Source organism: Nerophis ophidion, linkage group LG26 (genome assembly GCF_033978795.1).
Source record: "Nerophis ophidion isolate RoL-2023_Sa linkage group LG26, RoL_Noph_v1.0, whole genome shotgun sequence".
Lineage (NCBI taxonomy): Eukaryota > Metazoa > Chordata > Actinopteri > Syngnathiformes > Syngnathidae > Nerophis > Nerophis ophidion.
In genome coordinates, this window is record NC_084636.1 from 31967336 (window position 1) to 32111514 (window position 144179).

Consider the following 144179-nt stretch of genomic DNA (forward strand, 5'->3'; position numbering starts at 1 on the left):
TAAAACAAACAAAAAAAACGGATAAAATAAAAACTTATAATCAATGGATAGATTTGAAGTTGATCTAGAGCAAGGTTTACCAACCTTTTTGAAACCAAGAGCTACTTCTTGGGTACTGATTAATGCAAAGGGCTACCAGTTTGATACACACTTAAATAAATTGCCAGAAATAGCCAATTTGCTCAATTTACCTTTGATAAAAAAATCTATATATATAAAAAATGGGTATTTCTGTCTTGTCATTTCGTCGTACATTTTTTTTTTTCCATTTACGGAAGGCTGCGATGAGGTGGCGACTTGTCCAGGGTGTACCCTGCCTTCCGCCCGATTGTAGCTGAGATAGGCGCCAGCGCCCCCCGCGACCACGAAAGGGAATAAGCGGTAGAAAATGGATGGATGGATTTACGGAAGGCTTTTTGTAGAGAATAAATAATGAAAAAAACACTTAATCGAACAGTTTAAAAGAGGAGAAAACATGAAAAAAATGAAAATTACATTTTGAAACAGTTTATCTTCAATTTTGACTCTTTAAAATTCCAAATTTAATCGAAAAAAATTCAGATGAACAACTAGCTAAATCGAATCTTTTTGAAAAAAATTAAAATTAATGTTTCCTGATTAAGATTAATTTTAGAATTTTGATGACTTGTTTTAAATAAGTTAAAATCCAATCTGCACTTTGTTAGAACATATAACAAATTTATTTCTAACAAAGACAAATCATTATTTCTTCTAAATTTTCTAGAACAAAAATGTAAAAAAAAAATTCTAAAGACTTTGACATTTAACATTTAAATTTGATTCTACAGATTTTCTAGATTTACCAGAATATTTTGGGGGAATTTTAATCATAATAAGTTTGAAGAGATATTTCACAAAAATTCTTTGTTAAAAAAACAGAAGCTAAAATTAAGAATTATGTATTTATTATTCTTTACAATAAAAAAAATAAATTTACTTGAACATTGATTTAAATTGTCAGGAAAGAAGAGGAAGGAATTCAAAAGGTAAATGGTATGTGTTTAAAAAAATCCCCCCCCAAATTTTTAAGGTTGTATTTTTTTCTCTAAAATGGTCTTTCTGAAAGTTATAAGAAGCAAAGTAAAAAAGAAATAATAATAATTTATTTTAAAAAGTCAAGACCAAGTCTTTAAAATATTTTCTTGGACTTTCAAATTTCATTTGAGTTTTGTCTCTCTTAGAATTAAAAATGTTGAGCAAAGCGAGACCAGCTTGCTAGTAAATAAATATAAATTAAAAAATAGAGGCAGCTCACTGGTAAGTGCTGCTATTTGGGCTATTTTTAGAACAGGCCAGCGGGCTACTCATCTGGTCCTTACGGGCACCGCGTTGGTGACCCCTGATCTAGAGATTTAAAAAAGTTGAAAAAAATATATGACTTACATATTTAATATTTTTCCTTTTGGATCCCCAATATTTTAGTGGGATTAAAATAAAAATTAAACCTACTTAAGACCTATTCAAGACTCCTTTACTTCACATCAAATATTACACTTTGAAATATTTTGGGGGTAAATTTTGCAATGTTTTTTTTGAACCAAAAAACCTAATAAAATAAAAATGTATAATCAAAGGATGGATTTGAATTTGATCTAGAGATGTAGGTGTTAAAATTTAAAAAATATTTAAAATGTATGACTTACTAGGGGTGTAACGGTCCTCAAAAATTTCAGTTCGGTACGTACCTCGGTTCAGAGGTCACGGTTCGGTTAATTTACGGTACAGTAAGAAAACAACAACAACTTCAGAATTATCCATCAAGTATAAGTTTGGAATGTATTAGTTGTTTTTTTTTATTTTTAAACTTTTTGACAAATTAAACTTAGTTTTTTCTATGTCAAACACACTAAACATGCTATATTTTCCTCCCAAAAATATTTCAAAGTGCAAAATATGTCAATAATTATTTTTTGGAGCAATGACAGTTTTAAAAAAAAAAAAAAAAATCTCACTAAAATTATTGGTGATCCAAAAGGGTCCCACTTATAAAAGTGTTAAATAAATAAATTCCGCTTTGAAATATCTTTTGGGGAAATAATGCATATTATGTGTGTTTTCCATATGAAAAACAAAGTTTTCTATGTCAAAAAAATAAATAAAACAAAAACATATAATCAATGGATAGATTTGAAGTTGATCTACATATTTAAATGCTGGAACAAAAAAAATGAATGTGTGACTTACATTTAATACTTTTATGACTGGGCCCCTTTTGGATCCGCAATATTATATTGGAATTAAAATATTTTCAAAAACTGTCAACAAAAAATAATCAATTAAAATCATGGTATGAATTATTGACATATTTAAGGTTCTAATTAATTCACATCAAATATTACACTTTGATATATTTCGGGGAAAATATTGCACATTTTGTGTTTTTGCCATATAAAATGTTTTGTCAAAAAGGGCATAAAACAAAAAAAACTAATATAATGAAAACTTATAATCAATTGATAATTCTGAAGTTGATCCAGATGTTTAAGTGGTAAATAAATAATATAAAATGTATTACTAACATTTTATACTTTTAAAAAGGGACGAGCAGTAGAAAATGGATGGATGTATGAATGGGGCCCTTTTGGATCACCAATATTGTAGTGGGATTAAAATAAAAAAACTGTCAAAAAATAATAACCAATTTAAAATCAATATTACTAATTATTGACTTATTTAAAACTCCAATTACTTCATATCAAATATTACACTTTGTAATATTTTTGGGGAAAAAGATTGCACATTTTGTGTTTTTACCCAAAAAAACAACAACTACATTTTCTTTGTCAAAAAGGGCATAAAAATAACATAAAAACATACAAAAATAAAAACTTATAATCGATCTTAAGTTGATCTAGATATTTAAGTGTTGAAAGTAAAAAAAATATAAAAATGTATGACTTATAATTAATTATTTTATTAAAAGGGGGCCTTTTGGATCCCCAAGAATTTGTTGGATTTTTTCTTTAAATCTGTCATTGCTCAAAAAATAATGTTCTTATAAATTATTGATTTATTTAAGACTAATTACTTCATATCAAATATTACACTTTGATATATTTCGGGGAAAATAATGCATATTTTGTGTTTTTGCCATATAAACTGTTTTGTCAAAAAGGGCATAAAACGAAAAAAACTAAAATAATGAAAACTTATAATCAATGGATAATTCTGAAGTTGATCCAGATATTTAAGTGGTAAATAAATAATATAAAATGTATTACTAACATTTTATACTTTTAAAAAGGGACAAGCAGTAGAAAATGGATGGATGTATGAATAGGGCCCTTTTGGATCACCAATATTGTAGTGGGATTAAAATAAAAAAAATGTCAAAAAATAACCAATTTAAAATCAATGTTAGTAATTATTGACTTATTTAAAACTCCAATTACTTCATATCAGATATTACACTTTGTAATATTTTTTGGGGAAAAAGATTGCACATTTTGTGTTTTTACCCAAAAAAACAACAACTACGTTTTCTTTGTCAAAAAGGGCATAAAAATAACATAAAAACATACAAAAATAAAAACTTATAATCGATCTTAAGTTGATCTAGATATTTAAGTGTTGAAAGTAAAAAAAATATAAAAATGTATGACTTATAATTAATTATTTTATTAAAAGGGGGCCTTTTGGATCCCCAAGAATTTGTTGGATTTTTTCTTTAAATCTGTCATTGCTCAAAAAATAATGTTCTTATGAATTATTGATTTATTTAAGACTAATTACTTCATATCAAATATTACACTTTGACATATTGTTTGAGGGGAAATATTGCATATTTTGTGTTTTTGCCATAAAAAACAGGGTTTTGACAAAAATAGAGCATAAAACACAAAATATTACATATGGACAGATAGACCTGAAGTTGATGTAGAGATGTGTGTGTTGAAAGTTCAAAAAAAAAGTATGAAATATATCTTTTATGAGTGGGACTCTTTTGGATCCCTGAGAATTTTAGTTGGATTTTTTTTCTTTAAAAACGGTCATTGCTACAAAAATATTAAATCAAAATCAATGTTATAAATTATTGATCTATTTCAGGCTACAATTACTTCACATCAAATATGACACTAAAAAAAAGGGGGGGGGGATACGGCTTATTTTGTGGATTTGTCATACAAAAACAGGCTTTTGACAAACAGATCATTTAAGAAAAAATTATATATCGACAGATAGACCTGAAGTTGATCTAATGATTTAAGTGTTTTTTTTTGTTTTTGTTTTTTAATTTAAGTGTTAAATGAAAAAAAATGTATATGTGACTTATTTTGGACATGTTTATGACAGAATATTTTGGGTCCCGGGGACCAAACCTGAAGGGAACCTTAAAAGCTAAAGAAACTGATATATATTGTACTGGTTTTGAAAATAAAAAATATCAAAATGGCACCTGTATGTTTACATTTTTCAGTGGAAAACATTTACACCCTTCTAATACGGAAGACGACAAGTTCAATTGTGCAAGTTGTGACACAAAACGTGCTCTTTTAGCGCAGACCGACGTTACAAAACTTCCTGAAATGCTTCAAGGATTCCAAAGTAGCGTTTGAAAAAAAAAAAAAAAGAAAGCAATCTGTTTTATTCCGTGTCTTCTCACAGCATGAACACAACAACCAGAGGGAATTGAAAGTGGCTGATAAAGGGAAATGAAGTCGATAACTTTGGCTGCCTGGTTAAGTCACCACGCGGACGCACAAAACTCCCCACGGTTACAATTACAACAGTAAAATAATCCTACAATTATAATTAACAACACACTTTGATAAACATAACATAATAAAAAAAACAAGATACATTAAAGTCTAAAAATGGTCATACCCCAATCTACACTTGCAAAATAATTGTATAATAATGTTAATAATATTGTAAAACAACTAAGATTGATTCTTCACAAAAGAACATAAAGAATGTGCTGTTTTTACATAAAGTCATCAGTATAAACTCCACATTGTCATGTTGAAAAAGACGAACGTGTGCTCAACAGGAATTGACCTTACAGGAAACAGGAAGTGAAAACCAACCAATCACACATATTTATATATACATATATATATATTTGATATATATATATACATATATATACACACACATATATATATATCCACATATGTATATATACATACATGTGTATGTATACATATATGCATACACACATACACATATATATATATATATATATATATATATATATATATATATATATATATATATATATACATCCATCTTCTTCCGCTTATCGGAGGTCAGGTCGCGGGGGCAGCAGCCTAAGCAGGGAAGCCCAGACTTCCCTCTCCCCAGCCACTTCATCTAGCTTTTCCCGGAGGATCCCGAGGCGTTCCCAGGCCAGCCGGGAGACGTAGTCTTCCCAACGTGTCCTGGGTCTTCCCCGTGGCCTCCTACCGGTTGGACGTGCCCTAAACACCTCCCGAGGGAGGCGTTCAGGTGGCATCCTGACCAGATGCCCGAACCACCTCATCTGGCTCCTCTCGATGTGGAGGAGCAGCGGCTTTACTTTGAGTTCCTCCTTGATGACAGAGCTTCTCACCCTATCTCTAAAGTAGAGCGCCGCCACCAGGCGGAGGAAACTCATTTCGGCCGCTTGTACCCGTGATCTTATCCTTTCGGTCATGACCCAAAGCTCATGACCATAGGTGAGGATGGGAACGTAGATCGACTGGTAAATTGAGAGCTTTGCCTTCCGGCTCAGCTCCTTCTTCACCACAACGGATCGGTACAACGTCCGCATTACTGAAGACGCCGCACCGATCCGCCTGTCGATCTCACGATCCACTCTTCCCTCACTCGTGAACAAGACTCCTAGGTACTTGAACTCCTCCACTTGGGGCAGGGTCTCCTCCCCAACCTGGAGATGGCACTCCACCCTTTTCCGTATATATATATATAAATATATACACACACACACACACACACACACACATATACATATATATACACACACAGGTGCTGTTCATATTAGAATATCATGAAAAAGTTGATTTATTTCAGTAATTATATTCAGAACGTGAAACTTACATATTATATCAATTCATTACACACATAGTAATATATTTGAAAGGTTTATTTCTTTAAATTTTGATGATTAGTACTGACATATACTGAAAATCCCAAATTCAGTATCTCAGAAAAATTAGAATATTAGTTACGACTAGTACCAAAAAATATTTTTTAGAAATGTGGGCTAACTGTAGTATGAACATGGAAAGTTTCAGCATGTACGGCAATCAATACTTAGTTGCATCTCCTTTTGCCTGAATTGCTGCAGCAATACGGCGTGGCATGGAGTCCAGCAGTCTGTTGCACTCCTCAGGTGTTATGAGAGCCCAGGTTGCTTTAATAGTGGCCTTCAGCTCTTCAGCATTGTTGGGTCTGGCATCTCGCATCTTCCGCTTCACAATACCCCATAGCTTTTCTATGGGGTTAAGGTCAGGTGAGTTTGCAGGCCAATCAAGAACAGGGATGGTCCTTAAACCAGGTACTGGTAGATGTGGCACTGTGTGCAGGTGCCAAGTCATGTTGGGAAATGAAATCTTCACCTCCATAAAATTGGTCCCCGGCAGGCAGCATAAAGTGTTCTAAAACTTCCTGGTAGACTGCTGCATTGACCCTAGACCTCAGGAAACACAGTGGACCAACACCAGCAGATGACATGGCACCCCAGACCATTACCGATTTTGGAAATTTGACACTGGACTTCGTGTACCGTTACACCCCTAGTAAATACACATACACATGTGTGTGTGTGTGTATATATATATATATATATATATATATATATATATATATATATATATATATATATATATATATATACACACACACACACACATGCATATTCATATACACACATGGGTATACACACAAATCTTTACACATACATATGTGTATAAACACATATCTATGCACACATATCAATACACATACATATCTGTATACACACATATTTACATGCGCGCACACACACACACACACACGCACACACACACACACACCCACACACACACACAATTTTTAACACTTTTATGAGTGAGGGCTTTTTGGATTCCCAATACTTTGTGTGGGATTTTTTTCTTTAAAAGCTGTCATTGCTCAAAAAATAATACTGAATAAAAATCAATGTTATTGATTATCGACAAATTTTAGGCTCCAATTACTACACATCAAATATCACACTTTGAAATGTTTTGGGGGGAAATATTGCATTTGATAAAAAACTAAGTTTTCTTTGTCAAAAAGTAAACTAAAGATGACCTAGAGCAGGGGTCCCCGAACTTTTTGACCCGGGGGCCGCATTGGGTTAAAATAATTTGGCCGGTGGCCGGGCTGTTTTTGCATATATATATATATCACGTCATCGATTGGAAAATGCATTTTTAGGCAATGTGATTTGCCTGAGCGGCTAGGAGACTCTGACAGTAACAAGCAACAAGCGGTAGAAAATGGATTAGTTCGGACAGATTTTTAAAAAATCAAAAAAAAAAAAAAAGTTTTTTGTTTTTTTTTTAACTTGGGACTTCCTGCGGGCCAAATCTCGAACGCTGGCGGGCCGTAGTTTGGGGACCACTGATCAAGAGATTTAGAGTTTAAAAAAAAAAACAGTCTTAAACTTTACAAATTAAAATGGAAGATTAACATATTTAAAACACATAAAAATAATATGTCTCTTATAAAGCTAGGACAATATTTAATTTTTCCTTTGGCAAGAAAGTAGTTTGTGTGTCTATTTCTTTCAGTTATTAAAAACAAATACAACTTTGTTAAAAGATTTTAGTGTGTGTGTATATAAGTACTTTTAAGCGCATTCAACAATACCGCAGAAATGATCATTTTGGTCACAATAACTTTATTTAAACATTTTTTTAAATTATTTTTGTTGTGTATATTTGACAGAACCTATGTTATTGCTTTTGGTTGTGATTTTTATTCAAGTGCAACATTTTGCTATATTTTATCTTTCCTTATTGTTTGTTTTATGTAACTTGGATATTTTAAAAAGGGTTACATTCCATTTACAATGTTACAAAACGGAGAAATACAAGTTCATTGCATTTGAAAGAGTATACTTGCATTATTATTATGAATTATTATTTAATCTGTGGTTGATTTGGTTGGTTTTTGGCATCTAATTCATCCAGCTTCCATACACTTTACAAGAAAAACATTGGCGGCAAATTCCGTAGCTTGCTTGATTGACATTCACGGCACCCGAGGGTCTTGTGAGATGACGCTGGCTGCTGCCAGTTCATTATTATGAAAAAATGACCGAGAGGAAGGCGAGAAACACTTTTTATTTCAACAGACTTTCGCGCCGTCCCTTCCGTCAAAACTCTAAAGGCCGACTGCACATTTCCTATCTTCACAATAAAAGCCCTGCTTCATGCTGCCTGCGCTAACAAAATAAGAGTCTCGGAAAGCTGGCGTGCACAAGTGATGTGCACGCCAGCTTTCTGAGGGATCGCTTGTGCACGCCTGTTTTCCGAGACTCTGTATTTAGTTAGCGCAGGCAGCATGAAGCAGGGCTTTTATTGTGAAGATAGGAAGTGTGCAGTCGGCCTTTAGAGTTTTGACGGAAGGTACGGCGCGAGAGTCTGTTGAAATAAAAAGTGTTTCTCGCTTTCCTCTCGGTCATATTTTCATAATAATGATCTTGCAGCAGCCAGCGTCATCTCACAAGACTCTCCGGTACCGTGAATGTCATTTAAGTGACGTCTTGGTGAAGATTGATGATCACTAATTTTTAGGTCTATTTTTTTTAAAAGCCTGGCTGGAGATCGACTGACACACCCCCCGCGGTCGACTGGTAGCTCGCGGTCGACATAATGGGCACCCCTGCTCTAGCCTTTAAGATGTCTAACGGTTAAAAAAAAATAAACAAAAGGTGAGGGCCCCTAAGAAAAGGCATTGAAGCTTAGGTAAGGCTATGCAGAACGAAACTAAAACTGAACTGGCTACAAAGTAAAGAAAAACAGAATGCTGTACGGCAGCAAAGACTTACTGTGGTGCAAAGACGGCGTCAACAATGTACATCCAAAAATGACATGACAATCAACAATGTAAAGAAGGATAAAAAGAACTGAAATATTTGTGATTGCTAAAAAAGTAGATGTGGGAAATATAGCTCTAAGGAAGACATGAAACCGCTACAGCAAAATACCAAAAAAAGAGAAAAAGCCACCAAAATAGGAGCGCAAGACACTTGCTAGAGCAGGGGTAGGGAACCTATGGCTCTAGATCAAGATGTGGCTCTTTGGATGACTGCACCTGGCTCTCAGATAAATCTTAGTTGACATTGCTTAACACGGTAAGTAATGAATAATTCCGCTGGTAATCACAGTGTCAAAAATAACGTTCAAAATATAAAACATTCCCCTGCATTTTAATCCATCCATCCGGTTTCTACCGCACCTGTTCAAGAAGTCGCATTAATGGTAAGAATCAATCAATCAATCAGTGTTTATTTATATAGCCCTAAATCACAAGTGTCTCAAAGGGCTGCACAAGCCACAACTACATCCTCCGTTCAGATCCCACATAAGAGCAAGGACAAACTCACAACCCAGTGCGATGTCAATCAGAATGACTATGAGAAACCTTGGAGAGGACCGCAGATGTGGGTGACGTCGAATGGGTCTAGTGGTTCTTAACCTTATTGGAGGTACCGAACCCCACCAATTTCATATGTGCATTCACCGAACCCTTTAGTGAAAAAAAAATGAATACAAAATTCTAATTCAAGACAAAGTTATACGTTTTTTTTTTTTTTTTTACTGATGCACAAAATGAACCGTCCATGAACATCACCTTGTTCAAAGAACAAAACCAACACATGAAGTCACAACAAATTACACACCTGCAAATCAGATGGAAAAGTATTTTATTTATTGTTGGTTAGCTTCAGAATAACAATTATTAAAAAGAATAAGAGACTTATTGTACACTAAAAATGTTGGTCTTACTTAAAAATGCACAGATTTAGTTGTATTCATCCATCCATCATCTTCCACTTATCCGAGGTCGGGTCGCGGGGGCAACAGCCTAAGCAGGGAAACCCAGACTTCCCTCTCCCCAGCCACTTCGTCTAGCTCTTCCCGGGGGATCCCGAGGCGTTCCCAGGCCAGCCGGGAGACATAGTCTTCCCAACGTGTCCTGGGTCTTCCCCGTGGCCTCCTACCAGCTGGACATGCCCTAAACACCTCCCTAGGGAGGCGTTCGGGTGGCATCCTGACCAGATGCCCGAACCACCTCATCTGGCTCCTCTCGATGTGGAGGAGCAGCGGCTTTACTTTGAGTTCCTCACGGATGGCAGAGCTTCTCACCCTATCTCTAAGGGAGAGCCCCGCCACACGGCGGAGGAAACTCCTTTGGGCCGCTTGTACCCGGGATCTTATCCTTTCGGTCATGACCCAAAGCTCATGACCATAGGTGGGGATGGGAACGTAGATCGACCGGTAAATTGAGAGCTTTGCCTTCCGGCTCAGCTCCTTCTTCACCACAACGGATCGATACAACGTCCGCATTACTGAAGACGCCGCACCGATCCGCCTGTCGATCTCACGATCCACTCTTCCCCCACTCGTGAACAAGACTCCTAGGTACTTGAACTCCTCCACTTGGGGCAGGGTCTCCTCCCCAACCCGGAGATGGCACTCCACCCTTTTCCGGGCGAGAACCATGGACTCGGACTTGGAGGTGCTGATTCTCATTCTGGTTGCTTCACACTCGGCTGCGAACCGATCCAGCGAGTTGTATTCAGTCTTGAATAAAATATTATATGGCTCTCACTGCGATGAGGTGGCGACTTGTCCAGGGTGTACCCCGCCTTCCGCCCGATTGTAGCTGAGATAGGCGCCAGCGCCCCCCGCGACCCCAAAAGGGAATAAGCGGTAGAAAAATGGATGGATGGATGGAAATCATTTTTAAAATATTTGGCTTGTATGGCCCTCTCGGCCAAAAAGGTTCCCGACCCCTGTGCTAGAGAATGAAGAGTGATTACTCCGCATATCAACATCTCCATTATGTGCCACACCATCAAAAATGCAGAGGAAACATTTCCAGAACACCGTATGAAAAAACTAGTCCACACAAAAGGAGATAATGTCTGTAGTAACCTACCACATAGTGGAGGACAAACACTATTTGATTTCCTATTATGCAGCTCATTTTTATTTAACAGTTATTGAAATATCTTGCGTGACATCATGCTCAAAAGTGCACTTTATTTGTTTTAAACTATTGGCGTTCTGTACAAAAAGTGCACTTTAATTTAGTGTTATGATATGTCATCTTAGTGACGTCACATCATGCACAAAAGTGCAATCATAGCTTGTTTTAAAATGTCTCTGACAATCTTGCACTTTCTCTTTTGGAAATGACATGAATGTTTGTGCTCCTGCTTAATAACTGTTTAATAAATACACTTTGAATGAATGAATGGGTTTATTTTGAACCATGCAAACAAAACCAGAGAATGACATAAAATACAAAAGAAATATATAGATACATTATTTTTACACCTACATTGAAAACATTACATGTGCCTAATCTTTTGTAGATGTTAAGATTGGCTCAAAGGGGAGTGGTAAGAAGTAAACTTATTAGGTACCACCCCTATACATATACAATATATATATATACACAATATATAATACAATAATATATATAATATAATTCAATTCAGTGGTTCCTGCTATATATTGTCTATATATAATACATTTAAATTGTAAATTTAGATGCTACCTCAGTAGAAGCATTTAAGTCTCACCTTAAAACTCATCTGTATACTCTAGCCTTTAAATAGACCTCCTTTTTAGACCAGTTGATCTGCCGCTTCTTTTCTTTCTCCTGTGTCCCCCCCTCCCTTGTGGAGGGGGCCCGGTCCGATGACCATGGATGAAGCACTGGCTGTCCAGAGTCGAGACCCAGGATGGACCGCTCGCCTGTATCGGTTGGGGACATCTCTACGCTGCTGATCCGCCTCCGCTTGAGATGGTCTCCTGTGGACGGGACTCTCGCTGCTGTCTTGGATCCGCTTGAACTGAACTCTCGCGGCTGTGTTGGAGCCACTATGGATTGAACTTTCACAGTATCATGTTAGACCCGCTCGACATCCATTGCTTTCAGTCCCCTAGAAGGGGGGGGGGGGGGGGGGGGGGGGTTGCCCACATCTGAGGTCCTCTCCAAGGTTTCTCATAGTCAGCATTGTCACTGGCGTCCCACTGGATGTGAATTCTCCCTGCCCACTGGGTGTGAGTTTTCCTTGCCCTTTTGTGGGTTCTTCCGAGGATGTTGTAGTCGTAATGATTTGTGCAGTCCTTTGAGACATTTGTGATTTGGGGCTATATAAATAAACATTGATTGATTGATTAAATTCACACACACTTACATATATACATATGTACACACACATATACACACACACATATATACAATTTCTATATACAGATACATATATATATATATATATATATATATATATATACATATACATACACACACAATCACATGCATATACCCAAAATACACACACACACACACACACACACACACACACACCTATATAAATACAATATATATAATAGTATATATAATATACACTTTTGTCTAAACATTATTAACAGTTTATGGTGCCTATGGGAACAAGCTTTCATTTTGACTGTGATATTAGTGGTTAATAGTGGATCTGTGGCTGTGGAGCTACTGCCCCTGATCAACAGGACCTGAACACCACTCTTGCTATGTGTCCTATGCTGTGCATTAAAAGAGACGAGGGGAGCCCCCTGCCAGAGGAGTTATCCACAAACATAAGATCCCCCACTCGCCTGCCCTGTACTCCAGATAGTGTACCCAAATCCCTTTTCTTAGTTTCCATCGGCACCAATTCTTTAGTCAGAATTCATATTTGTTTTTACATTTGCAGAAAATTAGTATTACTCAAATTGCATATAGGATTGTTTGTGCACACACACACACACACACACACACACACACACACACACACACACACACACACACACACACACACACACACACACACACACACACACACACACACACAATTCAATGTATTCCTCTCATTGATACTAATTCATATAGTTTAACTAGTTGGGTGATGCCAATTGACTTAGTTGTGGTTTCCCTCTCTGCATGAAAGTTTAAAATGAGCATATATTAATGCAGTATGAAGAAGAATGTTTTAATGTAGACACATAGAATCGTCATACTGCTGTGTTTATATGTATCAAGTCTTCATTCAAGGCTAAGGCAAAATATGGAGATATATATCGTGTATCGCGATATGGCTTAAAAATATCGAGATATTAAAAAAAAAGGCCATATCGCCCAGCCCTGATGTATACATACTTTTGACCAAGCAGATTTGGCCACATTATCAGTCGACCCATGATAAATTCATAAAAGAACCAAACTTTATGAATGTTTTTTGTGACCAACAAGTATGTGCTCCAATCAATATCACAAAAAAATAAGAGTTGTAGAAATGATTGGAAACTGACATTATGTTATTTAAAAGTGTATGTGAACTTTTAACCACGACTGTAGTTAAATATAGTTAGTGCCTGTACACGTAGTGAGTGAGGTGTGCTGTGTAAAAGCAGATCTAAGAGCTGGTTCAGCCGCAAAAAAGCTTTTTTTAAAAGTTGTGGTTTTTACCCGCAGCGTCTTCGCACTTTCACTTCCTTCCTTCAGAAAAACACAAAATGACCACTTGTTACCCTAAAATAACTTGTTTTTTTATTAAAATTGAACCATATGGTGGATTTTTCAGTACTTTCGGCAGGCACGTAAACACAACACATGATATGGGAGGGGCAGTACCTTGAACGCAACACCAACAGGTAAAAGTGATTTCCCGTAGAAACACAATTAAACATAGAAATAATTAGTTAACACTCATTAAGACAATAATTAAACATAAATAAGTAGTTAATATGCATAAAGACAATTATATACGTCGTGTAAATACACTTTGAAGCGTAAGATGGGAGCCATGTTGCTGCGGTTGTTCCTCCCCGCCTGCCGCTCCTCCCCGCGGCCTCACTTTGTCTCACAAGTCGGCCTTGCGAGCCGCGACCAAACTTTTAACTTTTCTCCCACATTTCAGCCCACTCGGCCAGGTTCAAACGCGCCCAAAGAGACTCGCAGGTCGACTTGCGAAGGAACTTCCTCCATGTTTTTGCGGTCGGGCTATGCTAGGAAGGCTACAGCCAAAGTTAGCATAAAGTTCGGTGCAAACTTACCCGCCCGATGACGGCTGGTGGCGCGGGCAAGAAGAGGCGACGAAGCGGACTAAAGCAACATCCAGAAGGCCGCTGGGGATTCCTCCCAAGTTTGACTTTGGCGTTTTCGCCTCCCTTGTGCCGTCTTTTCCTGGCTGGGTGTGATTCGGATGGGCGGAGCGGGACTTCCTGTCCGGGCTGGAGAAGGAAGTGGACTGGAACAGGAAGCCGGGCGGAAATAGGCTCATTAACCTTCCTCTTGTGTTAGCTTTCTGTTACCATCTCTTATGTTAACGGGTCGGTTTTGACCCATGTCATAAATCAGCTGTAAAATACACTAAAAACAATTATCTATCATCCAATTTGTTTCTCATCTCTTGGTTACCACATTATGCTTCCTTATCCTTGAAAATATTGGTTTTAATATTTTTGGTTTGGGCCATTGGGCCTTTTTTTTTGTCAGTATACCCCTCGATTTCAATTTTTAAAAATGGTAAAACGAACCTCAAGAGAATCATATACATAAAAAAAAGGTTGTTGTGTTACCTAACTATTACTAAGGGGTATTAGAACACATCTCTTAAATAAATGTGTTTTATTTATTTTTTCATTTTAAGAATTTGAACTATAGTAACATCTATGGTGTTACGGGTCAATTTCGACCCATATATATTAATTCAAGAAAAAGGCTAAAAAGTATTTTTTTCAGCAACAGAAATTCAACATCAAACAAACAACAACCAATGAAGCAAATGAAACCAAGAGAAATAGATTACTAGTTCCAAAACTCATAAAAAACAAAATCAGAGTGGCAAAAAGTGACACTTTTAGTGTCCGTCTTTTGTTTGTTTTTGTACAGGATAACAAGGTAAAATGAGAATCCACTAAAGCTCACATGATTGGGAGAGGAGCTGACTGTCAGTGTGTTCAGTTTTTGTTGTGATCCGATGGTCGGATCATCACCATATTGTTATTTTTGTTCCATTTTTATATCACTCTGCGGTTTGACATACTTAGTTCCAGCTTTGTTCGTTTCCATGGTCACTCATTAGTTTCAGCTGCTACTCTCTTTTCCAGCACACCTGTCTTTACTAATCACCACCTGTTTATAAGCCAGCGTTTTCTGTTCACTGATTGTCGGATCTTAGTTTGTTGACATACATCTGTTTGTGACTTGTCTCTCACTCTCGTTTTTCGCTAGCTCTCACGCTAAGCTTTATTTTATTCCTAGCTTTCACGCTAGTTGTTTTGTGTTTCCTTTTGTGTGCCTTTGTGCTTCGGTTTGTTTGTCCTAGCTTTCCATGCTAGCGCTTTTATTTGCCTTTTCTATTTGTATCAGTGTTTTTGTTCATAGCTCCTTTTGTTTCATAAATCCCTTAGTTCTTACCTTTTTGCTGTGTTCTTGCTGACGCATCCACGGAGGACCGAATCCGGCATTACAATGCCACACAAGCGTAACAGTTTTGGCTCTTATCATTGCTTTATCATCTTATTTTTATAACTGGGTCGAAACCGACCCTAACAACACCAAGGGCATAATTTCTACCAGAGCATTTTATAATTCAGTGAAAAAAATTAAAATGTTTTATTTTGTTGACAAAGAGGTTCCTGACAAAGTCAAAACGCTTTGATGCAAAAAAATAAATGTATGTGGTGTTTTTATGCATTTAAAAACTAAAATGGGTCGGTGCCGACCCTAACACAAGACGAAGGTTAAAGTCCTCTTTACTCCACTTAAGTGTCTTTGTTTCTTCATTTACTTCAAGGGGGTCCAACCTTTTTCCACTGGGGGCCACACACTGAGGAATCAAAACAGCCAGGGGCCAATTTGATGTTTTCCATTTTCGAAAGCATTACATTATATAAATGTGTAATTAACTTTTAAAGCCTCCCTCAAGTTTGGTCGCAGGTCTCAATCATAAAAATTTAAAAAAATAGTCATGTATTATTATTTATTTTATTCGATGCTTAAATGTCTAGATCAGGGGCGCTCACACTTTTTTCTGCAGGCGAGCTACTTTTCAATTGACCAACTCGAGGGGATCTACCTCATTTATATATATCATTTATATTTATTTATTTATGGAAGAGACATTTTTGTTAACAAGTTAATGGTGTTTAATGATAATACAAGCATGTTTAACACACATAGATTCCTTTCTTTCATGAAGACAAGAATATAAGTTGGTGTATTACCTGATTCTGATGACTTGCATTGATTGGAATTAGACAGTGGTGCTGATAACGTCTGCATTTTCAAATGGAGGACAAAAAAAGTCCTCCTTTCTGTCCAATACCACATGAAAGTGGTTGGATTTGGCATCTCATTTGTCCAACTTGCATACTCGTTTTTAAACACTTTGTTATGAGAGTAGCATATGTGTGGGGCCCTTTAATGTCTGGCAGCAGGTGAGTGACGTCAGTGAGTGTGCGGGTGGGCAAGCAAGTGAGAAAGCGGTCGCTGAGGGCGGGGGAGAAATACATTGGCATCAAACTCCGTAGCTTGCTAGCTTGTGCACGCTAGCTTTCTGAGACTCTTATTTTGTTAGCACAGGCAGGATGAAACAGGTATTTTATGGTGAAGACAGGAACTGTGCAGTCGGTATTTAGAGTTTTGACAGTAGGTACGGAGTCTCTAGAAATAAAATGTGTTTCTCTGCGTCCGCCCTGTTAGTGATTTTTTTCTTAAATATGAGCTCGCAGCAGCCAGCGTCATCTCACAAGATCCTCGGGTGCCGAGAATGTCAAACAACTGACGAAAGTGAAGTCTTGGTATGATTGATGATTGCTCATTTTTATGTCTATTTTTTAATGCCTGGCTTGAGATCGACTGACACACCCTCCGAGATCGACCAGTCGACCGCGATCGACGTAATGGGCACCCCTGGTCTACATCAATTTTTTGATTAAAGGCCTACTGAAATTAGATTTTCTAATTTAAACGGGGATAGCAGGTCCATTCTATGTGTCTTACTTGATCATTTCTCGATATTGCCATATTTTTGCTGAAAGGATTTAGTAGAGAACATCCACGATAAAGTTCGCAACTTTTGCTTGCCAAGAGAAAAGCCCTGCCTCTACCAGAAGTCGCAGACGATGACGTCACATGTTGATGGCTCCTCACATATTCACATTGATTTTAATGGGACCCATCCATCCATCCATCCATCCATCCATCCATCCATCCATCCATCCATCCATCCATCATCCTCCGCTTATCCGAGGTCGGGTCGCGGGGGCAACAGCCTAAGCAGGGAAACCCAGACTTCCCTCTCCCCAGCCACTTCGTCTAGCTCTTCCCGGGGGATCTAATGGGACCCAAAAACAGCTATTCGGACTGAGAAAACGACAATTTCCCCATTAATTTGAGCGAGGATGAAAGATTCGTGCTTGAGGATATTGATAGCGACAAACTAGAAGAAAAAAAAATAAGTAAAAAAAAACAAAAAACGATTGCATTGAGACGGTTCCATATGTTTTTAGAGACATTTACTCGGATAATTCTGGGAAATCCCTTATCTTTCTATTGTGTTGCTAGTGTTTTAGTGAGTTTAACAGTACCTGATAGTCGGATGTGTGTCAGGGGAGTCGACGGCAGCTTTATGGGCGGCACAAGCTCAGCTGATATCCGGTAAGAAGCGACTTTTTAACCACAATTTTCTCACCGAAACCTGCTGGTTGACATTCGGTCGGGATCCATGTCCGCTCAGATCCATAGTAAAGTTTCACCTCTGTGAATTTTAAACAAGGAATCACCGTGTGTTTGTGTGGCTAAAGGCTAAAGCTTCCCAACTCCATCTTTCTACTTTGACTCCTCCAATATTAATTGAACAAATTGCAGAAGATTCAGCAACACAGATCTCCAAAATACTGTGTAATTATGCGGTTAAAGCAGACGACTTTTAGCTGTGTGTGTGCGCAGCGCTCATATTCCTAAGAGCCCGTGACGTCAAGCGTACACGTCATCATTATGCGAAGTTTTCAAGGAAAAACTCCCGGGAAATTTAAAATTGCAATTTAGTAAACTAAAAAGGCCGTATTGACACGTGTTGCAATGTTAATATTTCATCATTGATAAAAACTCTAAAGGCCGACTGCACATTTCCTATCTTCACAATAAAAGCCCTGCTTCATGCTGCCTGCGCTAACTAAATACAGAGTCTCGGAAAACGGGCGTGCACAAGCGATCCCTCAGAAAGCTGGCGTGCACATCACTTGTGCACGCCAGTTTTCCGAGACTCTTATTCTGTTAGCGCAGGCAGCATGAAGCAGGGCTTTTATTGTGAAGATAGGAAATGTGCAGTCGGCCTTTAGAGTTTTGACGGAAGGGACGGCGCGAAAGTCTGTTGAAATAAAAAGTGTTTCTCGCCTTCCTCTCTGTCATTTTTTCATAATAATGAACTGGCAGCAGCCAGCGTCATCTCACAAGACCCTCGGGTGCCGTGAATGTCAATCAAGCAAGCTACGGAATTTGCCGCCAATGTTTTTCTTGTAAAGTGTATGGAAGCTGGATGAATTAGATGCCAAAAACCAACCACTTTCATGTGGTATTGTACAGAAAGGACAACTTTTTTTCTCCTCCATTTGAAAATGTGGGCGTTATCATCATTACTGTCTGATTCCAATCAATGCAAGTCATCAGAATCAGGTAATACACCAACTTATATTCTTGTCTTTGTGAAAGAAAGACATCTATATGTTTTACACATGCTTGTATTATCATTAAACTATCAGACTGCGTGGTGGGTTTCAGTAGGCCTTTAACCGCATAATTACACAGTATTTTGGACATCTGTGTTGCTGAATCTTTTGCAATTTGTTCAATTAATAATGGAGAAGTCAAAGTAGAAAGATGGCGTTGGGAAGCTTTTGCCTTTAGCCACACAAACACACGGTGATTCCTTGTTTAAAATTCCCGGAGGTGAAACTTTCCTATGGATCAGAGCGATCAAGCGAACATGGATCCCGCCACATGTCAACCAGCAGTTTTCGGTGAGAAAATTGTGGTAAAAAGTCGCCACTTACCGGAGTACAACTGCCGTCAACTTTCATCAGACACTGGCCTCAAGACACCCGTGGATACACTCCTCCGACTATCAGGTACTATTAAACTCACTAAAACACTAGCAACACAATAGAAAGATAAGGGATTTCCTTATCTTCGATCTTAATTAATTAAATGTGTCTAAAAACATCTGAATCTGTCCCAATGCAATCACGTTTTTTTTTTAACTAGATTTTATTTTATTTTTTTCCTAGTCCGTCGCTATCAATATCCTCAAACATGAATCTTTCATCCTCGTTCAAATTGATGGGGAAATTGTCGTTTTCTTGGTCCGAATAGCTCGATTTGTTGGAGGCTCCCATTAAAAACAATGTGAGGATGTGAGGAGCCATCAACGGGTGACGTCAAGCAGGGCTTTTCTGTTAGCGACCAAAAGTTGCGAACTTTATCATGGATGTTCTCTACGAAATCCTTTCAGCAAAAATATGGCAATATGGCGAAATGATCAAGTATGACACATAGAATGGACCGGCTATCCCGGTTTAAATAAGAAAATCTCATTTCAGTAGGCCTTTAAGGCCTTCCCTCAAGTTTGGTCACAGGTCTCAATCATAATAATGTAAAAAAATGAGTCATATATTATTTATTTTATTCGATGCTTAAATGTCTGGATCAATTTCTCAATTAACTTCAAGAGCATAGTCCCCTGAAATGGTTTTCACTTCACAGGTGTGCTTGAAGCTCATGGAGAGAATACTAAGAGTGTGCAAAGCAGTAATCAGAGCAAAGGGTGGCTATTTTGAAGAAACTAGAATATAAAACATGTTTTCAGTTATTTCATCTTTTTGTGTTAAGTGCATAACTCCACATGTCTTCTTTCATAGTTTTGATGTGACAATCTACAATGTAAATAGTCATAAAAATAAAGAAAATCAATCCATGTTTATTTATATAGCCCTAAATCAAAAGTGTCTCAAAGGGCTTCACAAGCCACAACGACATCCTCGGTTCAGAGCCCACATAAGGGCAAGGAAGAACTCACAGCCCAGTGGGATGTCAATGTGAATGACTATTAGAAACCTTGGAGAGGACCTGTGCCCCCCCCCCCCTCCACAAGGGAGAGGGAGGCAGAGCAGAAAAGAAAAGAAATGGCAGATCAACTGGTTTAAAAAGGGGGACTATTTATAAGCTAGAGCAGTGGTCCCCAACCTTTTTGTAGCTGCGGACCGGTCAACGCTTGATAATTTGTCCCGCGGCCCGGCGGGGGAGGATTTTTTAATTTTCTATTATTTTATTTATTTTTTGTTATAAAAAAGGTAGGTTTTTTTGGGTTGGTTCACTAATTGTAAGTGTATCTTGTGTTTTTATGTTGATTTAATAAAAAAAAATGCAAACAAACAAAAATCAATCAATCAATGTTTACTTATATAGCCCTAAATCACTAGTGTCTCAAAGGGCTGCACAAACCACTACGACATCCTCGGTAGGCCCACATAAGGGCAAGGAAAACTCACACCCAGTGGGACGTCGGTGACAATGATGACTATGAGAACCTTGGAGAGGAGGAAAGCAATGGATGTCGAGCGGGTCTAACATGATACTGTGAAAGTTCAATCCATAATGGATCCAACACAGTCGCGAGAGTCCAGTCCAAAGCGGATCCAACACAGCAGCGATAAATAATAAATAATTATTCTGCGGCCCGGTACCAATCGAGCTGGTGGTTGGGGACCACTGAGCTAGAGTATACAGATGAGTTTTAAGATGAGAATTAAATGCTTCTACTGAGGTAGCATATCGAACTGTTACCGGGAGGGCATTCCAGAGTACTGGAGCCCGAACGGAAAACACTCAATAGCCCGCAGATTTTTTGGGGGCTCTGGAATCACTAAAAAGCCGGAGTTCTTTAAAGGCAGATTTCTTGCCGGGACATATGGTACCACAGACCAGACCACAGAACACGCCAACGTTTCTGGATGTTGTTGATAAATGGCTTTTGCTTTGCATAGTAGAGCTTTATCTTGCACTTACTGATGTAGCGACCAACTGTATTTAGTGACAGTGGTTTTCTGAAGTGTTCCTGAGCCAATGTGGTGATATTCTTTACACACTGATGTCGGTTTTTGATACTGTTCCATCTGAGGGATCGAAGGTCACAGTCATTCAGTTGGTTTCCGGCCATGCCGCTTACGTGGCGTGATTTCTCCAGATTCTCTGAACCTTTTGATGATATTATGGACCGTAGATTTTGAAATCCCTAATTTTTTTGCAATTGCACTTTGAGAAACATTGTTCTTAAACTGTTTGAGTATTTGCTCACGCAGTTGTGGATAAATGGGTGTACCTCGCCCCATCCTTTCTTGTGAAAGACTGAGCATTTTTTGGGAAGCTGTTTTTATACCCAATCATGGCACCCACCTGTTCCCAATCAGCCTGCACACCTGTGAGATGTTCCAAATAAGTGTTTGATGAGCATTCCTGAACTTTATCAGTATTTATTGCCACCTTTCCCAACTTCTTTGTCACGTGTTGCTGGCATCAAATTCTAAAGTTAATGACTAAAATTGTTTGTCAATTTGAACATCAAATATGTTGTCTTTGTAGCATATTCAACTGAATATGGGTTGAAAATGATTTGCAAATCATTGTATTCTGTTTATATTTACATTTAACACAATTTCCCAACTCATATGGAAACGGGGTTTGTATATATATATACATACATAAATAAATATATATATGCATACATATATGATGTAAATTATATAATGGACATATGATTAGATATTAAGAGTATGTGGAAGTTTACTTCAGTGACATACACTGTTAGATTTTGTGGAAACTTAACAGAAATATCAAGCAGGTAAAATGCACAAAACATGAATAATTGTGGAGAGTGTTTTAAGTCTTCAAATGGGTGTAATTTCGAAAAATGTATGGTGCTTGGACATCTTTAAAACATCCACAAAGTGGTGTGTGAGCATGCGTGTTGACTTTTTGTGTTGGGGAATTTTTTTTTGCGCCCCGAGTGCAAAAGGTTGTTTGGCCTGTGTCATGTAAGTAAATGCTGTGCACATTTTAAAGTTTGATTCATGGTCATTGACATGATTTACTCACAATGTCCACAAGTTTGTTACGTCTCGTCTCGATTACTGTAACGTATTATTTTCGGGTCTCCCCATGTCTAGCATTAAAAGATTACAGTTGGTACAAAATGCGGCTGCTAGACTTTGGACAAGAACAAGAAAGTTTGATCACATTACGCCTGTACTGGCTCACCTGCACTGGCTTCCTGTGCACTTAAGATGTGACTTTAAGGTTTTACTACTTACGTATAAAATACTACACGGTCTAGCTCCAGCCTATCTTGCCGATTGTATTGTACCATATGTCCCGGCAAGAAATCTGCGTTCAAAAGACTCCGGCTTATTAGTGATTCCTAGAGCCCAAAAAAAGTCTGCGGGCTATAGAGCGTTTTCATTTCGGGCTCCAGTACTCTGGAATGCCCTCCCGGTAACAGTTCGAGATGCTACCTCAGTAGAAGCATTTAAGTCTCACCTTAAAACTCATCTGTATACTCTAGCCTTTAAATAGACCTCCTTTTTAGACCAGTTGATCTGCCGCTTCTTCTCTTTCTCCTATGTCCCCCCCTCCCTTGTGGAGGGGGTCCGGTCCGATGACCATGGATGAAGTACTGGCTGTCCAGAGTCGAGACCCAGGATGGACCGCTCGTCGAGACCCAGGATGGACCGCTCCCCTGTATCGATTGGGGACATCTCTACGCTGCTGATCCGCTTGAGATGGTTTCCTGTGGACGGGACTCTCGCTGCTGTCTTGGATCCGCTTGAACTGAACTCTCGCGGCTGTGTTGGAGCCACTATGGATTGAACTTTCACAGGATCATGTTGGACCCGCTCGACATCCATTGCTTTCGGTCCCCTAGAGGGGGGGGGGGGGTTGCCCACATCTGAGGTCCTCTCCAAGGTTTCTCATAGTCAGCATTGTCACTGGCATCCCACTGGATGTGAATTCTCCCTGCCCACTGGGTGTGAGTTTTCCTTGCCCTTTTGTGGGTTCTTCCGAGGATGTTGTAGTCGTAATGATTTGTGCAGTCCTTTGAGACATTTGTGATTTGGGGCTATATAAATAAACATTGATTGATTGATTGATTGAAGATATCATCACAACTGGAGCAACCAGACTGTCCAATATTTTGAATTAAGGTTCAGGCACTTCGCCGGCCTGACTCCTTAATAAGCTTGTGACGTCTCCGGGGTCTAACTGAGGATGTCATAGTTTGGACACTCCCACTGTATATCAAACACACATAAGAAGGAGGTGAAGGATCAATTTGTATTTATTTACAAGCTGAATTGGCTTTTTGCGCTGCTCGGCCACACATTTGGTGCCCTCACAAACAATCAAAAATCACAAAAATCCTTAACCTTTAACAACCATATTGCTACAATAGTACATATTTACAAAGGTAAAAATCAGAGCACAGAGGGGGAGAAGGGAGGTACCGTGTGTGTGTGTGCTGAAAGAGTGCCTTCTCCTTAGGTGTGAAATACAGAAAGTCTGCTTTGGCATCTTTTTCCAGAATTGATTGATTGATTGATACTTTTATTAGTAAATTGCACAATACAGTACATATTCCGTACAATTGACCACTAAATGGTAACACCCGATAGGTTGATTGGCAACACTAAATTGGCCCTAGTGTGTGAATGTGAGTGTGAATGTTGTCTGTCTATCTGTGTTGGCCCTGCGATGAGGTGGCGACTTGTCCAGGGTGTACCCCGCCTTCCGCCCGATTGTAGCTGAGATAGGCGCCAGCGCCCCCCGCAACCCCAGAAGGGAATAAGCGGTAGGAAATGGATGGATGGATGGTAACACCCGAATAAGTTTTTCAACTTGTTTAAGTCGGGGTCCACGTTAATCAATTCATGGTAAGAAAAGCCTGGTCCAATCACAAATACTACTTGCCGTTAATGTACTCTTCGCAAACACAAAACCCAAAACCAGTGTAGTTATCACGTTGTGTAAATGGTAAATAAAAACAGAATGCAATGATTTGCAAATCCTTTTCAACTTATCCATCCATCCATCCATTTTCTACCGCTTATTCCCTTTTGGGGTCACGGGGGGGTGCTGGCGCCTATCTCAGCTACAATCGGGCGGAAGGCGGGGTACACCCTGGACAAGTCGCCACCTCATCACAGGGCAAACACAGATAGACAGACAACATTCACACTCACATTCACACACTAGGGACCATTTAGTGTTGCCAATCAACCTATCCCCAGGTGCATGTCTTTGGAAGTGGGAGGGGCTTATCCCCAGGTGCATGTCTTTGGAAGTGGGAGGGGCTTATCCCCAGGTGCTTGTCTTTGGAAGTGGGAGGAAGCCGGAGTACCCGGAGGGAACCCACGCATTCACGGGGAGAACATGCAAACTCCACACAGAAAGTTCCCGAGCCTGGATTAGAACCCAGGACTGCAGGAACTTCGTATTGTGAGGCAGACGCACTAACCCCTCTGCCACCGTGAAGCCCCCTTTTCAACTTATATTCAACTGAATAAACTGCAAAGACAAGATATTTAATGTTCAGACTGAGAATTTTGTTTTTTTTCTGCAAATAATCATTAACTTAGAATTTATTGGCAGCAAAAAGTTGTCACAGGGGCATTTTTGCCAGTGTTACATGGCCTTTCCTTTTAACAACACTCAGTAAGCGTTTAGGAACTGAGGAAACACATTTTTGAAGCTTTTCCAGATGGTTCTTTTCCTCTTTGGTCCGGAGGACACAATGTACACAGTTTCCAAAAACAATTTGAAATGTGGACTCGTCAGACCAAATGAACACTTTTCCACTTTGCATCGGTCCATCTTAGATGAGCTCGGGCCCAGTGAAGCCGGCAGCGTTTCTGGGTGTTGTTGATAAATGGCTTTCACTTTGCAAAGTCGAGTTTTAACTTGCACTTAAAGATGCAGCGACAAACTGTAGCTACTGAAAGTGGTTTTCTGAAGTGTTCCTGAGCCCATGTGGTGATATCATTTACACACTGATGTCGCTTTTTTGATGCAGTACCGCCTGAGGGATCGAAGGTCTGTAATATCATGGCTTACGTGCAGTGATTTCTCCAGATTTTCTGAACCTTTTGATGATATTACGGAGCGTAGATGGTGAAATCCATAAATTCCTTGCAACAGCTGGCTGAGAAATGTTGTTTTTAAACAATTTGCTCAGGCATTTGTTGACAAAGTGGTGACCCTCGCCCCGTCCTTGTTTGTGAATGACTGAACATTTCACAGAAGCTGCTTTTATACCCAATCATGGCACCCACCTGTTCCCAATTAGCCTGTTCACCTGTGGGATGTTCCCAATAAGTGTTTGATGAGCATTCCTCAACTTTCTCAGTCTTTTTTACCACTTGTTGCAGCTTTTTTGAATCCAATTCCAAATGAGCTAATATTGTGACGGTTGGCTGGCATTGTGGTGATGAGGGTGCGTTCTCTCAATAGTGCAGGCGCAATGGACACAGCGTCACGGTAAGAAATGAAGATTTATTTCTACTATAGAACAAACTAAGAACAGAAATACTTGCACAAAGGCACTAGAGACAAAACCCACAGAACTAGCATGTGAGCTAGAAAGAACTAAAGACGCTAGCATGTGAGCTGGGGAAATAAACAACCGGAGGAATAGCGTGGAAGCTAACGTACACAAAGTCTTGACCACAAACGGGGATAGCGACGTCACCTGTTGCATCAAATACGAATTAGACAGCGAGAGCGAATGACCAAAAAGGGCAGGCTTAAATAGAGGGGATAATGAACAAGCCGGTGCGCGTGAGAAAACAAAATACGTAACTATGACAACAGAACAAAACAGAAACTAAAGAAGACAAAATACTAACAAGATACGATACGGAAACAGAACCAAACCAGAACATGACACGATCCAAGTAGCGAATCAGACTCGTCAGACCAAATGAACACTTTTCCACTTTGCATCAGTCCATCTTAGATTAGCTGGAGCCCAGCGAAGCCGGCGCCGTTTCTGGGTGTTGTTGATAAATGGCGTTGGGTTTGCATTGTAGAGTTTTAACTTGCACTTAAAGATGCAGCGACAAACTGTAGTTACTGAAAGTGGTTTTCTGAAGTGTTCCTGAGCCCATGTGGTGATATCCTTTACACACTGATGTCGCTTTTTGATGCAGTACCGCCTGAGGGATCAAAGGTCTGTAATATCATGGCTTATGTGCAGAACATGACACGATCCAAGTAGCGAATCATGACAAATATATGCAATAAATAAAGTTTACCAGTTGAAACGTTACGTATCTTGTCTTTGCAGTCTATTTAAGTTGAAAATGATTTTTAAATCATTGTATTCTGTTTTTATTTACCATTTACACAACGTGACAATTTCACTGGTTTTGGGTTCTGTAGCCTTTGTTTTTTTAACTCCACAGTAACGTTGCACTGTTGTCTTTTTGGGACTCGCATTGAGTAAGCAACATGGACAAAGCTCCGCCTCCTCCGAAAATGCTGCGCCCTGCTTTTTGCCTGCGGGCGCGACACAAAATGAGCGACTGAGCGAAGCGATGGTACACAGAGACATGGTTCGCGTTTGGCTCCATGGGAAGGTTTGTCAATGTAAAAGTTTGCAAACAGAGGGGTTCATAGGTCTAGGTTCCACTCTACACGTCATACTTGGAAAATATAACTGATGCTGAACGATCCTTTTTGACTGTGAAAGAGCGAGTACATAATGTCTTCAAAAGGACTTGAGTAGAGTTGAAGTTTCATTTATTCAGACATTGGACACGACTTAGATTGGTCACATCTAGTCTTACACTGGTCGCATCTAGTCTTAGAGTGGTCATATCTAGCCTTAGATTGGTCACATCTAGTCTTAGAGTGGTCATATCTAGCCTTAGACTGGTCACATCTAGTCTTAGTCTTAGATTGGTCACAATCTAACAATAGAAAAGCGTGATATAAATCTAATCCATTATTATTATTATTATTATTAGATTAGTCACATCTAGTCTTAGACTTAGATTGGTCACATTTAGTCTTAGACTTAGATTGTTCACATTTAGTCTTAGACTTACATTGGTCACATCTAGTCTTAGAGTTAGATTATTCACATCTAGTCTTAGACCTAGATTGGTCACATCTAGTCTTAGATTGGTCACATTTAGTCTTAGACTTAGATTGGTCACATTTAGTCTTAGACTTAGATTGGTCACATCTAGTCTTAGAGTTGGATTAGTCACGTCTAGTCTTATATTTAGATTGATCACATCTAGTCTTACACTTAGATTAGTCACATCTAGTCTTAGACTTAGATTGGTCACATCTAGTCTTAGACTTAGATTGTTCACATTTAGACTTATATTGGTCACATTTAGTTCTAGATTTAGATTGGTCACATATAGTCTTAGACTTAGATTGGTCCTGTCTAGTCTTAGACTTAGGGTTGGTCACATTTAGTCTTAGACCGAGATTGGTCACATTTAGTGTTAGACTAAGATTGGTCACATCTAGTTTTAGACTTACATTGGTCACATTTAGACTTAGATTGGTCACATTTAGCTCTAGACTTAGATTGGTCACATATCGTCTTAGACTTAGATTGGTCACATTTAGACTTATATTGGTCACATTAGGTCTAGACTTAGATTGGTTCTGTCTAGTCTTAGACTTAGGGTTGGTCACATCTAGTTTTAGACTTACATTGGTCACATTTAGACTTAGATTGGTCACATCTAGTCTTAGAGTTAGATTGGTCACATCTAGTCTTAGACTTAGATTGTTCACATTTAGACTTATATAGGTCACATTTAGTTCTAGACGTTGATTGGTCACATATAGTCTTAGACTTAGATTGGTCACGTCTAGTCTTAGACTTAGGGTTGGTCACATTTAGTCTTAGACTGAGATTGGTCAGATCTAGTCTTTGACTTAGATTAGTCCAATATAGTCTTAGACTTAAAGTTAAATTACCAATGTTTGTCACACACACACTATGTGTGGCGAAATTATTCTCTGCATTTGACCTCTCACCCTTGATCATACCAGGGAGGGGAGCAGTGAGCAGCAGTGGTGGCCACGCCCGGGAATCATTTTTGGTGATTTAACGCAGTAGTCCCCAACCACCGGGTCGCGGCCCGATTGGTACCGGGCCGCAGAATAATTTTTTATTAATTTATTAATTATTAATTTTTTTTCCACTAAATCAACATCAAAAACACAATATACACTTACAATTAGTGCACCAACCACAAAAACCTCCATTTTTCATGACAAAAACGTCCCTTTTTCATGACAAATAAAAAAAATAAAAAATAAATTAAGAAAAAGGAAAACCTAGCCCTCCTCCACCCGGGCCGCGGGACCAATTATTAAGCGTTGACCGGTCCGCGGATACAAAAAGGTTGGGGACCACTGATTTAACCCCCATAGATTGGTCCAATCTAGTCTTGGACTTAGATTGGTTTGATCAAATCTTAGACTTAGATTGGTCACATCTACTCTTAGACTTAAATCGTTCACATCTAATCTTAGACTTAGATTGATCCCATTTAGTCTTAGACTTAGATTGGTCACATCTAGTCTTAGACTTAGATTGGTTTGATCAAATCTTAGACTTAGATTGGTCCGATCTAGTCTTAGACTCAGGGTTGGTCACATTTAGTCTTGGACTTAGATTGGTTTGATCAAGTCTTACATTTAGATTGGTCTGATCTAGTCTTAGACTCAGGGTTGGTCACATTTAGTCTTAGACTTAGATTGGTTTGATCAAGTCTTACATTTAGATTGGTCTGATCTAGTCTTAGACTCAGGGTTGGTCACATTTAGTCTTAGACTTAAATTGGTCACATCTACTCTTAGACTTAAATCGTTCACATCTAATCTTAGACTTAGATTGATCCCATTTAGTCTTAGACTTAGATTGGTCACATCTAGTCTTAGACTTAGATTGGTTTGATCAAATCTTAGACTTAGATTGGTCCGATCTAGTCTTAGACTCAGGGTTGGTCACATTTAGTCTTAGACTTAGATTGGTTTGATCAAGTCTTACATTTAGATTGGTCTGATCTAGTCTTAGACTCAGGGTTGGTCACATTTAGTCTTAGACTTAGATTGGTTTGATCAAGTCTTACATTTAAATTGGTCTGATCTAGTCTTAGACTCAGGGTTGGTCACATTTAGCCTTAGACTTAAATTGGTCACATCTACTCTTAGACTTAAATCGTTCACATCTAATCTTAGACTTAGATTGATCCCATTTAGTCTTAGACTTAGATTGGTCACATCTAGTCTTAGACTTAGATTGGTTTGATCAAATCTTAGACTTAGATTGGTCCGATCTAGTCTTAGACTCAGGGTTGGTCACATTTAGTCTTAGACTTAGATTGGTTTGATCAAGTCTTACATTTAGATTGGTCTGATCTAGTCTTAGACTCAGGGTTGGTCACATTTAGTCTTAGACTTAAATTGGTCACATCTACTCTTAGACTTAAATCGTTCACATCTAATCTTAGACTTAGATTGATCCCATTTAGTCTTAGACTTAGATTGGTCACATCTAGTCTTAGACTTAGATTGGTCACATCTAGTCTTAGACTTAGATTGGTTACATCTAGTCTTACACTACTCAGTGGCCTAGTGGTTAGAGCGTCCGCCCTGAGATCGGTAGGTTGTGAGTTCAAACCCTGGCCGAGTCATACCAAAGACAAAAAAAATGGGACCCATTAACTCCCTGCTTGGCAGTCAGCATCAAGGGTTGGAATTGGGGGTTAAACACCAAAAATGATTCTCGGGCGCCCACTGTTCCCCTCACCTCCCAGGGGGTGATCAAGGGTCATGGGTCAAATGCAGAAGATAATCCGTTCATGAATGAGTAAATCCTTTCGGACATCGTGTTCAATGGAGAAGACTGAACAACAAAATTCGAGCTGTCCTGGATGAACCGAAATTATTTTCTCCAATATTTTGGAACTCTGCAGCATCGCGTGGACATCAGGGACGGTGCCTCTGGATTGGCAGACCGGGTTGCTGGTTCCTCTCTTTAAGAAGGGGAACCCAAGGGTGTGTTCCAACTATCATGGGATCACACTCCTCAGCCTTCCCGGTAAGGTCTATTCAGGTGTACTGGAGAGGAGGCTACGCCGGATAGTCAAACCTCGGATTCAGGAGGAACAGTGTGGTTTTTGTCCTGGTCGTGGAACTGTGGACCAGATCTAAACTCTCGGCAGGGTCCTTGAGGATGCATGGTAGTTTTCCCAACCAGTCTACATGTGCTTTGTGGACTTGGAGAAGGCATTCGACTGTGTCCCTCAGAAAGTCCTGTGGGGAGTGCTCAGTGAGTATGGGGTATCGGACTGTCTGTCGGTGTCAAGAGCTTGGTAAGTCGGACACGTTTCCAGTGAGGGTTGGACTCCGCCAAGGCTGCCGTTTGTCACCGATTCCGTTCATAACTTTTATGGACAGATTTTCTAGGCGCAGTCAAGGCGTTGAGGCGATTGGGTTTGTTGGCTGCAGGATTAGATCTCTGCTTTTTGCAGATGATGTGGTCCTGATGGCTTCGTCTGGCCAGGATCTTCAGATTTCACTGGATCGGTTCGCAACCGAGTGTGAAGCGGCTGAGATGAGAAGTCCGAGTCTATGGTCCTCGCCCGCTCTCAATTTACTGGTCGATCTACGTTCCCATCCTCACATATTGTCATGAGCTTTGGGTTATGACCGAAAAGACAAGATCACGGGTACAAGCGGCCCGAATGAGTTTCCTCCCTTAAAGATAGGGTGAGAAGCTCTGCCATCCGGGAGGAACTCAAAGTAAAGCCGCTGCTCCTCCACATGGAGAGGAGCCAGATGAGGTGGTTCAGGCATCTGGTCAGGATGCCACCTGAACACTTCCCTAGGGAGGTGTTTCGGTAGGAGGCCACGGGGAAGACCCAGGACACGTTGGGAAGACTATGTCTCCCGGCTAGCCTGGGAACGCCTCGGGATCCCCCGGGAAGAGCTAGACGAAAAAGTTCTATTTTGGTTTCATCTGACCACATGACATTCTCCCAATCCTCTGCTGTATCATCCATGTATCCATTTTGGTATAAACTCAACTCGTCGTGTTTGGAGGAAGAAGACTACTGAGTTGCATCCCAAGAACACCACACCTACTGTGAAGCATGGGGGTGGAAACATCATGCTTTGGGGCTGTTTTTCTGCTAAGGAGACAGGACGATCGATCCGTGTTAAGGAAAGAATGAATGGGGCCATGTATCGTGACATTTTGAGCCAAAACCTCCTTCCATCAATGAGAGCTTTGAATGGTTGACCAAATACTTATTTTCCACCATAATTTACAAATAAATTATCAAAAATTCCTGGATTTTTTTTTCACATTCTGTCTGTAACAGTTGAAGTGTACCTATGATGGGGCGGTATGGTTCGGTTGGTAGAGTGGCTGTGCCAGCAACTTGAGGGTTGCAGGTTCGATTCCCACTTGTGCCATCCTAGTTACTGCCGTTGTGTCCTTGGGCAAGACACTTTACCCACCTGCTCCCAGTGCCACCCACACTGGTTTAATTGTAACTTAGATATTGGGTGTCACTATGTAAAAGCACTTTGAGTCACTTGAGAAAAGCGCTATATAAATATAATTCACTTCACTTCACTATGATAAAAATTACAGGTGGCAGAGGGGTTAGTGCGTCTGCCTCACAATACGAAGGTCCTGCAGTCCTGGGTTCAAATCCAGGCTCGGGATCTTTCTGTGTGGAGTTTGCATGTTCTCCCCGTGAATGCGTGGGTTCCCTCCGGGTACTCCGGCTTCCTCCCACTTCCAAGGACATGCACCTGGGGATAGGCCCCTCCCACTTCCAAAGACATGCACCTGGGGATAGGTTGATTGGCAACACTAAATTGGCCCTAGTGTGTGAATGTTGTCTGTCTATCTGTGTTGGCCCTGCGATGAGGTGGCGACTTGTCCAGGGTGTACCCCGCCTTCCGCCCGATTGTAGCTGAGATAGGCGCCAGCGCCCCCCCGCGACCCCGAAAGGGAATAAGCGGTAGAAAATGGATGGATGGATGTCATCATTTTAAGTGGGAGAACTTGCACTAAATACTTTTTTGCCCCACTGTAGCTGTGGGCCTGCCTACTTTATGGGTTATAGATCAACCTATGGATATAATAGTCTCCTTTTCAGGTGAGACAGGACGCTAAAGGCACGCCCCCAATATTGTTGTCCGGGTGGAATTCAGGAGAAATTCGGGAGAATGGTTGCCCCGGGAGATTTTCGGGAGGGGCACTGGGAGTCTCCCGGGAAAATTGTGAGGGTTGGCAAGTATGGGGGGTTCTTCGTTGAACAAATCACGCCTTCCCGGGGGCAAATTGAAGAGGTTGAGTAGTTTGGACAGCCCCTCTTACTAAGTATGTTGGTGTCATCAGCGAATACAATCAAATAGTTTTGAAAGTAAAAAGTCTTTAATATAGATAAGGGCCCAAGTGGGCATCAGTGCCATTGCTGTGGACGTACTAGGATCTGTTCTTCAGGTCAATCTGGAGCCAAGACAAGGCCACTCCTCTAATCCCATACCTGTACAAGTTCAGGAGTAGCAATCCGCGGTACCAAAAGATGGAGTGCAGGATTTTATGTGGCTGACATTATGAAGAAGAAGAAGATGTGGAGCAGACTTGGAGTGCTACTTACTGTCAGCACTGCTCAAAGCCGGCCATCAGCGAGAGGGCCAGGGACTCCACTGTGCACAGAACAACCAACCATTGTCATCTCAGGTCTGCATGAAGGAGTCCAAACAAGCCGGAAGGTTGCTTACGGTGAGGGAAGGAGCCTCGACACACAGCTTTATTGAGGATCGTCACTAGGAACATGTGGCAGTTCTTGAAGTCGGACTCCATCTTGTAAATGGACTCGATCCTGGGGAAAATGCACGTAATTACGTCAACGACGACATGAAATGGTACTTTGGTGTCGTTTTTGCCGCGAGCTCCTACTTCCACGCGCCGAACCCGGCCTGCCATCGGTCCGAGAAGATGAGGACCAGATTGAGCACCTTCATGATGGCTTCCTTGACGAAACTGACCTGGCAAAGGAAAGAGAAGATGAAAGATGGACCGATATTATCGGACATCTCGACATATAAAATACAAATATTTTGTGATCAATTAATTAGCAAAGCATCTCTTTTGCCCAGCATGAGAAAAGGTATCTATAAAAATCAAAATGAAAATCATTTAAGAATCAAAAATACTCTCATTGTCAATAACTCTCACCAAATATGTTTATTTATCTATCTGACGAGACATTTATTTCAGTTCTCGTGAGAATTCTTCCCGGGTCTGCGCCACAGTGTTAATCGCAGCCCTAAACGGAACCACTTCCCTTTCGTGCTGGTCGCCTACTGCGGCATGAGGCATGTCTCCTCAACCTCCCTTTTCCCTCAGGGCATTCCAGTTTTTGTCCTTCTTCCCGGTGTCTCGCCTGTCTTATTTTGTTTGTTTTCTCGACTGTAACGATGAAGTTGCTCGACAAGGGTTTGTTCAAGAAAGGCCACGAGTTTCATGTTCTGTGATCCAATCAGATGTGAAATGAAGTGAAGTGAATTATATTTATATAGCGCTTTTTCTCTAGTGACTCAAAGCGCTTTACATAGTGAAACCCAATATCCAGTACTCTGGAATGCCCTCCCGGTAACAGTTCGAGATGCTACCTCAGTAGAAGCATTTAAGTCTCACCTTAAAACTCAACTGTATACTCTAGCCTTTAAATAGACCTCCTTTTTAGACCAGTTGATCTGCCGCTTCTTTTCTTTCTCCTATGTCCCCCCCTCCCTGGTGGAGGGGGTCCGGTCCGATGACCATGGATGAAGTACTGGCTGTCCAGAGTCGAGACCCAGGATGGATCGCTCGTCGGGACCCAGGATGGACCGCTCGCCTGTATCGGTTGGGGACATCTCTACGCTGCTGATCCGCTTGAGATGGTTTCCTGTGGACGGGACTCTCGCTGCTGTCTTGGATCCGCTTGAACTGAACTCTCGCGGCTGTGTTGGAGCCACTATGGATTGAACTTTCACAGTATCATGTTAGACCCGCTCGACATCCATTGCTTTCGGTCCCCTAGAGGGGGGGGGGGGTTGCCCACATCTGAGGTCCTCTCCAAGGTTTCTCATAGTCAGCATTGTCACTGGCGTCCCACTGGATGTGAATTCTCCCTGCCCACTGGGTGTGAGTTTTCCTTGCCCTTTTGTGGGTTCTTCCGAGGATGTTGTAGTCGTAATGATTTGTGCAGTCCTTTGAGACATTTGTGATTTGGGGCTATATAAATAAACATTGATTGATTGATTGATTGATTGATCTAATTTTTACATTTAAACCAGTGTGGGTGGCATGGGTAAAGTGTCTTGCCCAAGGACACAACGGCAGTGACTAGGATGGCGGACGCGGGAATCGAACCTGCAACCCTCAAGTTGCTGGCACGGCCGCTCTACCAACCGAGCTATACCGCCCCACAATAAAAGATAACGACGTGACAGAGATGGACGGACGTGAAGGCAGAAAAATGCTAACTTTGTGTAAATATCTTGACAAGTATGAGATGGTTATATAAAGGAAGAAGGTGAGGCAGCAGCTCACACATTCTCATATTTTCTGTGACATCTAGGAGGAAGTGATGTCATCTATCTTGACAAATGTCTCAACTATAATCTACGGGAATTTTTTTTTTTTATTTCAATGTTGACAATATTTCAGGAGGAAACCTTACAAAGTATTGAATCCCTTAAGTGTCATAAAAGTGTCTAAAATGGAGTAGAGGAGTTATTGTGATGAAGAGAAATGTCAGATTTTGACCTAGTTCCTCAGGAGATGTTCCATATTTAGAAATAAAATGTTGATGCTCCTCTGAGACCCACGTAATAAAGGTGTAGAGCCAACATCAAACATTATGTCACAGGTGCGACAGGTCAGGCCTCACCTTCTCCCTCAGCAAGCAGCGGTCATGAATGGTTGCCAAATATCTGTAGTGGATCTTGATCAGCTGGTCCAGGTCTTTGGCTTCCTGCACCTGGTGCTGGAACTCCAGTCCGGTGCTGTGCAGGATCTGAGCTCAGGTAGAAGAAAAAACAAAGAAACAACATTTTTATTGGGCACCCTGGTCTCTTTAAAAAGGTCAGAGCTGAGGGCTGCACTGGCCTCTTTAAATTACAGATGTCAAACTACATCTGTCTCGCCAAATCCTTTAACGTGGTCCACGTAAATCATAGTGGCCTGCTACATCATTTAAAGTGAACTGCAACATCACTTGATGTGGCCCGCCACCGAATCTTATTTTATGTAGTCTGCCAAGACATTTAATGTTGTCCGGCACACCATTATAATGGCCTGCCACTCAATTTAACGTGGTCCGCAAAACCATTCGATGTGGTCCGAACCTTAATTTCATGTGGTCCGCCAAACCATTTAAAGTGGTCCGCCAGCCCATTTAACGTGGTCCGCCACCCCATTTATTGTGGTCCGCCACCCCATTTAATGTGGTCCGCCACCCCATTTAACGTGGTCCGCCACCCCATTTAACGTGGTCCGCCACCCCATTTAACGTGGTCCGCCACCCTATTTACCGTGGTCCGCCACCCCATTTATTGTGGTCCGCCACCCCATTTATTGTGGTGTCTTTGAGTCATGTGACTGCGGGATGCAGTGGTGTCTTTGAGTCATGTGACTGAGGGATGCAGTGGTGTCTTTGAGTCATGTGACTGAGAGATGAAGTGTTGTATTTAAGTCATGTGACTGAGGGATGCACTAGTGTCTTTAAGTCATGTGACTAAGGGATGCAGTGGTGTGTTTAAGTCATGTGACTGAGGGTTACACTGGTGTTTTTAAAGTCAAGTGACTAAGGGTTACAGTGGTGTCTTTAAGTCATGTGACTGAGGGATGCAATGGTGTCTTTGAGTCATGTGATTGAGAGAGACAGTGGTATCTTTGAGTCATGTGACTGAGAGATGTAGTTGTGTCTTTAAGTCATGTGACTGAGGGATGCAGTGGTGTCTTTGAGTCATGTGACTGAGAGATGCAGTGGTGTCTTTAAGTCATGTGACTGAAGGATGCAGTGGTGTCTTTAAGTCATGTGACTGAGGGATGCAGTGGTGTCTTTAAGCCATGTGACTGAGGGATGCAATGGTGTCTTTGAGTCATGTGATTGAGAGAGACAGTGGTATCTTTGAGTCATGTGACTGAGAGATGTAGTTGTGTCTTTAAGTCATGTGACTGAGGGATGCAGTGGTGTCTTTGAGTCATGTGACTGAGAGATGCAGTGGTGTCTTTAAGTCATGTGACTGAAGGATGCAGTGGTGTCTTTAAGTCATGTGACTGAGGGATGCAGTGGTGTCTTTAAGTCATGTGACTGAGGGATGTAGTGGTGTCTTTGAGTCGTTTGACTGAAGGATGCAGTGGTGTCTTTAAGTCATGTGACTGAGGGACGCAGTGGTGTCTAAGTCATGTGACTGAGGGATGCAGTGGTGTCTTTAAGTCATGTGACTAAGGGTTACAGTGGTGTCTTTAAGCCATGTGACTGAGGGATGCAATGGTGTCTTTGAGTCATGTGATTGAGAGAGACAGTGGTATCTTTGAGTCATGTGACTGAGAGATGTAGTTGTGTCTTTAAGTCATGTGACTGAGAGATGCAGTGGTGTCTTTGAGTCATGTGACTGAGAGATGCAGTGGTGTCTTTAAGTCATGTGACTGAAGGATGCAGTGGTGTCTTTAAGTCATGTGACTGAGGGATGCAGTGGTGTCTTTAAGTCATGTGACTGAGGGATGCAGTGGTGTCTTTGAGTCATGTGACTGAGGGATGTAGTGGTGTCTTTGAGTCATTTGACTGAAGGATGCAGTGGTGTCTTTAAGTCATGTGACTGAGGGACGCAGTGGTGTCTAAGTCATGTGACTGAGGGATGCAGTGGTGTCTTTGAGTCATTTGACTGAAGGATGCAGTGGGGTCTTTAAGTCATGTGACTGAGGGATGCAGTGGTGTCTAAGTCATGTGACTGAGGGGTGCAGTGGTGTCTTTAAGTCATGTGACTGAGAGATCCAGTGGTGTCTTTAAGTCATGTGACTGAGGGATGCAGTTGTGTCTTTGAGTCATGTGACTGAGGGATGCAGTGGTGTTTTTAAGTCATGTGACTGAGGGATGCAGTGGTGTCTTTAAGTCATGTGAATGAAGGATGCCGTGGTGTTTTTGAGTTATGTGACTGAAGGATGCCGTGGTGTCTTTGAGTCATGTGACTGAAGGATTTAGTGGTCTCACCCTGGTCATGATGTAATTGTGCAGGCTGTTGACAAAGTGCATGAGTTTGACTCTCAGTAAACACATGCGATGAATCTGCTGCTTGAGTGACTCCTTGGCCTTCACGTAGTCAGCCACCTCCCCTTCCACTTTCTTGGTGAAGTCCATGAAATCTGCAAAGTTCCAACCGCAGGAAGGATTGGCCAGTTAAAAGAAGTCCCAGCAGGTTCCCCGGCACCCGCGGGGACGTTAGAAGAAACTCATCCTACCACTAAATCGAAGCGTGTCCAAACTGTACTTGGCCCACTTGATCTGCAGCAGCAGCAGGAAGACCTGGTTGTAAATTTTCTGGCACTCGGAGCTGATCACAATGTCCACAGGCCAGGGAACCTGACGAGCAGAAGAGGTGATGCAATCCTCAAAACCAGGACCATCAAGTGTCCACCAAGGACCAACAATGGTGATCTAGAATAATTCATCAGCAGCTAATTTTTTTCAACACAATCACAATCAGTAGCATTCTAATATTAGCATGCTATCATGTGTTCATTTTGCAGGTACACACCTCAGCGTCTAATATTGTGTTACTTGACGAATGATACCTTAGCAGGCTAATGTTAGTAAGCTAGCATTTTAAACAAATGTTTTCAGGTACACACCTAAGAATAATATCTTTGGGAGTAGAAGCATGTTATAGTTAGCATTTCAACATTCAAAAATGAGCATGCTAGCACTGGTGTTAATTTTGCAAGTATACACCTCAGCGTCTAATATTTTGTCGCTTGACAAATGATACCTTAGCGTGTTAAAGTAAGTATGCTAGCTTTTTTTTTTAGCTAATTTTGTGGGGATACACCCAAGTTATATTTTAGTTCTTGATGTATGCTAATGTTACCATGCTAGTATTTTAAACACATTTTTAAGGCACACACTACAGAGTAGTAATTTATTTTGGTACGTGACATTACAGTTAGCATTTTAACATTGTAATATTATCATGCTAGCATTTTTGTTAATTTTGCAGGTATATTTTAGTAATTGATACATGCTAATGTTACCATGCTAGCATTTTGAAAAAAAATTCAGGTACACACTTCAGAGTAATATATTTAAGTACTGGACGCATGTTACAGTTAGCATGTCAACATTCTAATATTAACATGCTAGCTTTTTTTGTTCATTTTGCAGGTATACACCTTAGCGTCAAATTTTGTTACTTGATGAATGATACCTTAGCGTGCTAATGTTAGTATGCTAGCTTTTTTTTTTAGCTAATTTTGTGGGGATACACCCAAGTTATATTTTAGTTCTTGATGTATGCTAATGTTACCATGCTAGTATTTTAAACACATTTTTAAGGCACACACTACAGAGTAGTAATTTATTTTGGTACGTGACATTACAGTTAGCATTTTAACATTGTAATATTATCATGCTAGCATTTTTGTTAATTTTGCAGGTATATTTTAGTAATTGATACATGCTAATGTTACCATGCTAGCATTTTGAAAAAAAAATCAGGTACACACTTCAGAGTAATATATTTAAGTACTGGACGCATGTTACAGTTAGCATGTCAACATTCTAATATTAACATGCTAGCTTTTTTTGTTCATTTTGCAGGTATACACCTTAGCGTCAAATTTTGTTACTTGATGAATGATACCTTAGCGTGCTAATGTTAGTATGCTAACTTTTTTTTTTTTTGTAGTCCTTGATGCATGCTAATGTTACCATGCTAGCATTTTAAACAAATTGTTAAGGCACACACTACAGAGTAGTAATTTATTTTGGTACGTGACGTTACAGTTAGCCTTTCAACATTGTAATATTATCATGCTAGCATTTTTGTTAATTTTGCAGGTATACACCTTAGTCATATTTTAGTAATTGATACATGCTAATGTTACCATGCTCGCATTTTGAAAAAAAATTCAGGTACACACCTCAGAGTAATATATTTTAGTACTTGACACATGTTACAGTTAGCATGTCAACATTGTAGTATTAACATGCTAGCATTTTTGTTAATTTTGCAGGTATACACCTTAGTCATATTTTAGTAATTGATACATGCTAATGTTACCATGCTAGCATTTTGAAAAAAAATTCAGGTACACACTTCAGAGTAATATATTTAAGTACTGGACGCATGTTACAGTTAGCATGTCAACATTCTAATATTAACATGCTAGCTTTTTTTGTTCATTTTGCAGGTATACACCTTAGCGTCAAATTTTGTTACTTGATGAATGATACCTTAGCGTGCTAATGTTAGTATGCTAACTTTTTTTTTTTTGTAGTCCTTGATGCATGCTAATGTTACCATGCTAGCATTTTAAACAAATTGTTAAGGCACACACTACAGAGTAGTAATTTATTTTGGTATGTGACGTTACAGTTAGCCTTTCAACATTGTAATATTATCATGCTAGCATTTTTGTTAATTTTGCAGGTATACACCTTAGTCATATTTTAGTAATTGATACATGCTAATGTTACCATGCTCGCATTTTGAAAAAAAATTCAGGTACACACCTCAGAGTAATATATTTTAGTACTTGACACATGTTACAGTTAGCATGTCAACATTATAGTATTAACATGCTAGCATTTTTGTTAATTTTGCAGGTATACACCTTAGTCATATTTTAGTAATTGATACATGCTAATGTTACCATGCTAGCATTTTGGAAAAAAATTCAGGTACACACTTCAGAGTAATATATTTAAGTACTGGACGCATGTTACAGTTAGCATGTCAACATTCTAATATTAACATGCTAGCTTTTTTTGTTCATTTTGCAGGTATACACCTCAGCGTCAAATTTTGTTACTTGACGAATGATACCTTAGCATGCTAATGTTAGTGTGCTAATTTTTTTTTTTTTGAGCTAATCTTGTAGGGATACACCCAAGTTATATTTTAGTCCTTGATGCATGCTAATGTTACCATGCTAGCATTTTAAACACATTTTTAAGGCACACACTACAGAGTAGTAATTTATTTTGGTACGTGACGTTACAGTTAGCATTTCAACATTGTAATATTATCATGCTAGCATTTTTGTTAATTTTGCAGGTATACACCTTAGTCATATTTTAGTAATTGATACATGCTAATGTTACCATGCTAGCATTTTGAAAAAAAATTCAGGTACACACCTCAGAGTAATATATTTTAGTACTTGACACATGTTACAGTTAGCATGTCAACATTTTAGTATTAACATGCTAGCATTTTTGTTAATTTTGCAGGTATACACCTTAGTCATATTTTAGTAATTGATACATGCTAATGTTACCATGCTAGCATTTTGAAAAAAAATTCAGGTACACACCTCAGAGTAATATATTTTAGTACTTGACACATGTTACAGTTAGCATGTCAACATTATAGTATTAACATGCTAGCATTTTTGTTAATTTTGCAGGTGTACACCTTAGTCATATTTTAGTAATTGATACATGCTAATGTTACCATGCTAGCATTTTGAAAAAAAATTCAGGTACACACTTCAGAGTAATATATTTAAGTACTGGACACATGTTACAGTTAGCATGTCAACATTCTAATATTAACATGCTAGCTTTTTTTGTTCATTTTGCAGGTATACACCTCAGCGTCAAATTGTGTTACTTGACGAATGATACCTTAGCATGCTAATGTTAGTATGCTAAAAAAAAATTATTTGGAGCTAATTTTGTAGGGATACACCCAAGTTATATTTTAGTCCTTGATGCATGCTAATGTTACCATGCTAGCATTTTAAACACATTTTTAAGGCACACACTACAGAGTAGTAATTTATTTTGGTACGTGACGTTACAGTTAGCATTTCAACATTCTAATATTATCATGCTAGCATTTTTGTTAATTTTGCAGGTATACACCTTAGTCATATTTTAGTAATTGATACATGCTAATGTATCAAAAAATTCAGGTACACACTTCAGAGTAATATATTTAAGTACTGGACGCATGTTACAGTTAGCATGTTAACATTATAGTATTAACATGCTAGCTTTTTTTGTTCATTTTGCAGGTATACACCTCAGCGTCAAATTTTGTTACTTGACGAATGATACCTTAGCATGCTAATGTTAGTATGCTAAAAAAAAAATTTTTCGACCTAATTTTGTAGGGATACACCCAAGTTATGTTTTAGTCCTTGATGCATGCTAATGTTACCATGCTATCATTTTAAACACATTTTTAAGGCACAAACTACAGAGTAGTAATTTATTTTGGTACGTGACGTTACAGTTAGCATTTCAACATTGTAATATTATCATGGTAGCATTTTTGTTAATTTTGCATGTATACACTTTAGTCATATTTTAGTAATTGATACATGCTAATGTTACCATGCTAGCATTTTGAAAAAAAATTCAGGTACACACTTCAGAGTAATATATTTAAGTACTGGACGCATGTTACAGTTAGCATGTCAACATTCTAATATTAACATGCTAGCTTTTTTTGTTCATTTTGCAGGTATACACCTCAGCGTCAAATTGTGTTACTTGACGAATGATACCTTAGCATGCTAATGTTAGTATGCTAAAAAAAATTTATTTGGAGCTAATTTTGTAGGGATACACCCAAGTTATATTTTAGTCCTTGATGCATGCTAATGTTACCATGCTAGCATTTTAAACACATTTTTAAGGCACACACTACAGAGTAGTAATTTATTTTGGTACATGACGTTACAGTTAGCATTTCAACATTCTAATATTATCATGCTAGCATTTTTGTTAATTTTGCAGGTATACACCTTAGTCATATTTTAGTAATTGATACATGCTAATGTATCAAAAAATTCAGGTACACACTTCAGAGTAATATATTTAAGTACTGGACGCATGTTACAGTTAGCATGTCAACATTCTAATATTAACATGCTAGCTTTTTTTGTTCATTTTGCAGGTATACACCTCAGCGTCAAATATTTTGTTACTTGACGAATGATACTTTAGCATGTTAACGTTAGTATGCTAGCTTTTTTTTTTTTAGCTAATTTTGTCGGTTACACACAAGTCATATTTTGGTACTTGATGCATGCTAACATTACCATGCTCGCATTTTAAACATGTTTTTTCAGGCACACACCAGAGTAATAATTTTGGTCCCTGTAACAGTTATCATTTTAGCATTGTAATATTATCATGCTAGCATTTCTATTAATTTTGCAGGTCATATTTAGTATATGGTATATTTACACCTTAGTCATATTTTAGTAATTGATGCATTGTAATGTTATCATGCTCGCATTTTGAACAATTTATTCAGGTACACACCTCAGAGTAATATGTTTTAGTACTTGACGCATGTTACAGTTAGCATGTCAACATTCTAATATTATCGTGCTAGCTTTTTTTGTTAATTTTGAGTTACTTGATGAAGAAATTAATTTCGCAGGTATACATCTCAGCGTGAAATATTTTGTTACTTGACAAATGATATTTTAGTGTTATTTTAGTATGCTAGCTTTTTTTTTCTTTGTAGCTAATTTTGTCGCTAACACCCAAGTCCTACTTTTGTACTTGAGGCAAGCTAATGTTATCATGCTAGCATTTTCAACACATGTTTTCAGGTACACACTACAGAGTAATATATTTTAGTACTTGATGCATGTTACAGTTAGCATGTAATTATTCTAATATTAACATGCTAGCTTTTTTGTTCATTTTGCAGGTATACACCTCAGCGTCAAACATTGTGTTATTTGACAAATGATACTTTAGCGTGTTAACGTTAGTATGCTAACTTTTTTATAGCTAAATTTGACGGTTACACCCAAGTCCTATTTTGGTACTTGATGCATGCTAATGTTATTATGCTAGCATTTTAAACATGTTTTTTTCAGGCACATACCACAGAGTAATATATTTTGGTCCTTGTTACAGTTAGCATTTCAACATTCTTAATATTATCATGCAAGCTTTTTTGTTCTTTTGCAGGTATACACCTGTTGCTTGTTAATTGACAAATGATACCATAGCATGTTAACTTTAGTGTGCTAGTTTTTTGTTTTTTTTTTCATATTTTAGTCCTTTTTTTTAAAAATTTTCAGGTACACACCTCAGAGTAATATATTTTACTACTTGATGCATGTTACAGTTAGCATTGCAACATTCTTATATTATCGTATTAGCATTGTTGTTAATTTTGCAGGTATACACCTCAACGTCAAATATTGTATTACTTGACGAATAATACCTTAGCGTGTTAACGGTAGGATGCTAGCTTTTTTATTTTAACTTTTTTAGTTAATTTTGTAGGCATACAGCAAAGTTATATCTTAGTCCTTGATGCATGCTAATGTTACCCTGCTAACATTTTAAACACATTTTCAAGGCACACACCACAGAGTAATATATTTTGATTTGTGACGCTACAGTTAGCATTTCAACATTCTAATATTATCACGCTCGCATTTCTGTTCATTTGCAGGTATACACCTTAAACACATTTTAGTAATTGATGCATGCTAATGTTACCATGCTAGCATTTTGAACAATTTTTTCAGGTACACACCTCAGAGTAATATATTTTAGTACTTGACGCATGTTACAGTTGGCATGTCAACATTATAATATTATCGTGCTAGCTTTTTTGTTAATTTTGCAGGTATACACCTCAGCATCAACTATTGTGTTACTTGACGAATGATACCTTAGCGCAGGGGTGCCCACACTTTTTCTGCAGGCGAGCTACTTTTCAATTGACCAACTCGAGGGGATCTACCTCATTTATATATATCATTTATATTTATTTATTTATGAAAGAGACATTTTTGTAAACAAGTTAAATGTGTTTAATGATAATACAAGCATGTGTAACACATATAGATGTCTTTCACAAAGACAAGAATATAAGTTGGTGTATTACCTGATTCTGATGACTTGCATTGATTGGAATCAGACAGTAATGATGATAACGCCCACATTTTCAAATGGAGGAGAAAAAAAGTTGTCCTTTCTGTACAATACCACATGAAAGTGGTTGGTTTTTGGCATCTAATTCATCCAGCTTCCATACACTTTACAAGAAAAACATTGGCGGCAAATTCCGTAGCTTGCTTGATTGACATTCACGGCACCCGAGGGTCTTGTGAGATGACGCTGGCTGCTGCCAGTTCATTATTATGAAAAAATGACAGAGAGGAAGGCGAGAAACACTTTTTATTTCAACAGACTTTCGTCAAAACTCTAAAGGCCGACTGCACATTTCCTATCTTCACAATAAAAGCCCTGCTTCATGCTGCCTGCGCTAACAAAATAAGAGTCTCGGAAAGCTGGCGTGCACAAGTGATGTGCACGCCAGCTTTCTGAGGGATTGCTTGTGCACGCCAGTTTTCCGAGACTCTGTATTTAGTTAGCGCGGGCAGCATGAAGCAGGGCTTTTATTGTGAAGATAGGAAATGTGCAGTCGGCCTTTAGAGTTTTGACGGAAGGTACGGCGCGAGAGTCTGTTGAAATAAAAAGTGTTTCTCGCCTTCCTCTCGGTCATATTTTCATAATAATGATCTTGCAGCAGCCAGCGTCATCTCACAAGACCCTCCGGTACCGTGAATGTCATTTAAGTGACGTCTTGGTGAAGATTGATGATCACTAATTTTTAGGTCTATTTTTTTTAAAAGCCTGGCTGGAGATCAACTGACACACCCCCCGCGGTCCACTGGTAGCTCGCGATCGACGTAATGGGCACCCCTGCCTTAGCGTGTTAACGTTTTTTTGTTTTCTAGCTAATTTTGTCAGCGTACACCCAAGTCATATTTTAGTCCTTGATGCATGCTAGCATATTAAAATATACACCTCCGAGTAATATATATTAGTATTTGACGCATGTTACTGTTGTCATTTTAGCATGCTAGCTTTTTTTTTTGTGAATTCAGCAGTTTGTATTATGGTATTTCACTAATGCTAACAATTAGCATGCAATTGATAGTATGTTAGCAGTGTAATGAATTGATGAACGTGGACTCGGACTTATACAAGTTGAAAAACTTAGTCAGGTTTTTACCATTCAGTGGTCAATTGTACGGAATATGTACTGTACTTTGCAATCTACTAATAAAAGTCTTAATCAATCAATCAATCAATGTTAGCATGCCAGCTGTTTTAGCAAATTTTTGCTCATATTTTTGTTACGGCGTGGCGGGGGTTGGGAGAGTGGCCGTGCCAGCAACCTGAGGGTTCCTGGTTCAATCCCCACCTTCTACCAACCTCGTCACGCCTGTTGTGTCCTTGAGCAAGACACTTCACCCTTGCTCCTGATGGTTCGTGGTTAGGGCCTTGCATGGCAGCTCCCTCCATCAGTGTGTGAATGTGGAAATAGTGTCAAAGCGCTTTGAGTACCTTGAAGGTAGAAAAGCGCTATACAAGTACAACCCATTTACCATTTACTCACTAATTAACATGTTGCTATCTAGCCAGAGAGCGAACTGTTAGCATTTCAGTTCAGCTTTGGCTCTTCAGCATGTATTGGTTTATGAATCCTGCAAACTAAAAAAAACTGTCCACTATACTTTTACTATATCTACCTTGTAGCTGAGGGTCAGTACTTCCAGATTGTTGACGGGATGTTTTTTCCGGGCCGGGTCCATAGTCTCCAAGAAGATTGACAACCTTACGAGAGGAAAGAACAGGACTTACTCAAACCAGCCGGGGTGGTTCAGACCTTCCAAGACGGCAGTACCTGCTGCTGTCCTCCGGGCAGCGCTGCCCCACGGCCTCCTGCAGCTGGGCGTTGAGGAAGGCCGGCTGCTGCCAGGTCTCCTTCTCCCGCACCTTGTCGAAGATGGCTGTGTAGAAGTCGTACATGGTGTCTCCGGCCTCCAGCAGGAAGTAGTTCCTCATGGCTTGGAGGTACTCCAGCAGCCTGGGGTCGGAGCCAAAGTACAGGTGGGAAATGGTTTCAAACCCCCGCTTACAAGGGGTGTACAAAGCTCAAACCCAGTGAAGTTGTCATGTTGTATAAATGGTAAATACAAACCCCGTTTCCATATGAGTTGGGAAATTGTGTTAGATGTAAATATAAACGGAATACAATGATTTGCAAATCCTTTTCAACCCATATTCAGTTGAAAGACAAGATATTTGATGTTCAAACTCATAAACTATTTTTTTTTTTTTTTTGCAAATAATAACTAACTTAGAATTTCATGGCTGCAACACATGCCAAAGTCATCAATCAATCAATCAATGTTTATTTATATAGCCCTAAATCACTAGTGTCTCAAAGGGCTGCACAAACCACTACGACATCCTCGGTAGGCCCACATAAGGGCAGGAAATTAAAAGGTAAAATGGTATATGTGTTTAAAAATCCAAAATAATTTTTAAGGTTGTATTTTTTCTCTAAAATTGTCTTTCTGAAAGTTATAAAAAGCAAAGTACAACAAGTAAATGAATTTATTTAAAGAAGTGAAGACCAAATCTTTAAAATATTTTCTTGGATTTTTTAATTCGATTTGAGTTTTGTCTTTCTTAGAATTCAAAATGTTGATCAAAGCGAGTCCAGCTTGCTAGTAAATAAATACAATTTAAAGTATTTTTTGCCATTGCTCAAAACAAAAAATATGACAAAAAAATCCATGTTATAATAATTGTTTTCAAAGCTCCAATTGGTTAAAAAAATTCACTTTAAAATGTTTTATGTGGTAAATATTGCATATATTGTGCAGTTTCCATATAAAAACCAAGTTGTCTTTGACAAAAGAGCATAAAACAACAATAATAGTTCAAATGTAAAATCGACAAATATATATGAAATTGATCTAGTAGTTGGGAAAGGGCATGTTCACCACTGTGTTACATCATCTTTTCTTTTAACAACACTCAATAAACGTTTGGGGACTGAGGAAACTAATTGTTGAAGCTTTGAAAGTGGAATTCTTTCCCATTCTTGTTTTATGTAAAGCTTCAGTCGTTCAACAGTCTCGGCTCTCTGCTGTCGTATTTTACGCTTCATAATTTTCGATGAGGACAGGTCTGGACTGCAGGCGGGCCAGGAAAGTACCCGCACTCTTTTTTTACGAAGCCATGCTGTTGTAACACGTGCTGAATGTGGCTTGGCATTGTCTTACTAAAATAAGCAGGGGCGTCCATGAAAAAGACAGCGCTTATATGGCAGCATGTGTTGTTCCAAAACCTGTATGTACCTTTCAGCATTAATGGAGCCTTCACAGATGTGTAAGTTACCCATGCCTTGGGCACAAATGCACCCCCATACCATCACAGATGCTGGCTTTTGAACTTTGCGTCGATAACAGTCTGGATGGTTCGCTTCTCCTTTGGTCCGGATGACACGATGTCGAATATTTCCAAAACAATTTGAAATGTGGACTCGTCAGACCAAAGAACACTTTTCCACTTTGCATCATTCCATCCTAGGTGATCTCGGGCCCAGAGAAGCCGGCGGCGTTTCTGGATGTTGTTGATAAATGGCTTTCGCTTTGGATAGTAGAGCTTTAACTTGCACTTACAGATGTAGCGACCAACTGTATTTAGTGACAGTGGTTTTCTGAAGTGTTCCTGAGCCCATGTGGTGATATCCTTTAGAGATTGATGTCGGTTTTTGATACAGTGCCGTCTGAAGGATCAAAGGTCACGGTCATTCAATGTTGGTTTCCGGCCATGCCGCTTACGTGGAGTGATTTCTCCAGATTCTCTGAACCTTTTGATGATATTATGGACTGTAGATGTGGAAAGCACTAATTATCTTGCAATTGCACAATAAGAAACGTTCTTAAACTGTTTGAATATTTGCTCATGCAGTTTGATTGATTGATTGATTGATTGAAACTTTTATTAGTAGATTGCACAGTACAGAACATATTCTGTACAACTGACCACTAAATGGTAACACCCGAATAAGTTTTTCAACTTGTTTAAGTCGGGGTCCACGTAAATCAATTCATGGTAGTTGACAAAGGGGTGTACCTCGATCCATCCATCTTGCTAAAATAAGCAGGGGCGTCCATGAAAAAGACAGCGCTTAGATGGCAGCATATGTTGTTCCAAAACCTGTATGTACCTTTCAGCATTAATGGTGCCTTCACAGATGTGTAAGTTACCCATGCCTTAGGCACTAATGCACCCCCATACCATCACAGATGCTGGCTTTTGAACTTTGCGTCGATAACAGTCTGGATGGTTCGCTTCTCCTTTGGTCCGGATGACACAATGTCGAATATTTCCAAAACAATTTGAAATGTGGACTCGTCCAACCAAAGAACACTTTTCCACTTTGCATCATTCCATCCTAGATGATCTCGGGCCCAGAGAAGCCGGCGGCGTTTCTGGATGTTGTTGATAAATGGCTTTCGTTTTGGATAGTAGAGCTTTAACTTGCACTTACAGATGTAGCGACCAACTGTATTTAGTGACAGTGGTTTTCTGAAGTGTTCCTGAGCCCATGTGGTGATATCCTTTAGAGATTGATGTCGGTTTTTGATACAGTGCCGTCTGAAGGATCAAAGGTCACGGTCATTCAATGTTGGTTTCCGGCCATGCCGCTTACGTTGAGTGATTTCTCCAGATTCTCTGAACCTTTTGATGATATTATGGACTGCAGATGTGGAAATCGCTAACTATCTTGCAATTGCATATTAAAAAACGTTCTTAAACTGTTTGAATATTTGCTCATGCAGTTTGATTGATTGATTGATTGATTGATTGAAACTTTTATTAGTAGATTGCACAGTACAGAACATATTCTGTACAACTAACCACTAAATGGTAACACCCGAATAAGTTTTTCAACTTGTTTAAGTCGGGGTCCACGTAAATCAATTCATGGTAGTTGACAAAGGGGTGTACCTCGATCCATCCATCTTGCTAAAATAAGCAGGGGCGTCCATGAAAAAGACAGCGCTTAGATGGCAGCATATGTTGTTCCAAAACCTGTATGTACCTTTCAGCATTAATGGTGCCTTCACAGATGTGTAAGTTACCCATGCCTTGGGCACTAATGCACCCCCATACCATCACAGATGCTGGCTTTTGAACTTTGCGTCGATAACAGTCTGGATGGTTCGCTTCTCCTTTGGTCCGGATGACACGATGTCGAATATTTCCAAAACAATTTGAAAGGTGGACTCGTCCGAACAAAGAACACTTTTCCACTTTGCATCATTCCATCCTAGATGATCTCGGGCCCAGAGAAGCCGGCGGCGTTTCTGGATGTTGTTGATAAATGGCTTTCGCTTTGGATAGTAGAGCTTTAACTTGCACTTACAGATGTAGCGACCAACTGTATTTAGTGACAGTGGTTTTCTGAAGTGTTCCTGAGCCCATGTGGTGATATCCTTTAGAGATTGATGTCGGTTTTTGATACAGTGCCGTCTGAAGGATCGAAGGTCACGGTCATTCAATGTTGGTTTCCGGCCATGCCGCTTACGTTGAGTGATTTCTCCAGATTCTCTGAACCTTTTGATGATATTATGGACTGTAGATGTGGAAATCACTAATTATCTTGCAATTGCACATTAAGAAACGTTCTTAAACTGTTTGAATATTTGCTCATGCAGTTTGATTGATTGATTGATTGAAACTTTTATTAGTAGATTGCACAGTACAGAACATATTCTGTACAACTGACCACTAAATGGTAACACCCGAATAAGTTTTTCAACTTGTTTAAGTCGGGGTCCACGTTAATCAATTCATGGTAGTTGACAAAGGGGTGTACCTCGATCCATCCTTTCTTGTGAAAGACTGGGCATTTTTTGGGAGGCTGTTTTTATACCCAATCATGGCACCCACCTGTTCCCAATTAGCCTGCACACCTGTAGGGTGTTCCAAATAAGTGATGAGCATTCCTTAACTTTATCAGTATTTATTGCCACCTTTCCCAACTTCTTTGTCATGCGTTGCTGGCATCAAGTTCTAAAGTTAATGATTATTTGCAAAAAAAAAAAAAAGTTTATCAGTTTGAACATCAAATATGTTGTCTTTGTCGCATATTCAACTGAATATGGGTTGAAAAGGATTTGCAAATCATTGTATTCCGTTTATATTTACATCTAACACAATTTTCCAACTCATATGGAAACGGGGTTTGTACATTATGGGCGTGTCATTTAGTAAAAAAAAACTAATATTCCATTCAGTTTTGTAAGGCGGTCTGTTATAAAGATTTTAGCATTCAACAAGACACTATTGTGAGGTTTTGTTTCTACAAATAGACACATTATTTCTCATAATTTGGCCCCTTAAGTGAAGTGAATTGTGTGAATTATATTTATATAGCGCTTTTCTCTAGTGACTTAAAGCACTTTACACAGTGAAACCCAATATTTAAACCAGTGTGGGTGGCACTGGGAGCAGGTGGGTAAAGTGTCTTGCCCAAGGACACAACGGCAGTGACTAGGATGGCGGAAGTGGGAATCGAACCTGCAACCCCCAAGTTGCTGGCACGGCCACTCTACCAACCGAGCTATACCGCCCCAAGTCAAAATGATTGCCGAGGTCTGTTCTAGTGTATTGTCAAGCCAGGACCAAAAACACTTGCCGAGGACTTCTGCGATTTGCTTTTTCTTTGGATTGGCCTTCAGTTGCAGGACCAAATCTGCGCTTACTTGTAGTCCTTCTTCAGCGTCTTCATGAGGTTCCCGCAGCACTCGATGTAGCGCTTCTGGATGTGAGGGTAGAGGCAGGAGCGCAAGGTGAGCTGGAAAGTCTGGCAGGTGACCGCCTGGGAGGAGCGGTCCACAATGAAGCCGTCCTTGGAGAAGCGCTGGTGGAAGTCGCTCTGCTCCAAGTAGAGCCTGGGAAAAAACACACGTCCGGTTAGACGGCTTCTCCTTTCTTCAAAATGTCAACTTCCTCTTTGCGCGGCAAGACTTCGGACGTAAACAGAGCTTCGGGTCCGAGAAGTGAAGGACAAGGTTCATGGTTACTTCTCCAACTAGAAAAGGACTTGGAGAGGACAACCTCCGCCAGGTCCCACCCACTAATAGTGAAAAAAATCCCCGATCCAGACCGTTATCCCGATTTCGACATTTGCTGAGCTTTTTGAGTTATCTAAAGCAAAATGGAAGAAACAAGGAGAGTCGTCTAATATCCTTGTCTCTGCAAGCCGCTAGCACACACACAGAAATGTAAAGTAATGTAATCATGATATCACTATATATCGCGATAGACACGTAATCCATATCAATAAAAAATATATAGTATTTTTTTCTACTATATAGGATGAATACCGCAAAAGGAGCATGTATTTATGTATGAAAAAAGTGGGATTGACATAATGTTAAAAAAGGGCTGGGAGATAAAATGATATCACTATACATCACGATACACATGTAATCAATATAAGAAAAATGCATTTGAAAGTATTTTTTTGTACTTTATAGGAAGAAAACTGCAAAAGTTGCATGTATTTATGTATGAAAAAAGTGTGATTGATTGACATGACGTTAAAACAGGGCTGGGCGATAAAATGATATCACTATAAATCCTGATAGACACGTAATCAATATCAATTAAAAAAATGCATTTGATAGTATTTGTTGTACTATATAGGAAGAAAACTGCAAAAGGAGCATGTATTTATGTATGAAATAAGTGTGATTGATTGAGATGACATTAAACCAGGGCTGGCCGATAAAATGATATCACAGTATATCACAGTAGACACGTATTCGATATCAATAAAAATGCGTTCAAAATGTTGTTTTTTTTCTTAATTGGAAGAAACTGCAAAAGGAGCATGTATTTATGTATGAAAAAAGTGTGATTGATTGACATGAGATTAAACCAGGGCTGGGAGATAAAATGATATCACTATACATCACGATAGACATGTAATCAATATAAGAAAAATGCGTTTGAAAGTATTTTTTTGTCCTTTATAGGAAGAAAACTGCAAAAGTTGCATGTATTTATGTATGAAAAAATGTGTGATTGATTGACATGACATTAAACCAGGGCTGGCCGATAAAATGATATCAATATACCACAACAGACATGTAATCCATATAAAAAATGCGTTCTATAGTATTTTTTCTACTTTATAGGAAGAAAACTGCAAAAGGAGCATGTACTTATGCATGAAAAAAGTCTTATTGATTGACATGACGTTAAACCAGGGCTGGGCGATAAAATGATATCTATATATCACAATAGACACATAATCGATATCAATAGAAAATGTGTATGAAATATTTTTTTTTTTCTTAATTGGAAGAAACTGCAAAAGGAGCATGTATTTATGTAGGAAAAAAGTGTGATTGATTGACATGACTTTAAACCAGGTCTGGTCGATAAAATGATATCACTATAAATCCTGATAGACACGTAATCAATATCAATAAAAAAATGCATTTGATAGTATTTTTTCTACTATATAGGAAGAAAACTGCAAAATGAGCATGGATTTATGTATGAAAAAAATCTGATTGATTGACATGACGTTAAACCAGGGCTGGCCGATAAAATGATATCACTATATATCACAATAGACACATAATCGCAATCAATAAAAAATGCATTTTAAGTATTTTTTCTATTTTATGGAAAGAAAACTGCAAAAGGAGTATGTATTTATGTATAAAAAAAGTGTGATTGATTGACATGACTTTAAACCAGGTCTGGCCGATAAAATGATATCACGGTATATCACAATAGACACGTATTCGATATCAATAAAAATGCGTTCAAAATGTTTTTTGTTTTTCTTCATAGGAAGAAACTGCAAAAGGAGCATGTATTTATGTATGAAAAAATTGTGATTGATTAACATGACATCAAACCAGGGCTGGGAGATAAAATGATATCACTATGAATCATGATAGACATGTAATCAATATCGATAAAAAAGGCATTTGAAAGTATTTTTTTCTATTTTATAGGAAGAAAACTGCAAAAGGAGCATGTATTTATGTAGGAAAAAAGTGTGATTGATTGACATGACGTTAAACCAGGGCTGGGAGATAAAATGATATCACTATACATCACGATAGACATGTAATCAATATAAGAAAAATGCGTTTGAAAGTATTTTTTTGTACTTTATAGGAAGAAAACTGCAAAAGTTGCATGTATTTATGTATGAAAAAATGTGTGATTGATTAACATGACGTTAAACCAGGGCTGGGCGATAAAATTATATAAATATATCGAGATAGACAGGTAGTCGATATCAATAAGAAAATGTGTTTGATATATATTTGTTCTACTTTAAAGGAAGAAAACTGCAAAAGGAGCATGTATTTATGTAGGAAAAAAGTGTGATTGATTGACATGACGTTAAACCAGGGCGGGGAGATAAAATGATATCACTATAAATCCTGATAGACACGTAATCAATATCAATAAAAAAATGCATTTCATAGTATTTTTTCTACTTTATAGGAAGAAAACTGCAAAAGTTGCATGTATTTATGTATGAAAAAAATCTGATTGATTGACATGACGTTAAACCAGGGCTGGGCGATAAAATGATATCAATATATACCACAATAGACATGTAATCCATATCAAAAATGTGTTCTATAGTATTTTTTCTACTTTATAGGAAGAAAAGTGCAAAAGGAGCATGTATTTATGTATGAAAAAAGTCTGATTGATTAACATGACGTTAAACCAGGGCTGGGCGATAAAATGATATCTATATATCACAATAGACACATAATCGATATCAATAGAAAATGTGTATGAAATATATTTTTTTTCCTAAGTGGAAGAAACTGCAAAAGGAGCATGTATTTATATATGAAAAAAGTGTGATTGATTGACATGACACTAAACCAGGGCTGGGAGATAAAATGATATCACTATGCATCACGATAGACATGTAATCAATATAAGAAAAATGCGTTTGAAAGTATTTTTTTGTACTTTATAGGAAGAAAACTGCAAAAGTTGCATGTATTTATGTATGAAAAAATGTGTGATTGATTAACATGACGTCAAACCAGGGCTGGGCGATAAAATTATATAAATATATACCACAATAGACACGTAATCCATATCAAAAATGCGTTTTATAGTATTTTTTCTACTTTATAGGAAGAAACTGCAAAAGGAGCGTGTATTTATGTATGAAAAAAGTCTGATTGATTGACATGACAGTAAACAAGGGCTGGGAGAAAAAATGATATCACTATATATCACAATAGACACATAATCGCAATCAATAAAATATGCATTTTAAGTATTTTTTCTATTTTATGGAAAGAAAACTGCAAAAGGAGCATGTATTTATGTATAAAAAAAAGTGTGATTGATTGACGTGACGTTAAACCAGGGCTGGGAGATAAAATGATATCAATATATCACAATAGACACATAATCGATATCAATAGAAAATGTGTATGAAATATATTTTTTTTCTTAATTGGAAGAAACTGCAAAAGGAGCATGTATTTATGTATGAAAAATGTGTGATTGATTGACATGACGTTAAACCAGGTCTGGGAGATAAAATGATATCACTATACATCACGATAGACATGTAATCAATATAAGAAAAATGCGTTTGAAAGTATTTTTTTGTACTTTATAGGAAGAAAACTGCAAAAGTTGCATGTATTTATGTATGAAAAAATGTGTGATTGATTAACATGACGTTAAACCAGGGCTGGGCGATAAAATGATATCACTATACATCACGATAGACATGTAATCAATATAAGAAAAATGCGTTTGAAAGTATTTTTTTGTACTTTATAGGAAGAAAACTGCAAAAGGAGCATGTATTTATGTATGAAAAAATGTGTGATTGATTAACATGACGTTAAACCAGGGCTGGGCGATAAAATGATATCAATATATACCACAATAGACATGTAATCCATATAAAAAATGGGTTCTATAGTATTTTTTCTACTTTATAGGAAGAAAACTGCAAAAGGAGCATGTATTTATGTATGAAAAATGTGTGGTTGATTGACATGACTTTAAACCAGGTCTGGTCGATAAAATGATATCACTATAAATCCTGATAGACACGTAATCAATATCAATAAAAAAATGCATTTGATAGTATTTTTTCTGCTATATAGGAAGAAAACTGCAAAAAGAGCATGTACTTATGCATGAAAAAAGTCTGATTGATTGACATGACGTTAAACCAGGGCTGGGCGATAAAATGATATCTGTATATCACAATAGACACATAATCGATATCAATAGAAAATGTGTATGAAATATATTTTTTTTCTTAATTGGAAGAAACTGCAAAAGGAGCACGTATTTATGTATGAAAAAAGTGTGATTTATTGACATGACAGTAAACAAGGGCTGGCCGATAAAATGATATCACGGTATATCACAATAGACACGTATTCGATATCAATAAAAATGCGTTCGAAATGGGTTTTTTTTTCTTAATTGGAAGAAACTGCAAAAGGAGCATGTATTTATGTATGAAAAAAGTGTGATTGATTGACATGACACTAAACCAGGGCTGGGAGATAAAATGATATCACTATACATCACGATAGACATGTAATCAATATAAGAAAAATGCGTTTGAAAGTATTTTTTTGTACTTTATAGGAAGAAAACTGCAAAAGTTGCATGTATTTATGTATGAAAAAATGCGTGATTGATTAACATGACGTTAAACCAGGGTTGGGCGATAAAATTATATCAATATATCGCGATAGACACGTAGTCGATATCAATAAGAAAATGTGTTTGATATATATTTTTTCTACTTTAAAGGAAGAAAACTGCAAAAGGCGCATGTATTTATGTATGAAACAGTGTGATTGATTGACATGACTTCAAACCAGGTCTGGCCGATAAAATGATATCACTATAAATCCTGATAGACACGTAATCAATATCAATAAAAAATGCATTTCATAGTATTTTTTCTACTTTATAGGAAGAAAACTGCAAAAGGAGCATGTATTTATGTATGAAAAAAATCTGATTGATTGACATGACGTTAAACCAGGGCTGGGCGATGAAATGATATCTATATATCACAATAGACACATAATCGATATCAATAGAAAATGTGTATGAAATATATTTTTTCTACTTTAAAGGAAGAAAACTGCAAAAGGAGCATGTATTTATGTAGGGAAAAAAGTGTGATTGATTGACATGACGTTAAACCAGGGCGGGGAGATAAAATGATATCACTATAAATCACGATAGACACGTAATCAATATCAATAAAAAAATGCATTTCATAGTATTTTTTCTATTTTATAGGAAGAAAACTGCAAAAGTTGCATGTATTTATGTATGAAAAAAATCTGATTGATTGACATGACGTTAAACCAGGGCTGGGCGATAAAATGATATCAATATATACCACAATAGACATGTAATCCATATCAAAAATGTGTTCTATAGTATTTTTTCTACTTTATAGGAAGAAAAGTGCAAAAGGAGCATGTATTTATGTATGAAAAAAGTCTGATTGATTAACATGACTTTAAACCAGGGCTGGGCGATAAAATGATATCTATATATCACAATAGACACATAATCGATATCAATAGAAAATGTGTATGAAATTTTTTTTTTTTCTTAAGTGGAAGAAACTGCAAAAGGAGCATGTATTTATGTATGAAAAAAGTGTGATTGATTGACATGACGTTAAACCAGGGCTGGGAGATAAAATTATATCACTATGCATCACGATAGACATGTAATCAATATAAGAAAAATGCGTTTGAAAGTATTTTTTTGTACTTTATAGGAAGAAAACTGCAAAAGTTGCATGTATGAAAAAATGTGTGATTGATTGACATGACGTTAAAACAGGGATGGGCGATAAAATGATATCAATATATACCACAATAAACATGTAATCCATATCAAAAATGCGTTCTATAGTATTTTTTCTACTTTATAGGAAGAAAACTGCAAAAGGAGCATGTATTCATGTAGGAAAAAAGTGTGATTGATTGACATGACTTTAAACCAGGTCTGGCCGATAAAATGATATCACTATAAATCCTGATAGACACGTAATCAATATCAATAAAAAAATGCATTTGATAGTATTTTTTCTACTATATAGGAAGAAAACTGCAAAAGGAGCATGGATTTATGTATGAAATAAGTGTGATTGATTGAGATGACGTTAAACCAAGGCTGGCCGATAAAATGATATCACTATATATCACAATAGACACATAATCGCAATCAATAAAAAATGCATTTTAAGTATTTTTTCTATTTTATGGAAAGAAAACTGCAAAAGGAGCACGTATTTATTTATAAAAAAAAGTGTGATTGATTGACATGACAGTAAACAAGGGCTGGCCGATAAAATTATATCACGGTATATCACAATAGACACGTATTCGATATCAATAAAAATGCGTTCAAAATGTTTTTTTGTTTTTTTCATAGGAAGAAACTGCAAAAGGAGCATGAATTTATGTATAAAATAAGTTTGATTGATTGACATGACATTAAACCAGGGCTGGGTGATAAAATGATATCACTATGAATCATGATAGACATGTAATCAATATCGATAAAAAAAGGCATTTGAAAGTATTTTTTCTATTTTATAGGAAGAAAACTGCAAAAGGAGCATGTATTTATGTATGAAAAAAGTGTGATTGATTGACATGACGTTAAACCAGGTCTGGCCAATAAAATGATATCACTAAATATCACGATAGACACGTAATCCGTATCAATAATTAATGCGTTCGATAGTATTTTTTCTACTTTATAGGAAGAAAACTGCAAAAGGAGCATGTATTTATGTATGAAAAATGTCTGATTGATTGACATGACGTTAAAACAGGGCCAGGTAATAAAATGATATCACTATACATCACAATAGACACGAAATTGCTGTCAATAAAAAATGTGTTTGATAGTATTTTTTCTACTTTATAGGAAAAAAACTTGCAAAAGGAGCATGTATTTATGCATGAAAAATGTGTGATTGACAGGACATTAAACCAGGGCTAGCCGATAAAATGATATCACTATATATCACGATAGACACGTAATCGGTATCAATAAAAAATGCGTTTGATAGTATTTTTTCTACTTTATAGGGGAGAAAACTGCAAAAGGAGCATGTATTTATGTATGAAAAAATTGTGACTGATGACGTTAAACCAGGACTGGGTGATAATATGATATCACTATCTATCATAATAGACATGTAATCGATATCAATCAAAAAGGCATTTGATAGTATTTTCTCTACTTCATAGGAAGAAAACTGCAAAAGGAGCATGTATTTATGTATGAAAAAAAGTGTGATTGATTAACATAACGTTAAACCAGGGCTGGGTGATAAAATGATATCACTATATATAACAATAGATGATAGAAGTGTAATCGATAACAATGAAAAAATGCATTCGATAGTATTTTTTCTATTTCATAGGAAGAAAACTGCAAAAGCAGCATGTATTTGTTTGAAAAAAGTGTGACTCCCCTCCAGGCATCTCTTCTCTGAACTGTTTTACGACCTTTTCTTTGAACTGTTCTGTAACCAAAGACGATGGCTGTTTACGACTCCCCTCCCGTAGAAACAGCTGTTGCCATGTAATCGGGGAAAGTCCAAATAAAAGAGGAGGCGTACAATCTTTCATCAGGAGCGTGGTGGAGACTGTACAGTCCAGACGTCTCTCCTCAATTGAGCCAAATTTTATTGTCTCTGTTTAATTCCTTGCTTGTTGTCTTGTTTAATAGATGTCATCAGTGTTTGAGCCTGACATTATAAAACACATTTATTGTGATACAGTCCTAGAAGAATTGGATCCAGATCAGCCCAAAACCTGATCAGGTGTTGATTATCCCGTTTCTAACCCTTAAATGTTGCTAACTAACTGATAAAACCACAACAACAACTGCATGAAGGTCTCGACCGTGTTTGTTTTATGTTCATTGACGCAGTCCTAGAAATGACAAATAGCGGAAGACAAGAAAAGGAGAACTAGTGGAAGAAAACGTAGGCGAGGAAGTCACTCTTTTTAGCTCATTCATCAAGTGTGAGTCAGACTCTTCTGCTGGCAGTGCGTCAAAGAAAATTAAAGCGAAATCATTGGTTGCATGATTGGTCCATGCTGCTCAAATGACCGTCATGAAGGATGAAGACGAAATTTTTGAACAAGTGAAAATATACATATTTTACGTTCTTGTATCCCGTATTGTTATTATATTTACACCGTGTGTTCGTGTCCGTGTGCAAGTCTCTGGATCACCTGGCAAAGTTGATGGCCAGCAGGGGGTCGTGGAGGTCGTTCATCTCCAGGTGTTGTGCGATGATGGACTGCATCTTGAACAGGCTCCTCCTGGTGGCCTGCTGCTCCGTCACCATGCCTGTGGGGGACTGGTCCTGGCTGCACAGGCGCGACTGCACCGACTCCAGGAACAGCGTGTACAGACTCTTACGCTCGGCATCTGCCACGCAGAACAGTTTTACCAACGTGTAACATGTGCGATACAAGCAGTACTGCAGAGTGTTTACTTGTGTGTGATATCATGTGATATTCAAGCAGTCCTGCAGCGTGTTTACTTGTGTGTGATATAATGTGTGATACAAGAAGTCCTGCAGAGTGTTTACTTGTGTGGGATATCATGTGCGATGCAAGCAGTCCTGCAGCGTGTTTACCTGTGTGTAATATTATGTGCGATATAAGCAGTCCTGCAGCGTGTTTACCTGTGTGTGATATCATGTGCGATACAAGCAGTTCTGCAGCGTGTTTACTTGTGTGTGATATCATGTACAATAAAAGCAGTCCAGCAGCGTGTTTACCTGTGTGTGATATCATGTGCGATATAAGTAGTCCTGCAGCGTGTTTACTTGTGTGTGATATCATGTACAATAAAAGCAGTCCTGCAGCGTGTTTACCTGTGTGTGATATCATGTGCGATATAAGTAGTCCTGCAGCGTGTTTACTTGTGTGTGATATCGTGTGCGATAAAAGCAGTCCTGCAGCGTCTTTACCTGTGTGTGATATCATGTACGACAAAAGCAGTCCTGCAGCGTGTTTACTTGTGTGTGAAATCATGTACGACAAAAGCAGTCCTGCAGCGTGTTTACCTGTGTGTGATATCATGTGCGATATAAGCAGTCCTGCAGCGTGTTTACCTGTGTGTGATATCATGTGCGATACAAGCAGTTCTGCAGCGTGTTTACTTGTGTGTGATATCATGTACAATAAAAGCAGTCCTGCAGCGTATTTACCTGTGTGTGATATCATGTGCGATATAAGTAGTCCTGCAGCGTGTTTACTTGTGTGTGATATCGTGTGCGATAAAAGCAGTCCTGCAGCGTCTTTACCTGTGTGTGATATCATGTACGACAAAAGCAGTCCTGCAGCGTGTTTACTTGTGTGTGATATCATGTGCGATATAAGCAGTCCTGCAGCGTGTTTACCTGTGTGTGATATCATGTGCGATATAAGTAGTCCTGCAGCGTGTTTACTTGTGTGTGATATCGTGTGCGATAAAAGCAGTCCTGCAGCGTCTTTACCTGTGTGTGATATCATGTACGACAAAAGCAGTCCTGCAGCGTGTTTACTTGTGTGTGAAATCATGTACGACAAAAGCAGTCCTGCAGCGTGTTTACCTGTGTGTGATATCATGTGCGATATAAGCAGTCCTGCAGCGTGTTTACCTGTGTGTGATATCATGTGCGATACAAGCAGTTCTGCAGCGTGTTTACTTGTGTGTGATATCATGTACAATAAAAGCAGTCCTGCAGCGTATTTACCTGTGTGTGATATCATGTGCGATATAAGTAGTCCTGCAGCGTGTTTACTTGTGTGTGATATCGTGTGCGATAAAAGCAGTCCTGCAGCGTCTTTACCTGTGTGTGATATCATGTACGACAAAAGCAGTCCTGCAGCGTGTTTACTTGTGTGTGATATCATGTGCGATATAAGCAGTCCTGCAGCGTGTTTACCTGTGTGTGATATCATGTGCGACACAAGCAGTTCTGCAGCGTGTTTACTTGTGTGTGATATCATGTGCGATATAAGCAGTCCTGCAGCGTGTTTACCTGTGTGTGATATCATATGCGATATAAGTAGTCCTGCAGCATGTTTACTTGTGTGTATTATGTACAACAAAAGCAGTCCTGCAGCGTGTTTACCTGTGTGATATCATGTGCGATACAAGCAGTTCTGCAGCGTGTTTACTTGTGTGTGATATCATGTGCGATACAAGCAGTTCTGCAGCGTGTTTACTTGTGTGTGATATCATGTGTGATACAAGCAGTCCTGCAGCATGTTTACTTGTGTGTGATATCATGTGCGATACAAGCAGTCCTGCAGCGTGTTTACTTGCGTGTGATATCATGTGTGATACAAGCAGTCCTGCAGAGCGTGTTTACTTGTGTGTGATATCAAGTGCGAGACAAGCAAAACCTCCACTGACCTCGGGAGGACCCCTCAGTCTGCTGGGGGTCTTTACAGTCCAGGTTCCGGAGCAGCTGCATGGACTTCCCGGCCATGATGATCTGCTTGAGGACGGGCTTGAGGAAGGACACCATGGTGAGCTGTCGGATGCCGGTGCTGCCGTCGCCCGCCGAGCTCCCGCTGGCCGCGTCATTCATCTCGCTCTCCACCGCCTCAGATATGCTGTACAGCGTGTAGGTGGCGTACCAGAAGTCCCTGTGGTTGACTGGCACGTCCTTGTTCCTGGACGAGGTAAGGACTTCTTTTAACATCCGCCATTTTTTTTTTTTTTATTACTACTGTTATGGCGACATGTACGGTTTTACCTTCAAAACCTTTCAAAGAACTAGAAAACCCAAAAGCAGTGAAGTTGGCACGTTGTGTAAATGGTAAATAAAAATGACAATACAATGATTTGCAAATCCTTTTCAACTTATATTCAATTGAATAGACTGCAAAGACAAGATATTTAATGTTCACACTGAGAAAAAAATGACTCTTATTTTGCAAATAATCATTAACACGTTGCAAAAAAGTTGTCACAGGGGCATTTTTACCACTGTGTTACATCACCTTTTCTTTGAACAACACTCAGTAACGGTTTGGGAACTGAGGAGACACATTTTTGAAGCTTTTCAGGTGGAATTATCTCCCATCCTTGCTTGACGTACAGCTTAAGTTGTTCAACAGTCCGGGGTCTCCCTTGTGGTATTTTAGGCTTCATAATGCGCCACACATTTTCAATGGGAGACAGGTCTGGACTACAGGCAGGCCAGTCTAGTACCCGCACTCTTTCACTATAAAGCTACGCTGTTGTAACACGTGGCTTGGCATTGTCTTGCTGAAATAAGCAGGGGCGTCCATGATAACCTTGCTTGGATGACAATATATGTTGCTCCAAAACCTGTATGTACCTTTCAGCATTAATAGTGCCTTCACAGATGTGTAAGTTACCCATGCCTTGGGCACTAATACACACCCATACCATCACAGATGCTGGCTTTTACACTTTGCGCCTAGAACCATCTGGATGGTTATTTTCCTCTCTGGTCCGGAGGACACGACATCCACAGTTTTCAAAAACAATTTGAAATGTGGACTCGTCAGACCACAGAACACTTTTCCACTTTGCATCAGTCCATCTTAGATGAGTTCGGGCCCAGCTAAGCCGGAGGCGTTTCTGGGTGTTGTTGATAATTGGCTTTGGCTTTGCATAGTAGAGTTTTAACTTGCACTTACAGATGTAGCGACAAACTGTCGTTACTGAGAGTGGTTTTCTGAAGTGTTCCTGAGTCCATGTGGTGATATCCTTTACACGCTGATGTCGCTTTTTGATGCAGTACCGCCTGAGGGATTCAAGGTCCGTAATATCATGGCTTACGTGCAGCGATTTCTCCAGATTCTCTGAACTTTTTGACGATATTGCGGACCGTAGATGCTGAAACCCCTAAATTCTTTGCAATAGCTGGTTGAGAAATGTTGTTCTGAAACTACTTGCTCACGCAATTGTTGACAAAGTAGTGACCATGGAAGCTGCTTTTATACCCAATCATGGCACCCACCTGTTCCTAATTAGTCTGTTCACCTGTGGGATATTGCAAATAAGTGTTTGATGAGCATTCCTCAACTTTCTCAGTCTTTTTTGCACTGGTGCCAGCATTTTTTGAAACATGTTGCAGGCGTCAAATACCAAATCAGCTAATATTTGCAAAAAAATAACAAATTTTACCAGTTCGAACGTTAAATATCCCGTCTTTGCAGCCTATTCAAATGAATATAAGTTGAAAAGGATTAGCAAATCATTGTATTCTCTTTTTATTTACCATTTACACAACGTGACAACTTCACTGGTTTTGTGTTTTGTAGAAAATGCAATTTCAGTCGAAATTTACTGTCAAATGAACCTGAACTAAAATGCTAACAGTTAGCACACTGGCCAAATAGCATCAACAAATATGAGCAAAACGAGCTACAAAAGCTTAGCATTCTAACAGTATTATGCTAACATTCTAACAATAGCATGCTTACGGTTAGTATGAGTGAAATAACAACATTTATCTGACTGTTAAATTATCTGAAAAAAGCTAGCATGCTAAGTGTATTATGCTAACAATAGTATGCTTACGGTTAGCGTTAGTGAAATAACAAAATATATGACACTGTTAAATTAACTAAAAATGCCAGCATGCTAAATATCTGTAGCTTGTGTCAAACACCAAAATATATTACTCTGTGATGCACACCTAAATAACCTGTTAAAAATGCTAGCATGTAAACATTAGCGTATAAAATCTATAACATTAGTAAAAAAAGTTAACCCATTAACGTTAGCATGTTAACAGGTAACATTCGTCAGTTAACAAAATATTTGACACTGACGTTTATACCTGCAAAATTTCCCCCAAAAATGCAATAATGCTAATATTACAATCCTAAACTTTAAAAGCCCAAACCTTTTCCACAGAGTGCCCCAAACTGACACGCAAACTACGCGGGGGCCATTGTGGTCGTTTTCCAAAGAACTAGAAAGTGCAATTTTGGTAGAAATACCCTGTGAAATGCTGAGGCTGAACTGAAATGCTAACAGTTAGCACGCGGATAGCGGCAACATAAAATATGAGCAAAATGAGCAAAAACAATCTAGCATGCTAACAGTATTATGCTCACAATAGCATGCTTACGGTTAGCGTTAGTGAAATAACCAAATATATGACACTGTTAAAATAACTAAAAAAGCTAGCATGCTAACAGTATTATGCTCACAATAGCATGCTTACGGTTAGCGTTAGTGAAATAACCAAATATATGACACTGTTAAAATAACTTAAAAAGCTAGCATGCTAACAGTATTATGCTCACAATAGAATGCTTACGGTTAGCGTTAGTGAAATAACCAAATATATGACACTGTTAAAATAACTTAAAAAGCTAGCATGCTAACAATATTATGCTCACAATAGAATGCTTACGGTTAGCGTTAGTGAAATAACCAAATATATGACACTGTTAAAATAACTTAAAAAGCTAGCATGCTAACAGTATTATGCTCACAATAGCATGCTTACGGTTAGCGTTAGTGAAATAACCAAATATATGACACTGTTAAAATAACTTAGAAAGCTAGCATGCTAACAGTATTATGCTCACAATAGAAAGCTTACGGTTAGCGTTAGTGAAATAACCAAATATATGACACTGTTAAAATAACTTAAAAAGCTAGCATGCTAACAGTATTATGCTCACAATAGAATGCTTACGGTTAGCGTTAGTGAAATAACCAAATATATGACACTGTTAAAATAACTAAAAAAGCTAGCATGCTAACAGTATTATGCTCACAATAGCATGCTTACGGTTAGCGTTAGTGAAATAACCAAATATATGACACTGTTAAAATAACTTAAAAAGCTAGCATGCTAACAGTATTATGCTCACAATAGAATGCTTACGGTTAGCGTTAGTGAAATAACCAAATATATGACACTGTTAAAATAACTTAAAAAGCTAGCATGCTAACAATATTATGCTCACAATAGAATGCTTACGGTTAGCGTTAGTGAAATAACCAAATATATGACACTGTTAAAATAACTTAAAAAGCTAGCATGCTAACAGTATTATGCTCACAATAGCATGCTTACGGTTAGCGTTAGTGAAATAACCAAATATATGACACTGTTAAAATAACTTAGAAAGCTAGCATGCTAACAGTATTATGCTCACAATAGAAAGCTTACGGTTAGCGTTAGTGAAATAACCAAATATATGACACTGTTAAATTAACTAAAAAAGCCAGCATGCGAAACTACTAACTGTAGCATGTGTCAAACACCAAAATATATCACTCTGTGATGCATACCTGAATCATTTGTTAAAAAAGCAAGCATGTTAACATTAGCGTATAAAACCTATAAAATTAGCTAAAAAAGTTATTGACGTTAGCGTGCTAACAGGTAGCATTTATAAAGTAACAAATATTTGTATATGCCAGAAATTCCCCGAAAAAGGCTAATATTAGAATCTTAACGGTTGTTAGAATTATTTTGATTATTTTGGATAAGACATTTTGTAGTCCCCTGCAGAGATATTGCTGCTCAAGTTCCCTAATTTGTCCGCCACACATCCTAAGAGCATGAGTCAAAGACTGCTATAATGGGGTGATAACAAATGTTATTGTTCTTGTCTTCTGGTCGAAGGTTACTCGACAAATGGCGTTCTTCTGTGATTGATGCTGTATTACTGCCTTTCCCCACGTTGAATCAGAAAAGAGTCCGTATTTGGCTCGTCCTGCACCTCTCCCCTCTTCTTAAACAACTCCAAAACACTACCTTTGGATGATGAACTCTTTGGCGGGGTCAAACAGGTGACCGTGGACGATCCACTCGTCCACTATCTCCAAGTAGGGTCTGACGGTCTCGGTCCAGAGTGAAAAGAGCAATGCCACCTGGTGGAGAAGCAGGGGAACTTACAAAACTGCTTCACCTTGACTTTGACGACAAGCGCTCACCGTTTGCTCGGAGGCTTCCCCAACGCTGTCGTAATCGCTGATGGCTTTGTACAAGGTGTTGAGCAGGTGGGACGCCCGCACCACGTTGGGGGTCTCGGGGGGGACCTCAGCCACCCCGGTGCAGAAGACCTTGTAGAGCACTTTGATCTGAGCCAGGTTTGGACCGAGGCGCTCCAGAACGGCTGACAGGGTCACGGTTTCATCTGCAAAAGGAGAATGTATTTATTTGATATACGTTTGATTGATTGACATGACGCTAAACCAGGGCTGGGCGATAAAATGATATTTATATAGCGCCTTTCTCTAGTGACTCATAGCGCTTTACATAGTGAAACCCAATATCTAAGTTACATTTAAACCAGTGTGGGTGGCACTGAGAGCAGGTGGGTAAAGTGTCTTGCCCAAGGACACAACGGCAGTGACCAGTAATCGATATCAATTAAAAAAATGTGCTTGATAGTATTTTTTTCTACTTTATAGGAAGAAAACTGCAAAAGGAGCATGTATTTATGTATGAAAAATGTGTGCTTGACATAACGTTAAACCAGGGCTGGGCGATAAAACGATATCACAATATATCACGATGGACAAGTAATCGATATATAAAAAAAATGTGTGAATGTATGAAAAATGTGTGATTGACAAAACTTTAAAACAGGGATGGGCGATAGAATGATATCACTATATATCAACATAGACATGTAATCGATATCAATAAAAAAATGTGCTTGATAGTATTTTTTCTACTTTATAGGAAGAAAACTGCAAAAGGAGCATGTATTTATGTATGAAAAATGTGTGCTTGACATAACGTTAAACCAGGGCTGGGCGATAAAACGATATCAATATATATCACGATGGACAAGTAATCGATATAAAAAATAAAAATGTGTTCGATAGTATTGTTTCTACTTTTTAGGAAGAAAACTGCAAAAGGAGCATGTATTTATGTATGGAAAATGTGTGATTGACAAAACTTTAAAACAGGGATGGGCGATAGAATGATATCACTATATATCAATATAGACATGTAATCGATATCAATAATAAAACGTGCTTGATAGTATTTGTTCTACTTTATTGGAAGAAAACTGCAAAAGAAACATGTATTTATGTATGAAAAAAGTGTGATTGATTGACATAACGTTAAACCAGAGCTGGGCGATAAACGATATCACTATGTATCACGACAGACATGTAATCGATATCAATTAAATAAATGTGTTCAATAGTATTTTTTCGACTTTATAGGAAGAAAACTGCAAAAGGAGCATTTATTTATGTATGAAAAATGTGTGATTGACATAATGTTAAAACAGGGATGGGCGATAGAATGATATCACTATATATCAACATAGACATGTAATCGATATCAATTAAAAAAACGTGCTTGATAGTATTTTTTCTACTTTATAGGAAGAAAACTGCAAAAGAAACATGTATTTATGTATGAACAATGTGTGCTTGACATAACGTTAAACCAGAGCTGGGCGATAAAACGATATCACTATGTATCACGACAGACACGTAATCGATATCAATTAAATAAATGTGTTCAATAGTATTTTTTCTACTTTATAGGAAGAAAACTGCAAAAGGAGCATGTATTTAAGAATGAAAAATGTGTGATTGACATAATGTTAAAACAGGGATGGGCGAGAAAATGATACCACTATATATCACGATAGACATGTAATCTATAAATTAAATAAATGTGTTCAATAGTATTTTTTCTACTTTATAGGAAGAAAACTGCAAAAGGAGCATGAATTTATGTATAAACAATGTGTGCTTGACATAACTTTAAAACAGGGATGGGCGATAGAATGATATCACTATATATCAACATAGACATGTAATCGATATCAATAAAAAAACGTGCTTGATAGTATTTTTTCTACTTTATTGGAAGAAAACTGCAAAAGAAACATGTATTTATGTATGAACAATGTGTGCTTGACATAACGTTAAACCAGAGCTGGGCGATAAAACGATATCACTATGTATCACGACAGACACGTAATCGATATCAATTAAATAAATGTGTTCAATAGTATTTTTTCTACTTTATAGGAAGAAAACTGCAAAAGGAGCATGTATTTATGTATGAAAAATGTGTGATTGACATAATGTTAAAACAGGGATGGGCGAGAAAATGATACCACGATATATCACGATAGACATGTAATCTATAAATTAAATAGATGTGTTCAATAGTATTTTTTCTATTTTATAGGCAGAAAACTGCAAAAGGAGCATGAATTTATGTATAAAATAAGTTTGATCGATTGACATGACGTTAAACCAGGGCTGGGCGATAAAACGATATCAATACATATCACGACAGACACGTAATCAATATCAACAAAAACAATTATTTGATATTTTCTCTACTTTGTAGGAAGAAAACTGCAAAATGAGCTTGTATTTATGTATGAAAAAAGTGTGGTTGATTGAGATTACGTTAAACAAGGGATGGGCGATAAAATGATATCACTATGTATCACAATAGACACGTAGTCGATATCAATAATAAAATGTGTTTGATAGTATTTTTTCTACTTTATAGGAAGAAAAAACCTGCAAAAGGAGCATGAATCTATGTATAAAATAAGTTTGATTGATTGACATGACGTTAAACCAGAGCTGGGCGATAAAATGATATCACTATATATCACGATAGACATGTAATCAATATCAATTTAAAAAATGCGCTTGATAGTATTTTTTCTACTTTATAGGAAGAAAACTGCAAAAGGAGCATGTATTTATGTATGAAGAAAGTATGATTGATTAACATGACGTTAAACCAGGGCTGGGCGAGAAAATGATATCACAATATATCACGATAGACATGTAATCGATATCAATAAAAAAAATGTGCTTGATAGTATTTTTTCTACTTTATAGAAAGAAAACTGCAAAAGGAGCATGTATTTATGTATGAAAAATGTGTGATTGACATGACATGACATGACGTAAAACCAGGGATGGGCGATAAAACGATATCACTATATTTCACGATAGTCACGTAATCAATATCAATAAAAAAATGTGCTTGATAGTATTCATTTGATACATTATTGCATTTTGAAGTCTTTTTTTCTTTTGGTCATACACCACAATAATATTGTACCGTGGGCTTAATACCGTGAATACCGTACCTCGAGATTTTGATATCGTTACGTCTAATAAGGACCAATGTCTACCAATTTGACACTGTCATGCTCTGTTTAGTTGTTATGTTACTTCAAGACTCCATTAGTTCCTGTTTTTTCACTCCCTGGTTTTGTTTCCATGACAACTCATTGGTTTCACCTGTACTCAGTTGGACTCACGCACCTGATTTGTTTCGGACTCACGCACCCTTGTTTATAACTTCACTATTATTTAAGCTTGTAGTCGCCAGGCAGTGGGCCTGGCATCATTGTTGTTCGTTTCATGCTCTGTTCTTGCTACAGTAAGTCACGCTCGTTTTTCATGCTTGATTCATGCTGCTCTTGTCTTGCCACGTAAGTTTTCTTTGTTATTCAAGCCACAGTTTATTGCATTGTTTAGTTCATGTTTCATGTCCTAAGTTCTTTTTGCCTCCGCCTTGTGTGCGCCTTTTGTTTGTACCTTTTTTAGTCAAGATTAAATCATGTTTTTACCTACACGCCATGTACCGAGTAGTCCGGCTGCCTTCCTGGGAGAACGACCCCCCACATCATGACAGAAGAAAGGTTCATGACAGAAGAAAGGTACAAACAAAAGGCGCGCACAAGGCTGAGGCAAAAAGAACTTAGGACATGAAACATGAACTGAACAACGCAATAAACTGTGGCTTGAATTACAAAGAAAACTTACGTGGCAAGACAAGAGCAGCATGAATCAAGCATGAAAAACGAGCGTGACCTACTGTGGCAAGGACAGAGCGTGAAACGAACAACAATGATGCCAGGCCGACTGCCTGGCGACTACAAGCTTAAATAATAGTGAAGTGATTAACGCAGGTGCGTGAGTCCAAATGAGTACAGGTGAAACCAATGAGTTGCCATGGAAACAAAACAAGGGAAAAACAGGAACTAATGGAGTCTTGAAGTAACATAACACAACTAAACAAAACATGATCACAAAACATGACAGACGCACTGATATCGCGACAATGTTTTGAGTCGTATCGGCCAGCCCCATGTGAATCCCAGTGTAATTGTGAAGTATATTTATATAGCGCTTTTCTCTTGTGACTTAAAGCTCTTTTACATAGTGAAACCCAATATCCAAGTTCCATTTAGGCGCAGTGTGGGTGGCACTTGGAGCAGGTGGGTAAAGTGTCTTTCCCAAGGACTCAACGGCAGATGCTGGGATCGAACCTGGAACCCTCAAGTTGCTGGCACGGCCACTCTACCAACCGAGCCATACCGCCCCAATTGGACACGTAAGGAGACGGTGCTTGCCTTCACACACCAGTCCTCTCTCGATGGAGGTCAGCTCCTCCTTGAAGCCGGCGAAGAACTTGTTGAGCGCCCACACGAAGGCCTGGTAGGTTCTGAAGGGAGGTTCCGAGCCCCTCTTGGCGCCGGATCCGGCCGGGCCCAGCTCCGGGCTGTGCCCCGTCACCTCGTCGATGAACCTCTGCAGCCTGGACACGGCCTGGCCGTACACGGCCACGTGCTCCAGCACGGAGCGCAGGCAGTTCTGCGGACGGGGAGGAGGAGAACATTTCATTTCTACGCACCAAAAAAAAGGCCAATTTAGGACGGATCGTTTGAACAGACGCTGGTCAGATGAGTCACCACCACGTTGTTCCTCACGGACACTTTCCCGTCGTGGTGCTGGAAGATGAAGTGTCTTTTAACCCCGGACAGAAGCCTGCGACACAATTTGTCACCATTAGAATCTTGACTAAAAAAGGTACAAACAAAACTTGTCCTACTGGGAGACTTCAACGCTCACGTTGGCAACGATAATGAAACCTGGAGAGGCGTGATTGGGAAGAATGGCCGCCCGGATCTGAACCCGAGTGGTGTTTTGTTATTGGACTTTTGTGCTCGTCACAGTTTGTCCATAACAAACACCATGTTCAAACATAAAGGTGTCCATATGTGCACTTGGCACCAGGACACCCTAGGCCGCAGTTCCATGATCGACTTTGTAGTTGTGTCATCGGATTTGCGGCCTCATGTTTTGGACAGTGGTGGCGGTCCGTTCCCTGTATGATCAGTGCCAGAGCTTGGTCCGCATTGCCGGCAGTAAGTCGAACACATTTCCAGTGAGGGTTGGACTCCGCCAAGGCTGCCCTTTGTCACCGATTCTGTTCATAACTTTCATGGACAGAATTTCTAGGCGCAGTCAAGGTGTTGAGGGGTTCCGGTTTGGTGACCGCAGGATTAGGTCTCTGCTTTTTGCAGATGATGTGGTCCTGATGGCTTCATCTGACCGGGATCTTCAGCTCTCGCTGGATCGGTTCGCAGCCGAGTGTGAAGCGACCGGAATGAGAATCAGCACCTCCAAGTCCGAGTCCATGGTTCTCGCCCGGAAAAGAGTGGAATGCCATCTCCGGGTTGGGGAGGAGACCCTGCCCCAAGTGGAGGAGTTCAAGTACCTAGGAGTCTTGTTCACGAGTGAAGGAAGAGTGGATCGTGAGATCGACAGGCGGATCGGTGCGGCGTCTTCAGTAATGCGGACGTTGTACCGATCCGTTGTGGTGAAGAAGGAGCTGAGCCGGAAGGCAAAGCTCTCAATTTACTGGTCGATCTACGTTCCCATCCTCACCTATGGTCATGAGCTTTGGGTCATGACCGAAAGGATAAGATCACGGGTACAAGCGGCCCAAATGAGTTTCCAGGTCTCTCCCTTAGAGATAGGGTGAGAAGCTCTGCCATCCGGGAGGAACTCAAAGTAAAGCCGCTGCTCCTCCACATCGAGAGGAGCCAGATGAGGTGGTTCGGGCATCAGGTCAGGATGCCACCCGAACGCCTCCCTAGGGAGGTGTTTAGGGCACGTCCAACCGGAAGGAGGTCATGGGGAAGACCATGTCTCTCGGCTGGCCTGGGAACGCCTCGGGATCCCCCGGGAAGAGCTAGACGAAGTGGCTGGGGAGAGGGAAGTCTGGGTTTCCCTGCTTAGGCTGTTTCCCCCGCGATCCGACCTCGGATAAGCGGAAGTTGATGGATGGATGGATAGATAGATAGATAGCACTTCATTGATTCCTTCAGGAGAGTTCCTTCAGGTTGACTGAGCGTGATAAAGGTGACTTCAATACATCCATTCTCTACCGCTTGTCCCTTTTGGGGTAGCGGGGGGTGCTGGAGCCTATCTCGGCTGCATTCGGGCGGATAAATGTGACTTGTTAAAGAAAAAGCAAGGCCAGCAACACTCATGTCCTTAAAATTTAGTAAAAACTGCGCAGGCGCTACCAAACACCGGTTTAAAAAATGTCTTCATCAGTGTGCAGGTTTTTTTTTAACAGGAAGTGACGCCCTTATATAGTCACAGCTGTGGTCAATAAATTGATATAATAAATCAAGAACAACTTAAAAAATGGGGCTTCACGGTGGCAGAGGGGTTAGTGCGTCTGCCTCACAATACGAAGGTCCTGAGTTCAATCCCGGGCTCGGGATCTTTCTGTGTGGAGTTTGCATGTTCTCCCCGTGAATGCGTGGGTTCCCTCCGGGTACTCCGGCTTCCTCCCACTTCCAAAGACATGCACCTGGGGATAGGTTGATTGGCGACACTAAATTGGCCCTAGTGTGTGAATGTGAGTGTGAATGTTGTCTGTCTATCTGTGTTGGCCCTGTGATGAGGTGGTGACTTGTCCAGGGTGTACCCCGCCTTCCGCCCGATTGTAGCTGAGATAGGCACCCGCTCCCCCCGCTACCCCAAAGGGAATAAGCGGTAAAAAATGGATGGATGGAACTTCAAAAATGAAAGTGCATAAACAATGGACAAAATGGAAAATTGGGCAAAATAAATCAGAGACTCAGGGTGGTATCATAGGAAAATAAAGTAATTAAAAATATTTAAAAAAAGAAAAAAATATTTTGTAATAAAACATTTTTTATTAAATTTTTTTAATTACTTCATTTTCCTTTGATACTGTACTGAGTCTTTGATTTACACTGTATTGCCAAAAGTATTTGGCCACCTGCCATCCATTTATCCATCGCGGTCGCAGGGGCAGCAGCCTAAGCAGGGAAGCCCAGACTTCGTCCACCTCCTCCCAAGGGATCCCGAGTCGTTCCCAGGCCAGCCGGGAGACATAGTCTTCCCAACGTGTCCTGGGTCTTCCCCGTGGCCTCCTACCGGTCGGACGTGCCCGAAACACCTCCCTGGGGAGGCGTTCGGGTGGCATCCTGACCAGATGCCCGAACCACCTCATCTGACTCCTCTCGACTCACATATCAGAATCAGAATCAGAAATACTTTATCAATCCCCAAGGGGAAATTAAAATTTTCAGCACAATCCCATTCAAGATCAGACAAACATTACAGGGAGACAGAACAGGATCAAACATTACAGGGAGACAGAACGGGATCAAACATTACAGGGAGACAGAACGGGATCAAACAATACAGGGAGACAGAACAAGGTCAAACATTACAGGGAGACAGTAGAGGATCAAACGTTACAGGAAGACAGAACGGGATCAAACAATACAGGGAGACAGAACAGGATCAAACAATACGGGGAAACAGAACAGGATCAAACATTACAGGGAGACAGAAAAGGATCAAACATTACAGGGAGAAAGAACAGGATAAAACACTACAGGGAGACAGAATGGGATCAAACAATACAGGGAGACAGAACAGGATCAAACACTATAGGGAGACATAACAGGATCAAACATTATAGGAAGACAGCACAGGATCGAACATTACAGGGAGACGGAACAGGATCAAACATTACAGGGAGACAGAACAGGATCAAACATTACAGGGAGACAGAACAGGATCAAACAATGCAGGGAGACAGAACAGGATCAAACATTACAGAGAGACAGAACAGGATCAAACATCACAGGGAGACAGAACAGGATCAAACATCACAGGGAGACAGAACAGGATCAAACAATACAGGGAGACAAAACGGGATCAAACATTACAGGGAGACAGAACAGGATCAAACATTACAGGGGGCCAGAACAGGATCAAACATTACAGGGAGACAGAACAGGATCAAACATTATAGGGAGACAGAACAGGATCAAACATTATAGGGAGACAGAACAGGATCAAACATTACAGGGAGACAGAACGGGATCAAACATTATAGGGAGACAGAACAGGATCAAACATTACAGGGAGACAGAACAGGATCAAACATTATAGGGAGACAGAACAGGATCAAACATTATAGGGAGACAGAACAGGATCAAACATTACAGGGAGACAGAACAGGATCAAACATTATAGGGAGACAGAACAGGATCAAACATTACAGGGAGACAGAACAGGATCAAACATTATAGGGAGACAGAACAGGATCAAACAATACAAAGAGACAGGACAAGATCAAACAATACAGGTAGACAAAACCAGAGGTGGGTAGTAACGCGCTACATTTACTCCGTTACATTTACTTAAGTAAATTTTGGGATAAATTGTACTTCTACGAGTAGTTTTTATGCAACATACTTTTACTTTTACTTGAGTATATTTATAGAGAAGAAACGCTACTTTTACTCCGTTCCATTTATCTACATTCAGCTCGCTACTCGCTATTTTTTTTTAATCGATCTATTAATGTTTGTTTTGGTTAATGACAGAGCTTCAAAGTAGAATCTACGCATGCCTGCGTTTCACCAATCACATGCAGTCACTGGTGACGTTGGACCAATCAAACAGAGCCAGGCGGTCACATGACCCGACTTAAGCAAGTTAAAAAACTTATTCGGTTGTAACCATTTAGTGGTAAATTGTACGGATTATGTACTGTACTGTGCAATCTAATAATAAAAGTTTCAATCAATCAATCAAAAGTGTAAAGGAAAAAAGACACTTTTTATTTCAACCGTACTTCCCGTCACAAGCCTAAAGACTGATCGCACAGTTCCTGTCTTCACAATAAAAGTGCCGCTCCATTTCGCCTGCGCTAACAAAATAAGAGTCTCCGAAAGCCAGCGCAAACAAGCTAGCAAGCCACGGAGTTTGCCGCCAATGTATTTCTTGTAAAGTGTATAAAAACGAATATGGAAGCTGGACAAATAAGATGCCAAAAACCAACGACTTTCATGTGGTGTTAGACAGAAAAGAGGAACTTTTTTTCTCCTCCATTTGAAAACGTGAACGTCTGATTCCAATCAATGCAAGTCATCAGAATCAGGTAATACACCAACTTATATTCTTGTCTTCATGAAAGATAGGAATCTATATGTTAAACATGCATGTATATTCATTAAAACACCTTTAACATGTCAACAAAAACGGCAAAATAATATAAATTATATACTGTATATATAAATTTATGTATGTATGTATGTATATATATATATATACATATATATATATATATGTATGTATGTACGTATATATGTATGATATGTGTGTGTATGTATATATGAGGTAGATCACCTCGACTTGGTCATTTATTAAGTAATTGATAAACGTTGAAAATCTTATTGAGGTGTTACCATTTAGTGGTCAATTGTATGGAATATTTACTGTACTGTGCAATCTACTAATAAAAGTATCAATCAATCAATCAATCAATCAATGCCTACTGAGCCTATGGTGCTGTTAAGTTATTGTGGCTCAATGTGCCTTCATTTTTATTTTATTTTAATGTAGTATTATTTGATATATATTATTGTTTTAGTTGCTTAAGAGACATTCCTGGCTCTGAATTTGTTCATTGCTATTTTTATGTTTTTGTGCATTATTGGTCGCCGTAATCATTAAACAAACAGGTTACTCATCAGTTACTCAGTACTTGAGTAGTTTTTTCACAACATACTTTTTACTTTTACTCAAGTAAATATTTGGGTGACTACTCCTTACTTTTACTTGAGTAATAAATCGCTAAAGTAACAGTACTCTTACTTGAGTACAATTTCTGGCTACTCTACCCACCTCTGGACAAAACAGGATCAAACATTATAGGGAGACAAAAGAGGATCACACATTACAGGGAGACAGAACAAGATCAAACATTACAAAGAGACAGGACAAGATCAAACATTACAAAGAGACAGAACAAGATCAAATATTACAAGGAGACAGGACAAGATCAAACATTACAGGGAGACAGAACAGGATCAAACATTACAGGGAGACAGAACAGGATCAAACATTACAGGGAGACAGAACAGGATCAAACATTACAGGGAGACAGAACAGGATCAAACATTACAGGGAGACAGAACAGGATCCACTAGATAGATAGATAGATAGATAGATAGATAGATAGATAGATAGATAGATAGATAGATAGATAGATAGATAGATAGATAGATAGATAGATAGATAGATAGATAGATAGATAGATAGATAGATAGATAGATAGATAGTACTTTATTGATTCCTTCAGGAGAGTTCCTTCAGGAAAATTAAAATTCCAGCAGCAGTGTACAGAGTTGAGATCAATTTAAAAAAAAAGGAAAAAGTAAATAATGGAGGTTTAAATAGAAACAAAATAGAGAAATATTACAATAAGAATAAAAAATTATAACAGTAAAATAAGAATATAACAAGACAAAGTAGGCAGTAGTGAGCATGTTATGAAAACGTATTGCACTGTTATTGTTTTGCATCCCCTGTCATCCTAGTACCCCCTGCCCCCCGTCCCAGAGAGGAGTTGTACAGTCTAATGGCGTGTGGGACAAAGGAGTTCTTGAGTCTATAAGTCCTGCACTTGGGATGAAGCAGTCTAGCACTGAACAGGCTCCTCTGGCTACTGATAACACTATGCAGAGGGTGACTGGCATCATCCAGGATGCTCACTAGTTTGTCCACAGTCCTCTTCTCTGCCACCGTCACCAGTGAGTCCAGTTTCATTCCCATTGTTGAACCGGCCCGCCTGATCAGTTTCTCAAGTCTGGAGCTGTCCTTCTTAGATGTACTGCCCCCCCAGCACACTACCATGTAGAACAGAACACTGGCAACCACAGACTGGTAGTACATCCACAGGAGTTTTCTACAAATGTTGAAGGAGTGCAGTCTTCTGAGGAAGTACAGCCTGCTCTGTCCTTTCTTGTACTGGTGGTCCGTGTTAACAGTCCAGTCCAGCTTATTGTCCACCCAAACCCCGAGGTACTTGAATGAGTCCACGGTCTGTACCTCAACTCCCTCGATCACAATAGGTTGGGACCGTGGACTCGACCTCCCAACAAAGTCAATGACCAGCTCCTTGGTCTTTGATGATTACAGGGAGACAGAACAGGATCGCTGACTGGTCTGCCAACTTACGGCGCCCCTTACAAAAAAGGTGAGATACAGGTAAACAATGAGGGGGAGGAAAAGAAAAAAATATTCAGACCACTTCTACACACAGCCACAAAAGAGAGAGAGTCAGTCAGGACCCCCTGGAGAGGAGCTCTAAACAGAGGAGCGCTGTAGCACCTGCAGTGATCGTACTCGACCAAAAGATGGCGCCATAGCGCAAACAATATCCAGTGTCTATGCTTGTTTTTGTTTGCATTATGGCCAACATCCATCCATCCCATCCATTTTCTACCGCTTATTCCCTTTCGGGGTCGCGGGGGGCACTGACGCCTATCTCAGCTACAATCGGGCGGAAGGCAGGGTACACCCTGGACAAGTCGCCACCTCATCACAGGGTCAACACAGATAGACATGAGAAAAATAATTCATAAATTAGCCGCACACTTTTATAAGCCGCGGTGTCCAAGTGTAGGAAAAAAAGTAGCAGCTTGTAGTCTTGAAATTAGGGTAAACACATTTAAGGCCTCCTTAAGCCAGATTTGGGGCACTGTACTGTGGTACAAGCTTTACTCTGACTACTCTAAAGTACATCCAAGCACAGTTCCTTGAGAAATTATACTAAATTACATGGACGTTGACTCGGTCTTTAACAAAGTACCGGACTACTCACCACAGCGTTTCTCGGATAACCTGTGTCTCTGTGATGAAGGGTTTTTCCTCTGGCAGGTAGAGCGGGTCGGTGTTGTACAGGTGCTGGTCCCTGTGCAGGACCGGGTCAAAAACAAGGTACAACACAACAGAAGAGGCCACATGGTTCCTACCAGACATTGAGCAGATTGGAGTGCAAATGGAGGCTGTGGGCGAATCGAGGGGCTTGTCCCACCCAGTAGGGGGTCACCACGTGGTGCTCCAGCCAGACCCGGGCATCGGGTTCGCCCACTGCCACAACACACGTCGTCATTCAGGAAGTGGTCACGTTTGCTCACGGACCATCGGTTCCTACCTGTCCATGTGACCTGGACCGTCTTGCTTCCACCCTCTTTGTCCTCCTGGGGGGTTTTGTCCAGCTGGATGCCAGAGTCCTCCCTGCTGATTGGCTGACGGCCATCCTCCTCCTCGGTCTCCTCCTCGGACCACTCCTGGAGAAGGTCCGCATGGAATACAAATTACGCAAACCATCCGTAGCACGAGCTTGATTACTTACAAAACCCCAAAACCAGTGAAGTTGGCATGTTGTGTAAATGGTAAATAAAACGAGAATACAATGATTTGCTAATTATTTTCAACTTGTCTTCAATTGAATAAACTGCAGAAACAAGATATTTAATGTTCACACTGAGAAACTTAACTTCATTTACTTCGAATGTAATGGCAGCAACACGTTGCAAACAAGTTGGCACAGGGGAATTTTTACCACTGTGTTCCATGGCTTTTCCTTTGAACAACACTCAGTAAAGGTTTGGGAACTGAGAAGACACATTTTTTTAAGCTTTTCAGGTGGAATTATCTCCCATCCTTGCTTGATGTACAGCTTAAGTTGTTCAACAGTCCGGGGTCTCCCTTGTGGTATTTTAGACTTCATAATGCGCCACACATTTTGAATGGGAGACAGGTCTGGACTACAGGCAGGCCAGTGTAGTACCTGCACTCTTTTACTATGAAGCCACGCTGTTGTAACACGTGGCTTGGCATTGTCTTGCTGAGATAAGCAGGGGCGTCCATGAAAACGTTGCTTGGATGGCAACATATGTTGCCCCAAAACCTGTATGGACCATTCAGCATTAATGGTGCCTTCACAGATGTGTAAGTTACCCATGCCTTGGGCACTAATACACCCTCATACCATCACAGATGCTGGCTTTTACACTCGCGCCTAAAACAATCTGGATGGTTATTTTCCTCTTTGATCCGGAGGACACAAAGTCCACTGTTTCCAAAAACAATTTGAAATGTGGACTCGTCAGACCACAGAACACTTTTCCACTTCGCATCAGTCCATCTTAAATGAGCTCGGGCCCAGTGAAGCCGGCAGCGTTTGTGGGTGTTGTTGATAAATGGCTTTCACTTTGCAAAGTCGAGTTTTAACTTGAACTTACAGATGTAGCGACAAACTGTAGTTACTGAAAGTGGTTTTCTGAAGTGTTTCTGAGCCCATGTGGCGATAGCCTTTACACACTGATGTCGCTTTTTGATGCAGTACCGCCTGAGGGATTCAAGGTCCGTAATATCATGGCTTATGTGCTGTGATTTCTCCAGATTCTCTGAACCTTTTGATGATATTACGGACCGTTGATGCTGAAATCCCTAGATTCTCTGCAATAGCTGGTTGAGAAATGTTCTTAAACTGTTGGACAATTTGCAACATATGTTGCCCCAAAACCTGTATGGACCATTCAGCATTAATGGTGCCTTCACAGATGTGTAAGTTACCCATGCTTTGGGCACTAATACACCCCCATACCATCACAGATGCTGGCTTTTACACTTGCGCCTAAAACAATCTGGATGGTTATTTTGCTCTTTGATCCGGAGGACACAAAGTCCACTGTTTCCAAAAACAATTTGAAATGTGGACTCGTCAGACCACTTTTCCACTTCGCATCAGTGAATCTTAGAAGAGCTCGGGCCCAGTGAAGCCGGCAGCGTTTGTGGGTGTTGTTGATAAATGGCTTTCACTTTGCAAAGTCGAGTTTTAACTTGAACTTACAGATGTAGCGACAAACTGTAGTTACTGAAAGTGGTTTTCTGAAGTGTTCCAGAGCCCATGTGGTGATATCCTTTACACACTGATGTCGCTTTTTGATGCAGTACCGCCTGAGGGATCGAAGGTCCGTAATCATCGCCTACGTGCAGTGATTTCTCCAGATTCTCTGAACCTTTTGATGATATTACGGACCGTTGATGCTGAAATCCCTAGATTCTCTGCAATAGCTGATTGAGAAATGTTCTTAAACTGTTGGAGAATTTGCAACATATGTTGCCCCAAAACCTGTATGGACCTTTCAGCATTAATGGTGCCTTCACAGATGTGTAAGTTACCCATGCCTTGGGCACTAATACACCCCCATACCATCACAGATGCTGGCTTTTACACTCGCGCCTAAAACAATCTGGATGGTCATTTTCCTCTTGATCCGGAGGACACGAAGTCCACTGTTTCCAAAAACAATTTGAAATGTGGACTCGTCAGACCACAGAACACTTTTCCACTTCGCATCAGTCCATCTTAGATGAGCTCGGGCCCAGTGAAGCCGGCAGCGTTTCTGGGTGTTGCTGATAAATGGCTTTCACTTTGCAAAGTCGAGTTTTAACTTGCACTTACAGATGTAGCGACAAACTGTAGTTACTGAAAGTGGTTTTCTGAAGTGTTCCTGAGCCCATGTGGTGATATCCTTTACACACTGATGTCGCTTTTTGATGCAGTACCGCCTGAGGGATCGAAGGTCCGTAATCATCGCTTACGTGCAGTGATTTCTCCAGATTCTCAGAACCTTTTGATGATATTACGGACCGTTGATGCTGAAATCCCTAGATTCTCTGCAATAGCTGATTGAGAAATGTTCTTAAACTGTTGGAGAATTTGCAACATATGTTGCCCCAAAACCTGTATGGACCTTTCAGCATTAATGGTGCCTTCACAGATGTGTAAGTTACCCATGCCTTGGGCACTAATACACCCCCATACCATCACAGATGCTGGCTTTTACAGTTTGCGCCTAGACCAATCCGGATGGTTATTTTGCTCTTTGGTCCGGAGGACACAAAGTCCACTGTTTCCAAAAACAATTTGAAATGTGGACTCGTCAGACCACAGAACACTTTTCCACTTCGCATCAGTCCATCTTAAATGAGCTCGGGCCCAGTGAAGCCGGCAGCGTTTGTGGGTGTTGTTGATAAATGGCTTTCACTTTGCAAAGTCGAGTTTTAACTTGCCCTTACAGATGTAGCGACAAACTGTAGTTACTGAAAGTGGTTTTCTGAAGTGTTCCTGAGCCCATGTGGCGATATCCTTTACACACTGATGTCGCTTTTTGATGCAGTACCGCCTGAGGGATCGAAGGTCTATAATATCATCGCCTACGTGCAGTGATTTCTCCAGATTCTCTGAACCTTTTGATGATATTACGGACTGTTGATGCTGAAATCCCTAGATTCCCTGCAATAGCTGGTTGAGAAATGTTCTTAAACTGTTGGACAATTTGCTCACACATTTGATGACAAAGTGGTGACCCTCACCCCATCGTTGTTTGTGAATGACTGAGCATTTCATGGAAGCTGTTTTTATACCCAATCATGGCATCCACCTGTTCCCAATTAGCCTTTTCACCTGTGGGATGTTCCAAATAAGTGTCAACTTCATCAGTCTTTTTTGCCACTTGTGCCAGCTTTTTTGAAACGTGTTGCAGGCATCAAATTCCAAATGAGTTAATATTTGCCAAAAATAACAAAGTTTTCCAGCTCAAACGTTAAATATCTTGTCTTTGCAGTCCATTCAATTGAATATATGCTGAAAAGGGTTTGCAAATCATTGTATTCTCTGTTTATTTACCATTTACACAACGTGACAACTTTACTGGTTTTGGGGTTTGCATATTTTAGGCAACATTTCCAAAGACATGCACCTGGGGATAGGTTGATTGGCAACACTAAAATTGGCCCTAGTGTGTGAATGTGAGTGTGAATGTTGTCTGTCTATCTGTGTTGGCCCTGCGATGAGGTGGCGACTTGTCCAGGGTGTACCCTGCCTTCCGCCCGATTGTAGCTGAGATAGGCGCCAGCGCCCCCCGCGACCCCGAAAGGGAATAAGCGGTAGAAAATGGATGGATGGAAGGCAACATTTCAAGTGGCCTTTTTGAACTGCAGTGTTTGCCACAGGCCTGTGATCTATCTATGGTGGGTAGGGTGGTTACCACGCCACCTACTGTAAAGGGGTTGTAACGACAAGCTCCATTTGCACTCAGGTGTCTTCATGTGGTAATGACTGGAAATGCTGACGACAATTTTTTTTTCCCCCTAAACATTCCATGCTAAAATATCAGTTTTTTTCATATCTTTTAAGTTTTAGCTTTATTTGTATTTAATATATGCACTTAGTTCACTTTATGTTTGAAAGCTATGCCATTTACTCCAACTCCCTGTTGTGGGATAAGTGAGTTAAATTCACAGTTAAACATTAAACTTTTCTCCACAAAACTAAAAAAGTGGCTTAGGGAAAATCAAAAGTGTGATCGCTAGGGGTGGGTGTAGTTAATGGACAAATGGGGCAAATTATTTTAATGTATTTTTTTTTTGTAGTTGTCTTAATCCTCTTGTACGTGTTTTTTTCACTTTTCTCCATTTTTCTTTAAAAGCCTAACCAGGGACGAGGATTGCAAATGATCCTGTGACTAGAAGTCTTATGTACTTTGACATTGGTTACCTATGGGTAGCAATGTTTAACTGTACTGTTTAGCTAATGTGCTAACACGATTACGTATCATTGTAAACTTACAATGGCATTCTTTTTGTATTGTTTTAGTGTCACAAATTCCTGAGTAAATTCACCAAAATGTCACCGAGGACTTATTGAGTGTGTTTAGCTCAGGGATGTCAAAGTCAAATACATCAGAGGGCCAAAAAAATGATTTTTTTGGCCCTCTGATGTCCATCCATTCATTTTCTACCGCTTATTCCCTTTGGGGCCCTAGGAGGCGCTGGTGCCTATCTCAGCTACAATCGGGCAGAAGGCGGTATACACCCTGGACAAGTCGCCACCTCATCGCAGGGCCAACACAGATAGACAACATCCACACTCACATTCACACACTAGGGCCAATTTAGTGTTGCCAATCAACCTATCCCCAGGTGCATGTCTTTGGAAGTGGGAGCAAGCCGGAGTACCCGGAGGGAACCCACGCAGTCACGGGGAGGACATGCAAACTCCACACAGAAAGATCCCGAGCCCGGGATTGAACCCAGGACTACTCAGGACCTTCGTATTGTGAGGCAGACGCACTAACCCCTCTTCCACCGTGCTGCCCCAAAGTTGGTTCAATGTTTATTAAAACGGCTTCACGGTGGGAGAGGGGTTAGTGCGTCTGCCTCACAATACGAAGGTCCTGCAGTCCTGGGTTCAATCCCAGGCTCGGGATCTTTCCATGTGGAGTTTGCATGTTCTCCCCGTGACTGCGTGGGTTCCCTCCGGGTACTCCGGCTTCCTCCCACCTCCAAAGACATGCACCTGGGGATAGGTTGATTGGCAACACTAAATTGGCCCTAGTGTGTGAATGTGAGTGTGAATGTTGTCTATCTGTGTTGGCCCTGCGATAAGGTGGCGACTTGTCCAGGGTTTATCCCGCCTTCCGCCCGATTGTATTGCGTCTCCCAGTCATACTTTTCAACCGTCCCGATTTTCCAGATTTTCCCGTCTAGTCATAAAAATATTTTATAAGTAGCGTTTCAGGAACGGAATTGATTTGGTAGTCAACGATACCCATGCCTACTTCTGACTCTAAAATCGGTACCTATCCCTGGTTTTTACTCACAGGAGTATCCGGGAAGGGCCCAAAGTCCAAGTCCTCTCCCTCCGTCAGGTATTTAGCCCAGTCAAAATCGTCCTCAGGCTCTGCGGAGGACAGCATTAAAAAAAAGTCACACACGCGTGACAATAACGGTGTGACTAAAACCAGGACACACCAGCCTCCTTCGCGCGGGGTCTTTCCGTGAAGTTGGTGTTGGAGGGGGACCCCGACAAGCAGAGCAGCAGGGATAGGACGCCGTAGTGGACGTCGGTCTGCAACACAGTGGTCTCATCAGGTCTGACTTACGAAAGGCAAGGTGTCAACTACCTTTTTTTCACTGCTGGTAAACAAAGGGGAGTTGAGGAACTCGCCAGTCAGCCTCATCCAGCTTTCGGCTTTACTGACTTCTGAGTGGACCATGAGCTTCTCGTAGATTCTGGAAAAACACAAAAAGAAATTTCCCGAAGTTTTCGGTTACTTTTTTGCAGCTTTTAATGCGTTTCCCCCCTTAAATGAAAATCGAAAGCTGATTAATGTCATTCTACACACTCCTGAACAACATGCTGAAATAAGAGGGAAACTACAAGTACTACATTACAGCATTCTCCGAATGTGTTTTCTTTTGTGATTGCTGCTGTATTACTGCCTTTCCCTAGTTTTAACCGAAACATTCCTGTTCACAATCAGCTAAGAGTTGAGATATTTTGCTCATCCTCCTTCCTCCCTCCCAAAGACGGACAATTTCCTTCCAATCCTCCTCTCTCTTCTCCCATTCCCAAGATGGATATAAAGATCTGGAAATTTCTTTGTCCCCTTTCCCGCTCTCTTTCTTTCTTGCCTCGAAGCAGCGTAGACTTGCTTCTCTGTTACCCAATGTTATTGTGATTTCAGATAAATATAACAACAGTTGATTCAAAATGCTGCTGCACAAAACATTTGGATTACCGAGAAATTAGATCACATAACTTAGATACTTAAAGAACAAACATCAACATATACACTTACACTTATTACTATTTTCATCATCGTCGTTTGTTGTTGTTACTACTAGATAGCTAGCTAGCATAACTATTACTGTTGTCACTATCATCGTTTGTTTTCTACTTCTAGCTAACTAGCTAGCATGACTATTACTATTGTCACTATCATCGTTTGTTGTTGTTACTACTAGCTAGCTAGCTAGCATGACTATTATTATTGTCACTATCATCGTTTGTTGTTGTTACTACTAGCTAGCTAGCTAGCATGACTAATACTATTGTCACCATCATCGTTTGTTGTTGTTACTACTAGATAGCTAGCGTGCATCACTAATACTATTGTCACTATCATCGTTTGTTGTTGTTACTACTAGATAGCTAGCTAGCATAACTATTACTGTTGTCACTATCATCGTTTGTTGTTGTTACTACTAGCTAGCTAGCAAGCATGACTAATACTATTGTCACCATCATCGTTTGTTGTTGTTACTACTAGATAGCTAGCGTGCATCACTAATACTATTGTCACTATCATCGTTTGTGGTTGTTACTACTAGATAGCAAGCTAGCATAACTATTACTGTTGTCACTATCATCGTTTGTTTTCTACTTCTAGCTAACTAGCTAGCATGACTATTACTATTGTCCCTATCATCGTTTGTTGTTGTTACTACTAGCTAGCTAGCTAGCTAGCATGACTATTACTATTGTCACCATCATCGTTTGTTGTTGTTACTACTAGATAGCTAGCTTGCATCACAAATACTATTGTCACTATCATCGTTTGTTGTTGTTACTACTAGATAGCTAGCTAGCATAACTATTACTGTTGTCACTATCATCGTTTGTTTTCTACTTCTAGCTAACTAGCTAGCATGACTATTACTATTGTCACTATCATCGTTTGTTGTTGTTACTACTAGCTAGCTAGCTAGCATGACTATTACTATTGTCATCATTGTCGTTTGTTGTTGTTACTACTAGATAGCTAGCGTGCATCACTAATACTATTGTCACTATCATCGTTTGTTTTCTACTTCTAGCTAACTAGCTAGCATGACTATTACTATTGTCACTATCATCGTTTGTTGTTGTTACTACTAGCTAGCTAGCTAGCATGACTATTACTATTGTCACTATCATCGTTTGTTGTTGTTACTACTAGCTAGCTAGCATGACTATTACTATTGTCACCATCATCGTTTGTTGTTGTTACTACTAGATAGCTAGCGTGCATCACTAATACTATTGTCATTATCATCGTTTGTTGTTGTTACTACTGGATAGCTAGCTAACATAACTATTACTGTTGTCACTATCATCGTTTGTTTTCTACTTCTAGCTAACTAGCTAGCATGACTATTACTATTGTCACTATCATCGTTTGTTGTTGTTACTACTAGCTAGCTAGCTAGCATGACTATTACTATTGTCACCATCATCGTTTGTTGTTGTTACTACTAGATAGCTAGCTTGCATCACTAATACTATTGTCACTATCATCATTTGTTGTTGTTACTACTAGATGGTTAGTTTGCATCGCTAATACTATTGTCACTATCATCGTTTGCTGTTGTTACTACTAGATAGATAGCTAGCATCATTATTAATATTGTTACTATCATTGTTGGTTGTTGTTACTACTAGATTCCAGCTAGCATCACTATTCCTATTGTCACTATCATCGTTTGTTGTTGTTACTACTAGCTAGCTAGCTAGCATGACTATTACTATTGTCACCATCATCGTTTGTTGTTGTTACTACTAGATAGCTAGCTTGCATCACTAATACTATTGTCACTATCATCGTTTGTTGTTGTTACTACTAGATAGCTAGCTTGCATCACTAATACTATTGTCACTATCATCGTTTGTTGTTGTTACTACTAGATGGTTAGTTTGCATCACTAATACTATTGTCACTATCATCGTTTGCTGTTGTTACTACTAGATAGATAGCTAGCATCATTATTAATATTGTTACTATCATTGTTGGTTGTTGTTACTACTAGATTCCAGCTAGCATCACTATTCCTATTGTCACTATCATCGTTTGTTGTTGTTACTACTAGCTAGCTAGCTAGCATGACTATTACTATTGTCACCATCATCGTTTGTTGTTGTTACTACTAGATAGCTAGCTTGCATCACTATTACTATTGTCACTATCATCGTTTGTTGTTGTTACTACTAGATAGCTAGCTTGCATCACTAATACTATTGTCACTATCATCGTTTGTTGTTGTTACTACTAGATGGTTAGTTTGCATCGCTAATACTATTGTCACTATCATCGTTTGCTGTTGTTACTACTAGATAGATAGTTAGCATCATTATTAATATTGTTACTATCATTGTTGGTTGTTGTTACTACTAGATTCCAGCTAGCATCACTATTCCTATTGTCACTATCATCGTTTGTTGTTGTTACTACTCGATAGCTAGCTAGCATCACTATTACTACTGTCTGTATCACCATTTATTTTTTAATTCTAGCTATTGTCACTATCATCGTTTGTTGTTGTTACTACTAGATAGCTAGCTAGCATAACTATTACTGTTGTCACTATCATCGTTTGTTTTCTACTTCTAGCTAACTAGCTAGCATGACTATTACTATTGTCACTATCATCGTTTGTTGTTGTTACTACTAGCTAGCTAGCTAGCATGACTATTACTATTGTCACCATCATCGTTTGTTGTTGTTACTACTAGATAGCTAGCTTGCATCACTAATACTATTGTCACTATCATCGTTTGTTGTTGTTACTACTAGATGGTTAGTTTGCATCACTAATACTATTGTCACTATCATCGTTTGCTGTTGTTACTACTAGATAGATAGCTAGCATCATTATTAATATTGTTACTATCATTGTTGGTTGTTGTTACTACTAAATTTCCAGCTAGCATCACTATTCCGATTGTCACTATCATCGTTTGTTGTTGTTACTACTCGATAGCTAGCTACCATCACTATTACTACTGTCTCTATCATCATTTGTTTTCTAATTCTAGCTAGCATGACTATTATAATTGTCACTATCATTGTTTGTTGTTACTACTAATTAGTTAGATAGCATCACCAGAGGTGGGTAGTAATGCGCTACATTTACTCCGTTAAATTTACTTGAGTAACTTTTGGGATAAATTGTACTTCTACGAGTAGTTTTTATGCAACATACTTTTACTTGAGTATATTTATAGAGAAGAAACGCTACTTTTACTCCGTTCCATTTATCTACATTCAGCTCGCTACTCGCTACTTTTTTTTATCGATCTGTTAATGTTTGTTTTGGTTAATGACAGAGCTTCAAAGTAGAATCTACGCATGCCTGCGTTTCACCAATCAAATGCAGTCACTTAATCAAATAGAGCCAGGCAGTCACATGACCCGACTTAAACAAGTTGAAAAACTTATTCGGTTGTTACCATTTAGTGGTCAATTGTACGGAATATGTAGTGTACTGTGCAATCTACTAATAAAAGTTTCAATCAATCAATCAAACGTGTAAAGGAAAAAAGACACTTTTTATTTCAACCGTACTTCCCGTCAAAAGCCTAAAGACTGATCGCACAGTTCCTGTCTTCACAATAAAAGCGCCGCTCCATCGCGCCTGCGCTAACAAAATAAGAGTCTCCGAAAGCCAGCGCAAACAAGCTAGCAAGCCACGGAGTTGGCCGCCAATGTATTTCTTGTAAAGTGTATAAAAACGAATATGGAAGCTGGACAAATAAGATGCCAAAAACCAACGACTTTCATGTGGTATTAGACAGAAAAGAGGAACTTTTTTTCTCCTCCATTTGAAAACGTGGACATTATCAGCACTACTGTCTGATTCCAATCAATGCAAGTCATCAGAATCAGGTAATACACCAACTTATATTCTTGTCTTCATGAAAGATAGGAATCTATATGTTAAACATGCATGTATATTCATTAAAACACCTTTAACATGTCAACAAAAACGGCAAAATAAATAAATATAAATTATATACTGTATATATAAATGTATGTATATATGTATATATATACATATATGATATGTATGTGTATATATATATATATATATATATGATGAGGTAGATCACCTCGACTTGGTCATTTATTAAGTAATTGATAAACGTTGAAAAACTTATTGGGGTGTTACCATTTAGTTGTCAATTGTATGGAATATGTACTGTACAGCACAATCTACTAATACAAGTTTCAATCAATCAATCAATCAATCAATCAATCAATCAATCAATCAATCAAATCAATGAATGCCTACTGAGCCTATGGTGCTGTTAAGTTATTGTGGCTCAATGTGCCATTTTTATTTTTTATTTAAATGTACGATTATTTAATATATATTATTGTTTTAGTTGCTTAAGAGATATTCCTGGCTCTGAATTTGTTCATTGCTATTTTTATGTTTTTGTGCATTATTTGTTGCCGTTATCAGGTTACTCATCAGTTACTAAGTACTTGAGTAGTTTTTTTCACAACATACTTTTTACTTTTACTCAAGTAAATATTTGGGTGACTACTCCTTACTTTTACTTGAGTAATAAATCTCTAAAGTAACTGTACTCTTACTTGAGTACAATTTCTGGCTACTCTACCCACCTCTGAGCATCACTATTACTATTGTCACATTACAATTTGTTGATGACATTTTCTTGGATCTCCCAATGTAAAATAAATGTAAAACGACTTGTAGTCTTACTCCGCCAAACCTCGACGTGTAGAGAAGCCTCGTGTGTGACGTTGAAAGACAGAAAGTATTTTTTAGTCTTTGCGACCAGGAGGCCATTTCAGCGTTAATATGACAAGAAAGGACTCTGGGGACAAATCTTTAAATGTCTTGTTCCTGTTTGTGTATTTTGATTATTACTTGGGCTCGATGCACCTGCACAAAATGTTGTCACTCGTAATAATTCCGCCCTTGGTCTTGTCTTGGCAGATTGACTTGACAGCTGCACTCACCCATTAATGCTTCGCTGCACCTTGTGACTGTCCACATCCAGGAAACGATGGAACCTGAGAGAAAAACACACTCATTAGACTTAGCATCACTATCAGTACTGACACTATCAGCATTGGTTGTTAGTACTACTAGATAGCATCACTATTACTACTGTCACTATCACCATTGGTTGTTAGTACTACTAGATAGCATCACTATTACTACTGTCACTATCATCATTGGTTGTTAGTACTACTAGATAGCATCACTATCACTACTGACACTATCACCATTGGTTGTTAGTACTACTAGATAGCATCACTATCACTACTGTCACTATCACCATTGGTTGTTAGTACTACTAGCTAGCATCACTATCACTACTGACACTATCACCATTGGTTGTTAGTACTACTAGCTAGCATCACTATCACTACTGTCACTATCATCATTGGTTGTTAGTACTACTAGATAGCATCACTATTACTACTGTCACTATCATCATTGGTTGTTAGTACTACTAGCTAGCATTACTATCACTACTGACACTATCACCATTGGTTGTTAGTACTGCTAGATAGCATCACTATTACTACTGTCACTCTCATCATTGGTTGTTAGTACTACTAGATAGCATCACTATTACTACTGTCACTATCATCATTGGTTGTTAGTACTACTAGCGATCATCACTATTAGTAATGTCACTATCAGCATTGGTTGTTAGTACTACAAGATAGCATCACTATTACTACTGTCACTATCACCATTGGTTGTGAGTACTACTAGCTAGCATCACTACAACTATTGTCACTATCACCATTGGTTGTTAGTATTACTAGCTAGCATGACTATTACTACTGTCACTATGGCCATTGGTTGTTAGTACTACTAGCTAGCATCACTACAACTACTGTCACTATCACCATTGGTTGCTAGTATTACTAGCAAGCATGACTATTACTACTGTCACTATGGCCATTGGTTGTTAGTACTACTAGCTAGCATCACTACAACTACTGTCACTATCACCATTGGTTGCTAGTATTACTAGCTAGCATGACTATTACTACTGTCACTATGGCCATTGGTTGTTACTACCACTGACAACTAGCTATCTAGCATCACTACAACTATTGTCACTATCACCATTGGTTGTTAGTACTACTAACTAGCATCACTATTAGTACTGTCACTATCACCATTGGTTGTTGGTACTACTAGTTAGCATCACCATTAGTACTGTCACTATCACCATTGGTTGTTAGTACCACTAGCTAGCTAGCTAGCATGACTATTAGAACTGTCACTATCACCATAGGTTGTTGGTACCAATGACAGTTAGCTAGCTAGCATCACTATTAGTAGTGTCACTATCACTATTGCTGCAATGAGATGGCGAATTGTCCAGGGTGTACACCGCCTTCTGCCCGAGTGTGGCTGTGATGGGCACCAGCGCCCCACCCGACCCCAAAAAGGGAATAAGCGGTAGAAAATACATGGAAAATGGATGGATGGACTATCACTATGGGTCATTGTTACCACGAGCTAGGTAGCTCGCTTTACTATTACTAATGTTACTATCACCATTGGTTGTTTTTACAACTGGCTAGCTAGCTAGCATCACAATTAGTAGTCTCACTATCATCATTGGTTGTTATTACCACTGACAGCTAGCTGGCTAGCATCACTACCAGTATTGTCACTATCACCATTGGTTGTTGTTACTACTATTTAGCTTCAGTATTACTGCTGTCACTATCACCATTGTTTGTTATTACTACTAACAGCTAGCTAGCTAGCATCACTATTACAACTGTCTCTATCACCATTTGTTGTTGTTTCTACTAGATAACAAGCAAGCATCACTATTACTACTGTCTCTATTGCCATTTGTTGTTTCTACTAGTAATGGTTAGCATCACTATTACTACTGTCACTGTCACCATTGGTTGTTAGTACTACTAGCTAGCATTACTATTCCTACTGTCACTATTACCATTGGTTGCTACTACTACTACTAGCAAAGCTAGCCAGAATCACTAGTACTACTGTCACTGTCACCATTGGCTGTTAGTACTACTAGCTAGCATGACTATTACTACTATCACTATTAACATTGGTTGCTACTACTACTAGCTAGCTAGCCAGCATCACTATTACTACTGTCACCATTGGTTGGTAGTACTACTACCTAGCATGACTATTACTACAGTCACTATCACCATTGGTTGTTAGTACTACTCGCTAGCTAGCTAAAATTACTATTACTACTGTCACTATCACCATTGGTTTTTCGTACCACTGACAGCTAGCTAGCTAGTATCACTATTAGTAGTGTCACTATCACTATTGGTTGTTGTTACCACAAGCTAGGTAGCACGATTCACTATTACTACTGTCACTATCACCATTGGTTGTAAGTACTACTAGCTAGCTAGCTAGCAGCACTATTACTACTGTGTCCATCACCATTGGTTGTTAGTACTGATGACAAGTAGCTAACATAGGAGTGTCACTATCACCATTGGTTGTTGTTACAACTAGCTAGTTTCACTATTACTGTCTCTATCACCATTTGTTGTTGTTACTACTAAATAGCTAGCAAGCATCACTATTACTACTGTCACTATCACCATTTGTTGTTACTACTAGTAATGGTTATCATCACTATTACTACTGTCACGATCATCTTTTTTTGTAACTACTAGCTAGATAGCATAACTACTACTATTATCACAATAACTATGTGTTATTGCCAGTATTGATAGCTGGCTAACACCACTATTAGTACTGTCATTATCGCCATTGGTTGTTAGTACTACTAATTAGATAGCTGGCCACACTACTACTATTGTCACTATCACCATTTGTTGTTAGTACTACTAACTAGCTAGCTAGCATCACTATTACTACTGTCTCTCTCACCATTGTTTGTTAGTACTTCTAACTAGCTAGTTAGCATCACTAATTACTATTGTCACTATCACCTTTGGTTGTTAGTAGTACTAGCTAGCTAGCTAGCATCACTATTACTACTGTCACTATCACCATTTGTTGTTACTACTAGTAATGGTTATCATCACTATTATTACTGTCACATAATTTTTTTGTTGTTACTACTAGCTAGCTAGCATAACTACTACTATTGTCACAATAACTATGTGTTATTGCTAGTATTGATAGCTAGCTAGCACCACAATCAGTACTGTCACTTTTGCCATTGGTTGTTAGTACTACTAATGAGCTAGCCAACATCACAATTACTACCGTCTCAATCACTATTGGTTATTAGTACTACTAACTAGCAAGCTAGCATTACTATTACTATTGTCTCTATCACTATTGGTTATTAATACTACTACCTAGCAAGCTAGCATTACTATTACTATTGTCTCTATCACTATTGGTTGTTAGTACTACTAACTAGCTAGCCACCATCAATATTACTACCGTCTCTATCACTATTGATTGTTAGTACTAATAACTAGCTAGCCAGCATCACTATTACTACTGTCACATCACCATTGGTTGTTAGTACTACTAACTAGCTAGCTAACATCATCATTGGTTATTACTACTACTAACTAGCTAGCTAGCATCATCATTGGTTATTAGTACTACTAACTAGCTAGCTAGCATCACCATTGGTTGTTAGTACTACTAAGTAGCTAGCTAGCATCACTATTACTACTGTCACTATCGCCATTTTTTGTTACTACTAGTAATGGTTATCATCACTATTACTGTCACATCATTTTTTGTTGTTAGTACTAGCTAGCTAGCATAACTACTACCATTGTCACAATAACTATGTGTTATTGCTAGTATTGATAGCTAGCTAGCACCACAATCAGCACTGTCACGTTTGCCATTGGTTGTTAGTACTACTAATGAGCTAGCCAACATCACAATTACTACCCTCTCTATCACTATTGGTTATTAGTACTACTAACTAGCAAGCTAGCATTACTATTACTATTGTCTCTATCACTATTGGTTGTTAGTACTACTAACTACCTAGCCAGCATCAATATTACTACCGTCTCTATCACCATTGATTGTTAGTACTAATAAATAGCTAGCCAGCATCACTATTACTACTGTCACATCACCATTGGTTGTTAGTACTACTAACTAGCTAGCTAGCATCATCATTGGTTATTAGTACTACTAACTAGCTAGCATCACCATTGGTTGTTAGTACTACTAACTAGCATCACTATTACTACTGTCTCTCTCACCATTGAAGTTGTTACTATTGATTGCTAGCAAGCATCACTATTACTATTTTCACCATCACTATGTGTTGCTATGACTACCAGCTAGCTAGCATCACTATTACTATTGCCACCCTCACCACGTGTTGCTATGACTACCAGCTAGCTAGCATCACTATTACTATTCTCACATCACCATGTGTTGCTATGACTACCAGCTAGCTAGCAACACTATTACTACTGTCACATCACCATGTGTTGCTATGACTACCAGCTAGCTAGCAACACCATTACTACTGTCACATCACAATGTGTTGCTATGACTACCAGCTAGTGGCGTCGCCATGGTTACCTCTCCTCCTAAAGTAAATCAACAAGCATCAATAGTCCTCACCTGAAGTTGGAGGAGGCAAACTTGAGTGCGAGCTGGAAGTTGGGCTCCTCCTCGTCCTCCTGACCACAAACACACCTGATCAGCTTCTTGGTCTCTCGCTCCGTCTCCTTCTCGAAGGTGCTGGCGTGAGCCATGGCGAATAAAAAGCCTCCTATGAGCAGCGGAATGTTTCACTTGACGCCATTTGATCGTGCAGCCTGAGCAGCGGCAACATCTCCGAGGAACTTCCGGGGTGGAGTGCGCATGCGCGAATCAAACGACGATTTTATAAAAATGTATTTTTTTTATTTGTTCCATTCGACGTGTCAACGAACACCATGACTGATTTTAAAAAGAACGAACAACAGTTCCTGCAATGGAATGAGGATCGAAGGTTGTGTTTACTTATTTGGCTTTCCCACAATGCATTGCGTGATTGCGTCGATTAACAAACTAACTAATCCCTCTCACAAACACGATAACGTTCACATTCCGCCCGAATAGACACATTTTTAAAGCGTTTTTTATAACTCAAATTTGAGTCGAAAAGCAGATTTTTAAACTCCAAAACCTCGCGCTGCTCTGTTCCGGAAGATGGCGCCGAGTGGGCAGTCTTCCCTCCGAAACAATCTCTGAACATAACGGCACTTCTCCCTTTGCGCGGGAACGCGATATTAATGACTTTTCCCCTCATGAAATTCGTCAATAACATCAACACTTTCACTTCTTCGTGCTACAAATATGTATTTAGTGCGACATTACGGCGTGTGCGTGCTCAAAGCGGGTCGATGCTTCTGTTTTTGTGGCAAAATGGGCGTGTCTTATCCGTTCGCCCCGCCCCCCCCTCTGTTCCCATCGGCTTCACTGCCAATCGAGAGGCTCCTTGCCGGCGTCACTGCGACCTCAGCGTCCGCCGCGAACGGTCGCTCGGCCCCGCGATGAAGAGGAGGCTGCAGAAGAAATACCTGATTCTGATCCTCGCCTACTCGGGTGTGCTCCTGCTGGTGCCCTATGTCTTTGACTTCGGGGAGAAGTCGCTGCACGGCGCGGGAAAGCCGCTGCAGCGGCAGCAGCAGTCGCGCTGCTCGGAGCTGCAGAACGCCGTGTCGGTGCTGTGGGAGCGCGGCGCCAACGCCACGGCGGAGGCGCCCGGGGCCAGCGGCGGCGGCATCCGTCCGCGCACTCACATCTACCTGCACGCCACCTGGAGGACGGGCTCCTCGTTCCTGGGCGAGCTCTTCAACCAGCACCCGGACGTCTTCTACCTGTACGAGCCCATGTGGCACATCTGGCAGGCGCTGTACCCGGGCGACGCGGGCAGCCTGCAGGGCGCCGTGCGCGACATGCTGGGCGCCCTGTTCCGCTGCGACTTCTCCGTGCTCAAGCTGTACGCGGGCGCGCAGAACCTCACCACCGCCTTCATCTTCGGCTGGAAGATGAACAAGGTGGTGTGCTCCGAGCCGCTCTGCGACGCCCACCAGCGGCACCACGTCGGGCTGGTCCAGGAGGACCGCTGCGCCAAGTGCCCCAAGCGGGACATCCGCGACCTGGAGCGGGAGTGCAAGAAGTACCCGGTGATGGTCATCAAGGGGGTGCGCGTTTTGGACCTCAACACCCTGGTGCCGCTGATGAAGGACCCCGCCGTAAAGCTCCACATCGTGCAGCTCTTCCGCGACCCCCGGGCGGTGCACAACTCCCGGCTGAAGTCCAAGCAGGCCCTGGTGAAGGAGAGCATCCAGGTGCTGCGGAGCAAGAAGCAGAACGACAAGTACAAGCGCATGCTGGTGCCCAACACCCGGCTGAACCGGGCCGAGAACTACGTGTCCGGCGCCATGGAGCTCATCTGCGACAACTGGCTGGGCGACATGATGCTGGTGTCCAACGCGCCGCCCTGGGTGCGGAGGAGCTACCACCGCGTCCGCTACGAGGACCTGGTGCAGCACCCCGCCGAGGAGCTCCGGAGGCTCTACCGCTTCGCCAACGTGTCGTCGTCGCCGGCGCTGGAGAGCTTCGCCCTCAACATGACCCACGGCCGGGGCTACTCCTCCGACAGGCCCTTCCTCATCTCGTCGCGGGACGCCAAGGAGGCCATCTACGCCTGGAGAGAGCGCCTCAGCGTGGAGCAGATCGAGCAGGTGGAGGCCTACTGCAGCGAGGTCATGCGGCTGTTGGGCTACCCGAGACGCGGCGCCGACAAGACCGCGTGAGGGCGTCACGGTGAGGACCCCCGCTCTTTGCCTTTGGGGGGGGTTGGAACCATTAAGTGTACAGTATCATGTACATCATGATGTACTGCAACGTGTACAGGATAATGTGCAGTATGATGTACAGTATCATGTACTTTATGATGTACCGTAACATGTGCAGTATGATGTACAGTATCATATCGAGTATCACATACAGTAGGATGTACAGTATGATGTACTTTATAATATACATTGTGATGTACAGTATCATGTACATCATGATGTATTGCAACGTGTACAGGATAATGTGCAGTATGATGTACAGTATCATATCGAGTATCACATACAGTAGGATGTACAGTATGATGTACTTTATAATATACATTGTGATGTACAGTATCATAATCAGAATCATATACAGTAAAATGTACGTTATCATGTATAGTATGACAAACAGTACGATGTACAGTATTGTGTAGAGTATAATGTTCAGTAAGATGCACAGTATCATGTAGACTATGATTTACAGTATCATGTATAGTATGACAAACAGTACGATGTACAGTATTGTGTAGAGTATAATGTTCAGTAAGATGCACAGTATCATGTAGACTATGATTTACAGTATCATGTACATTATGATATACCGTAACCTATGCAGTGTGATGTACAGTATCATGTACATTCTGATGTACCGTAACATGTGCAGTATGATGTACAGTATCATATCGAGTATCACATACAGTAGGATGTACAGTATGATGTACTTTATAAAATACATTGTGATGTACAGTATCATGATCACACTCATATACAGTAAGATGTACATTATCATGAATAGTATGACAAACAGTACGATGTACAGTATTGTGTAGAGTATAATGTTCAGTAAGATGCACAGTATCATGTAGACTATGATTTACAGTATCATGTACAGTATGACAAACAGTATGATGTACAGTATTGTGTAGAGTATAATGTTCAGTAAGATGCACAGTATCATGTAGACTATGATTTACAGTATCATGTGTCCTTGGGCAAGACACTTTACCCACCTGCTCCCAGTGCCACCCACACTGCTTTAAATGTAACTTAGATATTGGGTTTCACTATGTAAAAGCGCTTTGAGTCACTAGAGAAAAGCGCTATATAAATATAATTCACTTCACTTACGGGCTACCTGGTGCCCACAGCACCGCGTTGGTGACCCCTGTTGTAGAGTATGATGTACAGTATAATGCACAATATCATGTAGACTATAATGTACAGTATCAGGTACATTATTTTGTGCAGTATCATGTACCCCATCATGTAGAGTATGATGTACAGTATGATGTAGCGTTAATTTACAGTAACATGCACGTATGATGTAGAGTATCATGTACAGTATGATGTAGAGTATGATGCACAGTATGATGTACAGTTTCATACACAGTATCTTTTAGAGTCTGATGTACAGTATCATACACAGTATCATGTAGAGTATGATTAACAGTATCATGTAGAGTATGATCTACAGTAGAATGCAGAGCATGATCTACAGTAACATGTACAGTATGATGTAGAGTATGATTTGCAGTATAATTCACAGTATCATGTACAGTATGATGTAGAGTATGATGCACAGTATCGTACACAGTATCAGGTAGAGTATGATGTACAGTATTATACACAGTATAATGTAGAGTATGATCTACAGTATCATGTAGAGTATAATCTACAGTAACAGGCACAGTATCATGTAAAGTATGATGTACAGTATCGTGTAGAGTATGATGTACGTAAGACATACAGTATGATGTACAGTATCATGAGAGTATGATGTACAGTATCATGTACATTATTTTGTGCAGTATCTTATAGTGTGATGTACAGTACAATCTACAGTGTCATGTACAGTATCATGTAGAGTATGATCTACAGTATCGTGTAGAGTATGATGTACAGTACAATGTATAGTATCATCTAGAGTGTGATGTACAGTACCATGCACAGTATCATGTAGAGTATGATCTACAGTATCGTGTAGAGTATGATGTACAGTAAGACATAAAGTATGATGTACAGTATCATGAGATTATGATGTACAGTATCATGTACATTATTTTGTGCAGTATCATATAGAGTATGATGTACAGTACAATGCACAGTATCATGTAGAGTATGATCTACAGTATCGTGTAGAGTATGATGTACAGTAAGACATACAGTATGATGTACAGTATCATGAGAGTATGATGTACAGTATTATGTACATTATTTTGTGCAGTATCATGTAGAGTATGATGTACAGCATCGTGTAGAGTATGATGCACAGTAAGACATACAGTATGATGTACAGTATCATGTACATTATTTTGTGCAGTATCATGTAGAGTATGATCTACAGTATCGTGTAGAGTATGATGTACAGTAAGACATACAGTATGATGTACAGTATCATGAGAGTATGATGTACAGTATCATGTACATTATTTTGTGCAGTATCATGTAGAGTATGATGTACAGTACTATGTACAGTATCATGTATTGTATGATGTAAAGTACCATGCACAGTATTATGTAGAGTATAATGTACAGCATCATGCACAGTATCATATAGAATATCGTGTACAGTAACATGCACAGTATCATGTAGAGTATGATGTACAATATCATGCACAGTATCATGTAGAGTTTGATGTACAGTATAATGTAGAATATGATGTACAGTATCATGTAAATGATCATGTACAGTAAGATGTACAGTGCGATGTAGAGTATGACTCACAGTATGGTGTACAGTATCATGTACAGTAACATGTAGAGTATGATGTACAGTATCATGTAGAATATGATGTACAGTATCATGTAGAGTATGATGTACAGTATCATGTAGAATATGATGTACAGTATCATGTAGAGTATGATGTACAGTATCATGTAGAATATGATGTACAGTATCATGTAGAGTATGATGTACAGTATCATGTAGAATATGATGTACAGTATCATGTAGAGTATGATGTACAGTATCATGTAGAGTATGATGTACAGTATCATGTAGAATATGATGTACAGTATCATGTAGAGTATGATGTACAGTATCATGTAGAATATGATGTACAGTATCATGTAGAGTATGATGTACAGTATCATGTAGAATATGATGTACAGTATCATGTAGAGTATGATGTACAGTATCATGTAGAGTATGATGTACAGTATCATGTAGAATATGATGTACAGTATCATGTAGAGTATGATGTACAGTATCATGTAGAATATGATGTACAGTATCATGTAGAATATGATGTACAGTATCATGTAGAGTATGATGTACAGTATCATGTACATTATGTAGCATCACAACGGTACCAGAGTTAAAAAAACAGTGTGTGCTCGCGGAATCATTTTGCGCAATTGCGCTAATCGTCTGCTAGCCTAAATGCTAACATGAATCCAAGAGACATTAAAACTGCCAAACCACGATGTAAACTTGTATAAACACCCGCTGACGTCTAGTAAACCACAACACTTCTTTTCTTTCAAAATAAAACGGAAAAAGATGATCCTTCTAGTCACAATTAGCGTGTTATGAAGTCTCAATACGACACTTTTGCCATATGCGTGCTAATGCTAATGCTAACAACAATGCTAACAACTACTTATCGCTATTTGGTAATTGTTCATTGGCTTATTTAACTTGAATTAAACTGCATTCAAATGTTTTGTTTTCGCTTTTTAACGTGAGGACGCTTCATTTTATCCGAAACTGTCCTTGGAGTCCTCCACCGTGTGGTTCGCTTTAACATGTGTCATTATTTAAAGTTACACAAGGTGGCGCCACTGCAGGAGAACAAGATTACTTTTTAATGAAAGCTCTCCTAATGTGCAAAAGAGTTTGTAAAAAACTTAAATAACATGTGATGTTTTTATGAGGTCATGAAAAAAGGCTTTGCTACAAATCGTGAAAATCCATCCGTCAGTTACAGACGTGGTAGCTAGAAGTTTAATTATTTAATAATTTCATATGATAAACTAGCACAATGTTAAAATATGATGTTAGCATGGAGCTCACATAGCTACGTAAGTGTTGCTAACCTAGCATGATGTTACGATGTGATGTTAGCGTGTAGCTCATATGGCTATGCCAGTTTTGCTAACCTAGCGTGATGTTAGCATGAAGCTCACATAGCTAGGCTTGTGTTGCCAAGCAAATGATGTTAAAATGTAATGTTAGCATGTAGCTCACATGGCTATGCCGGTTTTGCGAACCTAGCGTGATGTTGAAATGTAATGTTAGCATGAAGCTCACATAGCTAGGCTTGTGTTGCCAAGCAAATGATGTTAAAATGTAATGTTAGCATGTAGCTCACATGGCTATGCCGGTTTTGCTAACCTAGCGTGATGGTAAAATGTAATATGCATTGCTGATGTTGCTAACTCAACATGACGTTAATATAAAGTTAGCATGTCGCTCACATAACGACGCTTGTGTTGCTAACCTAGTGTGATGTTAAAATGTAATGATAGCATGGAGCTCACAAGGCTATGATAGTGTTGTTAACCTAGCGTGATGTTAAAATATATTGTTAGCATGTAGCTCACATAGCTATGCAAGTGTTGTAAACCTCGCCTGATGTTAAAATATAATATTAGCATGTAGCTCACGTGGCTATGCCAGTGTTGCTAACCTAGCGTGAAGTTAAAATATGATTTTTGCACGTAGCTCACATAGCTATGCAAGTGTTGCAAACCTAGCCTATTGTTAAAATGTAATGTTAGCATGAAGCTCACATAGCTATGCTGGTGTTGCCAAGCTAGCATGATGTTAAAATATAATGTTACCATGTAGCTCATATGGCTTTGCCGGTTTTGCTAACCTAGTGTGATGTTGAAATGTAATGTTAGCATGAAGCTCACATAGCTAGGCTTGTGTTGCCAAGCAAATGATGTTAAAATGTAATGTTAGCATGTAGCTCACATGGCCATGCCGGTTTTGCTAACCTAGCGTGATGGTAAAATGTAATATGCTTTGCTGATGTTGCTAACTTAACATGACGTTGAAATATAAAGTTAGCATGTCGCTCACATAACGACGCTTGTGTTGCTAACCTAGTGTGATGTTATAATGTAATGATAGCATGGAGCTCACAAGGCTATGATAGTGTTGTTAACCTAGCGTGATGTTAAAATATATTGTTAGCATGTATCTCACATAGCTATGCAAGTGTTGTAAACCTCGCCTGATGTTAAAATATAATATTAGCATGTAGCTCACATGGCTATACCGGTTTTGCTAACCTAGCGTGATGGTAAAATGTAATATGCTTTGCTGATGTTGCTAACTTAACATGACGTTGAAATATAAAGTTAGCATGTCGCTCACATAACGACGCTTGTTTTGCTAACCTAGTGTGATGTTAAAATGTAATGATAGCATGGAGCTCACAAGGCTATGATAGTGTTGTTAACCTAGCATGATGTTAAGATATATTGTTAGCATGTAGCTCACATAGCTATGCAAGTTTTGTAAACCTCGCCTGATGTTAAAATATAATATTAGCATGTAGCTCACGTGGCTATGCCGGTTTTGCTAACCTAGCGTGATGGTAAAATGTAATATGCTTTGCTGATGTTGCTAACTTAACATGACGTTGAAATATAAAGTTAGCATGTCGCTCACATAACGACGCTTGTGTTGCTAACCTAGTGTGATGTTAAAATGTAATGATAGCATGGAGCTCACAGGGCTATGATAGTGTTGTTAACCTAGCGTGATGTTAAAATATATTGTTAGCATGTAGCTCACATAGCTATGCAAGTGTTGTAAACCTCGCCTGATGTTAAGATATAATATTAGCATGTAGCTCACGTGGCTATGCCAGTGTTGCTAACCTAGCGTGATGTTAAAATATGATTTTTGCACGTAGCTCACATAGCTATGCAAGTGTTGCAAACCTAGCCTATTGTTAAAATGTAATGTTAGCATGAAGCTCACATAGCTATGCTGGTGTTGCCAAGCTAGCATGATGTTAAAATATAATGTTAGCATGTAGCTCATATGGCTTTGCCGGTTTTGCTAACCTAGAGTGATGTTAAAATGTAATGTTAGCATCTCCTTCACATAGATTTGCTGATGTTGCTAACTTAGCATGACGTTGAAATATAAAGTTAGCATGTCCCTCATATAACAACGCTAGTGTTGCTAACCTAATGTGATGTTAAAATGTAATGATATCATGTAGCTCACAGGGCTATGCCAGAGTTGCTAACCTAATGTGATGTTAAAATGTAATGATATCATGTAGCTCACAGGGCTATGCTAGAGTTGCTAACCTAGCATGATGTTATAATATCATTTTTGCATGAAGCTCACATAGCTATGCAACTGTTGCAAACCTAACCCTGATGTTAAAATATAATATTAGCATGTAGGACACGTGGCTATGCCGGTTTTGCTAACCTAGTGTGATGTTTAAATATAATATTAGCATCTAGCTCACATAGCTTTGCTGATGTTGCTAACCTAGCATGATGTTACCCCTGCGCAAAGTTTCCTAAAAAATGTCATTTTTGCCTCTTTTAGCTGTAATTTGACCCCTTTAAAATGCTTCAAAACTCACCAAACTTGGCACACACATCAGGACTGGCAACAATTGCGAGCTAATAAAAAAAACAAACCCTTAAACTCAAAATTGTGCTCTAGCGCCCCCTAGGAATACAACACAGACAAACTGCTCCTAGGAAGAAAACACAGACAAAACTGCTTGTAACTTCCGGTAGGAATGTCAGAGAGACATGGAACAAAAACCACTATGTAGGTCTCACTTAGACCTACATTTGAATAATTAACATACTTTAGCAAAAACGAACAGGAAGTTTGATATTTTCACTTCAATACAACAACTGCATTACTTTCACAATGCATTAAATAGTGGCACCAAGGCGTCTTCTACCGTGGGTCTCGGGGGCAGCAGCCAAAGGCGCGCTCGCACCTTCGCACCCTAATTTGACCCCCTTAACATGCTTCAAAACTCACCAAATTTGACACACACATCGGTATGGAGCGGCAGACCAACTCATTAAGCAACCAAACCCCAAAAAATGAATATTGCGCGCTAGCGCCCCCTAGGAAGAGACAAAAAACAGACTGCTTGTAACTTCCGTTAGGAATGTCGTAGAGACACGAAACAAAAACCTCTATGTAGGTCTGACTTAGACCTACATTTCCAATTAGAACCTTCTATAGCAAAAATCAACAGGAAGTTGGCAAAAGCGACCCGACCAACGCTGCTTGCAGCTTTAATTTAAGCATGTTGCTTACATAGCTTTGGTGATGTTGCTAACTTAGCGTGATGTTGAAATTTAATGTTAGCATGTCTCTCACAAAACTTTGCTCGTGCTGCTAAACTAGTAAAATGTAATGGCAGCGTGTAGCTCCCATGGCTTTGCTAGTGTTGCTAACTTAGCCTGATGTTAAAATATAATATTAGCTTGTTGCTCACATAGCAATGCTAGTGTTGCTAACCTAGTATGATGTTAAGATGTAATGTTAGCGTGTAGCTCACATAGCTATGCTAGTCTTGCTAACCCAGCACAATGTTGTTTACTTATTTAAAATGGTTTAAAAATACTTAAATATCATGGACCTAAGTTTGTAGTTTTGGTGAATATTTTAAATTCTATCTGAAGTGTTTTGAGGAGTGAGCGTTTGAGTTCTCTCCCGCCTTCAAGGCTCTTTGATAAAGCCTTCATTGTGTGGCGCTTGGTGTGGTGGGGACTCCAGCTGGCAGAGTCGCCCGGGCCTCGGACTGTGCTGTGGAGAATGGGGTCATTGTCCAGGCGTCTGCTGGTGATGGCACGTTGTACGCCTCCCGCGGCTCACCAAGCAGCCTGTCACTGGCCTGCAACAGGCGCGCCTGTCAGGGGAGAGATGCTTGCAAGGCAAAATGGAGCAGATGGAGAGTGGGCATCTTCTCTCTGCCTTCCTCATGCTGCTCTCCTTTAACAATAGCTATGTGAGCTCCATGCTAACATAACATCTAAAATCATGATAGGTTAGCAACACTAGCATAGCTATGTGAGCTACATGCTAACATAACATCTAAAATCATGATAGGTTAGCAACACTAGCATAGCTATGTGAGCTACATGCTAACTTTATATTTTAACATTCTGCTAGGTTAGTTACAATAGCCATGTGAGCTACATGCTAACACAAAATTTGTAATCATGATAGGTTAATAACACTAGCATAGCTATGTGAGCTACATGCTAACACAAAATTTGTAATCATGATAGGTTAATAACACTAGCATAGCTATGTGAGCTACATGCTAACTATATATTTTAACATTCTGCTAGGTTAGTTACAATAGCTATGTGAGCAACTTGCTAACATACAATCTAAACATCCTGCTCGGTTAGGAACACTAGCATAACTATGTGAGCTACATGCTAACACAGATTTTTAAATCATGATAGGTTAATAACACTAGCATAGCTACGTGAGCTACATGCTAACATACAATCTAAACATCATGCTCGGTGAGTAACACTAGCATAGCTATGTGAGCTACATGCTGACATAAAATCTAAACATCATGCTCGGTTAGTAACACTAGCATAGCTATGTGAACTACTTGCTAACATAATATTAAATTATCAACCTTACAACTACCATGTCTGTAACTGATGTTTACATTTTAACATCATATTAGGTTAGCAAAACTACCAACGCCATGTGACTGACATGCTAACATTACATTTTAGCATCATGCCAGGTTAATATATTAAATTATCAAACTTACAACTATCATGTCTGTAAATGTTTGTTTACATTTTAACATCATACTAGGTTAGCAACACTATGTGACCGACATGCTAACATTACATTTTAGCAACATGCTATGTCAGGATATTAAATGATCAAACTTACAACTACCATGTCTGTAACTGATGTTTAAATTTTAACATCATACTTAGTTAGCAACACTCGCAACGCTATGTGACTGACATGCTATCATGACATCTTAACATCATGCTAGGTTAGCAACGCTATGTGACTGACATGCTATCATTACATTTTAGCATCATGCTAGGCTAGCATTTTAAGTGATCAAACTTACAACTACCAGGTGAGTAAGTGATAGTTTACATTTTAACATCCTGCAAGGGTAGCAAGACCTGCAACGCTATGTGACCGACATGCTAACAGTACATTTTAGCATCATGCTAGGTTAGCAACACTATGAGACAACATGCTAACATTACATTTTAACATCATGCTAGGTTAGCATATTAAATGATCAAGCTTACAGCTACTATGTCTGTAACTGATATTTACATTTTAAGTTAGCAACACAAGCAGCACCATGTGACCGACATGCTAACTTTACATTTTAGCATCATGCTAGGTAAGCATATTAAATGATCAAGCTTACAACTACTATGTTCGTAACTGATAGTTTACATTTTAACATCATGCTAGGTTAGCAACGCTATGTGTCCAACATGCTAACATAAAATTTTATCATAACGCTATATTAGCATATTAAATGATCTAGCTTACAAGTGCCATGTCTGTAAATCATAGTTTACATTTTAACATCATGCTAGGTAAGAAACGCTATGTGACCGACATGCTAATATTACATTCTAGCATCGTGCTATGTTAGCATATTAAATGATCAAACTTACAACTATCTTGTCTATAACTGATAGTTTACATTTTAACATCATGCTACGCTAGAAACACTTGCAACGCTATGTGACCGACATGCTAACATTACATTTTAGCATCGTGCCATGTTAGCATATTAAATGATCAAACTTACAACTATCTTGTCTGTAACTGATAGTTTACATTTTAACATCAAGCTACGTTAGAAACACTTGCAACGCTATGTGACCGACATGCTAACATTACATTTTAGCATCGTGCCATGTTAGCATATTAAATGATCAAACTTACAACTATCATGTCTGTAACTGATAGTTTACATTTTAACGTCATGCTAGGTTAGCAACACTAGCAGCGCTATGTGACCGACATGCTAACAGTACATTTTAGCATCATGCTAGGTAAGCATATTAAATGATCAAGCTTACAACTACTATGTTCGTAACTGATAGTCTACATTTTAACATCATGCTAGGTTAGCAACACTATGAGACAACATGCTAACATTACATTTTAACATCATGCTAGGTTAGCATATTAAATGATCAAGCTTACAGCTACTATGTCTGTAACTGATATTTACATTTTAAGTTAGCAACACAAGCAGCGCCATGTGACCGACATGCTAACTTTACATTTTAGCATCATGCTGGGTAAGCATATTAAATGATCAAGCTTACAACTACTATGTTCGTAACTGATAGTTTACATTTTAACATCATGCTAGGTTAACAACGCTATGTGTCCAACATGCTAACATTAAATTTTATCATAACGCTATATTAGCATATTAAATGATCTAGCTTACAAGTGCCGTGTCTGTAAATGATAGTTTACATTTTAACATCATGCTAGGTTAGAAACGCTATGTGACCGACATGCTAATATTACATTCTAGCATCGTGCTATGTTAGCATATTAAAATGATCAAACTTACAACTATCTTGTCTGTAACTGATAGTTTACATTTTGACATCATGCTACGTTAGAAACACTTGCAACGCTATGTGACCGACATGCTAACATTAAATTTTAGCATCGTGCTATGTTAGCATATTAAATGATCAAACTTACAACTATCATCTCTGTAACTGATAGTTTTCGTTTTAACGTCATGCTAGGTTAGCAACACCAGCAGCGCTATGTGACCGACATGCTAACATTATATTTTAGCATCGTGCTATGTTAGCATATTAAAATGATCAAACTTACAACTATCTTGTCTGTAACTGATAGTTTACATTTTAACATCATGCTAGGTTAGAAACACTATGTGACCGACATGCTAACATTACATTTTAGCATCGTGCCATGTTAGCATATTAAATGATCAAACTTACAACTATCATGTCTGTAACTGATAGTTTACATTTTAACGTCATGCTACGTTAGAAACACTTGCAACGCTATGTGACCGACATGCTAACAGTACATTTTAGCATCGTGCTAGCTGTGGCTGTGTTTTGTGTGAAAGTGGATGAAAGTTGATGAAGAAGCTACGATGCCATCAAAAGTGGTCTGAAGTTAACTTTTGCTTCATTTGTTTTCTCTCCACAGCGGCCTGCAAGTCAAGCCTGAGGGCAAAGCATGCGGCCGGTCCGGAATGTTCCCCACCGGGAGCCCCAAGCGTCTCAAGCAATGTTTTTCCCCTCCGAACTGAGCGAGAAGAGGAGGCGGAGCTTAAAGTTCAGCACTGTGCTCGGCCAATCAGAGGGGAGATTTTTTTTTTTTTTTTTTTTGAAAGGCAGCTTCTATTGTGAAGTCCCACCTGCCTGGCCCACACGTCAAAGCTCCGCCCCTTTTCTAAAGTCCTGATAATCCCCTCCCCCTTTAAGAAGCTTCTGATGACTCAGCAGTAATCTCGCTAACACGCCAACTTTGAAGGAGGCTTCAGTAACAAAAAGGTCAAGTGTGGGGCCCCCCTAGACCCCCCTTTCTTGGCCCTTAACCCCCCCCCCGCTCAGTGAGGAATGTGAGCAGCTTCTCCACAGGTGGTACTGATGCTTCTTAACATCTTTCTAGTCTTCTCTGGTGTCAACTTTCACCTGACATTCTCGGGATGTCATCTTTGCACTTTGTCACATTTGTACCACATCAAAACTTTTAGAAGATTTCAAGTGACCTCAATAAAGATTTGTTTTCTATTTGGAAGTTTTTCCTAATTTGCTGTAACAAACTCGCAGATGTGAACTTGGAATTTGACAAAATATTAGTCAAAGATCCTCTATATAGGGACGGCCGTGCGCAACCCGAGGGTCCCTGGTTCAATCCCCACCTAGTACCAACCTCGTCACGTCCGTTGTGTCCTTGAGCAAGACACTTCACCCTTGCTCCTGATGGGTGCTGGTTAGCGCCTTGCATGGCAGCTCCCTCCATCAGTGTGTGAATGGGTGTGTGAATGGGTAAATGTGGAAGTAGTGTCAAAGCGCTTTGAGTACCTTGAAGGTAGAAAAGCGCTATACAAGTACAACCCATTTATCATTTATTTATATGACAGGAGTGCTGCGCCGTGTTTAGCTCCTCTTGCTAATCGAAGATCCTCTATTAGACAAGAGTGCTGTGCTGTGTTTATGCCAACTTTCTCATTAAAGTTCTAGGTAGAATGTTTAACGTCATGTCAATCGATCAAACTTATTTTATACATAAATTCATGGTCCTTTTGCAGTTTTCTTTCTATAAAGTAGAAAAAATACTATCGAGCACATTTTTTTATTGATATCGATTACATGTCTATCGAGATATATTGTGGTATCATTTTCTCGCCCATCCCTGTTTTAAGATTATGTCAATCACACATTTTTCATACATAAATACATGCTCCTTTTGCAGTTTTCTTCCTATAAAGTAGAAAAAATACTATCAAGCACATTTTTTAAATTGATATCGATTACATGTCTATCGTGATATATAGTGGTATCATTTTCTCACCCATCCCTGTTTTAACATTATGTCAATCACACTTTTTTCATACATAAGTACATGCTCCTTTTGCAGTTTTCTTCTTTCAAAGTAGAAAAAATACTATCAAGCACATTTTTTAAATTGATATCGATTACGTGTCTATCGTGATATATAGTGGTATCATTTTCTCGCCCATCCCTGTTTTAACATTATGTCAATCACACATTTTTCATACATAAATACATGCTCCTTTTGCAGTTTTCTTCCTATAAAGTACAAAAAAATACTATCGAGCACATTTTTTAATTGATATCGATTACATGTCTATCGAGATATATTGTGATATCATTTTCTCGCCCAGCCCTGGTTTAACGTCATGTTAACCAATCACACTTTTTTCGTACATAAATGCATGCTCCTTTTGCAGTTTTCTTCCTATGAAGTACAAAAAATACTATCAATCACATTTTTATTGATATCGATTACATATCTATCGTGATATATAGTGGTATCATTTTCTCGCCCATCCCTGTTTTAACATTATGTCAATCACACATTTTTCATACATAAATACATGCTCCTTTTGCAGTTTTCTTCTTTCAAAGTAGAAAAAATACTATCAAGCACATTTTTATTGATATCGATTACATGTCTATCGTGATTTATACTGGTATCATTTTCTCGCCCATCCCTGTTTTAACATTATGTCAATCACACATTTTTCATACATAAATACATGCTCCTTTTGCAGTTTTCTTCCTATAAAGTAGAAAAAATACTATCAAGCACATTTTTTAAATTGATATCGATTACATGTCTATCGTGATATATTGTGATATCATTTTCTCGCCCAGCCCTGGTTTAACGTCATGTTAATCAATCACACTTTTTTCATACATAAATGCATGCTCCTTTTGCAGTTTTCTTCCTATGAAGTACAAAAAATACTATCAAACACATTTTTATTGATATCGATTACATGTCTATCGTGATATATTGTGATATCATTTTCTCGCCCAGCCCTGGTTTAATGTCATCTCAATCAACCACACTTTTTTCATACATAAATACATGCTCCTTTTGCAGTTTTCTTCCTATAAAGTAGAGAAAATATCAAATACATTTTTTATTGATATTTAGGTCTGTCGTGATATGTATTGATATCGTCTTATCGCCCAGCCCTGGTTTAACGTCATGTCAATCAATCAAACTTATTTTATACATAAATTCATGCTCCTTTTGCAGTTTTCTTCCTATAAAGTAGAAAAAATACTATTGAACACATTTATTTAATTTATAGATTACATGATATATAGTGGTATCATTTTCTTGCCCATCCCTGTTTTAACATTATGTCAATCACACATTTTTTCATACATAAATACATGCTCCTTTTGCAGTTTTCTCCCTATAAAGTAGAAAAAATACTATCGAGCACATTTTTTTATTGATATCGATTACATGTCTATCGAGATATATTGTGATATCATTTTCTCGCCCAGCCCTGGTTTAACGTCATGTTAATCAATCACACTTTTTTCATACATAAATTCATGCTCCTTTTGCAGTTTTCTTCTTTCAAAGTAGAAAAAAAACTTTAAAATAATTGTATTATTTATATCGATTATGTGTCTATTGTGATACATACTGATATAATTGTATTGCCCATCCCTTGTTTAATGTCATCTCAATCAACCACACTTTTTTCATACATAAATACATGCTCCTTTTGCAGTTTTCTTCCTATAAAGTAGAGAAAATATCAAATACATTTTTTATTGATATTTAGGTCTGTCGTGATATGTATTGATATCGTTTTATCGCCCAGCCCTGGTTTAACGTCATGTCAATCAATCAAACTTATTTTATACATAAATTCATGCTCCTTTTGTAGTTTTCTTCCTATAAAGTACAAAAAATACTATTGAACACATCTATTTAATTGATATCGATTACATGTCTATCGTGATATATAGTGGTATCATTTTCTCGCACATCCCTGGTTTAACATTATGTCAATCACACATTTTTCATACATAAATGCATGCTCCTTTTGCAGTTTTCTTCCTATGAAGTACAAAAAATACTATCAAGCACATTTTTATTGATATCGATTACATGTCTATCGTGATATATTGTGATATCATTTTCTCGCCCAGCCCTGGTTTAACGTCATGTTAATCAATCACACTTTTTTCATACATAAATACATGCTCCTTTTGCAGTTTTCTTCCTATAAAGTAGAAAAAATACTATCGAGCACATTTTTTTTATTGATATCGATTACATGTCTACCGAGATATATTGTGATATCATTTTCTCGCCCAGCCCTGGTTTAACGTCATGTTAACCAATCACACTTTTTTCATACATAAATGCATGCTCCTTTTGCAGTTTTCTTCCTATGAAGTACAAAAAATACTATCAAGCACATTTTTATTGATATCGATTACATGTCTATCGTGATATATTGTGATATCATTTTCTCGCCCAGCCCTGGTTTAACGTCATCTCAATCAACCACACTTTTTTCATACAAAAATACATGCTCCTTTTGCAGTTTTCTTCCTATAAAGTAGAGAAAATATCAAATACATTTTTTATTGATATTTAGGTCTGTCGTGATATGTATTGATATCGTTTTATCGCCCAGCCCTGGTTTAACGTCATGTCAATCGATCAAACTTATTTTATACATAAATTCATGGTCCTTTCGCAGTTTTCTTCCTATAAAGTAGAAAAAATACTATTGAACACATCTATTTAATTTATAGATTACATGATATATAGTGGTATCATTTTCTCGCCCATCCCTGTTTTAACATTATGTCAATCACACATTTTTTCATACATAAATACATGCTCCTTTTGCAGTTTTCTTCCTATAAAGTAGAAAAATACTATCAAGCACATTTTTTAAATTGATATCGATTACATGTCTATCGAGATATATTGTGATATCATTTTCTCGCCCAGCCCTGGTTTAACGTCATGTTAACCAATCACACTTTTTTCATACATAAATTCATGCTCCTTTTGCAGTTTTCTTCTTTCAAAGTAGAAAAAAAACTTTAAAATAATTGTATTATTTATATCGATTATGTGTCTATTGTGATACATACTGATATAATTTTATTACCCATCCCTTGTTTAATGTCATCTCAATCAACCACACTTTTTTCATACATAAATACATGCTCCTTTTGCAGTTTTCTTCCTATAAAGTAGAGAAAATATCAAATACATTTTTTATTGATATTTAGGTCTGTCGTGATATGTATTGATATCGTTTTATCGCCCAGCCCTGGTTTAACGTCATGTCAATCAATCAAACTTATTTTATACATAAATTCATGCTCCTTTTGTAGTTTTCTTCCTATAAAGTACAAAAAATACTATTGAACACATCTATTTAATTGATATCGATTACATGTCTATCGTGATATATAGTGGTATCATTTTATCGCCCATCCTTTGTTTAACGTCATCTCAATCAACCACACTTTTTTCATACATAAATACATGCTCATTTTGCAGTTTTCTTCCTACAAAGTAGAGATAATATCATTTTTTTTTTGTTGTTGATATCGATTACGTGTCTGTCGTGATATGTATTGATATCGTTTTATCGCACAGCTCTGGTTTAACGTCATGTCAATCGGTCAAACTTATTTTATACATAAATTCATGCTCCTTTTGCAGTTTTCTTCCTATAAAGTAGAAAAAATACTATTGAACACATTTATTTAACCTTCGTCTTGTGTTAGGGTCGGCACCGACCCGTTGTAGTTTTTAAATGCATAAAAGAACCACATACATTTATTTTTATGCATCAAGGATTTTTGACTTTGTCAGGAACCTCTATTTCAACAAAATAAAACTTATTTTTTTTGTTTCACTAAATTATAAAATGCTCTGGTTGAAATTATGACCTTGGTGTTGTTAGGGTCGGTTTCGACCCAGTTATAAAAATAAGACTATAAAGCACTAAGTCGAGCCAAAACTGAACACACTGACAGCCAGCTCCTCTCCCAATCATGTGAGCTTTAGTGGATTCTCATTTTACCTTGTTATCCAGTACAAAAACAAACAAAATGTATGTGGTTCTTTTATGCATTTAAAAACTAAAATGTCCAGACATTTGAGGTCAATTCAGTATAGAGTTGTTACTATGTTAAAATTATTAAAATGAAAAAATAAATAAAACTAATTTATTTAAGAGATGTGTTCTAATACCCCTCAGTAATGGTCAGGTAACACAACAACCTTTTTTTTATTTATACGATTCTCTTGAGGTTCGTTTTACCATTTTTTTCAATTGAAATCGAGGCGTATACTGACAAAAAAAAGGCCCAATGGCCCACACCAAAAAATATTAAAACCAATATTTTCATGGATAAGGAAACCTAACGAGGTAACCAAGAGATGAGAAACAAATTGGATGATGGATAATTGTTTTTAGTGTATTTTACAGCTGATTTAAGACATGGGTCAAAACCGACCTGTTAACATAAGAGATGGTAACAGAAAGCTAACACAAGAGGAAGGTTAATTATTTAACTAATTACAGAGTTAACATGTTATTTAGTGAGTTAGTTAGCAAGTAATTACTTAACTAACATGTTCATTTGTATGTTATTTAGCTAGTTTACATGTTACTTAGTGTGCTAGTTAGCATGTTAATTAATTAGCTAGCACATTAATTTGTATGTTAATTAGCTAACACATTGATTATTAAACTTATTGCTTAGATAATATGTTCATTAGTATGTTAGTGAGTCAGCTAGCATGTTAATTAGTTCGCCAACACATTAATTGATATGTTATCTAGCTGGCACATTGGGCTAGCATGCTAATTAGTTAGCTAACATGTTAATTAAGGTTATTTGGCTAGCACATTGATTACTTAATTAATTATTTAGTTAACATCTTAAGTAGTGTGTGAGTGAGTTAGTTAGCAAGTTAATTAGTTAGATAACATGGTAATTAGTGTATTGTTTAGCGACTTAACATGTTGATTAGTATGTTACTCATTTAGTCAGCATGTTAATTAGTTAGCTAACGCGTTAATTAGTACGTTAGTTCGCTAACACATTGATTATTTAACTAATTACTTAGTTGTTCATTAATATGTTAGTGAGTCAGCTAGCATGTTGATTAGTTAGCTAACAAGTTAATAATGTTATTTAGATAGCACATTGAACTAGCATGTTAATTAGTTAGCTAACACGTTAATCAATTTGTTATTTAGCTAGCACATTGAATATTTAGTTAACGTCTAATTAGTATGTTAGAGAGTCAGCTAGCATGTTAGTTAGCTTACAAGTTAATTAATGTTATTTAGCTAGCACGTTTACTTAGCATGTTAATTAGTTAGCTAACACGTCATTTAATGCTATTTAGCTAGCACATTGATTATTTAGTTAACATCTTAATTAGTATGTTAGTGAGTGAGTTATCATGTTAATTGTGAGCTAACATGCTAGTTAATATGTCAGTCACGTAGTATATTGATTATATAAGTAAATATTTAGTTAACATGTTAACTAGTTAATTAGTTAGGTAGCAAGTTAATTAGTTGGCTAGCATGTTATTTAGCTAGTTTACATGTTGATTAGTATGTTATTGATATACCCAGCATGTTAATTATTTAACTAACACGTTAATTAGTATGTTAGGTAGCTAACACATTGATTGTTTAACTAATTACTTAGTTGACATGTTCATTAGTATGATAGTGAGTCAGCTAGCATGTTAAATGGTTAACTAACACGTTAATTAATATATTATTTAGCTGGCACTTTGAGCTAGCATGTTAATTAGTTAGCTAACACATTAATTAATGTTATTGTTAGTGAGTTAGTTAGCATGTTAATTAGCTAAGATGTTAATGTGTCAGTTAGCTACTATATTGATTAACTATTTTTTTATTTAAAATGTTAATATTTTAGTGAGTTAGTTAGAATTTTAATCGGTGAGCTAACACGTTAATTAGTATGTTGTTTAGCTAGTTTACATGTTGATTAGTATGTTAGTGATTAAGTTAGAGTGTTAATTAGTTAGCTGACATGTTAATTAATATATTAGTTAGTTAGCACATTGATTATTTAACTTTATTACTTAGTTAACATGTTCATTAGTATGTTAGCGAGTCAGCTAGGATGTTAATTAGTTAGCTAACACTTGAATTGATGTGTTTTAATTAGCACATTGAGCTACCATGTTAATTAGTTGACTAACACATTAATTAATGTTATTTAGCTAGCACATTGATTATTTAAATAATTATTTAGTTAACATCCTAATTAGTATGTTAGTGAGTTAGCTAGTATGTTAATTATTTAGCTAACATGTTAATCAATATGTTATTTAGCCAGCACATTGATTATATAATTAATTATTTAGTTAACATCTTAATAAGTATGTTATTGAGTTAGTATTCATGTTTTTAAGTTAGCTAACATGTTAATTAATATGTTAGTTAACTAGCACATTGATTATTTAACAAATTACTTAGTTATGTTAATTTGTATGTCAGTGAGTTAGCTAGCATGTTAAATAGTTAGCTAACATGTTAATTAATATGTTATTTAGTTAGCACATTGATTTTTTTTATTGTTTAGTGAACACGTCAATTAGTATGTTAATGAGTTAGTTATCATGTTAATTACCTAGCTTACATGTTAGTTAATATGTGAGTTAGCTAGTATAATGATTATTTCACTAATTACTTATGAACATGTTAATTAGTATGTCAGTGAGTTAGTTATCATGTTAATCAGTGAGCTATCACATTATTAATATGTTATTTAGCTAGTTTACATGTTGATTAGTATGTTAGAGAGTTAGAGTGTTAATCAGTTAACTGACATGTTAATTAGTACGTTAGTTAGCTAGCACATTGATTATTTATCTAAATAGTTAGTTAACATTTTAATTAGTTTGTTAGTGAGTTAGGTAGCATGTTAATTAGTTAGCTACCACATAAATTGATATGTTATTTAGCTGGGACATTGATTATTTAATTAACTATTTAGATAACATGTTAATTAGTATGCTAGTGAGTTAGCTAGCATGTTAATGAGTTAGGTAACATGTTCATTAATGAGTTATTTAGCTATCACATTGATCATTTATTCCGCCCGATTGTAACTGAGATAGGCACCAAAATGGATGGATGGATTGATCATTTAAATAATTATTTAGTAACATGTTAACTACTATGCTACTGAGTTAGATATGTTAATTAGTTAGCTAACAGGTTGATTAATATTTGTTAGCTAGTAGTTTGATTGTTACCTAATTACCTAGCTAGCATGTTAATTTGTAAACTAACACATTAATTAGAATAGTAGTTAGCTCGCACATCGATTATTTAAATAATTACCTAGTTGACATGTTAATAAGTATGTTAGTGAATTAAATACCTGACCTATCATTATGTTAATTAGTATGTTAGCTAGCTAGTACATAGATTATTAAAATGATTACCTAGTTAGCATGTTAATTTGTTCGCAAGCATGTTAGTTAGCTAGCACATTGATTATTTAACTAATATCTAGTTAAAACGTTGATTGGTAATTTAGTAAGTTAGTTATCATGTTGACTAGTTAGCTAACACACTAATTAGTATGTTAGTTAGCTTGCACATTGATTATTTAACTACTTACCCAGTTAACAAGTTGATTAGTTTGTTATTGAGTTAATGGCCATGATAATTAGTTAGATGAGGCGTTAATTATTGTTAGTTAGCTAGTAAATTGATTATTTAACTAATTACCTAGTTAACATGTTAACTAGTATTTTAGTGAGTTAGTTAGCTTTTGAATTATTAGCAAACATTTCAAAAGTTAGTTAACAAGCACATTGATTAGTTAGATAATATCCTAGTTAACATGTTAATTAGTGGGGTTTTGAGTTAGTTGAGTTAGCATGTGAATTAGTTAGCAAACATGTTTATTAATGCGATAGTTGGCTAGCTCATTGTTTAGTTAGGTAGTTTCTTAGCTAACCTGATAATTAGTATGTTTGTGAGTTAGTTATCTTGTGAATTAGTTAGCTAACATGTTAATTAGTGTGATAGTTAGCTAGCACATTGATTAGTTAGATAATATCCTAGTTAACATGTTAATTAGTGGGGTTTTGAGTTAGTTGAGTTAGCATGTGAATTAGTTAGCAAACATGTTTATTAATGCGATAGTTGGCTAGCTCATTGTTTAGTTAGGTAGTTTCTTAGCTAACCTGATAATTAGTATGTTTGTGAGTTAGTTATCTTGTGAATTAGTTAGCTAACATGTTAATTAGTGTGATAGTTAGCTAGCACATTGATTAGTTAGATAATATCCTAGTTAACATGTTAATTAGTGGGGTTTTGAGTTAGTTGAGTTAGCATGTGAATTAGTTAGCAAACATGTTTATTAATGCGATAGTTGGCTAGCTCATTGTTTAGTTAGGTAGTTTCTTAGCTAACCTGATAATTCGTATGTTTGTGAGTTAGTTATCTTGTGAATTAGTTAGCTAACATGTTAATTAGTGTGATAGTTAGCTAGCACATTGATTAGTTAGATAATATCCTAGTTAACATGTTAATTAGTGGGGTTTTGAGTTAGTTGAGTTAGCATGTGAATTAGTTAGCAAACATGTTTATTAATGCGATAGTTGGCTAGCTCATTGTTTAGTTAGGTAGTTTCTTAGCTAACCTGATAATTCGTATGTTTGTGAGTTAGTTATCTTGTGAATTAGTTAGCTAACATGTTAATTAGTGTGATAGTTAGCTAGCACATTGATTAGTTAGATAATATCCTAGTTAACATGTTAATTAGTGGGGTTTTGAGTTAGTTGAGTTAGCATGTGAATTAGTTAGCAAACATGTTTATTAATGCAATAGTTGGCTAGCTCATTGTTTAGTTAGGTAGTTTCTTAGCTAACCTGATAATTAGTATGTTTGTGAGTTAGTTATCTTGTGAATTAGTTAGCTAACATGTTAATTAGTGTGATAGTTAGCTAGCACATTGATTAGTTAGCTAGTTTATTAGCTAACATGTGAGTCAGTATGTATGTGAGTTACTTAGCATGTGAATAAGTTAGTTAACATGTTAATTAGTATGTTAGTGAGTTAGAATCAGACATACATTATTAATCCCTGAGGGGAAATTATAAGTTAGTTAGCATTTGAATTATTAGCAAACATTTTAAGTATTAAGTTAGTTAACAAGCACATTGATTAGTTAGATAGTATCCTCGCTAACATTTTAATTAGTATGTTTTTGAGTTAGTTAGCATGTGAATTAGTTAGCTAACATGTTAATTAATATGATAGTTGGCTAGCTCATTGTTTAGTTAGCTAGCTTCTTATCTAGCATATTATATTGTATGTTTGTGAGTTAGTTAGCATGTGAATGAGTTGGTTAACATGTTAATTAGTGTGATAGTTAGCTTGCACATTGATGAGTTAGCTAGTTTATTAGCTAACATGTGAGTCAGTACGTTTGAGAGTTAGTTAGCATGTGAATGAGTTGGTTAACATGTTAATTAGTGTGATAGTTAGCAAGCACATTGATGAGTTAGCTGGTTTCTTGGCTACCAGTCTGTTTGTAAGACAGTTAGCACACTAATTAGTATGTTAGTATAGCTGATTAGCATTTGACAAGAAGTGTTGAGAGGAAGCCTTTATGAGGAGTTTCTCCCAAAGTCTGCTGAGGTCAGCAGAATGTCAGAGTGGGTGTGAAAAGTGAGAGAGGAGCGTGAGAACATAACAAGGGCGTGTAAAGGTCGTTTTAATGTTCTTCATCTATGACGACAATTTGTTTCAGCGCAACGACACCTCATCAGGATTTTTCTTCTTCACAAAGTCGGCAGTCAAAGTTAGAAAAATGGAGTTTGTTATTGTTTACCATTTGGCCACGCCCACATGGACTATAGCGGTTGGATTTATTAGAGTGTCCGCCCTGAGATCGGTAGGTTGTGAGTTCAAACCCCGGCCGAGACATACCAAAGACTATAAAAATGGGACCCTATACCTCCCTGGGTTGAAATTGGGGGTTAAATCACCAAAAATGATTCCCCGGCGTGGCCACCGCTGCTGCTCACTGCTCCCCTCACCTCCCAGGGGGTGAACAAGGGGATGGGTTAAATGTAGAGGACACATTTCAACACACCTAGTGTGTTTGTGACAACCATTGGTACTTTAACGTTAACTTAACTTTAACTAAGTATTTTATGACGACAGGCAGGCCCGTCTAGTACCCGCATTCTTTTACTATGAAGCCATGCTGTGGCATTGTCTTGCTGAGATAAGCAGGGGCGCCCATAATTTTTTTTTTTGTTTTGTTTTTTTTTTTTCTTCCCCTTGGCCTCAGTCTGCACCCCCACTCCAGGGCCTAGGCTAAGACCGATTTTTTAATTTTATCTTAATCTTCAATTTTTTTCTTCCCCCCTCCCCCCCCCCCCTTGTTTACCTGTATGTCATCTTTTTTGTAAGGGGCGCTGGAAGCCGGCAGACCCGTCAGCGATCCTGTTCTGTCTCCCTGTAATGTTTGTCTGATCTTGAATGGGATTGTGCTGAAAATTGTAATTTTCCTGAAGGAACTCTCCTGACGGAATAAATCAATCAATCAATCAATCAATCAATGTTTATTTATATAGCCCCAAATCACAAATGTCTCAAAGGACTGCACAAATCATTACGACTACAACATCCTCGGAAGAACCCACAAAAGGGCAAGGAAAACTCACACCCAGTGGGCAGGGAGAATTCACATCCAGTGGGACGCCAGTGACAATGCTGACTATGAGAAACCTTGGAGAGGACCTCAGATGTGGGCAACCCCCCCCCTTATAGGGGACCGAAAGCAATGGATGTCGAGCGGGTCTAACATGATACTGTGAAAGTTCAATCCATAGTGGCTCCAAGACAGCAGCGAGAGTCCCGTCCACAGGAAACCATCTCAAGCGGATCAGCAGCGTAGAGATGTCCCCAACCGATACAGGCGAGCGGTCCATCCTGGGTCCCGACAAGCGGTCCATCCTGGGTCTCGACTCTGGACAGCCAGTACTTCATCCATGGTCATCGGACCGGACCCCCTCCACAAGGGAGGGGTGGACATAGGAGAAAGAAAAGAAGCGGCAGATCAACTGGTCTAAAAAGGAGGTCTATTTAAAGGCTAGAGTATACAGATGAGTTTTAAGATGAGACTTAAATGCTTCTACTGAGGTAGCATCTCGAACTGTTACCGGGAGGGCATTCCAGAGTACTGGAGCCCGAACGGAAAACGCTCTATAGCCCGCAGACTTTTTTTGGGCTCTAGGAATCACTAATAAGCCGGAGTCTTTTGAACGCAGATTTCTTGCCGGGACATATGGTACAATACAATCGGCAAGATAGGATGGAGCTAGATAAAATAAAGTACTATCTATCTATCTATCTATCTATCTAATAACGTTGCTTGGATAACAACAAACGTTGCTCCAAAACCTGTATGTACCTTTCAGCATTAATGGTACCTTCACAGATGTGTAAGTTACCCATGCCTTGGGCACTAATGCACCCCCATACCATCACACATGCTGGCTTTTACACTTTGCGCCTAGAACAATCCGGATAGTTCTTTGAAATGTGGACTCGTCAGACCACAGGACACTTTTCCACTTCGCATCAGTCCATCTTAGATGAGCTCGGGCCCAGCGAAGCCGGCTGCGTTTCTGGGTGTTGTTGATAAATGGCTTTGGCTTTGCAAAGTAGAGCTTTAACTTCCACTTACAGATGTAGCGACAAACTGTAGTTCCTGAGAATGGTTTTATGAAGTGATTCTGAGCCCATGTGGTGATATCCTTTACACACTGATGTCGCTTTTTGATGCAGCACCGCCTGAGGGATCGAAGGGGCGTAACATCATGGCTTACGTGCAGTGATTTCTCCAGATTCTCTGAACCTTTTGATGATATTACGGACCGTAGTTGGGGAAATCCAGAAATTCCTTGCAATAGCTGGTTGGGAAATGTTGTTCTTAAACAATTTGCTCAGGCATTTGTTGACAAAGCGGTGACCCTCGCCCCGTCCTTGGTTGTGAATGACTGAGCATTTCATGGAAGCTGCTTTTATACCCAATCATGGCACCTACCTGTTCCCAATTAGCCTGTTCACCTTTTGATGAGCATTCGTCAACTTTCTCAGTCTTTTTTGCGACTTGTGCCAGCTTTTTTGAAACATGTCACAGGCATCAGATTCCAAATGAGCTAATATTTGCAAAAAATAACAAAGTTTCTCAGTGTGAACATTAAATATCTTGTCTTTGCAGTCTATTCAATTGAATATAATTTGAAAATGATTTGGAAATATTTGTATTTTGTTTTTGCTTACCATTTACACAACGTGACAACTTCACTGGTTTTTGGTTCTGTAGGAGTTTGTGTATTAAAAACAAGACAAAAATGGAATAGAAAAATGTGTTTACTTTTAAGACTTTTTTGCAAGATGTCCTATCACTTGCTATAATATAGTTACAAAACTAAATAAAATTCATGGTCAAAAATATAGTACAATATCTTATCGTCATTTCCAATCCGTTTCCCAAGTAAATGTTACAAGGACAATAAATAGTCGAATTTTGCCAAATTATGCATTTTCATGTTTTCCCACTGTTTTTATTTTCATTGAAATTGTGAAATGTGACGTATTATTGTTCAAAAAAGAAGACAAAATGTTTTCATACCTTTCACTGCGATTCCAACTCTTGTTTTTATTCAAGTTGTACTTTCTCTTTTCCTTCCGTGACTTTCTTCAGGCTTCTGATTGGCTCGTGGTTATAGCGCCCCCTGTAGCCCTGGCATGCACGTGACAGAATTTTAGTGTAGGCTCACATATTTTGGTATTTAACGTTAAAATAATTGTTTATTCTGGTATAATATATGCTGTTCTTGCTTCTTTAGCAGACCAAGGTAATGGATTAAATATATTTTAAGGCATGTTATATGTTTTTTAAGCAAAGTTATTGTTTTTTAAAAGCAGAAACAAGAAAAAAAAAGTATTTTGTTAGATTTTTTTATTTTTCCTATAAGACTAATTTTTAAGCTTTTTATTTAAAAGTATAGAATAAAGTCTGAAACTGTTTTCAGGCTTCTGATTGGTTAGAATTGCCCTATGTTTACTGGCTATAGCGCCCCCTGTTGCCTGGGCATGCAGGTGACAAGACTGCTAATACGCTTTTATTTTTGTTTTAAAGGCTGGTTTTTTTTTTGCAAAGTAAAATGTAAAAAAGCGTCAAAGCGTCCGTGTGGACGAGACTTTCACTTGAGGACAAAGAGGAGACAATTTAGGGGCCGTGAGATGTAAAGAGCGGCAAACAAAGCAGCCATTGTTGTTTTTGAACTTGGGCTCTTTCTCGTCTTGGCCACAAGTTTTCTGAGAGAACAAAACAAAACAAAACAAAAAAGCACATTCTTGACCTCGCAATTATTTGGTCACATGTCAGAGACGTCCTGAGAAGACACTTCTGTTGAAACTTTTGCGGTAAGCTACGTTTTGTAAGTATTTGTGACCAAATACTTACAAAACGCAATATATACGCAATATATACAAACATATATATATGTATATTAGAGATGTGCGGTTTGCGGTCTCATCCACGGAGTCCGCGTATAAACCGCGGGTCGGGCGGTTGACATGATGAAAAAATTGATTTTAATTAGATTCGGGCGGGTGGCGGTCGAACCATCCGGAACTATTTGATATACATGGTTTTGGGATCGGTATCCTTGCCTTCCGCGGCAACACGCACACGACTGCAAGGCATACTGGGTGACACAGAGTACACTAATGGTTGTGATATAAACAATTTTAACACTTTTAGTAATATGCACCACGCTGTGAAGCCACACAATACAAGATTGACAAACACATTTTGGGAGAACATCCTCACAGTAACACAACATAAACGCAACACAACAAATACCCAGAATCCTTTGTATTCATGACATTTCCTGACTATTTTATACACCCCGCTAGCAGCACCCCCTCCCCCGTGCGTCGGTAAGGTGGCCAGGGTTGGGGGCGCGGGGGTGTAAAATATATTCAGGAAGAGTCGAGCCCCCCAAAATCCTAAGTGTCTATAATGCAGCTAAGATTGATGGACGAGCAGGGGACAAGACAGGAGGACTGGAGTCCCATAGGAGGTGTCCTTATCCCCCCTACCATGCCTCCCTGTAGGACAATCCCCCAAAGTCTTATATATGTGTGAGTGTGTGTGCTATAAGTAGGAGGAGTAGAGGGCCCGGACATACCCCCCCTCCCCAAGTCCATGCAGGCGACAACCAGGAACTACGGCCAGGAGGCCACCGCCCTCCCCCACGGCCCGCGACCTACACCAGACCACTTTAAGAGGACGCCATGAGAATCCACCCCCTGCCAGATAAAGCCAGCACCCGCCCACCCCAACCCAACCCTGCAGAGCCCATACCGACAACCGAATGCAGAAAAACTGCATTTTGGCAGTCCTTGAACTCACCGTACTTTGTTTACATCAGGGGTGTCCAAACTTTTTCCACTGAGGGCCACAAATGGAAAAAGCGTGCGGGGTCCATTTTGATATTTTGTCATTTTCAAACCAGAACAAAATGTATGGATTTTTCATTTTACCTTTAAGGGTCTCGGGGACCATAAAGGTTCTCAGTCATTAAAATGTTGAAAATAAGTCAAATTATAAAAAAATTTCTAATTTAACGCTTACAATACATCTCTATATCAACTTCAATTTGATATAAAGTAAAACAAAAAAGGTTTTATGGCGTTTCTGTCAAAAACTACTTTTTTTTTTTATAGTAAGACTGAAATATGCAATATTTATTAATTAAAGCCCTAAAAGATCAATAATGCAGGACACCATTGATTTTAATTACTTTATATTTTTGGAGTAATAACAATGAAAAGATAAATAAAATACCAATAAATATATTTGGGATCCAAAGGGTGCCCCACTCATAAAGTTATACATTTTTATTAGGTTTTTCTTTTACTTTCAACACATAAGTTACAGGATCAAAATATATTGATTTTACGTTTGAACTATTATTTTGTTTCTTTTATGCTCTTTTGTTAAAGAAAACTTTGATGTTTTTATATGGTAACCCAAAATATATGCAATATTTACAACACAAAACATTTTAAAGTGAAATACTCAAAGTAATTGGAGCTTTGAAAATAATGAATTACAACCTAGATTTTTTTTTTTTTTTTTGAGCAATGGCAAAAAAAGAAAAGTAAAGAAAGACAAAAGAAAAAAAACAGCCTGCATGGCAGCTTTGTGTCAATATTGCAACTTTTCCTCGTCACCTCATTTCCCTTTTTTTAAGTGTTCTTTTTTATCTTTGCAATAGCATTTCCAGAATGTGTGGCGGGCCGGTAAACAATTAGTTGCGGGCCGCAAATGGCCCCCGGGCCGCACTTTGGACACCCCTGCTTTACATGTTTAACATTCTCTGACTTTATAAGATGCGTTTTATGTAGGCTGACCATACGTCCTCTTTTCCCCGGACATGTCCTCTTTTGCGGCGTTTTTTTTTAAATGCGTCAAATGTCTGGCATTTTGAATTAGGGTTGCGTGTATTTTCAATGTAGGTCCAGGGTTAAGTTACCGTATATGTATATATCAATCCATTCATCTATTTTCTACCGCTTATTCCCTTTTTGGGGTCGCGGGGGGCGCTGGCGCCTATCTCAGTCTCAGCTACAATCGGGCGGAAGGCGGGGTGTGTGTGTGTATATATATATATATATATATATATATATATATATATACATATATATATATATACACATACATGTATACATATATATACACATACTTACATATATACACATACATATATATATATATATATATATATATATATATATATATATATATATATATATATATATATATATATATATATATATATATATATATACACACACACAGAGGTGGGTAGAGTAGCCAGAAATTGTACTCAAGTAAGAGTACAGTTACTTTAGCGATTTATTACTCAAGTAAAAGTAAGGAGTAGTCACCCAAATATTTACTTGAGTAAAAGTAAAAAGTATGTTGTGAAAAAACTACTCAAGTACTGAGTAACTGATGAGTAACCTGATTACGGCAACAAATAATGCACAAAAACATAAAAATAGCAATGAACAAATTCAGAGCCAGTAATATCTCTTAAGCAACTAAAACAATATTATATATTAAATAATAGTACATTAAAATAAAATGAAAAAAAAATGGCACATTGAGCCACAATAACTTAACAGCACCATAGCCTCAGTAGGCATTCATTGGTTTGATTGATTGATTAAAACATGTATTAGTAGATTGCACAGTACAGTACATATTCCGTACAATTGACCACTAAATGGTAACACCCCAATAAGTTTTTCAAAGTTTATCAATTACTTAGTAAATGACCAAATGGATGTGATCTACCTCATATATACATACACACACATCATATACATACACACACAAATCATTTATACACACACATATATATATATATATATATATACATTTATATATACAGTATATAATTTATATTTATTTATTTTGCCGTTTTTGTTGACATGTTGAAGGTGTTTTAATGAATATACATGCATGTTTAACATATAGATTCCTATCTTTCATGAAGACAAGAATATAAGTTGGTGTATTACCTGATTCTGATGACTTGCAATGATTGGAATCAGACGTCAGCGTTTTCAAATGGAGGAGGAAAAAAGTTCCTCTTTTCTGTCTAATACCACATGAAAGTCGTTGGTTTTTGGCATCTTATTTGTCCAGCTTCTATATTCGTTTTTATACACTTTACAAGAAACACATTGGCGGCAAACTCCGTGGCTTGCTAGCTTGTTTGCGCTGGCTTTCGGAGACTCTTATTTTGTTAACGCAGGCGCAATGGAGCGGCGCTTTTATTGTGAAGACAGGAACTGTGCGATCAGTCTTTAGGTTTGTGACGGGAAGTACGGTTGAAATAAAAAGTGTCTTTTTTCCTTTACACTTTTGATTGATTGATTGAAACTTTTATTATTAGATTGCACAGTACAGTACATAATCCGTACAATTGACCACTAAATGGTAACAACCGAATACGTTTTTTAACTTGTTTAAGTCGGGTCATGTGACCGCCTGGCTCTATTTGATTGGTCCAACGTCACCAGTGACTGCATGTGATTGGTGAAACGCAGGCATGCGTAGATTCTACTTTGAAGCTCTGTCATTAACCAAAACAAACATTAATAGATCGATAAAAAAAAAGTAGCGAATAGCGAGCTGAATGTAGATAAATGGAACGGAGTAAAAGTAGCGTTTATTCTCTATAAATATACTCAAGTAAAAGTAAAAGTATGTTGCATCAAAACTACTCGTAGAAGTACAATTTATCCCAAAAGTTACTCAAGTAAATGTAACGGAGTAAATGTAGCGCGTTACTACCCACCTCTGTATATACACATATATACATATATACACATACATACATATATATATATATATATATATATATATATATATATATATATATATATATGAAAAACTTGAATTGGTTAATTCTAGCTGTAAGTATTGTAGCGGCTGCTACGGGGTGTTAGCCAATGGCTTTGGTTGGGGGGCGGGACTTCCGGGGAAGTTAGGGAAGGGACGCCATTGACAGGAAATGTTGGTTCGAGTTTTGCCGGGAAAAGGAAATAGACTTCTTGGTAAACACTAAGGTGAGTGTAAAGTCAACATTTTTAACTCCATAAAATGAGTTATTTTAGTATTTGTGAGTCCATGGAAACTTCACTTTTATCTCCCGCTGGATCCACATCATTCGAGGATGGAGACAGGCTGGCTGTTAGCTTCAAGCTAAGCAGTACCCGCATTTTTTATTACACTGAAATAAATACACCTACAACTTATTAAATAAAAACATAGAAAAAACTACCAGCAGCGGTAAAGTTTAGATCCATCAAGGAAAGAAGAAAGTCAATAAATGTTTATAACTGAATACATTTACATATGTACACACATTTGTTTTCTTTTTTTTATTTTATTTTTTTAACGAATTAAGTAACATTTATGACAACCTTTTTCCAAAACACGATATAGAATGTGAGATACAACAGGATAATGAATACGTTTACCATTTGTTTTCAAAACGCTAACAAAAAAGTGGGACCCCGAAAATTTACTGCGGGACCCCATTTTAAAAATCCCTAGCGCCAACACAGCAGTCAACAGAGGAGAAAAAAATGCTTTATTTAAATAAATATATTATTTATAAAGCAAGTTCGAGTATCATTGGCAAATTTTCACTTACTCCCAACCTTAGCACGCATATATGTGTCCTCTTTTTGGGATTTCACAATATGGTCAGCCTAGTTTTAATGCCACTTCTTTTTCTGTCTCATTTTGTCCACCAAACCTTTAACACTGTGCGTGAATGTACAAAGGTTAGTTTTGTTGATGTTATTGACTTGTGTGGACTGCTAATCAAACATCAATCAATCAATCAATCAATGTTTACTTATATAGCCCTAAATCACTAGTGTCTCAAAGGGCTGCACAAACCACTACGACATCCTCGGTAGGCCCACATAAGGGCAAGGAAAACTCACACCCAGTGGGACGTCGGTGACAATGATGACTATGAGAACCTTGGAGAGGAGGAAAGCAATGGATGTCGAGCGGGTCTAACGTGATACTGTGAACGTTCAATCCATAATGGATCCAACACAGTCCCGAGAGTCCAGTCCAAAGCGGATCCAACACACTGGATCGGACCGGACCCCCTCCACAAGGGAGAGTGGGACATAGGAGAAAAAGAAAAGAAACGGCAGATCAACTGGTCTAAAAAGGGAGTCTATTTAAAGGCTAGAGTATACAGATGAGTTTTAAGGTGAGACTTAAATGCTTCTACTGAGGTGGCATCTTTGGTCACTGCATGACTGCAAGCTAATCGATGCTAACATGCTAGCTATATGTACATATTGCATCATCATGCCTCATTTGTAGCTATTTTTGAGCTCATTTAGTTGCCTTTAAGTCCTCTTAATTCCATCTCATAACACACTATATGTATGTCATATGGCTTTTATTTTTTTGCTGCTCCAGACGGACTTGTTTTTTGTATTTTTGGTCCAATATGGCTCTTTCAACATTTTGGGTTGCTGTCTCCTGGTCTAGTGGGACAGGCCAAAGTTAAGTCCAGTCCTTTATAAATTATTTCATGTTTCTCTCCGGCCGGTAGCAAATGCGTCATGGACCGGTACCGGTTCCCCCGGACCGGTGGTTAGGGGACCACTGCTTTAGCTCACGTGTCAGTGGGCGGGTCTAAGAGGAACCTCGTCCAATGAGTGCAATTAAGCGGACGTGGCAAGTAACCAATCAGGTGTTAAGACCCGCCCACTGACTTCGACAGCAGCAAATACATTCCTCAAGTGCTGACAAAAAACATTCAAAAAATCATCAAATAAATCATCCAAACATGAAGGAACTCAATTGAAATAATTCATCTGCTGAATATATATAACATAAATGAGTAGTATGTATTACATGTATATTTATATTTTTATTATTAGACTGTAATTAATATACAATCAATGAAATGAAGCTGTAGTATATTTCATATTAAATGGACACTTTTGATGTCATTATAATTATTTGTTTTCTTCAAGTCCCACAAAATAAGGCAAAATAAAATATTTCACTCTTTCCTGTTTCTGCTCATCTTCGAGTGGATGAAGGACATATATTTGGCTCCTATTTGTCAGAAGAAAAGGAAATCAAGAAGTGTCTCCTCAGGAATGACCGCCATCTTTGTCCTCCTGTGTGTGTTCAGGTGTGATCCAGCATGGGGAAGACCAGTCTGGTTCCGCGGCTCAGTTCCCTCGAGTCCAGGTCACGCTGGAGGGCCTCCTCCGACGTGCCGCTGCTTCCACGTCCGTTGGTGCTCTGTCCCGCCCCTCCGCCGCCAGACACCCCGTTTGTGGCGATGGCAGTGTCTCCGAAGGTGAAGGTCAGGTCGCCATCGTTGCGGATCAGGTCGCAGTCCGGGTCCCTCGGCTGCTCGTGGTTCTGGAAGGTTTATTGGGAGGATTATTCAAGAGCAGTCAAAGATCTTCTATATGACAGGAGTGCTGCCTTTGTTGACATGTCCTGTATACATACATACATATATATATATATACATACATACATACATATATATATATATATATATATATATATATATACATACACATATATATATATATACACATATATATATATATATACGCATATACACGTACATATATACATCTATATATATGTATATACATATATATACATATATATACATATACACACACACACATATAAACACACACACACATATATATATTTGTATACATACATATATATATGTATAAATATATATATATATATATATATATACATACATGCATATATACAAACCCTGTTTCCATATGAGTTGGGAAATTGTGTTAGATGTAAATATAATCGGAATACAATGATTTTCAAATCCTTTTCAACCCATATTCAATTGAATGTACTACAAAGACAAGATATTTGATGTTCAAACTCATAAACTTAATTTTTTTTTTCAAATAATAATTAACTTAGAATTTCGTGGCTGCAACATGTGCCAAAGTAGTTGGGAAAGGGCATGTTCACCACTGTGTTACATCACCTTTTCTTTTAACAACACTCAATAAACGTTTGGGAACTGAGGAAACTAATTGTTGAAGCTTTAAAAGTGGAATTCTTTCCCATTCTTGTTTTATGTAGAGCTTCAGTCGTTCAACAGTCCGGGGTCTCCGCTGTCGTATTTTACGCTTCATAATGCGCCACACATTTTCGATGGGAGACAGGTCTGGACTGCAGGCGGGCCAGGAAAGTACCAGCACTCTTTTTTTTACGAAGCCACGCTGTTGTAACACGTGCTGAATGTGGCTTGGCATTGTCTTGCTGAAATAAGCAGGGGCGTCCATGAAAAAGACGGCGCTTAGATGGCAGCATATGTTGTTCCAAAACCTGTATGTACCTTTCAGCATTAATGGTGCCTTCACAGATGTGTAAGTTACCCATGCCTTGGGCACTAATGCACCCCCATACCATCACAGATGCTGGCTTTTGAACTTTGCGCCGATAACAGTCTAGATGGTTTGCTTCCCCATTGGTCCGGATGATACGATGTCGAATATTTCCCCAAAAATTTGAAATGTGGACTCGTCAGACCACAGAACACTTTTCCACTTTGCATCAGTCCATCTTAGATGATCTTGGGCCCAGAGAAGCCGGCGGCGTTTCTGGATGTTGTTGATAAATGGCTTTCACGTTGCATAGTAGTGCTTTAACTTGCACTTACAGATGTAGCGACCAACTGTATTTAGTGACAGTGGTTTTCTGAAGTGTTCCTGAGCTCTTGTGGTGATATCTTTTAGAGATTGATGTCAGTTTTTGATACAGTGCCGTCTGAGGGATGGAAGGTCACGGTCATTCAATGTTGGTTTCCGGCCATGCCGCTTACGTGGAATCATTTCTGCAGATTCTCTGAACCTTTTGATGATATTATGGACCGTAGATGTTGAAATTCCCAAATTTCTTGCAATTGCACTTTGAGAAACGTTGTTCTTAAACTGTTTGACTATTTGCTCACGCAGTTGTAGACAAAGGGGTGTACCTCGCCCCATCCTTTCTTGTGAAAGACTGAGCACTTTTTGGAAGCTGTTTTTATCCCCAATCATGGCACACACCTGTTCCCAATTAGCCTGCACACCTGTGGGATGTTCCAAATTATTGTTTGATGAGCATTCCTCAACTTTATCAGTATTTATTGCCACCTTTCCCAACTTCTTTGTCACTGGTTGCTGGCATCAAATTGTAGAGTTAATGATTATTTGCAACAAAATAAAAAGTTCATCAGTTTGAACATCAAATATGTTGTCTTTGTAGCATATTCAACTGAATATGGGTTGAAAAGGATTTGCAAATCATTGTATTCCGTTTATATTTACATCTAACACAATTTCCCAACTCATATGGAAACTGAGTTTTTACATGCACACAAATATACATATATACTCACACATATACTTACATACACACACATATACTGTAAATATATACACATATACTTATACACTCACACACACACATATATATATATATATATATATATATATATATATATATATATATATATATATATATATATATACACACATACACATATACACTTATACACACACATACTTAAATCACACACACAATTTTACATATATATATACACACAAATACATATAAACACACACACACACATATAAATACTCACACACACATATATACATGCACATTAATATACATATACATCTTTATATCCACACACACATACATATACTGTATATATATATATACATATATATACATATATATATATATATATATACACACACATTTACATATAACACACACACATACATACACATTTTTATATATATACGCACACAAATATACATATATACACACACACACACGTACGTATATACACACACACACATCTAATTAGATATATACACACACACACATATATATACATTTATACACACAGAATTATTTTGTACTTGTCTTAACCTTTTTGTATGTTTTTCACTTTTCTTTAAAAGTCTAACCAGAGACGAGTGTTGCAAATGTTCCTGTGACTAGAAGTCTGATGTACTTTGACATCTCTTACTTGTTAATGTTTCATTCTACTGTTCCTGTCATACTTAATACATCATGGATTTGAAAAAATGGGAAACACACACACACACAAACACACACACACAAACAAATACATACATGCCCACACATTACATATACATACATAAACATATATGTATACACACACACAGACACATATATAACACACACATATACAGTGGGGCAAAAAAGTATTTAGTCAGCCACCGATTGTGCAAGTTCTTCCACTTAAAATGATAACAGAGGTCTGTAATTTTCATCATAGGTACACTTCAACTGTGAGAGACAGAATGTGGAAAAAAAAATCCAGGAATTTATTTGTAAATTATGGTGGAAAATAAGTATTTGGTCAACCATTCAAAGCTCTCACTGATGGAAGGAGTGTTTTGGCTCAAAATCTCACGATACATGGCCCCATTCATTCTTTCCTTAACACGGATCAATCGTCCTGTCCCCTTAGCAGAAAAACAGCCCCAAAGCATGATGTTTCCACCCCCATGTTTCACAGTAGGTATGGTGTTCTTGGGATGCAACTCAGTATTCTTCTTCCTCCAAACACGAGTTGAGTTTATACCAAAAAGTTCTATTTTGGTTTCATCTGACCACATGACATTCTCCCAATCCTCTGCTGTATCATCCATGTATCCATTTTGGTATAAACTCAACTCGTCGTGTTTGGAGGAAGAAAAATACTGAGTTGCATCCCAAGAACACCATACCTACTGTAAAGCATGGGGGTGGAAACATCATAGGGCTGTTTTTCTGCTAAGGGGACAGGACGATTGATCCGTGTTAAAGGGGAACATTATCACAATTTCAAAAGGGTTAAAAACAATAAAAATCAGTTCCCAGTGGCTTGTTGTATTTTTTTTTTTAAATTTTCAAAATTTTACCGGTCTCGGAATATCCCTGAATAAAGCTTTAAAGTGCCTTATTTTCGCTATTTTCGAAACCACTATCCATTTCCCTGTGACGTCATACAGGGCTGCCAATACAAACAACATGGCGGTTACCACAGCAAGATATAGTGACATTAGCTCGGATTCAGACTGGGATTTCAGCGGCTTAAGCGATTCAACAGATTACGCATGTATTGAAACAGATGTTCAGAGTATGGAGGCAGATAGGGAAAACGAAATTGAGGAAGAAATTGAAGCTATTGAGCGAATAGCTATTGACGCTATTTGGCCATAGCGTGGGTGTGCCTAATGAAGTGGCCCATGGCACGGCTGCCTTATTAGCATCGCCGGTAAAATGTGCGGACCAAACGATCAGGACTTTCGCATCTTGGGACACTGGAGCAACTTAAATCCGTCGATTGGTAAGTGTTTGTTTCGCATTAAATGTGGGTATCTAGTTTCAAATGTACATACAGCTAGCGTAAATAGCATGTTAGCATCGATTAGCTGGCAGTCATGCCGTGACCAAATATGTCTGATTAGCACATGAGTCAACAACATCAACAAAACTCACCTTTGTGATTTTGTTGACTTAATGGTTGCAAATGCATCTGCAGGTTATCCATACATCTCTGTGCCATGTCTGTCTTAGCATCGCCGGTAAAATGTGAAGACACTCTGGCACATCCAATGGGGGTCTGGTGGCAGATTTCTTGCCAGTGGTGCAACTTGAATCCCTCCCTGTTAGTGTTGTTACACCCTCCGACAACACACCGACGAGGCATGATGTCTCCAAGGTTCCAAAAAATAGTCGAAAAAACGGAAAATAACAGAGCTGAGACCCGGTGTTTGTAATGTGAAAATGAATATGGCGGGTGTGTTACCTCGGTGACGTCATGTTCTGACGTCATCGCTAAAAAACCGATAAACAAAAAGGCGTTTAATTTGCCAAAATTCACCCATTTAGAGAGTTCGGAAATCGGTTAAAAAAATACATGGTCTTTTTTCCGCAACATCAAGGTATATATTGACACTTGCATAGGTCTGGTGATAATGTTCCCCTTTAAGGAAAGAATGAATGGGGCCATGTATCGGGAGATTTTGAGCCAAAACCTCCTTCCATCAGTGAGAGCTTTGAATGGTTGACCAAATACTTATTTTCCACCATAATTTACAAATAAATTCTTTAAAATTCCTACAATGTGAATTCCTGGATCTTTTTTTCACATTCTGTCTCTCACAGTTGAAGTGTACCTATGATGAACATTACAGACCTCTGTCATCATTTTAAGTGAGAGAACTTGCACTATCGGTGGCTGACTAAATACTTTTTTGCCCTACTGTACATATATACACACACACAAACACACATATATATATACATGCACACACACATTATTATATATAAACACACATACATATACATACCCCGTTTCAGTATGAGTTGGGAAATTGTGTTAGATGTAAATATAAACGGAATACAATGATTTGCAAATCCTTTTCAACCCATATTCAGTTGAATGCACTACAAAGACAAGATATTTGATGTTGAAACTCGTAAAAAAAAATTTTTTGCAAATAATAATTAAATTAGAATTTCATGGCTGCAACACGTGCCAAAGTAGTTGGGAAAGGGCATGTTCACCACTGTGTTACATCACCTTTTCTTTTAACAACACTCAATAAACGTTTGGGAACTGAGGAAACTAATTGTTGAAGCTTTGAAAGTGGAATTCTTTCCCATTCTTGTTTTATGTAGAGCTTCAGTTGTTCAACAGTCCTGGGTCTCCGCTGTCGTATTTTACGCTTCATAATGCGCCACACATTTTCGATGAGGACAGGTCTGGACTGCAGGCAGGCCAGGAAAGTACACACACTCTTTTTTTACGAAGCCACGCTGTTGTAACTTTTGTCTTGCTGAAATAAGCAGGGGCATCTATGATAACGTTGCTTGGATGACAACATATGTTGCTCCAAAACCTGTATGGACCTTTCAGCATTAATGGTGCCTTCACAGATGTGTAAGTTACCCATACCTTGGGCACTAATACACCCCCATACCCTCACAGATGCTGGATTTTCAACTTTGCGCCTATAACAATCCGAATGGTTATTTTCCTATTTGTTCTGGAGGACACCACGTCCTCTGTTTCCAAATATAATTTGAAATGTGGACTCGTCAGAACAAAGAACACCTTTCCTCTTTGCATCAGTCCATCTTAGGTGAGCTCGGGCCCAGCCAAGCCGGCGGCGTTTCAGGATATTGTTGATAAATGGGTTTGGCTTTGCATAGTAGAGTTTTAACTTGCACTTACAGATGTAGCGACCAACTGTAGTTACTGACAGTGGTTTTATGAAGTGTTCCTGAGCCCATGTGGTGATATCCTTTACACACTGATGTCGGTTTTTGATGCAGTACCGCCTGAGGGGTCAAAAGTCCGTAATATCATCGCTTACGTGCAGTGATTTCTCCAGATTCTCTGAACTTTTTGATGATTTTACGGACCGTAGATGGTAAAATCCCTAAATTCCTTGCAATAGCTTGTTGAGGAATGTTGTTCTAAAACTGTTCGACAATTTGCTTACAAAGAGTTGATCCTCGCCCCATCCTTGTTTGTGAATTACTTAGCATTTCATGGAAGCTGCTTTTATCCCCAATCATGGCACCCAACTGTTTCCAATTAGCCTGCACACCTGTGGTATGTTCCATATAAGTGTTTGATGAGCATTCCTCAACTTTTTCAGTAGTTATTGCCACCTTTACCAACTTTTTTTGTCACATGTGACTGGCATCAAATTCTAAAGTTAATAATTATTTGCAAAAAAAAAAAAGTTTATCAGTTTGAACATCAAATATCTTGTCTTTGTAGCATATTCAACTGAATATGGATTGAAAATTATTTGCAAATCATTGTATTCCGTTTATATTTACATCCAACACAATTTCCCAACTCATATGGAAACGGGGTTTGTATATATATATATATATATATATATATATATATATATACATATACATACATATATATATAGATATATATATACATATATATATATACACATATATATATATATATATATATATACACACACACATATATATATACATATATATACACACACATATATATACACACGTATATATATATATACTGTATATATACTTATATATATATATGTATATATATATATATACACACACACACAGTGGCAGAGGGGTTAGTGCGTCTGCCTCACAATACGAAGGTCCTGCAGTCCTGGGTTCAGTCCCAGGCTCGGGATCTTTCTGTGTGGAGTTTGCATGTTCTCCTCGTGAATGCGTGGGTTCCCTCCGGGTACTCCGGCTTCCTCCCACTTCCAAAGACATGCACCAGGGGATAGGTTGATTGGCAACACTAAATTGGCCCTAGTGTGTGAATGTGAGTGTGAATGTTGTCTGTCTATCTTTGTTGGCCCTGTGATGAGGTGGCGACTTGTTCAGGGTGTACCCCGCCTTCCGCCCGATTGTAGCTGAGATAGGCGCCAGCGCCACCCGCGACCCCAAAAAAGGGAATAAGCGGTAGGAAATGGATGGATATATACACACACACACACATATATATATATATATACATACATAAATAAACACACACACACATATATATATATATATATACAAGAAGTTCAATAGCACCACTACTTCCTGTTGAAGTTCAGTGGCACGACTACTTCCTGTTGAATAAATTCAGTAGCACCACTACTTCCTGTTGAAGAAGTTCAGTTGCACTACTACTTCCGGTTGAACTTCAGTAGTACGACGACTTCCTGCTGAAGAAGTTCAGTAGCACCTCTACTTCCTGTTAAAGAAGTTCAGTGGCACGACTACTTCCTGTTGAAAAAGTTCAGTAGTACCACTACTTCCTGTTGAAATTCAGTGGCACGATTAATTCCTGTTGAAGAATTTCCAGTAGCAGAAGTCCTGTAGCACCTCTACTTCCTGTTGAAGAAGTTCAATAGCACCACTACTTCCTGTTAAAGAAGTTCAGTGGCACGACTACTTCCTGTTGAAGAAGTTCAATAGCACCACTACTTCCTGTTGAAGAAGTTCAGTAGCACCACTACTTCCTGTTGAACCATTGCGTGACGTGTCACACTCATTGATCAGATGACCATCAATAGGTCACCCGGGGTTACAGCACATGAGGGCGAGGAGGGGGGCTGTGTTTAAAATGACTCACATGGGAGATTACTGTGTCACCATGGCAACATTGTGTCACCATGGTAACAAGTCTATTTGTTTCCATTGTTTGCAAATTGAAATTCCTATTGATAATTTTTTTTTCCAGAATCAGTCACAATTCTCAACTAGTTTAAAGGCCTACTGAAATGAGATTTTCTTATTCAAACGGGGATAGCAGGTCCATTCTATGTGTCATACTTGATCATTTCGCGATATTGCCAGATTTGTGCTAAAAGGATTTAGTAGAGAACATCCACGATAAAGTTCGCAACTATTGGTCGCTAATAAAAAAGCCTTGCCTTTACCGGAAGTAGCAGACGATGTGCGTGTGACGTCACGGGTTGTGGAGCTCCTCACATCTGAACATTGTTTAAAATCATGGCCACCTGCAGCGAGAGCGATTCAGACGGAGAAAGCGACAATTTCCCCATTAATTTGAGCGAGGATGAAAGATTTGCCATCTGGCACTCATCGAGGGTGGACGCTCCCCTTTCCTCTCCTGCTTGCTTCTTTGTCTTGTCTTAACTTTCTTGTCGCCTCTTTTTGCACTGCTCTCCAAATCTAAACATTGGAATTATTTAACTGGCCTCAACAAAATTGACACCTATACGGAATTATGACAACAGGAAATCTGCTGATTGGAGTAAGCGTTGCTCTGGTTTGTCGACAAATTGGAAGTTGCTGGCAGTCTTCAAAGTACCCCAAAGCTGCCACAAATGATTGGAGGATGCGGGACGAACTGTGGATTACATCGGACTGTCTACCCCGCAGTTTTTGAGGACCAGTCATAGACAATTTAGAGTGAAAAGCAAATTTCATTTTCACTCGCATGCAAATCATTCTAACTTGTATTGTTTCCCTGGCTTCGAGACTCTCCTGAAGGTCACTGCAGCGAAGACACAACAAACTCCCTTCTTGTCTCTCATGGACACACACCTGTTGTTGTTGACTTTGACCACCATGACCTTGAACTCCCTTCCCTCTGTTGCTAGATATCTCGAGATGGATGTTGTAATATGTATATGTGCTTTGCTATGAAGGTTTTTTCCCCACTCCAGACTGGGCCCCCTTAGGAGCCCAGTCTAGATTGTATTTTTTTACTCATCCTTCCCCAGCGTTTACCTTTTTCCCCATCTTTTACGGGGCGCCTTTTGGCGACCCATCAGCGTTCTTGTTCTGTAACCCTGTACACTGTTTGTCTAATATTGAACAGGTTTGTGCTGAAAACAAAGTTTCGTTGTACTTGTGCAATGACAATAAAGACCTATCCTATCCTATCCTATTGATAGTGAAGGACTAGAAAAAAAAAAAATAAGTAAAATTAAATTAAAAGCGACAGCCATGGGCGGCGGCATTGTGAGCGTTTCAGATGTAATTAGACACATTTACTAGGATAACTCTGGAAGACATGCAGCTGGGGATAGGTTGATTGGCAACACTAAATTGGCCCTAGTGTGTGAATGTGAGTGTGAATGTTGTCTGTCTATCTGTGTTGGCCCTGCGATGAGGTGGCGACTTGTCCAGGGTGTACCCCGCCTTCCGCCCGATTGTAGCTGAGATAGGCGCCAGCGCCCCCCGCGACCCCGAAAGGGAATAAGCGGTAGAAAATGGATGGATGGAACTCTGGAAGATCCCTTATCCGCTTATTGTTTTAATCGTGTTTTAGTGAGATTATTTACTAGATAACTCTGGAAGATCCCTTATCTGCTTATTGTTTTAATAGTGTTTTAGTGAGATTATTTACTAGGATAACTCTGGAAGATCCCTTATCTGCTTATTGTTTTAATCGTGTTTTAGTGAGATTATTTACTAGGATAATTCTGGAAGATCCCTTATCTGCTTATTGTTTTAATCGTGTTTTAGTGAGATTATTTACTAGGATAACTCTGGAAGATCCCTTATCTGCTTATTGTTTTAATAGTGTTTTAGTGAGATTATTTACTAGGATAACTCTGGAAGATCCCTTATCTGCTTATTGTTTTAATCGTGTTTTAGTGAGATTATTTACTAGGATAATTCTGGAAGATCCCTTATCAGCTTATTGTTTTAATAGTGTTTTAGTGAGATTGTAAAGACATACCTCAAAGTCGGATGGCTGCGGTGAACACGCCAGTGTCTCAGAGAGAAGCAGAGGAGCCAAGATCACAGCTGCTGCAGAAGGACGCATAATCCGCTGAAGTCTCCGGTAAGAGCCGACTTAATATCACAATTTCCCCATCCAAAAACATGCTGGTTGACGTAGAGAAACATGTTCGCTTGACCGCTCTTTGTTAAAGGGGAACATTATCACCAGACCTATGTAAGCGTCAATATAATATATACCTTGATGTTGCAGAAAAAAGACCATGTACATTTTTTTAACCGATTTCCGAACTCTAAAAGGGTGAATTTGGCGATTTAAACGCCTTTCAATTGATAGCCTGTCGAGCCATGACCTTTCACCCGTGACCTCACAACCTGAAGCAATCCGCCATTTTCTCAATCTTATCATACGCACCAAGTCAAATCGGCTCTGTTATTTTTCCCGATATCCACACAAGAATGTGTGGATATCCTGCGACACCCAAAGCAGATGCATTTCCAACCATAAAGTCAACGAAATCTGCAATATTGGAAAATAGACCACCACGAGTCCGAGCTATTCAGGGACGACGGCAGTCTCTTCCCGCAGACGAGCGAAGTAAACCCCCTGGATATGATTTATGCCACTTTCTGTCTCATTTTGTCCACCAAACTTATAAGGTTGTGCATGAATGCACAAAGGTGAGTTTTGTTGATGTTATTGAATTATGTGGAGTGTGCTAATAAGACATATTTGGTCACGGCATGACTGCAAGCTAATCGATGCTAACATGCTATTTAGGCTAGCTGTATGTACATATGTACCTCAGTCACCTTGGACGTATCCTCGCTCATCCATGCGGACTGGACACTGGCCGAGAGTGGAGTCGGCTGTCTTGGTTGCTTTGTTGGGTCTGCTCCTGTCTCTGGCCATGCTCCCTCCACCCCAGCGGACGATGGCGTGGAACACCCCAGAGGCCACCACAGTGGATATGTTTATTTTACTTTTTATTCATAGCTGTATGTAGAAGTGTCTGGTTGTATCTGATGCTTTAATGTCTTTAATGTCCTCTGTGTTCTTTGATGTTTGATGTTTCCCTCTTACACACATGTAAGAGGGATGTGTACTATGGCTATGAGTTGTTGTTTTTTTCCCTTGGCCTCAGTCTGCACCCCCTCTTCAGGGCCCAGGCTAAGACTGATTTTTTTATTTTATTTTAAACTTCAATTTTTTTCTCCCATTCCCCCCCCCCCTTGTTTACCTGTATCTCATCTTTTTTGTAAGGGGCGCTGGAAGCCGGCAGACCCGTCAGCGATCCTGTTCTGTCTCCCTGTAATGTTTGTCTAATCTTGAGTGGGATTGTGCTGAAAATTTCAATTTTCCTGAAGGATCTCTCCTGACGGAATAAATAAAGTACTATCTAATCTAATCTAATCTAATATTGCATCATTATGCCTCATTTGTAGCTATATTTCCCTCCACCCACATTTAATGCCAAACAAACACATACCAATCGTTGGTTAGAACGCGTCCTCGCTTTCTCCCGTGCCGCTGTCTGTCGTGATATGGCTCAATAGCTTCAGTTTCTTCTTCAATTTAGTTTTGGCTACCTGCCTCCGCACCACAACCATCCGTTTCAATACATGCGTAATCTGTTGAATCGCTTACGACGCTGAAATCCGAGTCTGAATCCGAGCTAATATCGTTATACCTTTCTGTGCTATCCGCCATGTTTGTTTCTGTGTGGTCACGCCGTGACGTCACAGGGTAATAGACGGGTGGATATACCGATGGTTAAAATCAGGCACTTTGAAGCCGTTTTTCGGGACATTGCGTGATGGGTAACATTTTGAGAAAAACTTCGAAAAATAAAATAAGCCACTGGGAACTGATTTTTATTGGTTTTAACCCTTTAGAAATTGTGATAATCTTCCCCTTTAAAGCTTCACAACAAACAAAGAAACACCGGCTGTGTCTCGGTGCTAAAGGCAGCTCCAATACACCGCTTTCCACCAACAGCATTGTTTTTTATAGTCTCTATTATTCATTGAACAAATGGCAAAAGATTCAGCAACACAGATGTCCAAAATACTGTGTAATTATGCGATGAAAAGAAACAACTTTTAGCAGCAAGTGGTGCTGAGCTAATATGTCTCCTCCAACCACTAACGTCACAAACGCGTCATCATTCCGCGATGTTTTCAACAAGAAACTCCACGGGAAATGTAAAATTGCAATTTAGTAAACTAAAAAGGCCGTACTGGCATGTGTTGCAATGTTAATATTTCATCATTGATATATAAACTATCAGACTGCGTGGTCGGTAGTAGTGGCTTTCAGTAGGCCTTTAAACGTCATTTAGCACTCATTCTAGGCGCTAACATGTTAGCATGCTAACTTTTAGCACACATTCAAGGCGATAACATGTTAGCATGCTAACTTTTAGCACAAATTCTAAGCCCAAACGTGTTAAAATGTTAACTTTTAGCAGATATTCTAGGTGCTAATTATAATCAGCATATTATAAAAGGCTTATTCTAGACCAGGGGTGCCCACACTTTTTCTGCAGGCGAGCTACTTTTCAATTGACCAACTCGAGGGGATCTACCTCATTTATATATATCATTTATATTTATTTATTTATGAAAGAGACATTTTTGTAAACAAGTTAAATGTGTTTAATGATAATACAAGCATGTGTAACACATATAGATGTCTTTCTTTCACAAAGACAAGAATATAAGTTGGTGTATTACCTGATTCTGATGACTTGCATTGATTGGAATCAGACAGTAATGATGATAACGCCCACATTTTCAAATGGAGGAGAAAAAAAAGTTGTCCTTTCTGTACAATACCACATGAAAGTGGTTGGTTTTTGGCATCTAATTCATCCAGCTTCCATACACTTTACAAGAAAAACATTGGCGGCAAATTCCGTAGCTTGCTTGATTGACATTCACGGCACCCGAGGGTCTTGTGAGATGACGCTGGCTGCTGCCAGTTCATTATTATGAAAAAATGATGGAGAGGAAGGCGAGAAACACTTTTTATTTCAACAGACTTTCGCGCCGTCCCTTCCGTCAAAACTCTGCACATTTCCTATCTTCACAATAAAAGCCCTGCTTCATGCTGCCTGCGCTAACAAAATAAGAGTCTCGGAAAGCTGGCGTGCACATCACGCTTTCTGAGGGATCGCTTGTGCACGCCAGTTTTCCGAGACTCTGTATTTAGTTAGCGCAGGCAGCATGAAGCAGGGCTTTTATTGTGAAGATAGGAAATGTGCAGTCGGCCTTTAGAGTTTTGACGGAAGGGACGGCGCGAGAGTCTGTTGAAATAAAAAGTGTTTCTCGCCTTCCTCTCTGTCATTTTTTCATAATAATGAACTGGCAGCAGCCAGCGTCATCTCACAAGACCCTCGGGTGCCGTGAATGTCAATCAAGCAAGCTACGGAATTTGCCGCCAATGTTTTTCTTGTAAAGTGTATGGAAGCTGGATGAATTAGATGTCAAAAACCAACCACTTTCATGTGGTATTGTACAGAAAGGACAACTTTTTTTCTCCTCCATTTGAAAATGCTGGCGTTATCATCATTACTGTCTGATTCCAATCAATGCAAGTCATCAGAATCAGGTAATACACCAACTTATATTCTTGTCTTTGTGAAAGAAAGACATCTATATGTGTTACACATGCTTGTATTATCATTAAACACATTTAACTTGTTTACAAAAATGTCTCTTTCATAAATAAATAAAAAAGTGTGGGCACCCCTGTTCTAGACAATAACATAATAGCATGCTAACCGGCCCCTTTTTTGTGGCGCGAGACAACTTTTGGTAGTGTTGTTGCGGCTGGTACTCACCTGAGAGGAGCTGGTGGCGGTGAGGCAGCTGGCCAGGGGTGCGCAGTAGGCGGGCAGCGTGGAGGTGAGCGGGGGGCCGCTGTGAGTCAACATGGGCTTCAGGTAACTCAACGCCTCATTAAGGAGAAAAAGGTGTGCGAGTACGATTCTGCCCTTTGCCACCACTTCATGTACTTGTGCAAATAGCACTACTCCGAGGAAGTAGTACACTGAGGAGGATACTTGTGATCGAAGGAGTACCACATCCTGAACAGCCAGGCGCTTTCTTGCTTGCTTTTACTTTCACTTCCATCCTGCACAAATAGGACAATGCAAATTTAAAGGACAATTATGACGGTCAGTTGCATTGTGGGTAATGTAGGCAGGACTACATGATTCACTTTACTGGTGTTTAAACTGGCAAAATATTTCCAAATGTGAGTTTTGGATTGTATTTTGTGCGATCCATTTTGCTTACTCAGCAGAATAAAAATCTTATGGATGATGTTAGTTTACACCAAAAATTATTACATAAATACATTTTCTATAGAAAATAAAAAATACATATTTTTATTGATTATTTAATAACATAATATTAGAAATGAATGTAATAGAATCAATAGTCAATAATGACATCCGACTCATATTGTTGTGGCTACTAATTAAACACAGTTTTATAATTTGTATAATATCACACATTAGTTACATTAAAATATGAATAATTCTTCAAGTAATAAATAAATTAATATAAATCATTTAGGTTGAAGATTAAATACATTTTGTAAATCTTCTTTCTTTTGAAA

General features: G+C 38.7%; 4 protein-coding genes across 7 annotated transcripts in view; 1 reads left to right on the forward strand and 3 right to left on the reverse strand.

The window, feature by feature from the left end:
• The window catches only part of cyfip1 (cytoplasmic FMR1 interacting protein 1), a 102358-nt gene extending 87874 nt beyond the window's left edge, over positions 1-14484 (reverse strand). For both annotated transcript variants that reach the window (XM_061887895.1, XM_061887894.1), the window contains exon 1: positions 14301-14484. The gene's annotated coding sequence lies outside the window, so the exon portion shown is untranslated. The remainder of the gene's footprint in view (positions 1-14300) is intronic.
• Positions 14485-23214: 8730 nt separating this feature from the next.
• On the reverse strand, positions 23215-95638 carry tubgcp5 (tubulin gamma complex component 5). 3 transcript variants are annotated; one of them, XM_061888741.1, is made up of 24 exons: positions 94872-95638; positions 90278-90331; positions 84653-84761; positions 84501-84597; positions 84350-84429; positions 78829-78964; positions 78647-78764; positions 78496-78585; positions 71219-71312; positions 70898-71138; positions 66462-66664; positions 66283-66398; positions 61935-62197; positions 59756-59954; positions 51188-51376; positions 46303-46485; positions 46148-46232; positions 37865-37985; positions 37617-37768; positions 35292-35417; positions 33314-33402; positions 33136-33236; positions 33012-33060; positions 23215-23594 (listed from the first exon to the last, which is right to left on the reverse strand). In XM_061888741.1, the coding sequence occupies exons 1-23, from the start codon at positions 95003-95005 to the stop codon at positions 33014-33016; spliced, it is 3027 nt and encodes a 1008-aa protein (XP_061744725.1). In that variant the 5' UTR covers positions 95006-95638; the 3' UTR covers positions 23215-23594; positions 33012-33013. The 3 variants fall into 3 exon arrangements, with proteins under 3 accessions (XP_061744725.1, XP_061744724.1, XP_061744723.1); XM_061888740.1 differs by lacking the exon at positions 23215-23594 and adding an exon at positions 26742-32897; XM_061888739.1 differs by lacking the exon at positions 23215-23594 and having other exon boundaries at positions 26742-33060; positions 94872-95637.
• A 91-nt stretch (positions 95639-95729) lies between these two features.
• chst7 (carbohydrate (N-acetylglucosamine 6-O) sulfotransferase 7) lies at positions 95730-108847 on the forward strand. The gene is made up of 2 exons (XM_061888742.1): positions 95730-97067; positions 108261-108847. The coding sequence occupies exon 1, from the start codon at positions 95789-95791 to the stop codon at positions 97055-97057; it is 1269 nt and encodes a 422-aa protein (XP_061744726.1). The 5' UTR covers positions 95730-95788; the 3' UTR covers positions 97058-97067; positions 108261-108847.
• Positions 108848-129159: 20312 nt separating this feature from the next.
• Positions 129160-144179, reverse strand: part of slc9a7 (solute carrier family 9 member 7) — a 66390-nt gene continuing 51370 nt past the window's right edge. The window contains exons 14-16 of the mRNA XM_061887947.1: positions 143620-143690; positions 143398-143503; positions 129160-129685 (exon numbers count right to left, since the gene is read on the reverse strand). Coding sequence (XP_061743931.1) covers positions 129446-129685; positions 143398-143503; positions 143620-143690 — 417 coding nt within the window. The 3' untranslated portion in view covers positions 129160-129445. The remainder of the gene's footprint in view (positions 129686-143397; positions 143504-143619; positions 143691-144179) is intronic.

Bases quoted from the DNA above. Each gene is read 5' to 3' on its own strand.
- tubgcp5 (XM_061888741.1), bottom strand. From the start codon at position 95,005: ATGGCTCACGCCAGCACCTTCGAGAAGGAGACGGAGCGAGAGACCAAG. The intron at 66,665-70,897 runs GCAAGCACCGTC...CTCCTTTTGCAG, and splicing joins GAGAGGACTGGTGTGTGAAG to ATGAAACCGTGACCCTGTCA. The intron at 37,769-37,864 runs GTAGGATGAGTT...GGAACTTTGCAG, and splicing joins GGACACGCTTCGATTTAGTG to ATTTCATGGACTTCACCAAG.
- chst7 (XM_061888742.1), top strand. From the start codon at position 95,789: ATGAAGAGGAGGCTGCAGAAGAAATACCTGATTCTGATCCTCGCCTAC.